This window comes from Myotis yumanensis, unplaced genomic scaffold (genome assembly GCF_028538775.1).
Source record: "Myotis yumanensis isolate MYYU_CA2020_CCGP unplaced genomic scaffold, mMyoYum1.0.hap1 SCAF_8, whole genome shotgun sequence".
Classification (NCBI taxonomy): Eukaryota; Metazoa; Chordata; class Mammalia; order Chiroptera; family Vespertilionidae; genus Myotis; species Myotis yumanensis.
Window position 1 is genome coordinate 27,331,255 of NW_027223759.1, and position 121,896 is coordinate 27,453,150.

The following is a 121,896-nucleotide window of genomic DNA, read 5'->3' on the forward strand; positions in this document are numbered from 1 at the left end:
AATAACTCCACCTACCAGAGAGCCATTGATGCGTGGCCTGATCTTTTTTTAACATCACTCTGGTTGGTGTGTTGAAAATAGACTGTTAGAGAGCCACTGTGAAATCTGGGAGGCCAGTTAGAAGCTATTTCATTATTCTTTGTGAAACACACTGGTGGCATATATCAGAGTAAGAGCAGAGGCGTAAGTGAGAAGTGGTTAATTCTGGAAATATTTTGAAGCTAGAGCCAAAGTTTCAAATTGATGGATCAAACATGAAACATGACTCAAAGTTTTTGAGTTAAGCAACTGTAAGTGAAGAGTTGTCACTTTTGACATAAAAGGGCTACAGGCAGAGTGAGTAGGGAGAAAGAAAAGATGAGAAACTCAGTTTGAAGCATGTTAAGCTAGTGATATCTATTAGATATCCAAGCAGAGATATCAAGTAGGGGATAGGATATCACCCTGAAGTTGAGGGTAGAGGTCTGGACTGGAAACATAAATTTTAGAGTCATCAGTATATAGATGGTATATGTTCATTTTATATTGCTCTGTAACAAATCACCACAAATTTATCAGCTTAACCAGTGATGGCGAACCTATGACATGCGTGTCAGAGGTGACACGCGAACTCTTTTTTTTGGTTGATTTTTCTTTGTTAAATGGCATTTAAATATATAAAATAAATATCAAAAATATAAGTCTTTGTTTTACTATGGTTGCAAATATCAAAAAATTTCTATATGTGACAAGGCAACAGAGTTAAGTTAGGGTTTTTCAAAATGCTGGCATGCCGAGCTCAAAAGGTTCGCCATCACTGGCTTAAACCAATATTCATTTCTCATCTCAAAGGTTCTGTAGGTAGAAATCCAATATGGCTGGGTTCTCTGTTCAGGCTCTCTCAGGCTGAAATAAAGGTGCTGGCTGGGGCTGTCACGAGGCTTTGGTCCTCTTCCAAGCTGGCTGCTTGATAGCAGAATTCAGCTCATTGCAACTGAGGTCCAACTCTCTGGATGGCTATTGGTCAGGGTCACTCTCAGTTCCTGGAGTTGTCCACAGCTCCCTGCCACATGGCTTTGTCTATGGCACTTTTCAGCTTTCAGGTGAGAAAGAGAATCTCTCGCCCTAGGAAGTTCCCAGTCCTCTTTTAAGAGCTCAGCTGATTACATTGCAAACCTAGGGTAACCCTCATTCCTGATGAACTCAAAGTAACTGATTAGTAACCTGATCGCAGAACTAATACCTCATTATAGTCATAGTTCCACCCACACTCTAGGGGTGGGGGTTATACAGGATGTGTACACTGGGTAGTGATGGTTAATTTTATGTCAACTTGACTGGTTAAAGGATGCGCAGATAGCTGGTAAACATTATTTCTGGGTCCATCAATGAGGGTGAGCATCACCCAATCCATTGAGGCCCTGAATAGAACAAAACCACTGAACAGACACCCTGGCAGATATCAGAACCAGATGCAATGATCAACTACCCTGCACTAGCACCAGCCAATCAGTAGAGACCAAGATCTGGACCATGACTTTAACTCCTTTAATCCCCTATATAACTCCTCATCCCCTAGAAACCATGGGGAAGCCTGGTCTTTGAGCATTGGCTCACCTGTGATTCCAGGCTCGGGCCACTTCCTCGATTAATAAATCCTTGCTTTCTTGGCTGCAAATTCCTGTTCTGGTCTAATTGGGTTCTGTTGCATGCAGGCAAACAAACCTCTTTAGTCCGGTACCACAAACAGCTTTGTGGGATTTCTTAGCCTCCATAATTATCTGAACCAATCTCTCATAATAAATCTCTATCTATTTATCTATCCATCTTTCTCCTATTGGTTCTGTTTCTCTGAACCAATGTAATCAGCTGAGCTCTTACTATGAGCTCTGACTAATACATAGAAAGTAGGAATCTTGAGGCCCAGCTTAGAATTCTGACTACTTTAGATAATTATTTAAGGTATATTTATTTGAGTCTAGAGAGAAAATAAAATTAGTTCCTCCTACCTACACCCCTAGAACTGCCTGTTCCTCTCCTTTTTCTATCCCTGTTCTCCAGGCCTCCCTCTAGTTCTGAGAGCTGCCTAAATCGTTGCTGCTTATAGGAACAAGAGAAGATTTCTCTTAGCAACCAAAGAACGCTAAGTGGCTCACCACTGCATGAGTTGTAGTCACACCAATGGTAGAACCACTGGATCAGAACCACAGAGAAAGGTGGAGATGCATATTAATGATAATGGGTCTTTTGTACCCAAAAGTCAGAAATAAGATTTATCTACATTTCAGAGGATATCCCATCTAAGTGATTACCTTGATAATTTGCTCAATGGGAAAAGATGAACCTGAGTTTAGAATTTGGACGAATAGCTTTATAAAGCCCATTTTAGAAGACTAGCTTCTCTTCTAAATCACTGACAACAAGTGTCTCTTTTGGGTCCGCCCCATTGGACAGCAAGAGGGAAATGCAGTGAAAAGAGAATGTGACATGTGCAGAAAGACTTGTGTAACCAGTGCTTCCCATTTCATCCCTACCTTCCAGAAACCGTGCTTGTAAGAAAGCAGCTGAGTGCAGCAACAAAAGCACAGGCTGAATGGAGGAGGAATCTGGGTTTCAATTGTGACGCTTTCATTCAGCAGCTTTCATTCAGTGCAAGTTTGAGCTCATTACCTAACTCTCCTGCTTCTCCTTGTCCTCATCTGTCAAATGCAATATCACCTTCCTCCCAGGTATTGAAGGGATTAAATGAGATAATGGCTGGGAAAGTATTTCCATTATGTGCTACATAACTGTGACTCTTGGCTGTGGCTGCTGTGTCTGTTATTCTCTCCAAAATAGGAACTGGGAAGATGACCTCCCTCTCCCTCTGCTCTCAGCACTGCCAAACCCACAGAGATCAGAACTCTTTAGAGAGGAAAGCTGTAAATAGCATGAAGTGGCAGCTCAGCTTGCTCATATCCCTTGACCTAATTGTGACTCGCTAATATTATCCCGCCTTCATGCCTCATCTAAGCTTCACTTTGCATTGCATAGGAAACTAACAAGTGTGTGTGTGTGTGGAGGGGGGTGGGCGGGATGGGGAAGAACACCCTGCATAGCTGAACAATGCTATGTAAACACACACCAAGGCAATGAGATAGGAATCGTGGGGTCCAAAAAAAAAGTAAAAGCCAGCCAGAACATTGAAAATCTTTCTTTAAGTGAATGTAAATTCCAGAATGATTGCATAATTTATGACTTCGCTCTAGTTACCACGTTCCCCTCTAACAACATGGAGAAACACCATGTAGGGTGTGCATGCCATGGTGTCTGCTCTCTTGAATGCATTTTATTGCACAAACGTACTGTGTGACAACTTAATGTTATAAGAATAAGCTTTGCTAACGTTTTCCCCCACTGATCTACCCTATAACACTCTCATCTGCTATACTTAAAGTATTTCCTTATATTACCTTCTGCATATTAATAAATAAGATTTGTGCCAAATCAAACATTTAATTAGTGCCAATAAATCTCACTGTTCTACTAATGAAGCTAATCAGATGGATCCACTATCGCATGGTTTATTTTAATGTTCCTAGTTCCAAGTATTATCATCATCCTAACAGTAAAGATAAGGATGAGTCAAATATTCCCTCTTATTCATCAGTGCTTTAAATAAATTGACTGACTCCTGGTTATAAAAGACAATGTTTGAAGCATATATGTACTCATCCTATTATTTTCTTAAGTGTAGACACCCCAGCACCCAGATCTCCACATCAAGGGATGCAAAGACATCGTAAGCCACAGACAAGGGCCAAAGGTCTAGGACTAATATGATTGAAAGTTCTCTTGGTCCTGGTTGACATGTCTGACCCCTGACCCTCATCCAAGTTTCATTTTAGCTGAATCATAATATCTATAAGACAGAATAAAACAATTGCATGCCTCACCACAGCAGGGAGGAAGGGATTTGGGCCATCAAAAAATGTAAATGTGCACTGGGAAAAATGATTAAAATGTAATTTGATCTCTGAATTCCTAACCTCTACTTCCCATTTTTATTTGTAAGGGCTTATTGGAAGAAGGAAAGTAAATAAGTATAGACATGATCCACACTAGCTTATAATTTATCTGAATTCTGTTCATGAGATTAAGAAATGATCAAATAGGTGTTTGGGAGCCAAATTACCTGGTTTATGAGTCAGTAGGCTATTGACTATAACTGCCACTCTGCCAGCTGCTAACTCTGTCATCTCCTCACACCAGTTACTGAGGTAGTACTAAAGAGGCTCAGTGGGATGGCTAATTATGCTTACTAAGCAATACCTAATTTAATTCAAAAGTGGGAGAAAAAATGTAAAGGGCACTAAACTGTTGCCTGCACATACTCTTTGACTCCCAATGTTTGCACATTTATTTCTCTCCCTCTCTCCTAGTTTTTCACTGTTTGTTTCTTATTCCTTTTACTTTCTTCCATATTAATAGTGAGATATCAATCATCTCACAGGTATTATTAAAAAACCAAAGAGCTTATACACTCTCAGCTCAGATTATTCAGGATTAAGGATACCTTTTTCTCTGGTTTCACCATGTTTCCTGGGAATTACCTTAAGATGTAATGAGCCAATAAGCTCACCATTGTATAGAATTCACTCGATTGAGTTTCCTTTGAATCAAATGCAGAAAGTGACTCCAGTTGTCAACCCAGGATGTTCCTAACATAAAACCAACAGGAAGCCCAGTGAAGTAATGGAGAAGAGGGATTGGATAAGGAAGGCGATTAAAGGCCAAGAAATAAAGCCCTTTTCATGCTAGAAGAAGGCTGGCAACCACAAACCGATAAGGAAGGCCCTGGGGCTGCCTTCCCAAAGAGATGCCAACAAGGAAAACTGATTCTGAACCTAGCAGTAGCAGCTGCCTGCCAGGGACCAGCAAGGCCACGTGGAATGACGGAGAAGCACTGGTGGGTGGTCGAGGGAGTGAAGGCCCACGTCAGAACTCTAGTGTTGAGTCCTGGACTCCATGCCACCAGCCACATGGTTCTGTGACTTTCTGTCTGTCTCCTTGAGTCTTAGCTACCTCATCTATACAAAATAAATGATAAAAATTCACTCCAGAGAATTGTTTTCAGGCTCAAATGAAATCAAGCCATGGCAGCCCTTTGTAAAGTGGAAAGTGGTTTATAAATATTAATGTTAGCTCTTATTATTATGGGCTGGACTTGTGGCCCAACCTTATGACCTTTGCCTGCAAATACTGGACAAGTCTTTCCATCTGTGTAGCATAATTTAGAGGGTTTCAAGGATAATTTTGGTGGGGGTACGGGGGCGGGGGGAGCCTTTATCCCTGACTAATGGGAAAAAATAATCATATCTCCAGGCTACTTGGATAGAATGCTTACCCTTCGGCATGTTTGATGGTATAAAAGGCTTATTTTCTGGTGTTTTTCACTCCCTTTCTTCATATTCTACCTGAGTCTGTCCCCTTCTGGGAAATATTTTCCTGTTACCTACTTCCTTGCTCTATTTATTCTCCTGGACTCAAAACCTGACCGCAGAAAAGAACACAAATAAACCCATCGTCTTAGTCGCATTAGGTTTTTTAAATCTAGGAGTTTGAACACAGAATGTAGGACTCACTTATCTGGAGGTCTTGACAAGGGTTGGACAATGGAGTGACTGGACAATGCCACGAGACACTCAAGTTCGTTCTATCTGCCTGCTCTGCTCAATACAGTGTCAGCTGCCTCCTACGGCTGTTTCCTCTGTGGTTTGAGCCACAGGTACCAATCAGCGAGCCCTATGCTTCTTCATTCATAGCCACAGAGAGGCATGGGAATGGGGACAGGGGAGGGAGGAAGAGAAAAATGCCTTCCCCAGACACTGAATCAAGGCCTTCTCTCTGTCTGACTGCACATCGTATGCCATTTACATATGGAGCTGCCCTACATGGAAAACTGCTTCGTCTGAATTCCTGAACCAATGGCTGGTAGGGGAAGAAGATTGCCGTAATTGACTGAGACTCAGGGTCTCTCCCTCCCTAGAGTCGGATCATTGCCCCAATGCCCGTTGCTGCCAGGGAGGGGGGGCAACAGGTGGTGGTTGTGGGGGAGCGAGTGAATATTGTAGAGTCATTCATAATGTCTAGCAGATGCCAAAGCAAAACATTATTAATGAGGCTTCTTGTATCACTTCTCCCAGAGATACCAGCATCTTATCAAAGGAGGAAAGCGGACAAGGGAATGAACCTCTGAAATTTTGGATTCCAGAGACCTGATTGGGAAAGGCTCCCTTAAGGACTCGAATGTCACATCCTAGAAATGACAGACCAGAGTTGGGAGGCAAGAAGACTTCTCAATGTCAGTGTTTGGGAAGGAAGAGTCCTAAAGTGTAGGTCCATCCAGAAGGAGTTTTTACCTAAAGGACTGTGTTCAATACACATAGCTCAGAAGAAGGCATGGCAAGTTTGGAGGTGAGGACAGTGGAACTTGGAAATCAGATCAAGGCTAAGAGATGGCTAAATAAAGACAAGATGAAGGTGTGAATGTTAATCAGACACAGAGGGTGAGTGTCAGACAGTTGGATCAGAAAATTTGAAAATTAAATCAGAAAGAGCTGGATGTAGGGTCTTCGGGAAAGGTTCCACAGTAGTAATATATTCTTAGAACAGCCATGGAGATGAGACGTGGTCAATTCTGAGGTAGTATTTATAACTACCAAATGAAAAGGAAGGATGCTGCCCTAGCTGGTTTGGCTCAGTGGGTAGAGCGTCAGCCTATGGATTGAAGGGTCTGGGGTTCGATTCTGATCAAGGGACACATGCCTTGTTTGAGGGTTTGATCCTCAGTAGGGGGTATGCAGGAGGCAGTCGATCAATGATTCTCTCTCATCATTGTTGTTTCTATCTCTCTCTCCCAATATGCTGTCTTTTGCTTTTATTGTGCAATGTTCTTTTATTACTTTCTATATCACTTTGATATATAACTCAACAAACGGAATGAATTATCTCAGAAAGAGGACACCCTCTATAAATGTACAATATTTAACTGAAAAAGAAATCATGTGGAAAGAGTGTAAAATGGCTTTTTAGGAGTCTCTAATAACAATATATTTTGTCAAATTAGCAGGACTATCTTCCAAACTGTGTCTTCCACCCTAACTGGAGGGACCCCTGTTTGGGTGGGATTTGTAAGTAGTAATTATATTTAGGCTTTCTGATCAAGATAAATCTGCTTTGGATGTTTCCTAAACAAACAGGTAATCCTCGGTATTTATCACGATTCTTTGAGCTTTAAATGTTGAAAACTCAACTCAAACTAGCCTTGCAAAAAAGGTAATCCCATATTTCCTGAACGTCTGGAATCATCACTGGTTTCAGAGACAACTGGTGTCAGGACCTAAAGCATGTCTTCAGCACTCCAGCTCTCCATTTCTCATCTCTCTCTCAACCTAGTTCAACTTTGTTCTTCAACCTGTGTTTCTCCAAGATGTCTCCTGGTGGCTTTCAGCTTAGCAACTCCAGACCAAAAAAAAAAAATTAACTCTGACAGAAAATTTTTAGAGGATGCTGTCAGTGAGTGGCTCACTTTTGGCCATGTGCCAATCTCTGAACCAATCACTGAAGCCAAGACAAAGGGGTGCCTTTAGTCATGTGCCTGGCTCTTGTAGTCAAGAGAGTGCAGGTCACTGGGACTGCCAGCCTCACCAAGTTCATGTGCAATGGTCAGGGTTAGCAGCAAAAGGAAAACAAGGGGCTGTTATCAGAAGGACGTTGAAAAATCATGTAGGGCCTTAGTCTGTTTGGCTCAGTGGATAGAGTATCCTGGGCTGGATTCTGGTCAAGTGCACATACCTTGATTGCAGGCTTTGTCCCTGGTCCTGGTCAGAGCATGTGCAGGAGGCAATTGATGTATCTCTCACATTGATGTTTCTTCCTGTCTATCCCTCTCCCTTCCACCTTCTCTAAAAATCAATGGAAAAATCCTTGGGTGAGGGTTAACAAAAAGAAAAAGCCTGTAGGGCAGTGAGCGTCCACGGTTACCAGTCTCACCCACTGTCTGGGTCTTAATCTCATTACTCCGTGGCTTCCTGAAAAGTAATTTCAATATGCTCAATTACCCACCTTGAATACAAAATCATGGCAATTTCCACCTACACAAATCAGAGTAATATTTTTTAAATCAGCTAATAAATTATTTAGGAATTCAGCAAATTTAATACAACAAAATGTTTAATAATAAACATCATAAAGCAGACAGAGAATACTTCTGTGATGAAAGTGTTTACCAACCTGAAGTGAAGTTTAGCCTATTTAAATGGTAATCACACTGCTCTGGTACACAGTGTCCCTGCATAAGAAACAGGCACAATAAATGTTTGATCTGAGACCCGATAATCCTGGCCGGGTCCTCCTTTAAGACACATAAGTCTTCAAAGGAGAAAACTTTTTACCTAAATATTTTTGTATGCGCTCTTGCTCCTTTATGATTAGCTTTGAAGGATAACAAATTTGACCACATCATACCATACAAGCCGAGATGTGTTCCAGCGTGCTGGTCTTTCAAATAATTCTCCATTAAAATTCTGCTTTCAGCACTCTAACAAGTGAGCAGAGCTGGTGAGGCATAACAATATTGGTTTTATTGACAGATTGTACCACTATCTGTTATCCAGCTGTGGGTTTTGTTCATAGTTTATCACAGGGCAATTAGGGACATTGCTCCTTGGACACAGAGCTAGAGTGGTTATTGGAAAGTCATTTCGCTCATTAGAAATTACTACATGAATATGCATAGCTCTTTGTAAATATCCTCATCCCAATATGAACCTCATAACTAGTGCCTCTGAGAAACTTCCAATCAAAAGTATCTTTGGGCATAAAGATCTAAAGAACACTTCATATATATAATGTAGTCACCTGGTAATATTAGCAGTTACATTACTTTCAATAAAAAAAAACTGTGCTTACTTATGTGCAACAGTGGACCACACATATAAAAATATACACAAAATGGTTTTAAAATAAACAAAAAGCAAACACTTTTTAAAAAACTATTTGCTTTAGACACAGGCACTGGGGTGGTGGGGGCTTGCCCAGGGTGGGAATTGCTTGTGGGGGGAGGGTGTCAACTGGGGGAAAAGGAGACATATGTAAAACTTTAGACAATTAAAAAAAAACACCAAACTATTTGCTTTAAAAGTGAAAAAATGAGCCAACTGGTTTGGCTCAGTGGATAGAGCGTCGGCCTGCGGACTGAAAGGTCCCAGGTTTGATTCCGGTCAAGGGCATGTACCTTGGTTGCGGGCACATCCCCAGTAGGTGTGCAGGAGGCAGCTGATCGATGTTTCTAACTCTCTATCCCTCTCTCTTCCTCTCTGTAAAAAAAATCAATAAAAAAATGTATTTTTTTTAAAAAAAAGTGAAAAAATGAGGCCCCTGGATCTGTAAAACTCAAGATGGCTTACATTAATAAGATTATTTATTATACTCACAATAAGATAAGCACAGGCTTTTGTTTTGTTTTGTTTTGGTAGCTGAATATTACAATATAATTCTCCCTGAACAACATTGGCCCCAAGCCCAAAGAAAGCAAGAAGCAAATGGCAGCCTATTTGTGGGCCTGCAATGAGCTGCCTTTTCTGTAATTGCCTGTGTCCCCAGGGACGCCTGACCTTGCTTATCTGAGCATGAGCTCACTGCTGAGTTCAGTCTGGACCTCTCCGTATCTGCACATGCTGGCTGGTAAATGAAGCAGGCCTCTCCAAGCAGGTGGCCTGGCTTGCCTACGCGCGGCCTTTGCAGCCCGGTGACAAATGTTTGGTGTTATCGTGGGTCTTGCACATCAAAGTCCACTGAGACATGGGAGAAGGCAATTGGTCTTAAGTCACAAGGGAAAATAGGCACATGTACCCTGGGCCTTTTTATTTCAGTTTGTTTCTCTGGCCCTTGTATTTTATACTAGTGTGTTAGAGGATGAGGTGGAAGAATGGTGATTACAATTCCCTATTTGGAGAAGGAGAGACGTTTACAATGGAGCAAATATATCTAGTTCTCATTCTGTATGTATTTGTGTTTGTGTACATGATCTCACAAAAGAGAGAGCAGCAAACAACCTTACTAAAATTTTTACTTCATAAATAGAAAGATCTAGATTTTAAGTGTAGTTTAGGAACTGGGTCTTGCTTATCACTCTATTACCAGTGCCTAGCACATAAATATTTGCCCTATGAATGATCAAACAGTAGTTCTCAGAAGTGTTTGATTCATAACAGGAGCTCAACTAGTGTTTATCCCCATCAACCCTGGCACAGGGACTTCACAGCCCAGGAGGCTGTCCTCAGCTGGCGGGCATGGGGCCATGTGCCTGCTGATAATCCTTTTAGGGGCCTCTGCTCAATCAGTCCTCATATTCTGCTTCTCCTAAGAGAACTAGACATTAAATCTTAACATGTTTGAGATCTGAGATCATTGACTTACAGGGGCACAGCATGGAGATAAGCAATGTCACGGATGCCTGATGTTCCAAATTAAACCATTGGAGGCCTTGAATTCTTTGTTCGTTTAAGTGATTGCTTAAGAAAATTGAAGTCCAAAGCATGAGTTGAGGGTCTTATATGGTCTCAACATCTAACATATGTCATCAGATCCTCAGCAAGTAATAAACTCTTAAAAGCCCTCCCCTGAATAACTATAAGGCACCAAATAGAAAGAATGTCAGTTTCAGCACCACAGGAAGATCTTGGGGATTCTTTTGGTTGGAGAGCTCTAGGGAATTCTGGGGGGAGGGGTCCTTTGGGGACTGGGAGACAATGGCTATTTAACAACCAGATGGATGTATCAGGCTCAATCACATGGAATTATTGATATGAACTCATTTTTTGGCTTACAAAACTGTCAATTTCATAGAGTTCAGACTTACGTCTCGCTAATTTAATAATCAGTACATATTCTGGGATGATGTCTCTCCCAAAATAGGCCCTAGTGCGACACTTTGTATTTATCCAGCACAGGTAGATATGATCTGTAGGTACCTAGTTAACTTAATCCATGCAGGACAGATATTTTAGATTCCAGGAAAAAGTTGCTAGGGTTGGGGGCTCAATCAATAGCATACCTTTCCCCACACCCCATGCAGAATTCTAACAGCTAGCATTTATTAAGCATGCACCCCCTTCTCAATATCTTTCTAAGACCTTTATGCGGGTAAATTCCTTACGTTCTCATATAACAGTATGGGGTAAGTTCTATTATCATCCCATTTTACAAATGGAAAAACTGAAACCAAGAAACCCATTGCTTTCACAAAGTCCCAAGTAGGACGTACCCAAGCTGTCTGCCTCCAGAGTCTATGCCCTTCAGTCACACCCTCAAGTTGCCTGGGGATCCAATGGGAGGTCCACAGAGGAGGCAGACATTGGGAGACCTCTGGCAGCTTTATTTCAGATAAAAACTGGATTGGGCCACTTAGTACCACCACAAAGGACTGTGAACAGTGACCCCTAAGAGGGATAGATTTGCCCACTTAGTGTCTGACACTATTTAAAACTGCAGTTCCCCTTATAGGAGCAGGCCACTCTGCAGGACAGAGAGTAGCAGGAAGGTATGCGTTGTGCAGACAGGCTGCATGAAAAAGAAAGAAGCCAGCAAGCGGCAGAGCAGAGCAAAGCGGAGCTGAGCGAGCCGTGCTTCTTTTCCCAAAGTCATCAGGCAAATAACCCACCCCTCCTCCTGTGAAAACAACCAGGGAAAGCATGGCCAGGGGTTCTTAACAAGAGGTCCCTGGAGAGAATTCAGGGGGCTATGAAATTGGAGAAGGGAAAATATTACTTCTTTATTATCATTGACCTGTACCTGACCTACTAACCTTGAGCTGAAATTTAGCATTTCCTTCGGTTATGAAAGGAGGCAATAAGCCAGACTAATAAGTGCTGCACATGTGACTCGTCAGCAGTAACCTTCTCAGATGTTTCCATGGCACGTTACAACCGTGGGGAGGCCCAGAAGCTTGCTGTGTGCATCGCTGTGTGCCCTGTTGCTAGGCCCTGTCATCTAGTGCATTAAGAAACACATATAGCCCTAGCCGATTTAGTTCAGTGGATAGAGTGTCAGACTGCAGACTGAAGGGTCCCAGGTTCGATTCCAGCCAAGGGCACATGCCCTGGTTGCAGGCTCCGTCCCCAGTAGGGGGGTGTGCAGGAGGCTGCCAATCAATGGTTGTCTTTCATTGTTGATGTTTCCATCTCTCTTTCCCTCTCCCTTCCTCTCTGAAATCAATAAAAAAATATTTTTTTAAAAAAAGAAACACAGCGTGTCCAAAAAAAATGAACACACTTTGAATGGTTATAAAGGCAGTGTTTATTAACATAGAGTTCATTTCAAATTTTAAAAGAATCTACAGAAATGAATAAATTTTTTTGGTCAATGCCTGTTTTCAAATAAGAGGCCATAGAAATGGAGTCCTGCCCACTTCTGCCCTGCCCTAAGAGATGGTAATGAACAATAACTAAGTCAGCTTGTTTCTTTAAATTTAATATCTCCCCCCCTTTTTTTTATGAATCTATTCACATCTTTCCAGTGGAGCCCTCAAAAATCAAGGCTGCCAAGTGGAAATCTCTAATTTCAGTCTGGTAGGTTAAGAGTTTTTTCACAAATTGCTTAAATGGTGCAAAATGTATAATTTTGTTATATATATCCTGCCTTGTTCCACAAATATTTTTAGGTATTATTAAAATATGTGACTTTTGCCAAAACCGGTTTGGCTCAGTGGATAGAGCGTCAGCCTGCGGACTGAAGGGTCCCAGGTTCGATCCCGGTCAAGGGCATGTACCTTGGTTGCGGGCACATCCTCAGTGGGAGATGTGCAGGAGGCAGCTAATTGATGTTTCTAACTCTCTGTCACTCTCCCTTCCTCTCTGTAAAAAATCAATAAAAATATATTTTAAAAAATATATGTGACTTTTAGGATCATGGCATGACAATATTGTTAATTATAGTGACTGGCAATCCTACATCCCACAGCTGTAACTAGTGCCTGGCTCTCGACTCCTTGTTCAAGTTCAACTTTTAATACAGGCACAGGTGCCATTTCTTCCCAGGGAAACAGCTAAGACATGGCAGGCACCAACAATGAAAGGATCCATCATCTCTAACAGACAGCAAACAGACTAGAAATTCATGCTCCAGAATTATATTTGAGCTGCTCAGAGTGTGTGTCTCACCTGCTGAAGGTTGTAGAAGTCTTATTGGCACTTGACCCTGAGTGTCCACAACCAATAGAGTTCATGCTTTCTTTCTGTCATCATACTTTCTCGTTGTCCAACCAAGAAATTCAAAGTATGATAAAACATATCCTGGTCATTTAATGCTGACCTGGTATTAAAGTCTTCACCTGTATTTTATAGGTCTTCTTCTTCCTCCCCCCCCTCTTTTTTTGGGGGGGGTCGTTAATTTAAGTAATAATCCAAGTATTTGTTCCTAAAATTCAAGTATTTTTCCCTTTTTCAATATATCATGTCATCCAATTGGCTGCATTCATTTATACAGCTATGTTGAAAGACTTTCCAATTTAATTCTCTTCCTCCTCAAACTCTGCTTTTAAAAAAAATAAAAAGAATATGTAAATGTGCTTCCCTGTCTACCTCTGCCAAATATGAGCAATGAGTACGTGAGCACAAGCAAGTATGCTGTTGTCCTAACGTATCAGGGGACCCGCCCAGGTGGCAGGGGCCTTTCCCTGGCACACTCTGGGTAGAATTCTGTCTGGTCGGCCTCCTCCGAAGATCTGAATCATATAAGAACTTAACAGTTGATTCTACCTGGTACAAATACGTATATTAAAAATTTTAACAGACTTTTATTTTATAAAGACTTGAGCCTTTATAAAGAGTCCACTGAAAATGATGAAACCCACACTATGAAATAAAAAAACTAGAGATTACTAATTAACATAAGCATATGTGTGCGCCCACACACACACACACACACACACACACGCATGCACACACCCTAGCAGAACCACAGCACCACCATCACATCTAAAAGACAAACTACAATGCCATTCTGTACAGTTCTGGCATTCACTCCCAAGCCTTTCTCACTAAGGAATTGGTGGAAATTCTTAGCCACGCAGGGCTAAGTATCCTGTCCCTGTCCTAGCCTGTTGGCATCCTCTCCTGCTGCCACAGTCCTGACTCTGTTCCCTGAAGACCCACTTCCAGGGAGTCTAAGGCGGTTTCTTTGCAGCAAGGTATTTTCTATCAGCTGCCAATGGTTCTCAGTCTGCAGTTGCTTTAAGTGGCAGTTTTAGATGTACAGTCTTTATCAACCATAGCCTTCTATAATTGCTTTCATTTGATGCTCTCTGAAATGCTGGTAACGGGCCTGGTGGTCCTGCTTATGAGACATTCTAGCTCAGGCTTGATGCTGCACCGTGAGTGAGTGATCTCAGCCACCAAGGCCCTGTCCAGGGTTTGGGAGGGTTTTTAAAGCAAATGACTTTAACTTACAGATTGGACCCAAACTGTAAAGGGTTTCCCAGACGTGTGGAATTCATGGACTTTTTGGCAGTCCCTGGACAGCCCCATTGTACATGGTCCCTAGAGCCCACCCTTAAGTCTTTAAAGTTTAAACTCCTTTATCACCATAGTCTAACAGGTAACATCGAGTCTTCCCAACTATAGGGTCAGGGCTCCATGGATATTAGAAATAATTCATTACTGCAATTGGAAAATGATTGACTTCTTCAATAAGTCAGAACCAATTCCTGGTCATTCCTGCAATTGTGACAACTCCACTCACCCTTCCTCTTGTGAGGGAGAGAGCTGTGGACATCTGCACACGGCCCAAGGCCGAATTAATCTGTGCCACAGGCTCTTAATACTTGTGATGATAAACACTGTTATTATAAGTGGCCTCTCTCTTTATCCGCCTCCCATTTTTGGTATTTCAAGAAAATTTGAGTATATTCAGGAAGTTTGTATCATATGGAAATGTCAACTAATCATAGCAATAGAGTAAGGGGTGGGGAGAAGAAGGTTGAAAATGTCTAGCTATTCAGCACAATTTACAATAGCTAAGATTTGGAAACAACCTAAGTGCCCATCAGCAGATGAGTGGATTAAAAAACTATGGTATATCTACACAATGGAATACTATGCCGCTATAAAAATAAAGAACTTTTACCATTTGCAACAGCATGCATGGAACTGGAGAGCATTATGTTAAGTGAAATAAGCCAGTTGGAGAAAGATAAATATCATATGATCTCACTCATATGTGGGATATAATGATCAACATAATCTGATGAACAAGAATAGATCCAGAGACAAATGGTGGGGGGGGGGGGGGAGGTTAGAGAGCAACCAAAGGACTTGTATGCATGCATATTCGAGTAATCATTGGACACAGAACTGGGGTAGTGGGGGCTTGCCCGAGGTGGAAATAGCTTTGGGGGTGGGTCAAGCGGGGGGAGGGGGGGAGTAAAGGAGACATATTTAAAACTTTAGACAATAAATAAATTTTAAAAGAAAATGCCTGAGCTATTACTACTGATGAGTTTTACAATCAACCTGTGCAATATAAACTTAGAAATAGCCATCTTCAGTATGACCATAAGACATTGCCAACATTTGACCATTTCTGATCCACAAACGTGGCAATTTCATATGGTTCAACTTAATATTATTCACATTGCATTAAAACAACCTAGAAAGCAGAACAACAAAAATCATCCAATTCTACCTGATGGTTCTGCAGTCCTGGGATGGAGGTTGGCCACAATGCGTTAATTTTGTCCTCTTTTGTTGTATTTCATTCCATTGTTAACCAAGAAGACTTCAACAATACACAGTGCTATAAATGCTTCCTTGTTTTTACCCACGTTTGGATACATACATCTGAGGCCAGCAATGGAATTTCTTTCTCAGCTCTGGCGTCCTCATCACTGCAAAAAGAAAAAACACAGCAACAACAACAGTGCTTCAATAGAATTTAAGAATGGTTGGTCTAAGTCTTCTAAAAATAAAAGGTTATTATTTTTAAGTTTCTGAGGAAGCATTTGACAGAGAGAAATAAATTATCTCTTTACTTGACCTTCTCTGAGTTTTTCCATCAGTACTGTTACACCCGCCACTATAATTTGACCTCAAAATACAAATGAAAATGAGATAGTATGGATGAGGGATTTAGATGAATGATTCCATTCCTCAAAAAATAATTATGTTTTAATTTCTCAAGTTAATCAGAGTGTTGCTGTTGCAAGGAGGGCAGTCACCAAATACATTATAAATAAGCATTACCAGGCTCAGAATCTGTCAGTTTGGGACGTTGTTGCTCCTCAATGTGTTTACCTATATATATGAAAACAGGTCATCTTCCACTGCCAAGACCCACCCTCATGACCTCATCTAAATCTAATTACCTCCCAAAGGCCTCACCTCTAAATGCCATCCTATTGGGGGTTACAGCTTCAACATGTGAATTTGAGGGGAGAGAGACAGAGTTCAGTCCAAAACACTAGCCAACAAAAAGAAATTAAAGTTATAATTCATCTTAGAAAGCAGCCTTCTATACATCTGAATTTAACAAATATTAATAAAATACAAAAATAGCCACTTAAAGATTAATAACCTCTATATTCTGGATATATCTCGCATCTTTAGGATCTATAGTTATGCACAAATAAGTATGTATTATCTTTTCCTTTGAGTATTTAGATTTCCTTTTTTTTCTACTTACTCTCCCCAGTTTTTTTTTTTATTCTTAACAATGTGGCTCAGTGTGCTAAAAATAGCACATGTGCACTGTTTTTCCTTTTAACTGCATTGCTACCCACTGATTCCTAATTGTCTTTGAGACAAAAAATCTCCTGTGGATGCAATAGGCATATTTGATTGAAGCTCACATGCAGATTAATGAAACCCTGGATTCCAGGCCACAGTTCTTCTGACCCCTTCAACACTACCACTCCACCCTCCTTACCCATATACCCTTTTGGAATTTATTTCTGCCCATGAAGAATCTGGGTATTAAATACTCTGAGTTGCTATAGTTAGATAGACTCTATTTTTAGTTACAAATGGTTTCCCTGAGATACATACAGCTGTTTATTAGCACTGGAAGTCTCTTTCACAAAGCCTGTGTTCTCTCCTTCCTTTCCAATGCCCAACAGGCTTAGGAGGGAAAACACAAATGCTGGTTATATTTAGTTTTCTATTCAGCCATGTCAAGCCCTAAATCCAAAGAAGTTATAAATACACTACAGGAAAATGTTCTCAGTTTCTTCAAGTAGCATTTTAATATCACACAGTTTTATGGGACAAAGGGTAGGAGAGGAGTTTGTATTAAAATAAGAGGTTAAATAAATTAAAATTTAACTTTTTGAAGGCATTGTCCAATATGTCAAGTTGGTTTCACAGTTGTGGCCTCAAAGAGCGCCTGAGACATAGTAGGCACTCATTCAATATTTGTGGAATGTGGAAGGATTGACAATGTGTGACAGGTATCCAAAAAAGGTTGAATATGCAAAACCCATGGACACAGTCAATAGGGAGGTGAAGGCCTGGGGTGAGGGAGGGACTGCAGGGCAAGCTAGAAGAGGTCAATGGGGGAATAAAGGGGACATATGTAATACTTTCAATGATAAAGATTCATATTTTTTAAAAAGGTTGATTGCATGAATGAATATATCTTTTTACATAGTTTACCCCTTGAGATAAGAGAGAGCATTCTCCAAAGTAAAGTCCCTGGAAAGGTAAGCTTTGCAAACCCACCCACTATCTAACACATTCCCAGTAATGATTCCAACAGTCCAAGTTTGCAAGTTATCTCAACTTCTTCCTCTGTGATAATGAACTTTCATTAACACAGATGCAACAGGAGGTGTTCCTGCATTAGGAATTGCTGGTTTATTAAAATTCTTACCTGCCCAGCTAGCATGGCTCAGGGGTTGAGCATTGACCTATGAACCAGGAGGTCATGGTTTGACTCCTGATTGGGGCACATACCCAGGTTGTGGGCTTGATCCCTAATGTGGGGTGTGCAGGAGGCAGCCAACTAATAATTCTCTCTCATCATTGATGTTTCTAACTCTTTCTCCCTCTCCCTTCCTCTCTGAAATCAATACAAATATTTTTTTAAAAAAGAAATAAAATAAAATTATGATGCCTGCTGCTAGCCAGCTGCCCCATGATCAATCCCATCTCACTTCTCAGAAACTCATAACTCTTTTCCTAAGTTCTCTTGGGGTCCTGGTGTCAAGCATCAGGAACCATCCAATGCCCTCTTCAGCACCTCTTTTTATCCTTCTCAAAGGCTCATATTCATCATGACCACCCAGGTCTTCCATTTTCACCATGCTCAGTGCAGTCTAGGACCTGTTGCAATGGAAGGGGCAGAAGCTTTGGCACTCAGCTTTTGCATTTAAATATAGACCATCAACTTTTATCTGGATGTGGTGAGAGAGTACCTTGAGTGAGTTGTTTCACCTCTAAACTTTGGTTTCCCCATTGGAGACATGGGGGGAAAGACCTACTTCATAGGGGTGTCATAAGAATTGCATGAAATAATTAATGTTAATAATCTAGTTCAGTACCTGGTAGTGAATAGAAATGCTCTATAAATGGGGATGATCATTTTTCACGAGTGTGTGAATTTCACTTCAGCAATCATCTTAAACCTTGACTACTTCTTTTTCTCTTTCTTTCAACTCCTGCCCATTACACAAGTCTCTTTTTCACTCCCAATTTTTCTTTCTTGCCTGCTCTTTGTTCCACTCAAATCAAAACAAGACTACGTGGTGATTCTAAGAGCAGCCCTACTGATATGCACAAAGACAAGAAAAGGGAAGACATTTTCTTTGATATGAAATATTTGAAGTGAAATATAGGAGTAGGGTTAATAAGTACATACATCCTGAAAAATAAATCCAGAATATCCAAAATATCTTCTTCATTATCCCTCTCCTTCAAAGTTTAATCTGCTTTTTTTGTGTATTCAACTCTTCAAAATAAAATGAAACTAAAAATTCTCTCTTACTCAATTTTTCAAACCTCATACATATTTTTGGAGAGCACCATTAAATAATTAATATTTCTGATTTTTAAAAATTGATCTGAGAGAGAGAGGGAAGAAGAGAAAGAGAGAGAGAGAGAAACATCAATATAAGAGAGAAACACAGATCAGTTGTCTCTTGCAAGCACCCCAATCAGGGATCACACTGTAATTTGGATATGTGCCATGACCAGAAATTGAACCTGTGACCTTTCAGCATATGGGATGATGCTTCAACTAACTGAGTCACACCAGCCAGGGCCATATTGCTGATTTTTGATGTGTGTTTCCATTAACAATTAGAAATATTTTGTAATATTTTTATTGTAAATATACTGTATATCAACTCCATTAAAGGTAAGACAGACTATTAGAGATTAGTCTTAAAAACTAGCAAATTATAAAAGTGCTTCCACTGAGTGCTTATTCAAAATTCCAAATGAGTGTCATGTACGGAATAACTTGGTAGCAAGTTGAAACCTGTGTCATTAAAGCATTTTCCCACACCTAGCACATCTTCCTCTCTCTGTTTTATTGCTTTTGTTTTGCTTTGTTTTTCAGAGAGATGGCTTGGAAAGGAGTTAGACAGCTCTCCAACACAGATAAAAGTGCAGGAACCCTGCATCCAAGCACGAATGACAGACAGTAGGAGAGTGGTGTGCTTGCTGAGACATCACCAATTCTCATCACAGCAAAGATTTGGCCAAGAAATAATCATCAGTCATTCTCTAGGAACACCTGGAACCATAGCTATACAGCCATATATATTTGAAGCTATACAGCCATATATATAATATATATATAATATATAAAGTTATATATAATATATATATATATATAATTTTCATTGCTCTTCTTGTTTTTAATAAGAACCTTATCATACTGCAGGGACATGTCTTATTTTTATGATCGGCATTGCAGTTTCATGAGAAAAATAAATGGAAGCTCCCAACTTTAAAAACATACATACCTCATCAAGTTTAAATTGCACAGGAAACAGGTGCTCACATCCCTGCCACTCGTCCCTCTAGAACCGGGCTGTCCAGTATAAAATCCACAAGGCCCACGTAGCCACTTAAAGTGAATTAAAAATAAGTAAAACTAAACCAGTTCCTCAGTCTCAGCAGCCACACATGGTTTGTGGCTACCATCTTGGACAGAGCAGATATAGCACATTTCCTTCAGTGTAGTAAGTTTATTGAGCAATGCTGCTGCAGAATATGGGTGTGTTGTTGTTTTTTCATGGTAAAACAGAGTTGGAGATCGGCCCTATACCCAGATGATGAATATATGGAGAGGATTTTTGCTGCTGTTAGACTGGTGTTCAAATAAAAACTCCTCTTTTGTACCTCCCTGTGTGTAGCACAAGAAAGTCATCTTTCTGCTCTTCTGACTTAGTGGCTTGTTGCTTCAGAAATAGCTCACTTCTGACTCTCCTACACAATTCAGCAGGCAATGAGCAGCCAAAAGGTCAACCTTTGTTCTAAACCACTTTGTTAGCAAGCAAATGAAGCAAAGACAACAATCTAGTTACCTTATATCTCTGCCAGGGCAACAGAGATTGTGAGTGCATCGCCGAGGCCCTAATGCAGGTCTGGAAATAAGGCTTCCTTATTTTCCTGTGTAGCACTAATAAAATGACTGGACATTTTCAAGAACCTCAACACATGGATCCCCTGCCCAGGAAGGAAAGGCCGATAACAGAAAATTTCAACCTTAGGGCTGAGCTGGTCTGTTGCAAGAGTCATCTCAGTTCAAGCATGGAAAATATTCTTCTGACCTATTCGTCTTTATTATTTGGACACTAATTACCACCTTCTAAAATGTATCTATTAAATTTGGTAGCCCAATAAGTGTTTTATTAAATGTGGGTTGAGCTGGCTTTCACTTAACTCTGCCATAAGCTTATTACATTAAAAAATATAGATTAAGGAGACCAAAGTTCCTTCCTTTAATCCCTTTAGATCCTTTGAGGAAACCAGTGTTTATCTCTGTAAAGTTCAAGTCTGCATAACTAAAAGTCAGCCAAATCTGACGTCCAACCACGGAATCTTGCAGAGGCTGTTTCCCCCTCCTTTCTCAGTCTCCCTGTTCCCATTTCCTGCTTAGACGAGTTTGGAAGTCCCTGAATGAATTTGCAAGTACTACCATTTGCACTTTCACACACTGTTTAAAGGCAGAAGTATCAGGTTTCACAGTGCTGTGAGGAAGTTGGCAACCACTTCAAAGCAATTTGGAAGCATCTATTGCTTTATTAAGCAAGGGCAATAATGATCTACAAAGTGCCAACTTGCTCATGTTTTCCTGCTCTTCCTGCGCTTCATTGCAAATACACAGCCTCTCTTTTCCTACTTAAATACCAGTTAGTACATTGCCTTTAAAATTACAGATCTGACAGCAATCACAAATAAAAAGCTAAAACCATGCAGCTAAATGTCTTACGCAGCGCTGAGAGCTATGGATGGTAGAAACGTCTGCTGTGAAATAATTTGTCTTTTGGCATTTTGCCTGAAGCAATACGCACTTTATCTCCCTCCTTCCCCCCACAACTCCTTTTATTTCTGCAGATATTGGGACACCCAGTAATAATTACAAATAGTTATTTCCTACAATAGCTCAACAGATAATCAACTATGTGAGTCCCACATTTTCTAACCCAAGTAGAAACAGTCTAAGTGTAAATATTCTGTACTATATCCAAGGAACATGAATTCTTGTGTTGGAGATAAGTCTAACCCACCTTAAGAAATAATGAAAAATTGTACATTAATTAAATGTGAATTTGGCCCCTTTCTACTTTAATGCCATATGAGTTCTAGGACCCTATAACTAGGAGGCTCCATTATGCCATATAGGCCATAAGTCTTGTGGATGTTAAAACCGATGTGACAATTGAACTGCCATTCCTGAAACTTGACCTTGTCACTTTTAATAAGGCTGGTTCTTACCAAGTGATCCCTGGCACTTAGGATCTATTTGTCAGAAGCTAGTGAAACTCTAGCCTGGTTGATATCTGTACTTACCTCTCCTCTCCCTGATGGTGCACAATGGGATGGACACATGGAGGTAAATTACTTTCTAGTAACCAGGTCTGCCTTTTTAATATTATCCATTAGCTCTTGGTCCTGTCAAAAGCTTATGCATGATCTTATAACTGAATAAATTATATGGATTCCAAATGTTTAATCTGATTATTGGTCTCTCCATTTATATATAAAGTAGAAATGGTTGGTGATTATAATCCCTCTACCACCAAAAAAAAAAAAAAAAAAAAAAAAAAATTCAATGTTGAAGGACATGGAAATGACATCTACCCAGGAAAGCTGAGGCAAAGTTTAGAGATTATCAATAATATAGCGAGCCAGTCATCTGAGTATTTCGGGACTCAGGCCCAAAGCCAAAGTCTGCTTGGGGAGTACAGCAGAGCATAAAGGAATAGGAGAAATGGAATGGGTTACTCTGTGTCCTCACATCTCTTGTTCTATGATATAGCCATTGCCTGACTTTTCTCTTTTATTAAGGACAAAGTCAAAGTTAATTACCTCCTTTGACCACACCAATATTATTCAACTAGTAATTAAATAGGAGCTGAATTTTTGCTCAACATAGAGTCTATGTTGTTCTTGAGTCAAGAAAGGTCATTTTTCATCATCACAGCTAATTGGTTCATTTCCAATAAACATAGAAGCAGGGAAAACATTTCCACATGCAAAGATCTCATAGAAGGAATGCAGAGAATATAGAAACCCATATTCACATTTGTGAAGAGTGACTTATTAAGGAGTGATGCTGGGTTTTTGCTGTTGTTGTTGTTGTTTTTAAACAATTATTCAACCAAATGAGCAATGGCTCTCAAAACAATCATCTTGGAAACTGACTTATCATGGGCTGTAAAGTACAGCCTAGGAAATATAGTCAATAATATTTTAATAACTATGTAGGGTGTCAGATGGATACTAGACTTATTGAGGTGATCACTTTGTAAGTTATATAAATGTCTAATCACTATGTTGTACACCTGAAACTAATATAATATTGTATGTCAACTGTAATTAAAAGGATTTAAAATTTGTATTTAAAAGGTGACTTATGCCAAAGACACAGTTCTCCTCCACGTGTTTTTAAATCCTGACTTTGAAGTTGCCTTCAGTTCTAATGTATTGAGGCACATCTGAAAATCTAGCCCATTTAAAATCACACTTCAGTTGAGTCCCAAACAGTATTGCTTGGTTTGATCAGTCATTTTCTTAACACAGTGTCTCAGGTTGTTATCACAAAATACCATAGACTAGTAGTTTATAAACAACAAACATTTATTTCTCACAGTTCTGGAGGCTGGGAAGTCCAAGATCAAGGTACCAGCAGATTGTATGTATGGTAAGAGCCTACTTCCTAATTCGTAGATAGCTCTCTTTTTATTGTATCCTTATCTGACAGAGTGTGAGCGCTCTCTGAGGTCTCTTTTATGAGGACACTAATCTCATTATTAATCCCATGAGAGCCTTCATGACCTAATCACCTTCCAAAGGCCCCACCTCCAAAAGCTATCACCTTGGGCATTCGGATTTCATATGTGAACTAGGGTGGAAGGAGACACACAAGCATTCAGTCCATAGTATTCAACTTGACCCTGAACTACTATTGGCTTTTCTCAAACTATTAAATATGTTCTCTAATAATTCAGGATGCCCCTGGGAGAAAATTCAAAAGAGAAAGTCTCTGAAGATCACTTTCAAAGGGGGAATTTCACAATGGCTGGAACAAAAGTAGTCTTGTTAGAGTAAGTTCACTGCTTCCCAAGATAACTCCTCTAAAGAAGCTTCATATAAATATCTCAGGACTGTTTCATGTTGTAGCATATCTCCCAGTGCCATTATTTGCAAGTCTTCCCCATAAGTGAGATGCCCTGCAGCTTACATTTCTTTACCACCATCACCCCTGCCCCATACATTTCATTTCTTCCTCCTTAAATACTATACCCAAAGTCAAGTTTTATATTTTCCAGGAATCTTTCCCTGACCAACCAGCCTACCCTCAGTCATCTCAGCCAAGGTTGCTTAGACATTCCTTTAGCTCTTCCTCTTTTTCTGCTTGAGACATCTCATATTATTTTCATATGTGTTATTTTTATACATTGTTTCATATCTCCTTCACCAATTACAGTATAAGACATTTGAAGGCAAAGATCTCTCTTGCGCCTCACTGTACGCACCAAATCATACAACACTGTGCCTAGTATCTAATAGGCACTCACCAAATATTATTTAATTAATTGCAAGATGACTCTTTTTCCATCAACTTTTATCTAATATTTTTCCTTAAAATTGGTTGGCTAAGTAAAGAATAAAATTAAAATGGATAGGGCATTAGATATATCTATAACTTTGTGAAATGATAAGATTCCTCATCCTTGCTTTTGGTCAACAAATACTTAATGAGCACCTCCTATATGAAAGCCAGTATTCTAGGTGCTGAAAATACCACTCTATTAGAATGAAACTCACATTTCCAATAAAGGGAGAAGGAGATAGTTGATTAATAATAATAATAACAACAAAAAATGTTATAACCAATGATTATAGTTGCACAGAGAAAGAAAGAAAGCATGGAAAACAAGTAAGGAATGGAGAGCAGACAGAAGGTATAAATTTGAATAGGATGATTAGGGAAGACCTCAGTAGGAAAGTGATTTTTGAAAAAAGACCTGAAGACAGAGGTATCAAACCTTGCAATGTGTACAGAGAATTTGGGATGCTCAAAGAACTGAGGATCATAGAAGTCTTTGGCATTTCAATGGGTGATTTTCTGAGCCTGATGTTCCCAGTCTGGAGTCTCCAAAATAAGCTTCATAGCCTCCTGTGCTTACTTACACCTAAATATTAATTACAATGTGCCATTAATCTTTTATTATATGTCTCCCTCAAGAGACTGTGAGTAATTTGAAGGCAGGCATTACCTCATTTATCAATATAAGCCTTATAGTATTTAACACAATTTTTGGCCGACGGTGAGAAATCAATAAATGCTTGTTGAATATTGAATAAATCTTTATTCAGTTCAACAATTCATCTCATCTAAATTCAAAGCATAGCCTATCCTAATTTGAGTCAAATGATGTTAGTGTAGATATATTTACTGTTAAGGTAATCACTTGGCAAACTTCTTTTAACATAAAGAATTAAATTTCTTATAAAAAGTCAAGTAAATCTGACCTTATCACCTCCTTTGGCCTTTCTGCCTGGATGGAGAACTTGCCAAGTATGGATTTAAAACTGGGTAGCACAGTTGCTACTGTTCAATAAAAGAGGAACAGCTAGTACAAGGAGAGATGGTATAGGTTCCCAAAGGAAAATTTTAAACTAGTACAGAGTACTAACTTAGCTGTAGAGTGATTAACATGAGGCAAGAGTAAAAAGTTCAAGCCATGCAAACACACAAGGACAAATAAGGTGACCACACAGTCTCCTCAGCATAATCACGGTTGTGTAGAGACAACTTTCTTGCTGGCTTTCAAGTTGGGAAAGGGGATGTGAGGAACTCCAATTTCTTCTTATGGAAGAGAAGTTTTCTTTCTTTATATTTTAGCTCATCTTCAGCTGCCCCTCCCCCCCACACACACACACACTTCTTGATGATTAGAGTCCCCAAAGCAGAGAAATCCATCACTCTGTCATCTCATCATCTGTCCAGAATGACTCTTTGACTGAAAAAGGCCATCTATTGAGCAGCCCTGAAGGCTAACATCAATTCTTCTATAAATGAGGTCCTTGGCAACAAAGCATCACCAGGAAGTTTATTCCAATCATATAAAATCTATTGTAACCATAGTTGATACTACAAACTAAAGTCATTTGATATTACTCAATACCCAAGCTTGAGCATCCCACAGTGTCTCTTGAAGGGTTCAGAGAGAGCACAGATGACTCGGGGGTCCTGTATATGATCCTTGGCACTGAGCTAGTGTGGCAGTTCCAGTGAAATCTGCTACTAGCTTCTGGCCAGCCAGCAGCCTGTTTACTAGCCCTGTTTAATAGTTGGCCAGGTTTGGTTGTCACTCTTTTTTTAAATATTTTATTGATTTTTTTACAGAGAGGAAGGGAGAGGGACAGAGAGTTAGAAACATCGATGAGAAACATCTATCAGCTGCCTCCTGAACACTCCCTACTGGGTATGTGCCCACAACCAAGGTACATGCCCTTGGCCGAAATCGAACCCGGGACCCTTGAGTCCGCAGGCTGACGCTCTATCTACTGAGCTAAACCAGTTAGGGCGGTTGTCACTCTTAATGGTAATTTTTACCATCTTCAGAGGTGATGATGTACCTATAATAACCTGCTATACCCACTCTCACAGTTCAAGCTCCATCTCTCTTCCACTCCTAATCCTCTTGTCTCATCTGGTTTCCTTCCCATTGACTAAATGCTTTCTCTGCATGGGTCGACAAACCAGCTGGATGGTTTCATCTGATTTTATTTTCTCTTTCTACCCTGGAAGCTGTCTCTCAGAGCTGTTCCTTCAGTGACTGAGTATTACCACCAAAGGGCATGAGACAGTCATTCCTGGCTCCCTTAAAAGCATCCAACAAGTGTCCCCAGCCTATGGCTCATCTAGGAAGAGAACATAGGTGGACTATCATCCATGATCCCATACCAAACAAAATAAAATAACAAAAACAACAAATGAAATAAAAGAAATTGTAGTCAGTAACTGTGTAATAATATAAATCTGGCATTCTATTGTTCCAAGGCAAACTTTAAGCCAAGGAGCAGTGCAAAGAAAACCAACATGTGCTCCTAGATGTTCTGGGCTCTGTGTACGATCAACACATCAGCAACAAAAAGATATGTCCCGATGAGCAGGCTAACGGAGAATGAGGATTAAGTTTAGCCAATTTTTATTATAAAATTTTTTGTTTGAAAAAGCTAATCATGAACTACCTCAGGAAGCTCCCTAAACCTTCTGTTTGTCTAAGAACACAAAGTTCTGCCCCTATTGTGGGGTAGCCTAGAGATCACCTCTAAACTGGTAAGCAGAGACCACTGATGCTTAGATTTCAAAGAAGGCTAAAGCTTGGTTTGAAATTATAACTATTTTACAGGTGAAACCCTAAGGTTTTTGGAGGTGAAATGGTGATCCCAAGACCTCTGTTGGGGCTTTCCTACTGAATCTACTTAAACCTCTGTTCCTAATACTTTAACTGAGCTCATGCATGGGTCCCTGTAAGCCTCATCTCTTCCCAAACTCTGTCTAATGATGGTGACTATCCCTTCCACATGTACTTTCCTCCAAGTTACTGAAAAAAAAATGAACTCTGAGGTCTCTCTCTGACTCAGCACTCCCAAGTGATGCTATACCTTGCTAAGCCTCTGTCTTTCTCAATCAACTATAAGCCCCATAAAGGCAGAGACTGTGGTTTTCCCAGAGTTTTAGCACGCAATTCCTTTTTAGCACTCAATATGCAATTATCAAATAAATAATAAATCCTCCTAGGGTTAACTAGAAGGGAGGGGGAAGTCGACAATTAGATATATTGACTTAACTGTTTCCCTATCACCTCTGATTAATAAGTATCTTTCTTAAATTACTTCATGAAAATCATGATTTGATGACCCTATTAACTGCTTATCTATGGAGAAATTATTTTCATATATACTCTCTACATAATCTTATCTCCTTGAAGTTGGGCACCATATTTAAAAATAATTCGCATCAAGAGATATAAAAATGGTTGTGCTGTTTGACATGATAGTTATACTCTTAGGAAATCAAATTTTAGGAAATAACTGCCAATGTAGGTGATTTATAAATGTGTCCAAAAGCATTTGTAGAAATATAATTTATAAAAGAAAAAGACTGTCCATGACTAGAGTGTGAACAAGTCAACTAGAGTACATTCATAACATATATAGAACTATTCAATAACTATCCATTAAGTGCCTACTATGTCCAGGCACTATCCCAGACAGCTGATGGACACTGGTCAGCAAATCAGACAAAGATCTCTGCCATAGTGGAGTTTGAATAATTTTTAAAAGTATGTTTTTAATAATTTTAGTTACATAGAGAAATGCTTAGCATATGATGTGAAATAAAAAAGCAGGATGTGAAATTATATATTCAACATGATCTCTTATATATTCATTTATATACAGAAAATTACTTTAATTCAAAATCTTAACAGGCATCTTTGAGTGTTGAAACTGTGAGTTATTTTTCTCTAAGCTTTATTTTACTCTCAGCTTTTCTATATTTAAATATATTTTTCTATTTACAATATTATTTTCAATAAGCAACGTTTAGATTCAGATAAAGAATGGAGTAGGTAGGATAGTGAGTAACACATCTGCCTGAGCTATAGAAATCTGGAGCTCTTGTTCTAAAAACTCCTACACTGTGTTCCTTATGAGTAATACACTATTTTAAAGTATAAGTTTCCCAATCTACAAAGCCCTTTTTAGCATTCCTTCACCTGGCAGCTGAGAAGAGCAAGCAGTAACCTGCCATGAGCAATTGCTGATTAGTGTTAAATGTGTTTGGGGCTGGTAAGTTAACAAGTTGATGGGTCAATGTAAACTTAGTTTTGAGATATTACATATTCTAATACCATGGAATTATTTATAGAATGCTACTTGTATACAAAGTAGATTACACACACACACACACACACACACACACACACACACCCCAAAGGTCAGTAATACAATAGTAAACAGGTGCTGAAAATTTTCTAAAACAGTTCTAATATCATAGAACTTTATTATTATCAATACATGTGACTTTCAAGCTAAGCATTTATTTTTACCCTTTTGTAAGACTTTGGCCAAATAGATATTTAAACACTAGACAAAAGTACTTTATCAGACCATGTGCTCTAATCTTGTTTCAGAATCTAAGGTCACCTAAACAAAAGAGCAGTACATAAATGTTGATGGAGTAACCTAAAAGGAGAGTCTTACATTTTTAATCCCAAACAGGTTATCAAATATGTGCAAACATATCTCATTGCTCTACTGTCATTTTCCTGAATGTCTGCGTCACACACATGTCCGCGTGCGTGCACACACACACACACAAATGAAATTGAGAAAGAAACTAAGCTGAACAGGAGGAAGGAGCTTTGAAGGCATAACTAATGAGGTGACAGTGAATGATAGAAACAATGAATGATAGCAGGATCAGAAATTATAGCATCTCAGCTCTGGTGAGTGGATTGGTGTCGGGGAGGGTATATGGGATAAAGGAAGAGCCTGGTGTTGGATTTTTCTGAAGAAAAAAGGCCTCAAATATTTTATCAATACCCAAAGCAAAAGAAGTTCAAGATTATCTGCCTAAGCAAAATATCTGCTTTTAGAGTAAAGCTAATGACTCCATGAGAGGAAAGAATGTCAGGCTCAGCTGATTGCAGGAGGTACAAGTCTTACAGCCCTTATATAAAGAGTAGTGACAACTTATTGCTGCCCTCCCAATCACGTGACCTGCAGAAAGGGCCCACTCTGGAAGGATAGAAAAGCAATACAAAAACCTGTTTGAATTTTGTTCTAACTTGGTAGCTAAAAGAAAAGCAATCTCTTTCACCTCCAAGGTCCAGAGGGTTTCCCCACTATGACATGTGAATAAGCCAGGCTTTGAGAATCCCTGTGGGGGGTCAGAGAGTCTGTGAACCAGTGCCAACCGGGCTTCAGTTCTGAGGACACAAGTAGGAAGAGGGCGATGGTCCAGGGGAGTGGATTCCATTCTCTAAATAGCATGAGCCTGTGCCATACAAGGAATAGCATGAGAAGAGAAGAGACAGGGACTCAGATTAGTATTTCCTATTGTGTTCATTTTTCTCTTTGTCTTTGCTTTTGGGGGCTGATTTCTTAATATAATGGCAATACATATTAACACATTATTGTGGAAAATCTGTATCTGCAGAATAACACGAAAGTAGTAATAAATACCACCTGTAATCTCATTTCTCAGAGATACTCAACTTTAACGCTCTGACACATATTCATCCAGCTATCTTTTTTTTAATGTCTAACATTGTTTGGCCTTTTAAAGTTGGGGATCATTATGACCATACTGATTTGTAACCTGCCTCTTAAATTTTAAATAATCTCCTGATATATTTGGCAATGTCTTTTAATGCTCTTTTAAAACGTGATTTTGAATGGCTGTATGCAATGCCATCCTGTGAATGCCCTTGAATTTAGCTATAAGGAAGCTTATTGACCTTTCAGATTGTGGTCAGCTGAATAATGCTGCTGCCCCAAAAGACTGAGAATGGGAACCTGTGAGTGTTAGCTTATATGGCAAAAGAAACTTTGCAGGTGCGATTAAATTAAGGATCTTGAGATGAGGAGGTTATCCTGAATTACCCAGCTAAACTTTAAATGGAATCCCTCGCTAGAGGCTCAGAGGGAACACATCCTGCTGACACCTTGACTTTGGCCAGGGGGGCCGATCCTGGGCTTCTGATATCCAGAGCTATAAGAAAACAAATGTGTGTGTTTTTAAAACCACCAAATTTGTGGTCCTTCGTTACAGTAACCATAGGAAACTACTACACAGTCTCATGCCTATTTATGAATGACCAATTTATTCTGCATTATTTCGTATTCCTGCTTTCCTTTTTATTAAATACATAACAAACCCGATCACTAGCAGCTTTGTGAACAAAGAATGGCAACAGCTGGTCAACCCAATGCCCCTGTTGGCTGCTTCCCATTTCTTCTGACCTTTGGTGTGCTGGCTTGTAGGAAGGTATAAGAACAGGGCAGCTTCAACAGGATGTCTGTGTCCCAAAGCCCATTAAGATCAACTACTTTTCCTCACCAACAGATAGGAAGGTAAAACACTGCAAACTCACATCTGCCATCCTGAGGCCCCAGTCCTGGACCACTGCTTCCCTGCAACCTCATCCACGAACGAGTAGAGAAGCTGAAATCAGTGTCGTGGTGATGTCTGCAGGTCAAGGGCAACGTGGGAACTTCCTCTCATCCTCGATAGGAGGGCAATACGAAGGGGACCGAGCCACTGTAACGCAGTTCCTGTCATTTGGGTCAAGTTGACCTGGAGTAAGAGCTTTGAGGAAATTGTTAAAGACATTTGACAAGTGGGGTTTGGCTACTTTCCAGGCACTTCTGATCTTCTGGCAGCACTGGATTGTAGGAAGTAGGCTGGTCTTACACAACCTCACCTTTGACACTTCCCATCTGGGTCTGCACGTCCTCATCTGTAAAATGGAAGGATTGGATTAGATAGGGGCTTGCACACCAGAATCTCTTATTTACTAATTTCATTGACCTTCAATTTCAAACTAGTTGAAACATCATTGCTCTGTGTATAGCTTAGAAATAGTGCTGCCTTTATAGAATATAAATGCAATGAAAATTGTTTTTCTTCTTATAAATGAAAATGTGTAGAATAAGCTGCATCTTTAGAAATTCTAAATAGAGGTGACTATTTTTGAAGGGAGTATCTCAAGAGAGCAATCAAAATAATGCCAGTGCTATAACTATTGTATTTGTGATGGTCAAGTCCTATGGTCAAGTCCAAACATTGACCAAATGTCATATTTCAAAGGCTCTCACCTGCCCCTAGGTATAAACATGTCAGCACTGTTAGATACTTTCCTGAACTTTAATGAATGATATAAACTTGTGGGAGCTATGGCAACATAAGAACCTCCTGAAATAAATGTATGAAGTCTTAAAATCAATCTATAAAAGTGCTGAGCTTTACCTGTTAAAGAAATTAATTGATGCAGTACCACAGGTGCCATAGGTGAGAAAGTGCTTATGGGTGAGTATTTTCCACAGTCACAAACCTGCTAAGAAAATGCATGTGCAGCTCATCGGGCTGTTAATTCTGTTATTTACTTTGCAAGGGTTTTCTCATTTGTGCAGAGAGAAGCGTGTATCTTGCTGGAAGGCAACACTGAAAGGTTGGAGAGACCCTGTGCACCAATGAACATATACTGGGCAACTTGGAGAGTAGAGTGATTCTGTAGGTCTGCATATGGCCATACTTCCTTCCCAAACCCTTCACACAATTGCTCTTCCTTCTGTATTACATCACTGCCCTGCCTTTGACTGCTCTAAATTTACCACTAGGAATCAAAAAATGTCTGTGTCTACTGCACAGATGTTCGTCTTCTCTCTAAGTACAACAGCATGGCTATGGGCCTTGAAAAAGGAACCCAGCTCCAACAACAACAATGTGTGGCATTGAACAAACCACTTACCCTCCCTAAGTCTTGGCTGGGACCACTTGACATGGGGGAGTGGGAGACCCTTATTTCTCTCTTCCCCCTGATTCCTCCCTGACTTACCAACTGCAGCTTCTGGCCTCACCGAGATCCAAGCAGGAAAGAAGGAGAGGTAACCTGGAAAAAAGTACTGACTTACTACTGTCAAAAAATGGTCGCATGCCCTCTGGGACTAAGAGGTGTTTCAAGCTGACACTTTCTCTGGTGAGTGCTTTTATGGGTTCTCTGGAGACCTGCTCCTGGGACACTACAAATGTGACGTTGTCAGGAGCAGAGAGCCTCCTTCATCAGGCCCCACTCAATCCCTCCAGAAGGAGTCCACAGCTGGGATCTACAGGACAATATTCCAGCCAAGGGCTCCACAGCTGGACCTTGGAATCGTGCCCCCTCCCTGACCTCCTTTCAGAAGGCAGGGTCAGTAGTTCCCAGTGTAACTCTGGACCTGCTGGCACAGCCACACTGGGTTGCTTAGGTTTGCATCAGGTACCTCGCCATTCTGCCCTTTAACTTCTGGGACTCAGGTCTCCAAGTAAGATGAGACTTAGCTCAAAGAGGGAAGTACTCCCCACCCCAACCCTGGGAGAAGCTCTCTCCACAAAATTCCTCCTGACAAATCATTTCCTAATTTCCATGTTCTTGACTCCGTATATCTTTCACCTGGGTGAGACTCACTTAGGTAAGGAATCCAAGAGATGGAACTAGAATAGATCTCTTGAAATGTGCATATGGATGATCTCATAGGTAAATGTGATATCTGACATTTATCACATTTTTTTTTAAAAAAGGGTTATAATTTATAAGCCATCAAATTCATTGTTTAAAGTGTACAATTCAGTGGATTTTAATATTTTCAAAAGGTTGTACAACCATCACCACAATCCAATTAAGAACATTCCCATCATCCCAAAAAGAAACCCATATCCATTAGCAGTCACTCTCCATTCTCCCCACCCCACACCCTGGCAACTACTAATCTACTTTCTGTCTCTATAGATTTGCCTATTCTGGCCATTTTATATACATGAAATCATAGGATGTGTGGTTTTTTTCACTTAGCATAATGAGTTAAAGGTTCATCCATATTGCAGCACACATCAGTATTTCATCCGTTTTATGACTGGATAATACTATTGTGAACACCACATTTTGTTTATCCATTCAACAGTTGATGGGCATTAAGGTTGTTTTTATTTTGGAGCTATTAAGAATAATTTGTACAAGTTTTTGTGTGGATATATGTTTTCACCTAGGAGTGAAATTGTTGGGTTACATAGTAATTCTATGTTTGAAATTTTTCAGGAACTGCCAGACTATTTTTCAGATGGCCACACCATTTTACAATCTCAAATGTATGAGAGTTCTGATTTCTCTACATCCTTGCCAACACTTGTTATTGTTTCTTTTTTAATATAGCTACCTAGTGCGTGTGAAATGGTATCTAGTAATTTTGTTAGCATTTTCTCTAATGACTAATAATGTTGGCCATCTTTTCATATGCGTATTGGCCATTTGCATATCTTCTTTGAAGAAATGTCTATTCAAATCCTTGCCCATTTTTTAATTGGGTAATTTGTCTTTTTATTGTTGACTTGTAAGAGTTTTTTATTTTTAATTCTAGATTCTTATCAGATATATGATTTGCAGATATGTTCTCCCATTTTGTGGGTTGTCCTTTTATTTTCTTGATAGTGTTCTTTGAAACATAAAGGTTTTAAATTGTGATGAAGTTAAATTTATATATTTTTTATTTGGTTGTGTTTTAGGTGACATATCTAAATTACCATGGCCTAATCCAAGGTCATGAAGATTTACAGCTATGTTTTCTTTTAAGAGTTCTATCATTTTAGCTGTTACATTGAGGTCTTTGGTTAAATTGGGGTTAATTTTGTTATATGGTATGAGCATTTGTTGTATCTTAACATCACATTAAACCCAGCATCCTGTTATGTAAGTAAATCAATACTATGTTTTTTTTTAAATAAGAGGTGACAAAAATATCTATGCCATTAAATGAAAATATTTTAAGCACTATAAAATATGTATTTGTTGAAAACATTAAGATATTTATTGGTATGTATGTTATAAATCATCCTTTTGTATTAAAAGAGATTTCTTAAGGTCCATATTAGGCAAAAAATTATTAACTTTATTTGTCTTATTATTTTTACTTAAAAGCAATGCAAGCAGCAAACTTTTAATGCATTTGAGTTACTCAATCACTAATTTATCTAAGAAAAAACATCTTTACAAATTAACATATTACTCTTATGGCTATAGACTACATTAGGCACATGTTAACAAAATATTACTACTCAAATTGTTCTTGCTAAAATGCATGTGCCTGACACAGAGAAACAAACCGCAGCATTTCAGCATTCTGATCTCTTCTTAAATGAAGTCTTTGGTAAGATGAAGTGTCAAGAAATGGAATTGTTGGTAGTCTGCCATCAGATTTCATTGCACTCAGAAATTCATGAAAACACAAAGAGAAGACAGTTCTAACTCAGCGGGTGTGAGAGAAGTGGGGAATGAAACTAGAATCAGAGATGTAAAAAAAATAATAATCTTTATGACTGAGAAACAATGATGTGATTTTGGAGTTAGACTTCTTATATCTGCAACTCAGTTCCACTACTGACCGGTTCTGTGAACTTGACCGAATTAACTCCGTAAGCCTCAGTTTCTTCCTCTCTATAATGGGTTTCATGACAGTATATGTCTCATAAGATTGTCATGAAAGTTAAAGGAGTTCATTCAGGTATAGCACCTAGTTCAGTTCCTTGATTATAGAGGAAGCTAATAGGTGTTAGCTTTATTATTTATTATTATTATTCCAACAGACAGAAAACTTGCACAGAGCCTCCAAATGACTGAAAATTCATGGCTTCCAGAATTAAATTCCTTGGAGTTATTATATCATTCATAACATCTGAGTAAGACCCCAGCAAAATGTTTCAGCAGACAGGGGAATTTGGTTGTCATTTCAGTCTTTGGCCATGAATTTCAGGGATCCAATCTTCCCCACTGGGAAAATGAGCTTGGAAGCACTGTGAAGTAGTTATTACAGAATTTTCTCTACAGAAGAGCCAGCTAAGTAAGAACAGGGGAGAGAAAATATCCTAAAATGAATTATACAAATGATAACTAAAGTTGCCAGTGAATCAATAAAAAAATCCAAGGCACCTTAGTTCCATCTTCCCTCAGACAGTAGATAAAACAGACCACCTAAGTTCTCTGGGGTTCACTCTTGTGATTTGGCAAATGAGATTTTAAATTTCATCAGATGATCATTAAAGTCCATTTCAGATCTTAAAAGTTCTATGGTTACACTTCCAAAATAAAATTGTGACACTCATTTATTTCCAGTGTAATCCAAGACTGTATCAGAAAGCAATATTTAAAGGACTATTACTTATAGAACACACATAACCATAGTAACACAAATTTTTAATTTCTTTTTGAAGCTACCTATATGAATAGGTAATAGATTCATATAATTTAAACTACAACAAGTACAGAAAGGTATACCTAGAAAAGCCTTCTTTCACCTATTTGGTTCCAACTGTTCCCCATCAGCACATATGTGCACACGTGCGCACACACACACACACACACACACACCAGTAACCACAATTATCCTTCCAGATATTGTTTATACATTTATATATACAAGGCAACACAAATAGATCTTTGTCTCCTCCTTTCCTACATACTGATAATATCTAATGCTCTCTCTCTCACACCTTGCTTTTTGCACTTAACAATACATCTTGGGAGATCTTTCCACATCAATAACAAAGGTTTTCATCATTGTCTCTCTTATAGGGACAGAGCATTTCATTGTGTGTATGCATGTCATCTGGGTTTTCAAACTTATTATCAAATAAATGTATTATTCTTAATTTTTTAAAACTTCCCCTTCTGTTCATAGCTATTTTCCTCCCATTCATTCCTCTCCCTACTCTGAATTCTATGTTTATTTGTATCTTCTCTCTTTTTTTTGAGCAGTCTTGCCAGGAGTCTTTTCTCTCGTTAATATTTTCTAAGAATTTTGCTCTTGTTAACATTTATTTTTATTTTGTTGTTAATGGTGTTTTGGTGTTTTCTGCCTCCTTGTTTCTTTGGATTTGCTCTGTTGTTCCTTAAATTCTTTAAGTTAATTAACATGTTTATATTCTATGTTTAGGGCTTCACTTTGTTTTCTCTGTGTCCTAATAGATGGTCATTTGTGTGTGTGTGAATGTCCCATGGACACTTGGGGAAAGATGTATACTCTGTTTTATTGGAACAGAGTATGATATATATAAGTTGGATTTCCCTTGTTAATTTTGTTATTTAGGTCTTCTACTGTTTTTATTACTTCTTGGTGACTTTATCTGCCATAGACTAAGAAATGCACCAAAGTCTCTCCCTATAAAGTATTTCTGCCTAGATCTCATTGTACTGAAATTTTTCTTTATGCACGCTGATGCTATGGTTTTAGGCTTATGTACACTCAAAACAATTCGATCCTTGTTCTGAATTACACTCTTTATCATGCTAAACTATGATGTAGTTATACAAGGTGTCCCAAAAGAAAGTATACACACTTTCACAGCTGATAGTTCAGTTTTGAAAACGAAATGTATTTTAATAAACCCTACCTTTATAGTTATTCAAAGTGTGTGTATACATTTTGGGGGGACTCCCTATACTTGTAAAGGCAACCAGTAAGTCAGAATTATTGTTGTTCTGTTTCCTCCCCACTGCTCTTTCTTCTACTATTCAACTTCAGTTTGTAATATTCATCTTTACACTTCAAATATACCTGTACTTCTACCATTTGCTTTATCAGCTCTAAATTATAGACTTTTGTCTCTTCACCTGAAAGATCAGGATATCAGTGCACTGACATGATCTCCTCTACATTATACTATTACTTTCACATTGACCTCATCAGGGTTTATAACATTTACATTCAGTTCCTAACAACATACTGGTATCAACCTAAATCTATTCTGACTGCCAGGCCTTTTCATTCTAGTTCCCAGCCCTCCCCAACAGGTCTTAGCCCTCAGACAAGAAAAGGCCTTTGTGGACTTTGAGAACCACAATGTAAAGCCCTGGGAGAACTACTTGGAACTCTTCAGGTTTGGAGCCATGGGTAGGGGCTTGGTCCAAAGCACAGAGTCTAAGAGCCTGTGGAGATTGCAGTGCCCAACAGTAGAGAGAGGGCAAAGCAGGGCAAACAAGAAGGGCTTGTCTGCGAACACAGCCGATGTGGCCCTGAAGACTCAGGAACATCTGGGCAGAGACTTCGCAGGGGACATGAGTCCTACTTGAGTAGATGGGGACACTGAATCATGAAAAATTGGGTTTAAGTGGTAAAGTGCTCACATGCGACACGCCCCTCCCTCCCCACCAGGCCTGGGAACATTTAGATGAAATCTGAAAGTAAAATACGATTTAATAAGAAAATACATTGCCCTAACCGGTTTGGCTCAGTGGATAGAGTGTCGGTCTGCGGACTGAAGGGTCCCAGGTTCGATTCCGGTCAAGGGCATGTACCATGGTTGCAGGCTCGATCCCCAGTGGGGGTTGTGCAGGAGGCGGCTATTCAATGTTTCTCTCTCATCGATGTTTCTGACTCTCTATCCCGCTCCCTTCCTCACTGTAAAAATCAATAAAATATATTTAAAAAAAGAAAATACATTTTTATAGATAGTGAGTTCTGATTAAACAAAAATGTGAGATTATAGATGTGTTTATATGAAGCTTTTCCAGATGTGTACTTTTGTCTTTAAATAAGAATCAAAGATAGACCTGGATTAAAAAAAATACTCCCTACTACAACCAGTACCCTTCTCTGAATAGAATTTTTTTTAAAATATATTTTATTGATTTTTTACAGAGAGGAAGGGAGAGGGATAGAGAGTTAGAAACATCTATGAGAGAGAAACATTGATCAGCCGCCTCCTGCACACTCCCTACTGGGGATGTGCCCGCAACCAAGGTACATGCCCTTGACCGGAACCGAACCTGGGACCCTTGAGTCCACAGGCTGACGCTCTATCCACTGAGCCAAACCGGCCAGGGCTCCGAATAGAATTTTAACTCATCTTGTTGTTCTTGCCTTTTTACCTGTTATAATCACACACAGACACACACACACACACACACACACACACACACACACACACACAGGATAGCCTTCTGGTGTTCTTGTTCAACACGCCTGGAAGTTCACAGTTCCCTTTCAAGTGTCCAAATTGTCCTCCCTCCCTACCTAGAGTCTCCAGGGCACAGATCCAGAAAAACAAAATCACCTTGCCACAACCGTTTCCTGTTCCCCGCGCCGAGAGGCCACTTCTCCCTCCGTCGAATTCCCGGGGGTGTTTATCTGCCCCTCTCACGGAGTTTATCGCTTTCTGGCTTCCATTCCCATTGTTTATGTGCACTAGACATCACGGTCAGGACGAAAGAATGGCTGTTGGCTTCAGAGCCAGACCTGTCTGAGGATGGATCCCAGGTCCATCCCTCGCTAGGTGGGTGGCCTTGGGAAAATTCCAAAGCCTTGGGAGCCTCCTTTTTTGGCAAAATATATAAATAATATCCTCTATCCTCATCGTTTTGAAGATTGGAGATGGTATACATAAAACACAGTTCTTGGTAAAATACCAAAAAAGTCCATTATTATTATCATTATTTATGATGTTATTTTTATGTCCCCTTTGAAGTATGTATTTATCCATTCACTTAACAGATATTTATTGAGGACAAACTATGTGTCGGGCACTGGGGACCACATGGAGAAAAAGACAGAAGGTTTGGGGTGGGAGAGTGGGTTAAGGCAGTGAATAAACAAGCAAACAAATAAATACAGAGATGATTGCAGATAAGACAGCACTGTGAAGAAAGTAAAATAACGAGAGAGAGAAAGAGAGAGAGAGAGAGAGAATGAGCAAAGGCCACTCTGGGAAGAGAGAGTTTGGCCTGAGATCTGGACAAGAGGGAAGCCCCCTCCAGCAATCCCAGAGCCACAGCATGTCAGAAGTTGGGGACAGTGACGAGAAGGCTCTGAGGGGGACTGGGCTGACAGCAAAGTGAATGAATGAAGGAAAGCATGGTAGAGGGTAGATGGGAAGAGACAGGCAGAGGCCGGTCCCTCGGGACTGTGTTGGCCCTGATGAAGGGCGTGGATTTTATTACCAGTATTATTGGCTACCTCCTGGAGGATATCGGTCGCTGGCTTGTACTCAGTATTATACCTGCCATACTGTTTGCCCCTTGGAGAGCTATTACCCCGCAGCCGGTCCACAGATTTTTGTGCAATAGAGAGATGAAAGGAAGGAAGGAGGACAGAAAGGGAGAAAGGGATAGAGAGAAGGTCACAGTAGACACCCATACGGATGAATCTGATGGTTCTCACCATTGTCAGGGACTCGGGACAGACCGGGCGGCCTTGGTGGGCGGAGAGATTTTCCATCCTCCCGTGAACAAGTGAACATTTGGTTCACGCTGGTCTCGTCCTCGGGTGGTCCCCGATGGCGCTGGGGGCCGGGAGCCGGGAGGTCTGCGAGGAGAGCAGCTCATCGCTGCCTCTGGCTCTCGTCGCTGGCAGCTCTGGCTCTCAGGTCGCAGATAACAACTGTCAGATGGTCTTACTGTGCAGCAATAAGCTTCCCCAAAACAAAGAGGCCAGCCCAGCTCCAGAGAAGCGGATCTGGACAAAACACACAAGCCTGGAAAAAATTAGAAGTTCGCGAGCAACTGAGCAAAGCACCTCGGGGAAATGCAAGGGGTTCGGCCTGAGCACACAGTGTTCCCCACGCCCTGGGCGCACCAGCAGAAAAAAATAACCCTCCATCCTCAGGAAAAGGAAAAAGAAACCATAGGAGCAAGTCAGGGCTGCCACTCAAAACTAAAACGAATGCGGTGAAAGGCTGGCCCAGCCCAAAAATGGAGAGAAAGGGAAATGAAAGGCAGAAGACAAGAGACAAGATGAGAAGAGGGGCGGGAGGCAGGCTGCTGGGCACAGCCTGCCCCTCTGTCTTGCAGACAACACATCCCTTATGGCTGCAGGGTAGCTAAACCAGCCTTGGCAGGGTCCCTGGACACCATCCTGCTAAGAGCACCCTGGTGAGGAGAAACTAGACTACAAACAAAGGATCACAGCCTCCTCTTTAATGTTTTAATTTTTTAAAAACTTTTGTTATAACTTACTTTTTTATTGACTTTATTAGGGTGACATTGGTCCATAAAATTATACAGCTTTCAGAGGTACAACTATAATCCATCATCTGAATAGGAAATGTTTTTAAAGTTAATTTTGGTCTTAAGTGTAAAAGGAACTGAATTCAAGCTTGGCCAACCCCACTGGTGCCAGGGGTATTTGCTAATAGACAGACGTTTCCAAAAGAGGGCTCCTGGTTCAGGACAAAACAACAGGGTTTGGAAGAGCAAGAAATGTGATAGAATGAGACTCGGGGACCACATTTGAGTGAACTTGAAGGTTGGCCAAGCCTGGATTGGGTGAGAGTTGCTTGTCTCAGTTTGCACCTTGAGGAAATGCACCGGTTGGAATTAAAGGTAGAACTAGCTGGCATGCTTATTATTCTGAATGACCAGTTTCTTCATGGGTGCCAGCTCTGTGCCCAGAAAGCTACACGGATATATTTCTGAGACGTGGAGTCATGATGGCAAGATGCCACCTGTGGCTTCGTCATCACGGTTCCTTGGAACACAGACCTTCTTCACCAGAAAGGTGGGAGGAAGCCTTTAAGCAAGGATATACTTCTTGTGTCTAAGGCCTTTCAAACTTCACATTTCTGAAAAGGTAAACCAAACTGTTCTGACACAAAGGAAGAGATTTTATCCAAAAGCTGTAACGATCTTTAGAATTTCAATAATCTTACCATGTCTACCATGGCTGGGGTGCCCAATGCTCTGCCCGTGGCAGGGGTGCCTTTAATGTCACCAAACCTCAACAAAGTCAATATCCTCCTCCCCGTGTTACAGATGGTAAAACTATGGCTCTGAGAAGTTAAGGAATTTTCCCACGGTCTCTTAGCCAGTAAACAGGATTTCCAGGTTGGCCTAGGACTGTCTAATTCCAATGCGGGAATAGAAAGTCATTCCTCCATGACCAAAATAGGAACATTGAATGGCAGATTTCAACTGCGTGGTCGTCTTCCATAAAAATCTTTGATTGTTGATTGTTTTTTCATTGGCTGGGGAGTAGGGTGGAGAGGGGTCGACATTTTTATAGAACATACACAGTAGGTCTTCTCTCCTGAATACTGTACTGTAGTTTCCTAGAGAAGACATTTTGAGTTTATAACCTCCAAAGAGAAATGCTCTTTTTAGATTTTTGGCTTGGGTGTCTTTATGTCATGAAGATCAACTCCATTACTGGGGCATGGAAGAATAAAAATAGATTTCCCATTAGTAGCAACAAGTAGCTGTTGTTTGTCAGCCAGAAGGAAATTCTTTCATTCTTTTCCTGCTTTAGTTCTTTTTCTGCCAACAGTTAAGCCAGGTTCATTGTAGAGTGGGTGAGAGCCAACTTCATGCATGGGTGGAGTCTATGGTTACCTATAAGAGATGCCTTCAGAGATGTGAGGACCAGGGTGCTGAACCCAAGCGGGACATGAGAGCACTCCCCCCCGCCCCCCGCAAAAAAAAATAAAGGAGAAAATAAGTGTATCTTTCATGAATATATACAAACTTGAAATTATTCAGAAATCTAGGAAGAAGCTATTTTAATTTAGCAAACATGCAAGTTTTATGTCATTGTCAAAGAAAAGGTGTTTTGTTTTGTTTTTTGAGATTCAGTGCCTACAAAATCTACCCCAACTAAACTAAAAATCTCCCCTTAAACATTTACCCATACGGATACCTGAAATTCCATTTTTTAGTAGTAAGTTCCTTTGCTAAAAAGTGTTCTCTTTCTTCTGGGTAGGTTTTCTTTCTTGAGGTAAATACCCTGGGAGCGAACACATTAGTTTCATATCTCTCTGGGGGAAATAATTAGTTATCAGATGTGTTTTCTCCACAACAGAAAGATCCTGGGTCCCATAGAAGCATTTGCAAAGGGAAATACCAACCTCAACGAATGTGTACAAAAGGTAGGACAAATTTTGCTGACCTAATAGTTTTGCCCTAGGCCAGTCCCTAATTCTATAAAACTTGCTAGGGAATCATAAAAATCATGAAATTCTATTATTATAAGAAGCCTTTTCTCTCTGTTTTGAGGCTTTGTCGAATTCACTAAAGTCACTTTTTTTTTTCTCTCCATGGAAAACAGTGCATGAAATGTTAGGGTTGACACATTTCTAGACCCCAGGTTAAGATCAGATAACCTTCATATTTTATAAACAAAGAAGCAGAGGGCCAGAGAGGCTTGTTTTGTGCAAAGTTTCTTAGTTGGTGACAAAGCAAAGATGAGAACTGAAGCAGCCACACAATCATTAAAAGAAATAATCCCTGACCCCCATCAGATTCCCATCTGTCAAACATTTCAGCAAACACAAATAGTCGGTTACTCTCTTCAGGAAGAAGTTTGTTTAGTTCAGCCAAACTTATTATATTTTTCAACAGATGAGGTAAACCAGATTCAGAACTCTACCTTTTTTTTTTAACATATGGGGCATGGGACTCTGCTAATAGGAGTTGGTGTGTGGTGGGGATGAGAGGAGAATGCCAAATTAAATGAACAATCTGAACTTAAACCAGAAACATGCTGCTGATGTAAAAAAAAAAAAAACACACACAAAAAAAAACGATGTTGGCTGTCTTAGATGCATCATTAACATTCCCTCCTTGAATTGTATATGTAGGATGTTGTGCTGTGATATGTATATATATGTCTATGCAGATGAGTGGTGGGATGTGCATATGTGTGTACATGTGTGTACATATGGGTGATGTGGTATGTGTGTACATGTGTATGTATGGGTAATGTGGTATGTATGCATGTGTATGGATGGGTGAAGTGGTGTGTGTGTGCATGTGTGTATTGGCTGCTATCTTCTGTGACAAGCAAATGGGAAGCAGCATTTGACCTAGTGAGGAAAAGCCCTTAATTAACAGTTGAGCTTTCAAAGGTTAATGAGACAGTCAAGCAGCACTGTCACCCCCAGCTTACCCAGAATTCCCTAAAAGCACTAGAGAAGAAAGTTGGACTGGGGAGGTGGCAGTGGGGGAGGGGATACAGGTAGTATTTGGAATATTAGGACTTTAAATCAAGAACTTCCACATGCCACTGGTGCTCATTCTCAGCACTGCATTGATGAGAAGTCAGAAAAGGAGCTGCAGAAGGATGCCTGTCCATGGTCTCGGCTTCCTTTGGAATTTCTTGAGAAAATCCAACCCCTATTTGAACAAGACAACCTGTTACTGTTTTCTACTACCTTTCTTTTTTGGCATTTAATCTAGAAAAACTGAAGTGCCAAGAAAAGAATTGTCACCCTAGATGTAGCACTCTAATTCAACTCGACATGCCTATCTATAAAAGTATTTTCATGTTTGTAGACAAAACTGAAAGAAGTCCTTTGAGCACTTCAATAATCAGTGCACAGGAATTAAAAGACTGTAAATTCTGCCCAACAGCATGATAATGGTGGCCACAGAGTTCCAAGATGCTCCTTTAGCAGGTCCAGGATTCAGAAGGCCAGGGCAAGGGACTTTGCCTCCTGCCAAATCTTTCCCTTTAAAAACATCTATCACTAGGGGAGTGGGATGTCAGCAAACATTTCCTATAAAGGATCCCTAGTAGGCATTTAACTCTTGGAGCCATAGGTCTTTGCAACAGCTACTCAACTCTGTTGTTGTGGTGCCACAGGCAATACCTGAATGCATGAGCGCAGCCATGTGCCAATAAAACTTTATTTACAAAAACAGGCAGCTAGGCTGAGTTTGGCTCACGGGCCATAGTTGGCTGACCCCTGATTTATCAACCATGGAATGGTGTGATATTTGGTAACGTCAACAAGTAGGAACTTACTAAGATTTTCATTAATCCCCTTTGTGCTGTTTATATTTTGTTTTCTTTCTCATTATGAAAATAAGATATGGTCATTGTAAAAATGTAGAGAAAAATAGAAAAAATACTAATTATTCATAATGCCATCAGACATACTCCTTCTTAGTATTTTGTTTTGTTTGGGCTTTTGTTTTATAGAGTCAGGGCAATGCTGTATATTATTGTAAGTGAAGATTTACTTAATTATCATATTTTTATGCTATTTGCAACATAAGTTTGACTTAATTTTCTAATTTCTAGTAGATTGTTTGAGTATTTTTTTCAGGACCCGTGAGGAGCTTCAGTAATACAATCTCTTCTCTCTGGTGCTTGACATCTGAAGGAACTTACATAAGGGAGTGAACCCCACCAGCTCATTCCTCACAGGTCAGGGTGTGTAATAACCCTGGAGAGTAGGGGTGTGTGTGTGTGTGTGTGTGTGTTGGGGAAACAAACTTGTTACTGATATGATTTCCTTAGGCCCCTGTTAAAACCCATACAAGCCCTTCGGGAAATTCTGTATAGTTCATGCACAGTCCAAGCTTTGAGCAGCCCTGGAGGTTGGCAGGTCTCAGGAAATGCTACACCAAAATATGGTGCCTTGGCTTTTGAATACTTTCAGCTAAGGAATTTGAGAAAATAGCAGAAGGAGGGAGGTCACAGCTGACCTTCCCCTTCCCCTTCCCCCAGACACAGGTCATAAAACCATGATGTGAGAACCGTCCTCCCCACACCCAGAGGAAATAAGCATCCTTATCTCGGAAGACAAAGAATCTGAACAAACAATAAACATGACTTGCTAAGTTTCCCCCAGTTGACTACACTTACCTCATGCTCCTTAACCTAGCATGCTTGTACACGTGTGTCCCCTCTTCATCCAACTTCGCATGAGAATACTCATGTCCAACTATTTCTTCAGACCTTCATTTCTTCACGAGGCTCCTGTGTCATGTAAATTTTATACTCAATACCTTGATATGCTTTTCTCCTGTGAATCTGTTGGTCAGTTTAATTTTCAGACCCAGTCAGGCACCCTAAGAGGGTGGCAAACACTTCTCCCTCCCCTACAGGGCAGTGTATCAGACAGGAGATTCCTATATATCCTTTCACTCCATGTGAAGGCTCCTACTCCAACTAGACAACAATGTCCCTGCCTTCCACGTTCTTGTTATTGCCAATTTGGTCATTTGTCTAATCAATAGTATCTCGAACAGAGAATGTAAGTTCTGGTTTCCAAGAGTTTACAGGAGGTAATTAATGTGTAAAACCTGATGCCTAAAAACACAGGCATTTGGATTTAGAGTGGCTTTCCCATTTCACCCACTACCCTTGTGTGTTCCTAAAATAAAGCTCTTTCTATTCTGTTGCTAAAGTGAGATGCACTAACTGAAAAAAACAATAGGGAACCAGAACATGACTTTGGACCCAAATGATCTAAGCTAGATACAACTATAAAGAATGGAAACAAATGGAATAAGGCTCTGATACTTTGCAGGGTGGAAGTTACCAGTTGGACAGAGATTTACTCTCAGGCTCATGGGAGATTAGTCATATTTGCTCAGCAAATGAATAACAAAAGGCAGCTGGGGTGATAGTTTTTAATGTAGAGACCATAATTTTTTAAAAGTACTTAGAAATCAGAGACTTGCAGTGGTGTCTGTGAGAATACAAACTTGGCCGCAGACAAACCCCTTCTCTCCTCTGGTTGCACATCTGGGAAACAGGGGTAATGATAGTCTACCTCTGAGTTGCTGGAAGGATACACTGAGATCATTGATGTAAATCCTGGTGGCGAACCTGGAACGAATGCAGAGTGAGTGTTGCTGTTGTTTATGATAGAACCAGGAAGGTAATTACAACTCTCGATGACTATTAAATTCTCGCAGACCTTTTATTGACAGTGTTGCACTTGCTCTAGTTTGTGTCTGTATTCTGTAAAGGTAATAAGACAATTATGTTATAAATTACACCATTAATTCATTTCAACTAGACTGCCCTCAAATTAATACTAATTAATGATGTTTATGTGTCATTTCAATAGAGGTTAGCATGTTTGCTTTGTAATACCACTGGGAGGAAGAAAGTCAAGTGTTGGTGTGTTTTTTTAAGAATAAAAATGGAGGAAGCTAATAGAAAGTGAAGATGAAATATTTACTTCAAGCATTATTCAGTCACGTTATGTGCTGCTTCTTAACAATGAGAACCTCATCCATGATGCCAGGCAGAAGGAAGATCTCTGCCAGATTAGGGTGGAAAAGAGTGGGGCATGAAGCACATAAAAAAACAAGAAACAAACTTGAATGTTTCCAAACGTTCAATCAGTTGCATTTGTCTGAACTTAGGAATTGTCAATCATCTCTTTTAAATTATTTAGGCAAGAAAGCGCAATTTGGGAGGAGTGGGCTCCGGAATTGGCTCCAACATGGTTGATTATTTTAAAAAATCATCGCCCCAGTAAATTAAATTTAAAAAATTAGAGATATCCTATACCTTTTAGTGGTGACACAATCTAAAAGGCTCCCCTTGTACAGAAATCAGAATTTCCCAAATTTGCCAACCACACCATGAGTCAGCTGTAGAAACACCCGTTCTCAGACAGCTCAGGGAACCAGCATTTCTAGTAAGTGGCTCTAGTAATCAGACAGGGCAATGCTTCTTAGCAGTGGTTCTCAGCCCTGAGCTTGTACTAGAATCTTCTAGAGGCACCAAGGGCAGCAGCAATGATGGATGCCCAGGCCCCACCCCAAAGTAAATCAGCATCTCTGAAGTCGCCTGGCCACTGAATTCTTTAAAGCTACCCAGACGATGCAGACACATAGCCAGGGCTGAGCAATGCTGTTTCGCTGCCTTGCTACTCAGTGCCATCAGCTGACATGGATGAGCAGCACTGGGGACCTGAGAGAGGGTCAGAAAGGTAGGTCCCGCCCACCCCAGATCCCCTCAGTGGCCATCTGTGTTTGATCAATTCTTGGGATCTCTGCACATTGAAGGTCGACAAGGCCTTTCTAGTGCCTTGTCGAACACATCTTTCCTCCCCCTCCCTCTTCCCATTGCACCACCAGCAACACAAGTAGCTTCACATATTTTCAGGGGTCATTTTCTTTATACTGTTGGCCACTGAAAGCCAACTGAAGAGGGATAGGGTGAAGGCAACCTATCTGTTTCAAAATCATTTATTAAAGTATGTTAACAGTGTACACTGCTCTGACCCAAACACCCCAGCAACATGTAACTGGCAGTTTCTGTTTTATGTCCCATAATCAAAGACATTAAGGATCACTAGCATTCACATCTGAGAATTCATTTAGACAGTTTTCTTTAATTAACGATGAAGACACTACAGTTCTAAGTACCAGACAGAATCGGGGGGGGAGGGGGGGTGGGGACTGAAAATAAGCATAACACTCTAAAGAAAACTTGGAAAAGTGAAACACTTCTAAATAAAAATATATACCTGGCCTGGTACCCGTTACAAATATACATAATGCATGTTATACACATATATACAATAAATGTTTTGGTAGCAATACAGACCATGCTTGGTCCTTTTGTACACAGATGAAGTAGCACCATGAGCAGCACCACCATCTTCAGATGATAAACCAAACTGCACATACATGAAATGAAAAAATATATATATGTATTTAATTTGGCCCACCCTGTAGCCAAGAGGTGTAAGGAAAGAGCTTTGCAAGAAAAATTGTCCCAGGAACTACATTCTTAATCCAGTAGAAAAGTTCTAAAACAACAACAAAAGCCCTAGCACTAAAAATGTCTATACAAATACAGGCAAGTTTTCCTGTTCACCGTATTTGTCCTATCATGTGGTATATTGGTTAACATTGGGGAAATTAATCACTTAAGCAAAGAGAGAAACTGAAATGCAGGGTGAATGGCAAAAGTCTAAAACACCAGATCTCTTGGTATATACATCACACATGCCAAGTCATCAACAAACCAGGAAAGGAAGACAACTCCCCAGCTAAGTCATACGTTTTCTAATCTTATACGCTGATAATAAGCTCCTTATTACTGAAATTCCTTAAGATTAGGGTGAAACACCTTCAATATCCTACTTCCTCCCAGCACTTACATGATGTTCTGGTTACAAGGAGTGAGGGACACCTCAACATGCCACCTGATGCACATTTTCTCTATCTACAATTAGGTGGCTGGATTATGGAGCTATGGGAGGGCCTCCAAGGTTTTCTCTGTCTTGGCTTTGGAAATGACCACAGGCACCAGCATTTAACCCTTGATGTTCTCCTAACTACAAGAAGGTTGTTTATGCTCTACAGAGCAAAGCTCACAGACTAGAGGTCTTTCCTTAGTATTGGCAATGTCACATTTCTTCATATCCCTAGCAGCTCATGCTTTTTCCTCTCCAGTTTCTCAGCAGCCTATATGAATGCAGCATCACCGCCAACCAACGTTCACCGTGTCCTAGGAATACTCAACTCCCCTGTCAAGTCATTGCAAAGAAGCGATTTCATATTTGGCTTCCATCCATCCTCCTTCACATGCCTTCCAAAGGGTTCTGTCTCTCCCCAATCAAGGTCTTAATTCCCACAGTGTCTGGGGCTTCAACACCTCCTCATGTGATGGACTGACCCACGGAGCTCTGCCAAAGCATTCGGAGCACTTCACAGCCATCCCATTTCTCATGGCTCTTTTGTGTCAGTGGACAATGAGCTCCCTTCCCCTGACTTCAACCACTTCTAGTAAATAAAACTAAAATTTTCAACTACATGGCACATTGCATTCAGGAACACAACAGAGCTTCAGGATTGCACAATCCTGTTTCTTACAGTATAGTACAGTTGTTTTTTAACACTCTGTCTCACACTTAAAAGATAACTAGCTAGGAGACAATAGTCAGGGAAGGAAAAGTTAGAAATCTCTACCTCTGGCTAGATGATTTTTACTCCATCTCTGGCTAGATGATTTTTAGTAAATGAACATTTGCAGTCAACCTAGATTAGTCAAGAGAGTCCCTGACCTTTGAAAGGGAGCAAGAAATAGCCACCAATGTAACATCAGTACAGTATTGACTCAGGCGGTTGATTATTAATGGATTCTCTTCACTTCTAGCTGGTTCTAGGACCTTTTTTTTTTTTTTTTTTTTTTTTTGCTCAGAATGAAGATATCATCAAAGTCATGAAATATATTTGTTCTCTCCACAAAGGAAAAATTTTAAAACTCTGCCAAAGTCTCTAAAAAAGAATGCTATGAAAGTGGTTTCATGAAGAAAAAGCCAGTAACTTAGAGTTAAACAGAGGCCATCTGAATCCCCATTAACGTGAGCCCTTAGCTGGCCTACAAATACTTTGAAACGGATAAAAGTCAAGTCTCCCCAATAGGAACTGAACACAGGGACTCAGCAGCTGCTCAAGATCAACCCTTTTCCCGCCTCAAATACCAGCAACTTCCAGTTTCAAAACGGTGAAATTTGATAACACTTTCAAACCCAGCTTAGGTACCACTAGGAGCAGTTTAGATAATGTCTACCTTTATGCTATTTAACTGAACAAAACAGAGAACTAGACACCACGAGATGGGGTTTTCCAGTCTGTTCATTTCTATTCTGACCCAGAATTGGTTGATAATTCCACATGCAGAGGTATCTCGGTAATAATCAAAATTTAGGTTCCTTGAGAAATAATAACTAGCTTGACAGGAAAACGATCGGGGCTGACTTAGTTCATTGATTTCTGTTTGGAAGGAGCAGGACAGCCTACACGTCTCCTACACTAGTAAGAGTATGAGTCAGAATACTTGAAAAATGAAAGTTAGTTTGACCAACAAAGTGTTTTTCATAAGAGAGTAAAAAAAAAAGTTCTTAGCAGATTTTTATAATTGGTAGTGTTTTCTCCTAATAGGAAATGATGTAATTCAGCAAGTTCCTTGAAAACAATGGATTCTTATGACTACAGACCTATTTATCTTAGAAATTGATGAGCATGCAAATGATTAGAATCTGCAACAATGAACATTGTACAACAGTCTGTGAGGTACAGGCCATCCAGTTGAATTAGCAGTAACATGGGCCTCAACAGTGTGAGGGGTTCCATTTATCGCCCCTTCCTTTTGAGTACAGTACCCCCAACCCTTGCCCCTTCCTTTAGCCCACCCCTGCCCAGGGAGCACAATCCTATAGAAAAATAAAATGTTGCTCCATCAACAGTAGGGCTGGGAATTTCTGATACAGAGTTTACATAGACTCCGAGGGAGCCTGATATTGGCATTACTCACTTAACTTATAGGAAGTTTCCTGGTAAAAAGGTTAAAAACTTTGTAGGCAATACCTTTAAGTTCATTGCCATTTTCTATTGCCAAAGGAAAAATTCCAAGATATGAGTACTTTCCAAAGAAGAAAAGGATTAACATTTTCACTGCTGGCTAGATATTTCAATAGCTGGTCATTCAGCTTTGATGGGCTCTCTGTACACTGGGTTTTATTAACTAATCACTAATAGCCTAGTACCCACAAGGGCAAATGGGCCAAATTACATTCAGTTAAATCATGAAACACTGGAAGTTCTCAGAAAGCATGAGATAAGCTCTTAAAGAAAATGACATGTAGTTCTGGTCATGACAAAAAATAAAAAGGAAAGTTTCTGGAATTTTAATTTCTGGTTAGAAATTAAAGACAAGTACTCACTTGTCTTAGTATCTTTCTTGAGACAGTATAGGAAATGAAACATCCTAATGTGTGCACAGAAGAAAATGGTGCAATGTAGCAGGAAGCTTACAGAAGTGGGGGGAGGGGAGAAGAAAAGATCAACAGTCTCTAGTTTATTATGAACAGACAGAAATTTCCAGAATTTACAAACACCCACATTGTTCATTCCAAAGAGAGCTTTTGGTTTGAAGGGATTGCCCATGTCTCCTTCTCTGTACAGTATGTACAATGGAAGACTTTGATTTCCTTTTCTTATCTTTCGGCTTCCATTCAATTGCCAATGTTAAGCTGACACTCGAAAATAGCCAGTAAACTATATACCCTTCTTCAGTTCAATTAACATGGCCTATTGCCTTACAGGAAAAATATAAAATTAAGATCAATTCTTGTAAGGATCTCAACTCAACACCAGGGCTATAATACAAGAGATAGTATCAGCAAATATAACTATACAATTGAGAACCACCTATGGCACTATGATTCTTATATTATTTTTCTGAGTTACAATCTTAAAACAAGGGCTGTACCCTAGTCTACTCTTGTTAGCCTTGTTTTAAGCATTTGCTCCACTCTTTACAACAGAACATTGCATACCTCAGTTCCACATCCAAAAAAAAAAAAAATGTGCGCTGTAAGAAAAGTTACATTTTAATTAAAAAAATTACACATATAAATCAAAACCTATGTTAAATATTTAACACTCTCTCCACCCAACGTGAACCGTTTTGTGTGAAATAATTTACAACGATGCTCTGTCGCACAGTTTCAGCAGCAGATGAAATGTATCGTGTAGATGGTGATGAGAGGAAACCCATTCTCTCGCAGCATGGTGGGGGGCACAGCAGCTCATGTGGCCAGCTAAGTCCTTAAGGTTGAAGATGAAATTTATGCAGACTCATTGTCCCGGTGTCACAGTGCTTTTTTTGCTTGGCACAATAAAGAACGTGCAGTTCAGTCAACGGACTCCTGAGGATTTGTAAAGTAAACAAACTGAAATGGATGCATCGTACCATCTACAGAGGAGGAAGATGTGAGGTCCTGGTTGTGAATCATGAAATAGTTCGAGTCTGGGTACCCATGAGTTAGAGGAGGATTTGCTGAGGTCATTTAGGTCTTCATTCTGAAAAGGAAAAGAAAAGAATTCATCACCTGGGCACCTGGACATCACTTACTACTAGAGAATAAGTCAACCTGGATAGAGAGGCAAAGTCAGTCACAATCAACCCTAGAACTCGGGTTCCTATTTCCAAGGCCCATAGCTCTTTCCAGGAGACCATGCTACTGGTTCCCTTCACCTTGGCCGAACACTCAGCTCCAGGGTGGTTCGGATAAATCTGGGATGACTTATTGGGAGAAACCTGGGAATACAAATAAGGTCAAATCATTTCTCTTTTCTCTGTAACATCATACTCTGGAGATCAGTTTCTTTCTACTCCCCACCAAGCCAAGCTTAAAAAACCACTTGCTACACTGCCACACCCCCCATCGGTGACGTGTCGGGCCTGCAGGGTCCCATTCTCATCCTTTGCAGTACATGTTAAGGAGCTAGCTCATCTGATCTTTTAGGATTGTCCTATGAAACCCTGAAGTTGTTAAGGTTTTGCTTTAAAAAGAAGGCCTATCATATCAGATGAACTGAAGTCACAGGCACAAACAGTACTGTGTGCTTAAATAAAATCAACAAACTGTATTTAACTTCTTTTTTTCTCTCAAAATGCAAGAGTCCAAAGCAATCACAAACTCAAAGTAGTCAATATTAAGTCAGCAAACAAATCAATGTGATTTGGAGGTTTCAGAGGCTTAGCAACACAAAAATACACAGCGCTTTGATGTTCTTACGATCAAAACAAAAATGTACATTACAGTTATTATGGAAAACTACAACAAAATAGGGCAAGCAGGTAACAGTGAGGCTATGCTGAATCTTCTTTTGGTTAAAAGTCATCTGCAAATTTTAGAGTTTGAAATCACAAGGCTTAACATTACAAAATCTGAAATCAGGTTTTAACTTGCTGTTGTTTGACATGAGCATTTTAGACACAAAAGGAAACCCAAGCAAAACAGACCAAGTTAATCATTAAATTAAAAAAAAAAAGATTCTGATTTAGGTCGAATAGAATAAATTATTCTGGTGGACGCACATTTCTTTTATGCAATTCAAGAAGGCAGACCTCAAGGGGCATTATCCCATCCCCTCCAGTGAGTGGATCCACCTTTTCAATCTCATAAAAGTTTCTTAGGTTCTCAAGTATCAACATTAGAGAGTCTTTCTGGCATACATATTGTTCATGCATTCTAAAGTTCTCTATAAATATCAACATTTATAGAATGTCCTAACTAGAGCAGTTAATAAAAACTTGTTGAATTAGTAAAATGGTTGTATTAAATACTATGGAGACTACAAAGCTGAATTGTGCTACAGGCCTTGCTTTCTAGAAATTCTAGAAAGGAAGCTCCATTCACAAAAAGATAGAATGCAGAGTAGAAAGGGGTGAATTCCACAGTAGATGCACAGGAAGAAAGCTCTAGGTGCATGGAGGAGGGAAAGGATACTTTAGCTAGGAATAGAAGGGAAGTACCTCGCTAACATACTTGGTTTGGTTTGGAAGACAAAAACATTTTGGGGATGTGGACAGAGGGATTATGTTTATGTTGCTTCCAGTTGCATCTCCAGAGCTTAGCACAAAGGCTGGCACATAGCAGGTACTCACTAAATATGAGCTGAATGAATGATAGAGACAAAGCACACTCTACTGAAAGCACATAATGAAACAAGGCCCAGCCATGGATCGACAGGTCCAGTGAAGAATGTGGCTTCGTTGGAGCACAAGGCATCTGAAAAGGGTAGAAGTAGTTAAGCCTACAAATGCAGATTGGGATAGATGGGGAAGAGCCTTGATTGGCAGGTCAAGACACCTTTATCTAAGTATATGAATAACAAGGACATACTCTGTGATATGATCAAAGTGCAGCGGTGATAACCAATGTCAGCTGCAAGGACAGTAATGGCTTTTAAAACTCACACAATGAAAATGTTGAGCAATATAGCTGTTTTGTTTTTTTCTCTTTCCTCTTGAAGGAGAGTATGGCTGAGATCAGTCAGCATTCACTATTTACATAGTGGCGCAGGTAGGTTGAAATTTACCAGATGAGACCTCAGTATTATGAGGAGATTTCTATTTATTTTAAAATATTAACCCTACCCCTAAACAATAGGTAAATGGCCTATTATAAAGACTTGACAAGCAGACAACACATGACAAAAAGGCATTCCAGGGTATCCCTTAATTGCCAGAGAAACAGGATTGACTTTGCATGGTGTCTACAAGTGAAAGGCTAACCCATCCTCTTACAACCCTCAGAGAATGGTCTACAGATCTCTTAGTTAGTTTTAAGTTTCTCCTGAACTTATATTGTGATCTATCAGATTGTTCCTACCAGAGTATCTAGGTACAGCTTAACTAACACAGTTTCACAGTGCTGGGCTGAAAATGAGGTAGGAAGGCCACACTTTATTAAAGGGCTGAGACCAACATACTGCCGCATGTGAAATGAAGGACAAGTGAAGGTCATGTGTTGCTTCTATATCTGACTCTCCTCCAGAATGGCTGAATGAACAGCTTAGCACAGGAACAAAATGTATCCATCCAGTCTTATCATCACATGGGCCAGATCTGCATGGATGCAGAAAGGAGGAGACTGGGAGCCCGATGAGAAGAGAGAAATCTCCAGCATCACCAGTGGTGGGAATCTGCTGCTTTGGGGCACTCTGAACCCATCCCTGTGATTTCCCACCAGCGTGTCTGTTCAAAGAACAGGAAATAAAAGGATATATCAATTCCACTATCTTCCTTTCCTCCAAAGTCTTAGCATACTGTTTTCAAAGCCCTTTATCATGAATCCTGATCAACACATGTCTCAGTCACTAATGGTACCTACCGGTGCCATCAACTCAGGAGTCTATATAAAAGTGAAAGCACCTGACAGATAATCCTGACTAGGAGGGAAGGGGAATGGAGGGCTATAAACAGGCCATAGAGATCAGGAGACATTACAGGGAATGTCTGAAGTTCACATCTGTTTATCTTCGTACAAGGGTGTGTGTGTGTGTGTGTGTGTGTGTGTGTGTGTGTGTGTTTGTAAATATACATAAAGTTTAGCTACACAGTAAAGACATGGATTTTTAACAGACATCCCTCAGTGGGAACTGCCTTTCACTGCGGCCACCTTCGGGTAATACTTATTTCAATCAAGCAGCCATTGTTCGAGGCATTTTTGGAATGCCTTCTCAAGTTCCCATTTCTTTTTCTGCGACTGCCTTCTCAGCTTTGGGTATATTCTTTTGAATGGTCTCTATAGCAGCCAGTCTTGTCCTTCAAAGGCCTATTTGATCTTTGGAGACAGCCAAAAAGCTTTGAGAGCCAAATATTGTGAATAAAGGGGCTGATTAAGCTGGGTAATGGTTCCCAGAGAGGTATTATCTAAAGCCAAAGGACTCCAAAACTGAAGTTCCCAAAACAGAGCTGTTCACAATTGCCCTCATAGTTTTGTTGGAAAGGAACTCTCATAACATTAAAGGCAGACCTTAGCATGTGCTTCACGGACTTAAATTCAGCTGCCGTTATCCCTGCCCCTACACACACGTAATCAAGAAGGGCTTGAATAAAGGAACTCACTTGAACAGAGGCAAACATGTAGATCATGCATTTTTGTAATTTAGGAATTTGTTTAAAAAGAAAACACACACACACAATACCCATACTAGGCTCCTGCAGTCATTTAATTCAACAAACATCTGTTGTGTGATAAATAAAAATGCAACGATAAGGATGATGATATGTACTGAAAAGCAAAATATTGGTATGTGTATATTTAATGCACTTTATATATACAACCCCAACTGACTCACACCAACCATACAAGGCAAATATCACTACGATGTTTTACAAATCCAAAAACTCATTTGTGACACTCATAAACTGGACATAAAAAAGCAAAATGTTTCCTTGCAGAAGAGCTGTGCAAATAGCAAATGGTGATGCTCCTATGATACATCCTCTCTAGTTACATCATTGGGGAATAACTCGGGAGCCCAGAAATATGAAGCACCTGTCATGAGATTTAGTGGCTGGAAATTACATTCTGACAATCACGCCAGCATCGACTGTATCCTTCCGTGTGTCTTCTTGTAAGATAAAACCCACTCAATCCTATTGCCAGTAATGAAAAATGTAATTTCTGAAGTATGATCAAATAAGTCAACACTTGAGCAATGCTACTTGAGACCTATGGCTTATTGCATTAGTGCATCCGGTAGGAATTTACATATTCTGGACGGGACCCACTTCAACCACGCCTACTACAGCTGAAAAACAAACAAAGCTTCAGCTGCCTTTCACACTGTCAGCCTACCCATGAGTCTTCACTGTGAAAGCAGCTGAAAACAGCTCAAGGTTATGCCTATAAGTACAATGGAGTGATCAGCCCTCTTTCATCAATGCATTTTTAGTCAAAGCCATTGATTAACAGCTTTTATTTTGTATTTAAATGTGTTGAAACATCCTGCCAATTTGCTGGGTCAAGTGTAACACTGTTATAAATACCTGGTTAGAGCATTACTAACAGTTTCTACTTTTACTACAAAAATGGGAGTAAAATATTATAAGCTACTCGGCTATTGTCATATACTAAAATTTAATCAGAAAGTAACTCTTCCTCATCCAACTGTGCTTGAAAAAAGATGACTACAGTAAAGACTTTTCTTCAAAGGAGATCATTGTTTGAAATTTTATATTGTTGATTCAACTAGAAAAATTTGTATAAATAAATTCCTCCTCTTAAAGAAATGTGTTAAAACAGCATATTTCTTTTTCTCTTAATATAAACAGCTGTGACTTAAAAAACATTCTTGAGTATAATACAGAAAAATTCTTGAGTATAAGTTATAGCATAATAATAAATGTTTAAATAGGGGAGGAAAATAATATTTTGATCATGTTTAGATCTTTCCCATTCTTAAAAAAAAATTCTGTGATGAGAAAATCTATGGAATGTTAACCAACTTTTTAAGTCCTCTAGGTAGTCTATCCCTTTCTCATACTCCCAAACCATTGTGCAGGGGCAGAAGTATGGCGATTGACAGTAGATACAGCCTCTGGCTTCCTGGCTTTAGTTTCCAAGAGCCTAAGTCCTTAGGGGAATGGCACAGGCCTCGTATTTGCAAGAACCAGGAGGGGAGAAAAAGTGGGAAGGAAAGAGAGCAGACATCCATGGGTCACTCTGTCCTTTGCAGGGTGATGAGCATGGCACCTGGGACATCTCTCTATAGCTTATCTTCCCAGGTCTGCTTATTTCTTATTTCACACAATTATAATCAACTGCAAACTGCTACCATGACCACAATTCATTTCTCCAGCTCCCTCACTGATGCCGATGCAATTAATTCATGGTACCACTCATTTAGAGCTGATCAAGTATTTTGGAATGCTTACATATTAATAAAACACCTTGTTAAACACTGCAAAAGTACTCTGTTTTTTAAGCATACCTGAAATCTGGCCAATGGGCCCAGCTGGTTTGTTTTTCTTTTAAATCATCTTATTAAAAATATATGTATGATTTTGGGAGCGCAAAGGTGTTCCTCATTTTAACATTCACAGCCTTGCAATCTCAGGTGGACAAACCAGACCACTGATCCATCTGATGGACTGTGAAACCCCTTATTAAAGGAATTCCTGGCTTAGAACTTGGGTTCCACCATGTGGGTTGGATGATAGCACCTAGGGAGAAAACAGCATTATCAGCACAACTCAGGTAGCTGTGGACATCAACCAAGGTGGAGGGAAAGAAGAGCTTCAAGTTTGGGACAAGGGGAGAATCTCTGCTTTACACAAGGTACAGCTGGGAGGTGTGAGAAGCTGAGACTTTGGGAAAGGACAGACCTAATTCCTGAAAAAGCATTGCTTTCTTTTTTTTAAAGCATTCTGATTTAAAACCTTAAGACCATAACCACTGAAAATTTTATATATATAAGTTTTTACATATATATAGGATTGAACTAAAGACCTAAAGTTAGAGGTGAGACCAACATGTTTGCTACTTCTGTTGAAAGGAGAAAGCCATTTTAGCTAACGAAAGGAAACCAACATTTTAAAAAAACAGGCCAGAACTGAGCTGGAAAGACTTGGTTTCATGGTCGTAAATGGCAAAGGCTAACAGACCAGCCAAGCCAGCAGAGCTGCTTAAATAGCACTTTTGCCTGGTGCGAGTCACATGGGAGGGGAACGGTGGAAATAACAAGGTTGCTGGCCGGCCCCTCCAGCGTGCAGGGTTGCCAAGGAAGAAAATTCAGACAGAGCTGCCAACATGTGAGAGGCCATCTCGCTCCAGTTCCTCCTTTGTCCCACTGAAAGACCTTCTGGCAGGGCTGGTGACTTCAGGAGACCACCAATGAAGAAAGGCACACGTATTATGGAAAGGAAAAAAGAGAGGGAGTGACCGGAGAGAGACCATCAACACCAAGCTTGTGGGCTCCCGCTGTGGTCCACTGGGGTGACTTCTGTCAGCATGTGTGTTTCTCCTTCCTCGGCAACCGAGGACAGGGGGAGGGTCTGGAAACGTTTCAAGAGGGTTAGGGGCTTATGGAGAAGGCAGATTACAACAGCAACAACAACATATGGTTCTCAACAACTAAATGTATTCTGTCAATGATAGATTAAGGAAACCTGAGCAAACATCCAGAAATCTTTTAAGCCAAAGAATATTCACGTTAGCTGTTTCCCATTCTTTTTATTAACTGAGAGCATGCTGATCAAGCAGAAGATAATTTAAAGATAAAGCAGATAGGGTTCAACACCATAACAGCCCCTCCAGAGGTAAATCAAAATGGCTCAAATCTCTTTTCTATCAAAATGATCATATATCCCCATGTACACAATGGTCAAGGTAGAGGAACTCGGAAAAACAATCCCTCCACACTTCAAGTCAGACCACATGCGCTGTGGGACAGGAAGCTTTAGTTTTCACAGAGCTAACCCAAATAAACCTGTTACTCAAAGACACGAAGATGATAAGATATCGTCTTCCCTACCTGAGTAAGAAAGTCATAAAAGTCAGTGTTTCTTCTGCTTTCACGGCAGCTATTTCTGTAGTATTTTCCCTCGGAGGAATTACATTCCATTTCTGAAGGTTTATATTGTCATTTCACATCAGTTTTTTATTGTAATGTTCAGCAATACAGGATACAGGTTTTTATCGGTCTGACTTGGATACAAACCAGTGGATTGAAATTCAGATCACAACTTAGTTTACAATGGGATGTCAAGATGGTAAAAAGTGTTTGCAACACCGATTCTGTAATTAGGCAAAAGGTAACCCAGCAGATCTGCTACCACTGCCTTTACTTTTTCTGTTAAACACTAAATAGGTTTTGCATTCTTTGCCCACTCCCTGGAGTCGTACCACAAATTGCTTCAAGAAAGCAAGTGCCTGACTTTACATTTGAGTAATGGTCTTGCTATCCAATCATTTCTTATCAACTATCAACAACTTTTCAGTGATGGCACGGGAACTACAGGAGAGAACAGCATTTGCACAGAGGCCCCGGGTCTGCAGCAGGCTGAGGTAAGGATCGTTAACACCACTGACATCACTTTTGGCAGCTGGGGAAAAGGGAAAACCTATGTTTAATCTATTTCCTACTCACCACAAGTTTTAGCTGGAGTCACAGATAATATGGGCTGTGGTTGACTTTATGGAAGAATTTGGTAATGCAAGAAAAATGTACTGAACTGAACAAGCATCTTTACAAGGAATCACGAGGTACCTCAGCTGTGTGGCCCTGCTTGCCCTGCTGTAGGTTTTTTGGTCATTAAACTGGCTTAACAGAGGACAGAACCATTCCCAATTGTTCCTAGGAAGTTCAAGCTCAGTAGAAGACGTTCCCTACTACACACACCTAAATTAACTTCTCCTGGAAACCATTATCATAAATCACAAACAAAAACGTTTTAGCCTATTTCTTTCTTCTTGCTTTGAGATACCAAGAGGAAAATGTTGGGAAAAATTTAATCCAGGAGTCTTTGAAGTTAAGTTCTTTCTTTTATTTGTAAATTGTCTAAATAATAAAAGAACACTCTTTGAAACCAACTGAAACTGCTCACAAATAGATAAGTATAGGGGAGTATGTTTCAAATGTATTCAACCCACAGGGTCTCATTTGTTTTGCCTTAAGAATTCTTGTTAAAGAAATGCAAGTCATAAAGATTTCTGGTCTATGAGAGCAATTCTTAAACAAAAGTCAACGTTAAATAGGATGAAAAACTGTACCAACCGTCCTATATTACAGGTGGGGCCTCTATTTAACTGGGTTACATTAAAGACAAGCTGTAATGTTGCTTGCAATAAAGTATTGCAATAAAGGTGTGCTTCCCTTGAGTTGCCACTACCCAAGTGATATGTGATTAACCTGTATGCAATTTTGATTTCTAAAATGCAATTTAGAAAACAATCCAAAACATGTTATTTCGAGAATGAAGATGGAACTATTTCATGGCTGTTATGCTTTATAAAGACTGATCAATTTTGACTCAAAACTTATTTCCAAGTGAAAATTTAAAATGAGACTAAGATAATTAGATGATCTCTCCTCTCACTGTTTTCTTCTTTGTCATTTTAGGCAAGTGACTAACCTTACTAAATTTCAATGTTTTCATCTGGTATGTGGGGGTAAAGGTACCCATTTCATGGGGTTGTCACTGAGGTGAAATAATGAAAAGTTCTTGTCATCGTGCTTGATAAATAACAAGTCCTCAAACATCAGCTCTTATTGTAACTACACTTATTAAGGAGAAATCCTGCCCAGACAGTGTGTCTCAGTAGTTGAGCGTCGACCTATGAACCAGGAGGTCACAGTTCAATTCAAGGTCAGGGCACCTGCCCAGGTTGGGCTCAACCCCCCAGTGGGGGTTTGCAGGAGGCAGCCAATCAATGATCCTCTCCCATCATTGATGTTTCTGTCTCCCTCTCCTTCTCCCTTCCTCTCTAAAATCAATAAAAAAGTATATATTTTTTTAAAGGAGAAATCCTTAGATTTCCTATCTTCTCTGGATACCTGACTACATACCAGCCAAAAATGCCCTGGTAGAACTAGCAAGCAAAAAGAACGCCACAAACCAGATGACTGAAGCTGAAGTCAAGATGAGACCATGACTTGGGAAGAGAGACAAAGTTATTTCTGAGAGAAAGTAGGTATGGAGAAAATGCCAGAACAAAAAGAAAAAGTGGTGGTAACAAAGCTAAAAATATAATCGTGTGATACAATTTTAGAAAAAGATTTACCTAACTACAAAGAAACCAGCACGAATTGACTATTAGGATAGACAGCATGAGCATATCTTTGTGCAGCTCTTAAATGTATGCTTTCTACAGAGGCACCGTGGAAAAGCCATTTCGATTGCTTTCCCAGAAGAAATTAGATGCTTGAAGTCCCCCTCCCCACACACCCTTTCTAAGTAGCTAACGAAAGACTTATGATGCTACATGAAATAATTTACAAAGAATTCTCATGACTAGGCTTAAATGGAAGTTCAATGAGATTCTTGTGCACCATTTCCAAGCTCTAAAGCATGTTTCTAATTGTTGGGGGAGGAACTGGGTGGCTTTTGTTTCCGAATTCTTTTCCCAATCTCTCATCTGAAGAAACTGAACAGGAGTGTGACACAGCCAGTCAATGCCGCTTAAGTAACTTGACGAAATACTGAAATTGCTGCCAGATGCACACGTCTAATGGTTGGCAGCTGGATGAGGAGGGGAAAAAATCGCAAAGATAATCTGAAATAATAGACAATGTATACACTGCATGCATTTCTAAGGTCTTTGAAGCAGACAATGGGGTAGATTTCTAACTAACTGCAAACACTTCTTTATTGTCTCAAGTAAGGAGTCAAAATTCTTCTAGTTGACAAAGGTGCTTGACCTTTCACCTGCTGACCCCAAAGCTCCTGGTCCCTTGCTTTCATCTCTCAAGTCTCATTTTCTTTATTTCTTTTTTAAGTATGTCTTTATTGATTTTAGAGAGGAAGGGAGAGGGAGACAGAAACACTGACGAGAGAGAAACATCGATTGGCTGCCTTCTGCATGCCGCCTACTGGGGATCCTGCCCGCAACCCGGGTATGTGCCCTGACTAGGAATGGAACTGGGTGACCTCTTATTGCATGGGACGACCCTCAACTATTGAGCCACACCAGCTGGTTCAAGTCTCATTTTTACTTTACTCTTGTTCTGCCCTCTCTTCTCCATTATCTAACATCCCAGACCTTTTCGTTTTAATTTGAAGAGTGGCATTTTCTGGAAAGTTCCCTAATTTACTGAATTAAGCATACTGAATTAAAACGCATCGTGTTGTCGGGTGCTGAGCAGGTTGCCTGGCTTCCCTAGAAGCAGCTGAGGACAGTTGTGTTAAATTCTTAATCTAGAGGTGGTAACACTTTTAACCAAGGGATCCTTATTGAGAATATTTATCAGTGATCCTGAGGGCATCACAGTCCCCAGGGAAAGAATTGTGATCTGTGAAGGTGACCCTCAGGCTCACTGGAGCGCCAGGCAGGAGCCACCTGGACCTCAGCTGAACAGTGCTCATCCCGCCTCCAAGCATTTCACTAAATCTCTAGAGCAGTGGTTCTCAACCTTCTGGCCCTTTAAATACAGTTCCACATGTTGTGACCCAACCATAAAATTATTTTCGTTGCTACTTCATAACTGTGATGTTGCTACTGTTATGAATCATAATGTAAATATCTGATATGCAGGATGGTCTTAGGCGACCCCTGTAAAAGGGTCGTTCGACCGCCAAAGGGGTCGCGACCCACAGATTGAGAACCACTGCTCTAGAGCATTTCACTAAATCTCAATTTGCAGGGGTAACAACAATGTCTCCCCTCAAGGCAATGCCTGGAATCATTTTTGGTTGTCACAACCAGGGTTGGAGTGAGGGGGGAGGGATGTTACTGGCACCCAGTGGGTAGAAACCAGGGATACCACTGCATCCTACAATGCACAGAAGGCCAACTGCAACAAGGAATTATCTGGCCCCAAAGTGTCCATGGTGCTGAGGTTGGGAAACCATGCCTTCAGCTGAAGAAATAGAAGAAGCCACCAAACACACTTTTCCACTGTTTCTGGGGTCCATGCCAGTTCCAGGGAGGAGTGAGGGGAGAGGCATTCCTGTTCTGAGGTTGTCCTTGATTTCTGACTGTCACCCATGGGTTCAGAGTCCTAGTGGGCGCCTCCCCAGGCTCACAGCCTTTCCCCCTGCAGTGTTCAGTCAATGTGGTGAACCAGTCCTGGCCTGTGTTTTCATATGTCACCCCTGCAAAGGAAAACAGGAACCTTCTGGATGCAGTGGGAAAGCAATTACTAGAAAGCAGAGACTATCTGGCACTCGTCTGAGGAAGAGTAGCATGGAGATGCTGCCTTTGTCTGGACCATGAAAAAAAGCAGCCCCATGGAGAATGCATTTAATTGCTCCCAGGTTGGTATCTTCACCCAATGCAGCCAGTAGTTTCCATATGGTCTTGGACAAGTCATTTGACCTCATTTGCCCGCACAATTTAATAAAATATCTAGTATTCAAGATCCTTAAACTCAGTGAAAAAAGGACACTATGAACAAGAGACACTTTACTTATGTTACTAGTGACTGTTAGTCATGCTCATTGCCCTCAAATATCTGGGAGTGAAAATAAATTAAAAAATCAAGAAACAGGTCTCTTCCATTCCAGAATTAGTCAAATTTTAACAATGAATGCACTAACTTTGCTCTCTAAGTGGTTACTCCTAAGTCAGAATATTGTTTCCTAGAGGTGTTTTTTGTTTTGTTTTGTTTTTACTCTATGAAATAAATACCCAATTTATTACACACAAAAAACAACCCACAAAACAAAACAACAACAACAACAAAAAACAGAGACTAAGATAGAAATTCCAGTTGCTGTTTCTAAATATAAGATGTCTTCTCAGGAAGACACTTTTAGGTCTGTTTTCCCTAAACTTAAACTTGAAGAAAAATAGCAGGGTAGGGGGAAGGGCTCATATACCATCATCAATGAGAGTACACAGTGTTCTAAATTCTAAAAATCAGGCAATGAACAGAAAAAACAAGTTGATTTCCTGGTGGTTAGAAACAAAATTTGCAGATTGAACCCTAATGTAACGGCAATAAGAACAGAACCTCCTTAAATATAGCTACGGAAGCTGTTGTGGCCCGAAACTACACAAAGAAAACAATAGGTTCTATTCATTCTACACCATAGCCTGAGATGCTGACAAAATGCCTTCAAAATAAAACCCAACCACACAATTTCACCATTACTATCTAACAGCGACAGGCTATAATTAACACTTAATCAGCAGCCCTATGATGAACTTTGTTTAATTATACTAAAAAAAAAAAATTGCCTTAGATTTTCCCCGTAAAGCCATGTCACAAATGGTCAATGGCCTGCCTACCTGTTCATTTGGTTTCTCCATTCTTTCCTGCCATAACAATATAAGGCACAGCGTGATTACAAAAATGTTCACGTCAAACCTTAGTGCTTCTGAGATGCTCATCTGTCTTCCTGTCCCCGACTCTCAGAGTCCTCCTCACTCCCAAACCATTCGCAGTACCCAATGGGGCCGATACACATAGCCACTGAGTTGTTTCGCATCATTTCTTCTCAGATCCTCCCTAGAGGACTTCAGTAGAAACAAAGCCTTTCAAACAGAGGTCTGAGGATTGAAAGCAACCAGATCCTTGTTATTTCTCATTCTAATGCAGACCCAGAGAGAGTCAATAGGAAGGTGACTTGAGAACATTTGACTTAAGTAAATAAGCAGAGACCCTTCACCATGGTGGCCTTTGTCCCTGGCATTGGCCATTTAGTGGTTTACTGGCATTTCTTCCAGGGAGAGACCCAAGAAATAAAAAGAGAACTTAACCAAAATTCAACACAGTAAGTTTTTTCCACCTGAGAGTCTATGAAAGTGGTAAGGATGATGGTACAATGGCTAACCAAAATATACATCTGGATGATAATTATTCCAATTTCTGTTTTAGATGCTCCATTCTCATTTCTATAAGTGACCTCCACTATAAGATTAAGTTACCACAGAAAGAGTTGATGGATGACTATGAACAGAACAATCAAAGCAGTACCAGGCCTGGTATTAGAACTTCCTTGATCATCTGGTTATTGTTTAGGGTTAGAATCATCATTCTAAGCTCATGAAACTAGTTAGTAGTAGTACTGAGGTGAGACCAGGAAGTCACCTCACCCCAAAGTAATATTCTTTCTAACCACGAGTCTTTAAAATCTTAATGGCCCCAACTATTTAGAAAAGTAAAATGATCCTAATAAAAAAAAAAACAGGGTGATATTCAGTATAAATGCAAAGGTTCTAGCAGCCAACTCATTCCACTACAAAATGGGGGCCTCTATAGGTGATGGGGTAAACAAAGAGCGAAAAAAGACTCCCAAAAGTTTCTGCTGACTACAAATTCATTGTAAATAGGGAATATACATCATTTATAGTTGACCCTTGAACAACCCCGGAGTTAGGGGCACCGACCCCCATGCAGTCCAAAGTCCATATACAACTACTGTTGACTTGAAGCCTTACCAATAACATAAACAATTGATTAACACATATTTTGTATATTATGTGTATTGTACTATGTTATTACAATAAAGTAAGCTAGAGAAAAGAAAATATTACTTAAAAAATCATAAGGAAGAGAAAATACATTGACAGTATTCATTGAAAAAAATACCAGACTCCATTTTCTCTATCAATGAAGTGTTGCAGCAGTGCACAGGCCTTACTATTGGATGGAAATTTCATTCACTAGTAGGCCTGACCCTATGCTCTGACCAGGAGCTGCAGCATTACTTGTCTGGAAGAGAAGCCCAGGCAAGGCAAGCATACCTTGCTAATCGTTTTAGAAAATGATAGGAAAATGATGATGTGGCCAGAGATACTCCCCAAGAGCCAATTCCCAAACCCCTGTGCAGTGCAATTCACACTCAATTCACATGAGTTGATTTCCTAACCAGTTGGGACAGAGTGAGAACACATTTCACTAAGGGCTATGGGATGCAACAGGAATGGAAATCACCTGCCAGACACTAACTGTGGGATCCATGCGGCCACCAGACAGTGGTGAGACCCTTGCTCCCCCAGCGCCACTTACTGGCACTGAGCTGCAGTTTCCTGGTAAAATGGTGTTAAAAGTCCCCAACTCATTGGGTTGGCATGAAGATTAAACGAGATAGTGATTGTAAAACTCAAGGCACAGGCTCCCACAATTAAGCATTTATAGAACAATTAATTCACTGTATTCGGTAGCCACCAGAAACCATAATGGGAGGAGACAGGCAGAAAGAGGAACTGAAAGGGGAAGGAAGGTGCTTGACATTAACACTCGCTGCTCTTTGCAATACTGCTGATGTGTCTGCAGAAAGGAGCACCCCAAAAATGATGTCATAAAAACCCCAGCAATGACACTCATCGAGTGGAATTTTGTCGGAGTCACAACTACTTTATCCCTGGGTATGACAGTGCTTCCTACTTTGCTTTGAACTTATCATTTTAATAGTTGATCCATTGTTTAAAATGGATCATTCTTAGCAATTATAAAGCACCCTAAACTTCTGTCATCTGAATTTTTAAACTTCATTCACTGAAAGGTAAAATTATAACTAGGCATGAATCATGCCATACTCTATGCCATGAAATTTAATTTCATGAGACTGAATTTTCATTTGATGAACATCCCTTACCCAATTGTTCTTGAGGTTTCTTATCTTTAACTTTCAACTCAGTTTATCATAGTGTTTTAGACATTATTGGCACTCAATAAAAACTGTTTATACTGTCTCAAAAAGTGTCTATAAAAAAATTGTATGTATTCATGCACATATTCTAAGGCCCATATGGCTTGATGAAGGGTAATTTCAACCACACAGAAAATGGGCTCTTAAGTTTTTGTGAAGTTTTTCTCACACTGGGCAGTGAGTGAAGTAGAGGACATTCGCTAACCTTTTAAAAGTGTTATCTCCTCCTTTTGATAAATATAAAAAGAAAACTCAACCTAATTTTAATGCTACAAATTAAATAACATGACTAACAAAATAAAGCCATTTTAATATTGATTTTAATTGTTTTCAAATAATATTTGTGTCCTCCACTCCTGATGTCTCCCTCTCTCTCTCTCTCTCTCTCTCTCTCTCTCTCTCTTACATTCTCCATCAATAACAAAGCCAACAGTTGTTACATGTCAGGTTCTACTTACAGGTTTTAATGTGCATTATTTCATTTAATCCTCATAACCAACCTGAGATTTTATTAGTATTCCTGTTTTAAAGACCAGGACACCAAGGTTCAGAAAGGATGAGTAAATTCCCAAGGATCTCAAAACTAGTAAATATGGCAAATGGGATTCAAAACCCATGCTCTTGACCACAATGTATAGACAATGCTATAAAAAGCAGGGGTGGAAGTGCTGTTAAACCTCTCATCTAAATAGAGCCCATTGGCATATACCAAGTTCTTTTTATAAAAGGAAACAGGGGGTAAGCTTCATGTTTACAAAGGGTAATGAGAAATTACACAGTGAAATGCCATTCTGATAAATCTAAACTAACTCAGCTAAAACAACATTTCACAGAATAGGCACCTGGCTATCAGAAATGCCTTCCCTTCTGGAAACAGCCTGCAAAAGAGATTGCCATCATAAAAGCCCCCTTTTATCCCTTATTGTGTGCCCTCCTGCAAAAACACTAAATGTGAAATCTGTCATTTCTTGAAGAGTCTAGACAGTAGTAGATGCAGGCAACTGGGTGTGACTAATAGATTCTGACAAACAAACACAAATGGAGCCAAAAGGTAAAGCAGGAGGCCTGACATTTATTGGCCCCATAAAACAGAAACCCTTTCCCTTTAGGACCAGGGCAAGATCTGGTACGCTCCGGGATATTTTTATCCGGCAACTTTTCTTTCCGCCCTTAATTTAGAAAGCCAAAATAAAACCCAGAAGAAGTCCACTTACGGAGTCCTGCGCCATGTGCTATAATAGGTGGAGAGAAGTCCTCGGCCATTAGAAGTCAGGAGAGAACAGAAGATTAAAAGCCAACCATACACAGCGGCCTCTCCCTTCCCAATTGTTTACATTCTTAGACATCCACTTTTTAAAAATACTCCCTCTGTAGATCAAAACAGGCTGAACTTTGAGGAGGCGAAAACAATGATGTTAGCTTTAAGATATTATACAGTGTACATATAAACAGAGCTGAGTTATGTGCACTGTTCTAGTTGGCTGTCAAATGATCTGAATGGCTCAAATGGAGAACTCTAATTCTGTGCATCTCATAGTCTTCAGAAAACTCTAAAATATATACCTAACCTTCAACATGCTATGCAGTTTGAGTGAACCTTCCCTATTGTAAGATACAGGATGCAACTGGTTTAATAAATCAACATAATCCAAACAAGCTTTTTCAAGGTGAACTTGGGTGGCTCGAGGCCTGGATGACACTGGATGCAATTCCTGGGGGTGGGGCACTCTGTCCCTTCATTCCCATCTTTCCCCCTTCCTGCCTTTTCCTTTCCCTGAATACCTTCTCTCTATCAATTAATGCCACCCATAAATACTTGTCAGCATGGTTATTGATATGCAGGCTTAGAAAACTGGGTGGTCCCAACTCAACAACCATTTATTTCTATTGTTGCCTTCAAACATAAAACACTAATCCAATACAAACTGACCACAAGAGCATGAATCTCCCCCTCCTAACATCATAATGTGCTTAAACTTTGATGTAATATAGAAATATAAAAATAAATTGATGTAATATAGAAATAACCAGACTATTACTTTGATTCTTTTCTTGTTTTCCAAAATTTTCTAAGATATCTTCATGCATATAATTTATATAGTGACAGAAATACAGAAATCTATATATATAAAAGCCTAAGCGACCAAACAACTGAAGGACCAGTCGGACCAGTCGCTATGATGCACACTGACCACCAGGGGGCAGACGCTCAACACAGGAGCTGCCCCCTAGTGGTCAGTGCGCTCCCACAGGGGGAGCGCTGCTCAGCTGACCGACCCGTCAGGGCAGCCCACAGGTCCAATCTCTGGAGAATGGGCCAGGCACCAATGAACTGGTGCCCCTGGCACAATCCCAACAGTGCCCCTGGCCTCCTGGAAATCAGCCTCAGGCACCTTGGCCACTTTCCCTCCCTAGACGCTCCGCAAGGAAGGAACGATATAAAAGCGGCCACCAGGTGGCTCCCGAAACACGACGCGAATGTCAGCGGGATGGATCCAGATCCCCGGCCCCACCACCCACCTGCCTGTAGGGCCAATCGCATGGGCGCCAGATGCAGGGCTCACAGCTGGCGAGTGCTGCTGTGGCAGTGCGAGCCTCGATATGTGCAGCAGGGCTGGGATGAGCGGGAGCAGCAAGCAGCATTGGACTGCGGGTTTCCGCCCAATCCCTGCAGTCCACCCTGAGGGACCCCACCCGTGCACAAATTCGTGCACCAGGCCTCTAATAAGACATAAAGAGCATAATTTTTTAGGGTGTAAACATAAATCAGGGAAGAGATGAAGTTAAATTATCAGATGCAAATGGTGACAACCTCACAATTAGCCAGACAGAACACAATCCGACCTAATATTCCTATAATATGCAAGGAACTAGAATTTTTGAGGATCTATAAATAGATATAGGGGATTTTTATCTTTTGGGTTTTTTTAGAGAGACAGGAAGGGAGAGGAAGAGGGAGAGGGAGGGAGAGAGAGAGAGAGAGAGAGAGAGATCAGTTGCCTCCCATATGTGCCCCGACCGGGAATCAAACCCACAACCTTTTGGTGCCCAGGATGATGCTCCAACCACACCCAGCTAGGGCCAGGGACTGGTTTTGCAGGCAATTTTGCAAATCCTTTAGCAAAAATGTTCAATGCATGTTACAAATTATTTTATCCAGTTACTGTGGACGAAGAGAGGCTGTGCCATTATACATTTACTTCTGCTCATGCCCAGAATATGACTCATAGAGGCCCAATGGGGGATAATAAAAAAAATAAGTCCTACTATCCAAATCTGCCTGTTTCGGGGGGAAACGAACATTACGCAACGCTCAGAGCACAAATAAAAGTCACAACTACCAAGTAATAGTCATTAGGCATCCACGTGGTTTTGAAAGCCAAATCCAAATGCTTGTTTATAAATGTGAGATAGAGTCTCTGTATTTTTACGATGCCATGTTGGTAAATGAAAAAGTCCTTTCTACAAAGCAAAACATTTTGTCCAGAAAAAAACTTTTATGCAGGTCTGGAGCCAATGAACTTCTAAACACGGTACCTGCATTTAATAAAGGGGCAAATAAGTACCGGTTTCTTGAGTCTGACGTTACAAAGGTTTGACACGGCCAGCAAAGCATGGCAGCTGGCACATGTCCTGGACCATTACCCATCAAACAGCAGCCGAAGCAAGTCGCCTTCCAGAAGTGTGCAGCAGTTCCTATAATACAGTAAAATGTTGACATGCAGTGAAATGTGCCCCTTCACAGAGGCCGAATGAAGATCATATGAGCAGAGAAGAGCTGTTAGGACCTCACCAAATATATACTTTCAAGTGTATGTAAAAACTGAATGTAAAACAACACAGAAACCTTTTTTTGTTTCCAAAATTCATGCAAAGACAAATAAAAATGACTTTTTGGAAATAATTTCAAACATGGCCCTTTCTTTACACTAAAGAAAATGAAACAGAATCAAAAGTCACAATAAAACACACCTGTTGCACCAGTGCCATGAATAACGAAGTCACAAAAATCCTATCGTTTGTCAAACAAAATGCTTTGTCTTCAAGAACTCTGCTAAAACATGTGCACAGGCTTAGGTGAGAAAGGAAAGTCACACATAGAGTAAGCCCACCCTCCAAACAAGTTTTTTTTATGTGCATAAATTAAATTTGGGTGGGTTGTTTTTTTATTGGCATTGTTTGCCCTAAAACAAGATTAAAAATTAATTTTAAAACCAAGATCCAGTAAGTGGCTTTGCTAAAATGTTGCCTGAAATATTATTTTAATAAAAGGAGCCATTAAGGATCTCCTTTCTACTCCTTCAATAGAGGTGAAAATACCCAATTAGTTTAATATGTCAATAGAGGAGCTCATGAATGGCACCTCTAATGGTGTCCGGGCCACACTACAAATATAGGGTGTCCCCAAAAAATGTATACACATATTTTGAATAATTATAAGGGCAGTGTTTATTAAAATACATTTCATTTTCAAAATTAAGCTATCAGCTGTTAAAGTGTGTATACATTTTTGGGGGGCACCCTATATATGCTGCTGTACTCGCCCCTCCCCCCCGCCCCATCTTAATCTGCTGTGGTTCCATTAGTAAGCCCCTACAAATGCAACCTGGCATTTACACTTTTGTACATCTGGAATGTCTCCACGTCAGAAGAGAGCCCTCATCCCCTGTGGAAGATGAACAAGTACACAGCTGGTGGGGATCCAAGCACGTATAAAGGAACCCACTTATGTGTGTGCATACACATGGCTAACCGGTTAATCCCTCCAGCACCCTCTTCTTTCCACTTTTTATATGAAGCTAGCAAGGAAATGAGTTGTGTGCTTTTCAAATTGAATTCTGTACTATTATCAGATATCAAACAATTCCTTGTTGAAAAGATATTGCAAGAACAAAGCTTGAAACCCTGCCATCAAAGCTGTCTGAAGTCCAAGGTGCTGTCTTTTACCGTCACCCGAAGCCTTGGAAGCAAATGTGCGTAATGCTAAAGCCAATCTTGTGAAAGTAGCATTGCGAAACCTAACCCCGCAACTCTGCTCAGAGCGGCAGACTCGCCCATGTGCGTTTCAGCAGACTCAGGGATTGCTGAGGTTTTCCACGCTGCTGCCATGAAAACCAATACTTCTGGGTTTCACTGCTGGCTCATGATGTGAAGCTAAACTTAGACATCAAGCTGGGTTCTATATTGAGCTACACCCCCTAACTCTCTGTGGGCAGGAATGTGAAAAGAGAGACAATTCCATTTCTGAACTATTGGTTTTAACGAGCAAAGCAGAGCAATAAAATCCAACTCTCTAGATAATTTACGACAGCAACAACATATAATTACTCTGGAATGTGTTTTGGTATTAAATTTGGCTTTTGTTGTAACTGAGGTTTGACAGGACAACCACAGGGGGCGCTATTTACACCATTGCCTGTGTGAACATAATCCCATGGTTGTGGGTTTTGCTAAGTCATTCTAATTCAGTTACCAAGAACTGTACCTCAGAAAAATGCTGGGGAAATATTCATTTATCCCTATATCTTCCTGTGTAATTCTTCCTAGCCACCTTTTCCACACTGGTCAACTGTCATTCACAGTGACAAAATTTTTGCTTTTTATCAAACCTCATACTGAATAAAGGCTAGCTGAAGTTTCAAAGCGCTTTCTTCTTCCCAACAAGAATCCTAGATTATAAATAATACAGGTTCTAACATTTGAACAGACCTAGGATTTTATAGGTTCTTCAATAAACCTGAAATGCTCCAAATCTAAGGAATCCACCCAAGGAAGCCACAGATTGTGAATCTTGAAACGTGAATGACTGCTTCATGAATGTACTTTGGAAATCATGGCAAAGCCATAAGCACGTTCATGGGTAACAGCAGTTGCCAAGTGGCATTAACTTTCCATTGTAAACTGTACGAAAATTAAAGTTTCTCATTATTTTCAGCTAAGACCCCTGGTTACTAGATGCATAGGTAGGTACTTCATTCTTATTACCCGAAAAGCATGTAAGACAGGGCTCAAGTGACTAACCTGTACACAGGCCTTGCTCATTACAGAAGCATTCTAAATAAAATTAAAAGGCTCCCTAAGGTTCACTTTCCTCCAATAACTGGCAATCGTTTTCCAGAAAAACATAATTCAAACAGTTTGATTTATTAATTTAGTTATGTTTCAAAAATCTTGCTCTTAATGAATATAAATATTCACCATCGCCATGTAAATGTGGCCTCCTGCCTTAGAATCACGGCCCAGAATTCTTTGGGGTGTCATTATATATGTTATATTGTACTGACAACTGAAGATACATAACTCATGCCTCCTGTGATATAACCATCTAAAATGCTCTGAGGCCATAGAAATGTAAAAAAAAAAAAAAAAAAAAGACAAAGAGCAAAAAAACACAGTAAGTGTTACCTCCCATCTCTACCTCCAACCTCTACAGCAGTGACTCAACTCTGCTCTTATAGCTCAAAAACAGCTGCAGACATTATATCAAGAAATGGATGGCCCTGGCCAGTGTGGCTCAGTTGGTTGAGCATCATCCCATGCACCAAAAGGTTGCCAGTTCAATTCCTGGTCAGGGAACATACCCAGGTTATGGGCTCAATCCCCAGTTGGAGTGTGGAGTGTATACGAGAGGCAACAGATCAATGTCTCTCTCTCTCTCTCTCTCTCTCTCTCTCGCATTGATGTTTCTCTCTCTCTCTCTCTCTCTCTCTCTCTTTCTCTCCCTCCCTCCCTCCCTCCCTCTCTCAAATCAATAAAAACATATATTTTAAAATGGGTGTGGCTATGTCCCCATGAAATTATAGAAACAGGTGACAGCCAGATATAGGGCCATGGGCTCCAGTTTGTAGACTCCTGATCTAGTGTGATAGAGTAAAACTACACATTTCATTGGAAATTAGGAATAAGAATACAAAAGGGAAAGAACATGAAAACCACAACAGCTAAGAATAACAACCCTCCATATAGAAAATATTTTTCTAATGCATGGAATCCAGTAAAGAAAATAGCAAACAAGTGGTTTATCAAAGTATATAAATATGCATTTGTTATTCTTACAAAATATTACACTATTTTGGTCATTCAGAAGAAAACAAGACTAATTTCAGAACATTCTGTCATTATCTACCTTTAAGTGCTTTTATAATAAAAACTAGAGGCCTGATGCATGAAATTTGTGCCAGGGTGGGCCCTCACAGCCCCCGCTACCTCTCAGCCCCACCCCCCACCTGTACCCGCCTTGGCCTGGTACCACACACCCTCCCCGACCTGGTTCCACAGAGCCTCCTGATCGATTGCCCCGCAGAGGGTGGCCTGGGCCTCCCTCTGTGGGGAGATCGTGGGGCGATGGTAGGCCCCCAACCAATTCCATTGCACCCGCCTTGGCTGGCCTGGCGCCAGTGCGTGTCATAGCGTGGTCAACCGGATGGTCGGTCTGCTGTTCGGCCATTTGGTCGATTTGCACATTATGCTTTTATTATTATAGATGTACAGTAATTTTCTGAATGAAAACATAAGAGGAGAGAAAAAAATCTGCTCAAAGTTACCCTCAAAGTCAAGAGGAAAGATTATGAGTATAAGGAACAGAAAAACTGGAGAGAATGCATTGCTGACAGCCTTATACTGGAGGGTCTCATTAGTTTTACGTTACCATTCCCTAAACATTTCCCTAACACCCTATTTTGGGTTCCTTTTTATTCAAACTACTACATTTTTTGGGTTTTTTCTTTTTATACCATGTTGTGGTTTCTTCAATCCTGAAATTATGCAAGATTCGGAGAGTCCTGTATTACGGCTCTCTGGGAAGACTACTGTCTACATTTATGACAAAAATATTACAAACAAAATCCACAAAAAGTGCCATGGATGCCACATCTCAGATCCTGGTGGTTACCCCCTCTGAATACCAACATAAGAATGAAATGACCAACCCAGAGAGCTTAAATTTCAAGGGTATTTTTAAAAAGATGCCATCTGCTTTCCAAACACAAAACAGCAGCAGATAGCATTTTCTCCTTTTCTAGCACCAGCAATCCAAAATATTAGATTATAGTGCACGTGATTTGCAACGGCCAACATGTCAACATTTTTGTGGTCTTGCTCTCTTGGTTTCTACTATATAAGCTTCATTACAGCAGGAATTATTTATTATTCTCACAACAGTTCCAAATAAACTTTAAATGCCAACAAAAAACACCCTACATAAATCCTCCATTCACAAAAACTTTGACTTTTGAATCAAATTTCTCTTTAGCAATGCTAAAACTACCCTTTCTTCACTGTCAATACCAACAATGACTCTCAGGGTATTACAATGGCCTACTCATTATAACAATCTCTGGGCCAATCACTAAGCAATCACTTAATAACTTCGTTTGTATCAATGGTACACAGTAAATGAACTCCAAATACGAATAAAGTGAAAATCCCTATATATAACTCTGTACTTCATGTCAAATGATCAAAACTGGGTAACCTTTAACAGCACACACTCCAATACCATGTCTATTCCATCTGAAAATAAGTTTTATGATTTCTCCCCACACCAGATTTTCTAAATAATATTTTGCTTTTGCTTTTACTGCACTAATAAAAGAGTACCTTTGGCAATAACAAAGGATCGCCAAAGGAATGTGACAAGAGTCAGATTTTAAAATGTGGATTTAAAATTGCTATGGAAAGTACATGAAGACCAGGAAAAAGAGAGATTAAATGAGGATGCAGTTTTGAATCCTAGAAAAAAGAGTAAAAGCAGATCACGGTGGTGTCGATCTCAGCACCATCTCTGCACACGACTGACACTGCCGTTCATCTGCTTTGTCAAGGTCTCAATGCTTGTCTACATGTGAGCATATCAGAAACCAACCAGCTGCCTAACTGGTTTTACTACAACATTCAAGACATCTATACCGGCTGAACATAACTGGAACCAGAAGACCACTTCAGAAAGTAAAATCCAATTACAACAGAGATCTAATTTTTATAGCAAACAACTGTTTAAATGGAATTCCATATTGGAAAATAAAAATATTGGAAAGGTTGAAATGAAAATATATGGGAGAAAGCCATTTTACCTTATGTTTAACCAAATATGTCTTAGTTGCTTCTACTGGCCAAGTGTTAGAATGAACTAAATGTGATCGATACTTTTTTTCTTCATGTTTCATTTCTGACTTCTTGTTTGGTTTCCACAGAACAATCGTAAAAAGGATCACTTCTATAAAAATATCCCAAGGCTCCATTAATTTCCCCAAGGGCCGCTCTTAATCAGGTATTTTTATTGTGGACTTTAGAAGCACTAAAGGAGTCATTATATTTGGTTTCTTCAATAGTTCCTTCATCTAATCCTGCCAGATCCTCCCTTGCTATTGACTCCTTGTGAACCTCAGTATTTCTTCCACATCACTTTCACTAATTTCATGAAATCCTACAGCTTTTGCAATATGTTCATTTTCAATGTTGAATAAAACTGATGGAAGAGCAGTCCCTGGTATTAAGTATAAAGAGATAATAGCTAGGAGGGAGCATGGAAGTGGTTAGTTCATTAGTGAATATTTTTATAGCTTCTACTTCCCTACTAAAACCTTATCATCGCAGGAACTCAGATAATGAAGATCACTCTCTCAACACCATCCTCCCCACCACCCACCTATCTAGGTTTTCATCAGCCCACTAGCATGTTCCCATGAAACCACTAGAGACAGCTGTCCAGAGCAGCTCAAAACAAGAATGATCACAGAATTAACACCTAGAAGCAAATGGCATATCCAAAACATCACTAAAAGTTAACTCGGCCAACATTTTCCAGGACATAGGTAAGGTCCAGTTTTTTAAAAAGCAATGAAAGTCAAAGCTAACACACTCTACACTTGATTGGTGCCATATGTTCCCATTATTGGTTTTAAAAGTCACAGAAAACAATGCTCTGAAAGGTAGGTGTTAGAGCAGACCAGTATCTAGCATACAGGAAGATTAAAGGATTAAAATGACCTAATACTGTACTTCCTAAAACATACAGACTTCCACCCAGTGCCAGTCAACTAGCAGCCAAGTGTTATCAGCAAGTCTAAATTTGGATCTCATAACCTAAAAAAACCACTTAAGATGAAAAGAGTGCTGAAATAAGTTCAAGGACTAATAGGGCCAATGTGAGAACGGGTCATGTCAGGTGACATGGATTCCAAAACAAAAATGACCAAATCAAGATGTATAAAACCTGGATTAAATTATTTACAGCTAGCCGAAACCAGTTTGGCTCAGTGGATAGAGCGTCGGCCTGCGGACTGAAAGGTCCCAGGTTCGATTCCGGTCAAGGGCATGTACCTGGGTTGCGGGCACATCCCCAGTGGGAGATGTGCAGGAGGCAGCTGATTGATGTTTCTCTCTCATCGATGTTTCTAACTCTCTATCTCTCTCCCTTCCTCTCTGTAAAAAAATCAATAAAATATATTTTTTTAAAAAAATTATTTACAGCTAGAACGCTTGTTGGAGGCTTAAATCAAGAATCCTACCCAGAGGGAAGGGCCTTTGCCATTCTTTTTTTTTTTTTTTTTTTTTAATCCTTACCCATGAACCTGCTTAGAGACAGGAAGAGGGGGGAGGACCTCAATATGAGAGAGGAACGTCAATCGGTTGCATTCCATATGTATCCCAAAAGAGGATTAAACCTGAAATGCAGGTATGTGTCCTGACTGGGAATTGAACCTGCAATGTTTCCGTGCACAGGATGATGCTCAACCAACTAAGCCATTCCAGCTGTGCCCTTTGCCATTCTTTATAGAATAACTGTGATCTGGCTTTAAAGAAACCAGATTAGGTGTACCTTGTAAGGAACCAGAGAGGCATTTCTGGGCCTGTCCTCCTAGCCAACTAGTCCATGGATGGAAGACCTAGACATGCATGACCTGTCATTTTAGGCTTCTAAAGAGTTTCACAGGAGGCTAGAGACTTTCCTTCCATTTTAAAGGCAGAAACTTATCAGCTCATCATTATAACATCAAAGCACCATTGGCCCTAAAACAATATGGGTTTGAACTGCAAGGAGTTATTTATATGTGGGTTAAAAATAAATACTGTAAATATATTTTCTCTTCCTTCAAATTTTCTTAATAACATTTTCTTTTCTCTCACTATATTGTAAGAATACAGTATGTAATACATATAACATACCAAATATGTTACCGACTATGTTATCAGTAAGTCTTCTAGTCAACAGTAGGATATTAGTAGTTAAATTTTTGGAGAGTCAAAAGATATACATGGATTTTCGATTGCATGGGGGTTGGAGCCCCAAAACCCCACATTGTCAAGGGTGAACTATAGTTTAACAAAGCTATCATTTTAGTGGGAATAAGGGAAATAATGAGGGAGCACTCCTCTGGTCATTATTTCCCCAAGGCTTTGTATCTATGATTCTGGGAAAACAGGAACATATGAAAATAAGCCACAAATCTATGGACTGAAGTTCTTCAACTTCTCTGAATGAACTTGGTCCATTCATTGATAACAAGCATAGGTTTATCTTAGTTAAGACATAGCATCCACTGATGGTCTTACTATTAATAAGGTGTGGCCTTTCAAGTAATATAAAATACAGCATCACAGTTTCACTGCTCTCCTACTTGATGAGCACTGCAGGTGCTGGGAAATCCACTCCTTTCCCAGAAAGGAAATAGGAGGTTTTTTTAAAAAGCACTAATAAAGTTCAAGCAGTCATAAATTCATTTTTAAAACTCTATGGTAAGGGTTCACTGAGTCATAGATACAGACAGTTCATTACCAATGTTCATAAATGATTTTCAAGTAGGGCTAATAATCAATCAATATAAAAAGGAAACTTCATATAACAAGCTATATTTTAAATCCTTTAATTATTTTCATTAATCACAATTTTTCCCAAACATATCTTCGAAAATCAGAATGTTTCTTGCCCAATAGAATTTTAAAAAACAAAACAAAACAAACTTCATAAATAATAAGTTAAAACTAAATTTGAGAGTGGTCCACTTAGATTCTTTGATAAATTTATGATCATGTATTTTGCCATAAACTCCTCTACACTAGTTGATGTTTCTTAAGAGTACTTACCACTATCTGAAATAAGTTTTATGCTTATTTTCTGTTTCTCCTACTAAAATATAAATTCTATGAGTGCAAAAATTAAGTCTTATTCCCCAATTATAAACATCTGAGGAACTAATAAAAGAACAATTAAATCTAAAACACTATACATATGTGAATATGTAACATGTAACATATAATATATATTATAGACAAAGCGTTATACACATGTACATCTTTATGTAGTGTAGCATAGGGCAGCCAGTGGTTCTCAACTTGTGGGTCGTGACCCCTTTGGGGGTCGAACGACCCTTTCACAGGGGTCGCCTAAGACCATCAGAAAACACATATATAATTACATATTGTTTTTGTGATTAATCACTATGCTTTAATTATGTTCAATTTGTAACAATGAAATTGGGGGGCACCACAACATGAGGAACTGTATTAAAGGGTCGCGGTATTAGGAAGGTTGAGAACCACTGGCATAGGGGGAAAGCATCATGAAGATAATACATGGGAAGGCGGTTGCTGACTTTACCATGAGACAGCTGTATTACCTTGTGTGACTTAACTTCTCTGGGCCTGAGTTTATCTATAGAATGAACTTTTTTTTAACATATTTTTATTGATTTCAGAGAGGAAGGGAGAGGGAGAGAGACATAGAAACATCAATGATGAGAGAGAATCATTGACTGGCTGCCTCCCGCACACCCCCAACTGGGGATCGAGCCCACAACCCAGGCATGTGCCCCTGACCAGAATCGAAACCGGGACCCTTTGGTCCGCAGTCCGACGCTCTATCCACTGAGCCAAACCAGCTAGGGCTATAGAACGAACATTTTAAGCTTTATCACCTTTAAGGATACTTTCAGCCCTAATATTTTTCTCAGTAAATTCAAGAGACTCATAACAGTTTCCATATTCTACTCTACATGGAAAACAAAATAGCAAGTAACTGAAATTCTAACTCCTGATCCCTGGGTAATTATAAATCACTAGCTATGATCAATGGCTATCTATAAAACTGTCATATGAATTTAACCCCTCCTTTAACCTACCCCTTTGTTCTTCTCATTTTCTGTTTTCTTTGTCCTTGATTGATGGAGCCAAATGCTCTGAAATTATTTGGGGACATAAATGAGTCTAGTGAGCCACTGAAATTATTGTTCTGGATAGCTGACTAATACCATGCACTCGAGCACAGGAACCCAGCTGTAAACTCCCCTACAGCCCCATGTACCTTATCGTCATTATCCTTCCCACAAATCTGTGATCTTGACAAAGACAAGTCAGGGCCAAGAATGAGCTCACATCTAAATATCCACTGTTCCCCATAAAAACATGGTAACCTTTAAAATCACAACACCGCCAACACTACCAAAGTCATTCTAGAATAGCAAGTGTAAAGTCAAGAAAAGAGTTAGCTAGTTCTCACTCTCCAAAGCTTTCTTTCTTTGGGACAAATAAATTGCATCAATTAGGACCTATTACCAACCTCAAAGAGTTGGTCTAATTCCCATACTAATTCTGAGTCAGGCTGCTGTTTTTCCTTTACCCATCTCTTCAAACTGATCATCCCTTCTGCCTGGCTCAGCACGTAACACCAGACTCCTCTGGCAAAGAGTGCTGACACTCAAGAGCAGAGATATGTATCAACAAGGGTTTGGTTGAAGAAAACATTCAGTGCTATCCAGTAATACTTTTACTTTCCACACTTAGTATATAATTAAATCCATAGGAATTACAAAATGCATGTATATACTGCCTTTTAAAATTTAATAAATACATTTCAGTCTTTAATCCTGATTTATACTTATAGCTTATAAAATAATTTAGGCCACATGTAGAACTTTGTTTGTTCTCTGCCAAGCTAATAAATGCAACCCAGTTTCCTAGAATTTAACTGTACAATACTCATACTTCATGAAACAAATATCTGAGCTACAGGATCAATGTTGATGCATCTTTTCAAGCATTCAACCATGACACACTCTTACAGCCAAGTAATCTAGGAAGCTGACTGAGTTTGGAAACTATTTTTAATAAGGAAGGGACTTAAACAAAAAGCCCCTTGTGTTCTAAGGACAAAAGGGATGATGGGACTTAACCCATGACAAACCTTAGATTTGAAAGGCAATTCATAGTTGACAACTGCACTTCCATCTATTCTTTCACTTGATCCTCAGAACAACACTATAGGAGCCATTGGGGAAATAGCACTAACTCCAATTTAATGGACCAGAAAATTAGGTTGAAGAATGATGGATTCCAGGAAGTGACAAAATCAGGAATAAAATTCACAGTTCTTTTCTGTCCATGCTGGTTCTATTTTATCTTTTGACCCTTCACGTATAATAGTCAACCTAGCCTTGAATTACAATACATATAGAATCAACATTATATGTACACATACAATAGATATACCAATGGAATGAGTGAACAGTAGCAAAGTTTTTCTCTTAGTTGAGCAAATACCATTGGAGTTGTAGGAAATGAGAGAATCTTAACAAGACAGAAAAAAGTGATGCTAGTAAATTCTCTTTTTTTCTCCCTAATATATATATAATTTTTTTCTATTTTTAATCCTCTTACAGAAGCTGAGTACAAAAAAAAGAAAAGCAGAACAGGAAAGCAGAACTAAAACCTAAAGCTTATCATACTGATAAGAATACTTCTACAGGAAGCAATAAATTACCACTGCTTCCTGTTTTAAGTATTCTTATCTGTAGGACTCTAAATTTTTTTTAACCACAGAACCTCACATTTAGGACACTTCCCAAAATAGAATCTTCTGATCTTCAGCTGTCAGCTGAAGTTGTTTCATAAATAGCCCAGCATATGTACTCTGGAGGGTTCGCTAACACTCTAAATGCAAATACAGTCCAGTCATACCCATTCCTTCTAGACTTAGGTGACAATCTGAAATGTGCAGAATTAAACAGCTCCAGTATTCTATAGAGGATACTGTGAATGTCTCTAGGCCATGACCTAAGAACTCAATTTGGATATTTCTGGAAATTTGGAAACAAAAGCCATTACCAAATATATATTTCTATTTTTAATATATGGTTCACAAGAGAACATGAGATTTATTTCTGGTCAATTACTTTTTACACAGTTTTAAAAACAACTTTTCCGAGCCAGTGTGGCTCAAAGTTGAGTGTCAACCTATGAACCAAGAGGTCACAGTTCGACTCCTGGTCAGGGCACATGCCTGGGTTTCAGGCTCAATCCCCAGTAGGGGGCGTGCAGCAGGCAGCCAATCAATGATTCTTATCATTGATGTTTCTCTCTCCCTCTCCCTTCCTCTCTCTGAAATCAATAAAAATATATTGATACAAAAGAAAAAAGAAAAACAACTTTTATTCAGAGATTCATTTTGGTGAAAAGGGCATGTTTAAAGAAACCCCTGGGTCTTATATTTTAAACAACTTTTCCACATGCTTTCATTGTCAACAAGTACAGACAACAAAACTGATTATAAGGGAATGTGTTTGAAAAATTACACATGTAACCCAAGGTTAAATATATGGAGAAAACACACACAGAGCGAAGTATAAAAGACGCCTAGCTCTAATCTTTATGATCTAGTATGTCAGGAATTCTATTGCCAGAATTACACAACAAGCTGAGACAATTTCAGAGAGAGAGAGAGAGAGAGAGAGAGAGAGAGAGAGAGAGAGAGAGAGAAATCAATGCCTGTGCTTTTAAAGGAGCGGGCTGAGGGGGAGGAAATATGTGGAATGGGACTACAGAGCATAAACGGCCTGGTATTTTATTATTTTTCTTTTGTGTCCTGGTATTTGAACAAAGCATCTGTGCCTTTGTGGCCCTCTATCACTCCCTGCTCTGATTACCTGCCCCACAGCACCTTCGGGGATAAGAGGTTTTACCTTGGTCAAAGGCACTCAACCCAGAAGAGTAGCCTTAGGGTGGTTCCGCTCTGTATGTAGTAAATGCTCAAAACTAATTTGTTGAGTGTTGAAAGACTGTATAAATATGATCTTCAAGCCCCTTTAGCCAGTTACTAAGTAGTTGAATTTCTTCACGCGAGGATGATTAGCTCCCATTCACCCACCACAGAGTGGTCCCTTCATAAGGCCAGGAACAAGCTCCTTGCAGTCCAGCAAGAAAAGTTTGTCCCCAAACTATGAATCCAGACTGGGATGGACCTCATGGCTGCCTTGCAGGAACCATTCCATGCCCAGACCAGGCAGAAGTATGTGGCCAGTTCCAGGTTCCCAGTGGACACCCAGAATTGATGATGAAAAACTTCAAATTAACTTAACTTGATTTCCTGAGACCTGGGAACCAATTATGTAAGGGGGAAAAAATGAAGATTTTATAAATACCTATACTGAGCCCAAATTATAAAGTACTTATTTTAGTTTTTTAAATTAATTTTAGAGAGAAAGAAGAAGGGAGAGAAGAAAAAACAACAACACATCAATTTGTTCCACTTATTTATGCATTCGTTGGTTGATTCTTGTACTTGCCCCAACCGAGGATCAAACCCCCAAGCTTGATGTTTCGGGACAATGCTCTAATCAACTGAGCTACTTGGCCAGGGCCTATAAAGTTTTGTTTGTTTGTTTTAAGACTACCAGTAGAAGGTTTCAAATAACTGTTCAAAAATCCAAATAGGTAGGTCCTTCAAAGAAGAGATTTTAAGAAGGCTCTGATGATCACAGTGGCTCCAAGGTGGTACAAAAATCTATAATATCCTGCTGTCATTGAACAAATAAACACAGACACAAAGCAGATTAAAATGGGGAGAACATGGAGAATCAGGAAGCAAATCTCCAACTGTACCCTGGATGGGTCCAAAACTCTCTACTATAGAATGTTGGCCAATTCTGGGCAGGAAAAAGATGTGAAATTCTTTATAGGTTTTGGAAAGAACCAAAAAATTGATTGCAGGTTTGAGAAATCAGAATGATGAAAAAATGTGAAAATGGTTAATATTAAGGGAAAACTGAGAGCTGACTTCAGAAAGGTCTTCAAAGACATGTGGGGAAGTATCCCATAAAAGGTCCATGGGCTGGATATCCAAACAGTGGTATATCCATACAAGGGAATATTATTCAGTAATAAAGAGAAATGAAATATCAAGCCACAAAAAACACATGGATGAATATTAAGTGCATCTGCTAAGTAAAAGAAGCCAATCAGATAATTGTACATATTATACGATTCTAATTATATGACATTCTGGAAGAGGCAAAACTACCAAGATAAACAGATGAGTGGTTGCCAGAAATTGGGGAGAGGAAGAAGATGGTTGAATAGGGAAGCACAGGGGATTTTTAGGGCAGTGAAACTATTCTGCATGACACTGTATTAATAAATACATGATATCAAGCATTTGTCAAGACCCATAGAACTTCATAGCATCAAGAGTAAACCTTAATATATGCAAATTTTAAAAAATTACTTAAGAGATCAGTTAACCGGGGTGAATTCAGAATGTGGCAGAAGAATATAAAAGAATCTAAATGTATTACACATGCACACAAAAATCTCATTGCAGGGGGTGGGGAAATGACCTGAGTAACTTTGGAAATGAAGTGAGTGAGTCTATAAGACTACAGGCAAAAACAAAACAAACTAAAACTGTACATAAGCACTGTACTTTGGTTGATAAAGTTGTTTCCTATAGTGGCATGAGTTAATGATTCTGACACTGCTGTATATATACATGTAGTGGAACGGAACAAGTAGATGGATGAAGGATGGTGACAGCCAGTTTTCTCACTGCTGGAGTAGGAAGTGACAGATAAGCAGGAGAGGAGGCTACCATGATCCATATGGAAATTGATTAGTACTAAGAGACATCAGTATGAACTCATGCTTAGTTTGGTATACAAACAGCTACATATAGAAATATTTATCAAAATGTTTATATATATGGATTAGTATAAACACATGCATTTCCTTGCTCTGAAAGCCAAGAAGGCATAAAAGAAATGACACCCCCATACAACAAACTCATCCAGTGCCAATATTCTGGGGTTTGTAATGTGATTTTCCAACGAAAGGAACCAGGGCTCTTTGGAGGACCAGTGATTCTAGGATGAGGGCAGGAATTAAACAAGATGATCCCGTGGCATCTGCAGTGTCAGAAAGTAAGGAAACACTTTTTTAAAAAAGCTACTGGATTAAAAATGAGTGATAAGACAGATTTAGGTAATTATTTAAATACTAGAGGCACGATGCATGAAATTAGTGCATGGGGGGGGGGGGGCGGGAAGGGTCCCTCAGCCCGGCCTGTGCCCTCTCTCAATATGGGACCCCTCGCTCCTAACCGCCTGCCTGCTTGCACCTTACCATCTGCCTGCTCTCTCCTTACAGCTTGGCTCGCCGCTCCTTAGCGCTGCCGCAGAGGCGGGAGAGGCTCCCGCTACTGCTGCTGCGCTCGCCAGCTGTGAGCCCGGCTTCTGGCTGAGTGGCACTCCTGCTGTGGGAGCACACTGACTACCAGGGGGCAGCTCCTGCATTGAGCATCTGCCCTCTGGTGGTCAGTGCACGTCATAGCAACCGGTCATTCTGGTTGTTCCAGTCTTTCAGCCATAATGGTCACTGGGCTTTTATATATATAGATTGATGTATTCTGCTCTCTAAATGGTTTTTAAATACGTACCTGTAAATCCCCTGGCCTCTTTAAAGACCTCCAAACTGTAAATTGTATTTGATGAATTACTGTTTTTTTTATTAAAAAGTTGGATGCAAAATTTCTTTCAGAGGAAATTGACTCTATAATTAAATTTCAGCAAATGAATATATATTATATTAGAAACCCAGAAAGTCATATTCAGTTTAATTAGCATTGTCTAATCACTTATGAAGCACTTTGTTTATGGCTATTTTCTTCTAAGAATTTCTGTTTAAATTCATTTCCAGTTTTAATCCCTCTTTAGCAAACTAATTAGGTACAGTACCAAGGTTGTTAGGATATTCTGGTTTATCTTCTGCACACTTAAGTGCATTCATTGTGTTCTATTTTTAATGTGTTTTTATAATCTTCCTGGACCCTACTTTAGATTTTTGTATTATATAAACTTAAATCTTCTGATAAAAATGAAATTTATACCCTCAATTTAAAAAAAAAAAAGACAGGGGCCATATCTTGTCACCACTGCCAAATTCAGAATGAAGAAAATGTGCTCATTTGAGAATGGTGGATTTAAGTTAGCTATAAAGGAATTTCCTCACCACAAAAGCTGTTCACCATGCGAAAAGGTTATCTCAAAACTGTGAGATTTCCTCCTATGATGTGTGGACCTAACAGGAATATGCCCAAAGATCCTTGCTTGTAAAATACATAATAATATCACAATAACAGCTTTTTAAATAAAGAGTTTCAAGATATTAGTCTTTTCCTCCCAAACATTTTATACAAAGAATAAATGTAGATAAAAGAAAACATATTAAATATTTTTCCAACAGGATTTTCAAACATAATTTCAGAAAAGAAGGGTTAGTATATACATACATTACCAGTTTTGCATAATAGTCTTAAAAAGGAAACTCTGAATCCCCAATGAAAAGTACTAGCAGCCACCCCTACACCACAAGCTCTGGTTCATGACATCAACACATGCACGCGACCCAATACACATTGGTGGCCACACTGGCCAGTCCCAGTCTTTCCCCAGGGCCCCCTGTTGATGGCACACACTTCTCACACCCTTCCCCTAGTTGCCGCCTGTGCCAGCTCTTGCCTTATGTGTAAGACAATCTCTCCCAAGCAGACGCACATCAACTTCAACTCTTCCTTTCTTTCTTTCTTCTCTTTCATATCCTGCCCTACTACGTCAGAAAAATCTGACTTTGCTTCATTTGTGAATCACAGGGTAACCTCAGGTGCCACAAAGAGTGTCAGCCATATACTTACATCCAGGCAAAAGGACATCATGAGATTTTAGTGAAACTCCATGTACAAATCAACGTTGTCAACCCCTCAAGTCCATAAAAGGGGCCAGAAGTACAGTTACTTCTCTCAGAGGGTCTCATTTGTCCCCCTAGGGCAGCGGTTCTCAACCTGTGGGTCGCGACCCCTTTGGCGGTCAAATGACCCTTTCACAGGGGTCACCTAAGACCATCCTGCATATCAGATATTTACATTATGATTCATAACAGTAGCAACATTACAGTTATGAAGTTAGCAACAAAAATAATTTTATGGTTGGGTCACAACATGAGGAACTGTATTTAAAGGGCCAGAAGGTTTAGAACCACTGGCCTAGGGGAAGCTGACTCACTCAACTTGTCCACGAAAAAAAAAAGCTCTGCAAAGGCCTAAATATTTATCTGTTTTTCTCTACAGTTGTAACTCAAGAACATAGGAAAATACTGCCACTCAGTAGAAACTCACTAATTCCTTGTTGTATTAATTTAACCAGAGCATTCTCTCCTGTCTGGTCTACAAACATTTGATTCTTCAGCAATTCCCCACTGCTATCTTCATGACCAGTTATTATTTCTTCAAATGTCCAGGTTCAGTAATTACTACAGCTTAATTATGGAATGGACAGAAAACTTTAAGGCAAGTGCCAGGTAGTAGTAAAGGAGTTAAGAAAAACTCTGTCTTGCCCTAGCCAGTTTGGCTCAGTCAGTAGAGGGTTGGCCTGGGAACTAAAGGGTCCCAGGTTCGATTCCCACCAAGGGCACATGCCTAGGTTGCAGGCTCGATCCCCGACCCCCCCAGTAGGGGGCATGCAGGAGGAGCCAATCAGTGATTCTCTCTCATCATTGATGTTTCTATCTCTCTCTCTCTCTCTCTCCCTCTCTGAAATCAATAAAGAAATATATATTAAAAAAATAAAAAAATAAAGCATTGCCTAATTCAACATGTTTTAAAAAAAAGAAAAGAAAAAGAAAAACTCTGTCCTCCTGAATAGAATATGATTCTGGTCTACAGATATAGGAGACGCTGGCATATTTCCCATACTGTGGTTTACAAACATATGGTCTCACATCCATTCACTCAGTATCTACAACAAATAGTATCTACCAAATGCCAGGCTCATTGCACTACACATTTGAACCTAGTCAACCACACTGGCAGAGAGAGTAACAGCTTCCTTGCTCAATACCAGACACATACCTGTTGGAAAGTAACATGAGCGTCAAATGACTATGCAGGGCCAAGAAAAATGAAGTCCTATTTACAATAAAACAGAATACATTTATATTACAGATCTTGAGGAGTTGCAGGGTTTTATATTGAAGTATGATACATGTTTTGCTCTATGTAAAATTGCTTGAATTCACATTTTAGCTTAATACTTGAAATCTCAAGCAATGTTTATAACAGATTGCTATAGTAGCTGACAAACTAGAGTACACATCCTATATAATAAAAAGCTAATATGTAAATTGTCCCCTCGACCAGGAGTTCGACCGGGAGTTCGACCAGGGGGCTGGTCGCCGGCCAACTGCCTGCAGCCCCTCCCCCCGGCTGGCCCAGCCTGATCAGCCCCGACCGATCAGGGCGGGCCGGCCGGACCCCACCTGTGCATGAATTTGTGCACCAGGCCTCTAGTTCTATTATGATGGTCATCAAACTAGCCCAGCCTCAATCTAGTAGTGGAAACAAAATGAAAGGGGAAAATCTCATATCTTGGTAATTAGGTTCAATTTTCCAGGCCAAGGTACCTTTTTAGCAGAGTAGCTAACAAGCACCATGCCAGCAAAATGGTCTTGTTTAACTTTCATTCCTCTTCTCAGACCTTACCCCTCTTTTAACAGAGGGATTAATTAGCAACAATAAACCCAAGATGAAGAAAAGGAAAGAGCATAGGGACAAATTAGAAGGGGACTCTATGAATCACATACTTAATAACTGACCTCCTTTTAAAAATAGAGGTAACTATAATATAATAATTGTTTTTCAAATAATTTTCTCATTGCTTTTGATATTTTTAAACCTCAGTAAAAATGCTATGCTATGACCTAGATCAGTAAGCTACAATTAACATCAGAAGAACTTTATTAGTAGAATGAAAGTTGATGAACTACTGTTGAAAGCAGAGAAATAAATCTTGTCAAAACAAAGCAAAGTTTCTGTCAATCTTTAAAAGAACAGTTTGGGGAACAGAGGAAGCATCCAAGGATTTCAGAAATAGGGATGATGCAATTGTAATTAATTTTACCCAAGTTTTCCTAGCCACTCATATCAAGGACTCCTGTCATTTTGGTTGATTATTTTTAAATATATCGTTACATTTGAATTTGATTTTTAAAATATTTGGCAAACGAAATGGCTTGAGGTAGTAAAATATATATATATATATATATATATATATATCCACAGTATGGCTTTTGTTTGGGATATTTCTAAAGCCATTCTCTCCCCTGATTCAACAACTTTCTCCTGAACTATTGATAAACAAGTCTGCCACTTGGCACGCGTTTTAGGAGCACCTCCTCAGATACTGGAGCCTTGATGAATAAATAGTAGGTCTACTCTGAAATAGCTCACAATTGTCAGTGGGAGAGAGTGCCATGAAACCAGTAACTGGAACCAGAACAGGGGTCTCCACCATCTCTCAGGAAGGGGTAAACTCTCTGAAAGAAGAGAGGCAGGGCGCTAGGTACACTGTACCCAATAAACAAAATACTTTTATTTCCTCCGATCATTTAAAAGTATTGATTTTACACTGCAAATGCAATGTTACTAACTTATAGTGGGAATCCATTCTGAACTCTTCTACCTTCCTAAATACCTCCTGCCACTATTTTTAAAAATAATATTTCCCAACACCCTGACCCCCACTCTACTCCCCAAAAAGCCTGGAGTTTCCTATCTAGTGAGAAAAAATGAATCATCTCAGTTGGGGTGGGAGGGAATGGTGCATGGGGACTCTATTCTTAGAGAAGGGACATTAATTTAAAATCTGTGTAAAGTAGCCAGTGAATTAGATCGAATTGGGTGGCAGGGTTTTTGTTGTGTACTTGATAATGCTAAGGCGCTTTTCAAGAGCCCATCAAATACAGCCTGGTGGGACGCAGGCTTTGAAGACACAATAACATTCCTCCAGCGAGTTTCAGGCTGGAGGCTAAAAGCACCAGCCATTCATTTTTCCCTATTGAGCCACATTCCTCACCCAGTTCAAAGACCTGAGAAACAATAAGCCTGCACACTTTCTGAAGGTCGTCCCTTGTAGGGGCTTGTGAAGGACCAACGGCCCAGGCTGCAAAATATTTTTAAAGACCTAGTGTTAGGAATATAACCCTTTTTATTGGACTGTAGTTTCCACTCCCTAACCCTCTGCTGTCCCACCTCCTCCAAACACACACACACACACACACACACACACACACACACTGTAAAGTGGTCAAGTTAGGCAAAAGAGGAAGTTTTCATTGTAATCTCACTAACTTCCAGGGTACCTAACTCGTGGAAGTAAAATATTTTCAGAAATTAAGTCATTACCCATTCTTTAAACAAATGTAATATTTATATTCCTTAATCCAACCAGAGGGAATGGATCAGCTTTTGAAAGGAAGTTATTGTTTAGCTGTGGTTCAAAGTGTGCGCTGGAATTGGGAAGGGAAGGCAGCGAGGGAAAGCGAGGGAGGAGTTGGGGGGAAATTGTCCAGATCCGGATAAAAATACACACTCTACCAACCCCTCAAAAGATGCGAGGGGTCTCCCTCCCCTGCCCCTACCACAACATATTTTATTCTGTGCCCGTGTGATTTTGTCCTGTAACCTCAGGAACGTTTAAGGCATTCAAGATTCTGGTAAAAGAAAACTGTCAACTGCCAGGTAGGAGATCTACAGCAAGGAGTTAACAAAAGTATGGCCTTGCCTTTGGGATGCATCCACACAACCATTCACATTTGTTTTCCCATCATTAACAACTCTGCATCACCAAGATCTGGATTTGTGCTCCTGTGGGAAAACTTCTTTCAAACCACCAAAAAGTCTGTGACTCCATTTCTGGCCAGTACTCCCACCTCACCCAGGAAGGGTCTAGATCTCTGAGAGAGTACTCAGCTCATGAACCTGGGGAAAGGGCAGCCTTGGTTATGGGGCAGAACAGGATGGTACAAGATGCCTAATGTCCTCTGGCTCTGGGTTCCCTCCAGTACTCACTGATCTCTAAGCCTAAGGGTGCACCTGAGGGTGTTAGAGGGTATAATCCTCTAGTCTAGGACAAACAGCGTAAGTAGTGTTGCCAACCACCAATGGCACTTCATCCGTGGGTACCAGAAGCCTCAGTATCATTTTTTACATTTTTCCTAGAGGTGAGCTTCCAGCCCTCACTCATCAAATACAAATGAAATATGTATTGAGAGGCTCTGGCCAGTGTGGCTCAGTTGGTTAGAGCATGGGCCCATGCACCAAAAGGTTTCAGGTTCGATTCTAGGTCAGGGCATATATGGGAGACAACCGATCCATGTCTCTCTCTCTCTCTCTCTCTCTCTCTCTCTCTCTCTCTCTCCCACCCCGGTGAGGCAATCCGTTTTGGGATGGTTTGTCACGCTTCAAAGCTAAACAATGCACACACCTAAAAAACTACATAGCTTCATAGACCAGCGGTTCTCAACCTGTTGGTCACGAGCCCTTTGGGGGCTCGAACAACCCTTTCACAGGGGTCACCTAAGACCATCGGAAAACACATATATAATTGCATATTGTTTTTGTGATTAATCACTATGCTTTAATTATGTTCAATTTGTAACAATGAAATTGGGGGTCATCACAACATGAGGAACTGTATTAAAGGGTAGTGGCATTAGGAAGGTTGAGAACCACTGTTCATAGACTAAACTTTTTAACAGGTTTTTAAAAAGTTCCTTCAGGTTAGTGAATTTCATTCCTCCTTACTCTAAATCAGGAGTCCTCAAACTTTTTAAACAGGGGGCCAGTTCACTGTCCCTCAGACGGTTGTAGGGCCGGACTATAGTTTAAAAAAAAAAACTATGAACAAATTCCTATGCACACTGCACATATCTTATTTTGAAGTAAAAAAAAAAAAAAAAAAAAAGGGAACAAATACAATATTTGTATTTGCATGTGGCCCGCGGGCCGTAGTTTGAGGACCCCTGCTCTAAATGATCTGGAAGAAAATTGATATTTTTACTTTTAGCATATTCTTATGGACAAGTCATCAAAAGTGATAAAATGCTGATCATCCTGATTTAAATGTTATCTGTTATCATATTCTTGACTATCATATTCTGTTTTGTAACAAGAACTAATCCCATTCTATTCAGACTCTACCTGGACCACAATTAGCAAGAACATCAGGGCATCGGTCATAATTTTTTTTAAACATTAGAGAGTTTCTCTTTGGTTCAAAGGAGAAATGATCTCAGTAATACATTAATCTTCGTTAGGAGATGTAATAGGTTCTCTATATTCCACTCATTTTCTCCAAAGTATTAATAACTTTGAAGAAAATGAGAGAAAATTACTAGAGTAAAGGAATTTATTTTATTACTCTATGTAATATTATGTTAAAATAAACTACTCCCAAAGTTGGAAATGGTGAAAGACCACTCCAATAAAAAGCATTAATTCTTTTGAACTCTCAAAACCATGAGAAGTTGGTGTTCAGAAAGTCTTTAAAAGGATCCTTAACCTTTATATTTAATCCTACTATACTATATTAAGAACTAGTTATTCATTAAGTGAGGAAGGGAGAGGAGGGGGGAAAAGGTGAGCCTGAGTACTACCATGGAAGTGAACAGGGGAAAAAAATCAGTTTGTACAAACACAAAACTCAAAAGAGGCATGGAAAGTAAAGAGTACATTTCTTCTTCCCTTTAACAGAAAAAGCAGTGAGTCTATTGTAAGAGGTATACTGTATGCTGTGTTCCTTTAGAGCAGAAACTTGGGACTTTGAGCAAAGGGTATTTAATCCACTTTTTATTACTAAGCTTCAAATATTACAAGCAGTTCATCTCTGGAAAGATAAACAAAACAACAACAAAAAAACCAGCATTGATGGTGGCCTATGAGAGAAGAAGCTGGGAGACAACAGTGAGAGGGGACCATCTTTTTCACTCTCTACATTTTTAAAAAAAGTTTTAAATTACTTGAAATTCATAGGATGCACATCTATTGCCTCTACTAGAAAAATTTAAGGAAAAAAATTAGTATGATTGGCCCAGCAAGCAGTCACAAAACGTGGTGCTCTTAACAAAATGCTTTTTATGTTTCTGGATGGAACTAGTACAAACTTCAAAATAAACATGACTCACATCATCAAAACAGAGAGAAACAGAGTGTGTGCACACACTTAAGAGAGAGCAATGACATATTCTCCAAGGAGCTTCGACTTCCAGCCAGAAGCAAGCACAGGAACCAGAGGTCGGAGGGTTGGAGCCTTTCACCACTAAAAGAAAAGCCACCCACTGAACAGGGGGGTGAGGGGGTAGGGGAGTCCTTGAAGAATGGAGCTTCTAAAACCAAAAGAAAAGACCTGACACTTTCTTTTGCAGGCCCCCCTCCCCATGTTTCCTAACCCTGATCAACCCTTAACAAATACTCACTGAACTCCTGCTCAACTAACACCTGGACCCCTCTCCTGGCTGCTTCCCTTGGACAAAAGATCCAAAAGATATCTTTTTCCAGCTTCTTGCCAATATTGTGTTTACAAGCTGAATATCTGAAAATAGACCACTCTCCCCAATGAGAGTCTCAACTGACTTATAAACTGTGTAAGTGCACTTGTGTCACTGCGAGGCAAGCAGCACGGTTAGGATGATGCTGTGGGGGAGAGGCACTTTTGCCCTGTCAGAGCATGAAACATGCTGACTTCCGTGGATTGCATGCTCTGAATCTTGATTTATCTGAATCCAGATAAATTGTGCCATAAGAAATTTGGTAATCTCTTGGATGAACCTTCCTCACTCCCATTTTTTTTCCTCCAAATATCCACCCCCATCCTCTTTCAACAAAATATGTGCCATTTGGAACACAACAGGTGCTCCATGATGTTTACTGAGGAAAGGGGGGTGAGGGAACCAGTGGTTTAGTGGTCAAGGTCAGATCATCTATGTTGGGGTTGGGAGGTGGGTGGCTTCTAAACTTGCATTGGAGATGCTCAAGCTCTTCTTATTTTTCCCACAATCCCTGACATTCAAGGGTAAGTGTGATTACTTATCATATCCCATAGAGCCCTTCAAACAAATTTTAAATGAACAGGGAAGTGATCATTAAAGAATATCAAGTGAGTAATGGTTGAAGACATAGTAATTACTGAATATTTCACTTTTCATTAACTGCTATGTTTTTATATATTTTTAAAATTTTGCCTGGCTCACTTAAATCACAACCTTCTTAAAAGAATCATGACTTTCTTTACAAAGTATAGTTTGTTTGCCACTCAACAAAATATATATTTGAAGACAAAAAAAAATAAAGAAAAATAAAAGAATGCCTCCTTGATCATTTCAACAAATATAACTATCAACTTCTCAAGATTAAGTGATACTGTTCAGCAACATGACCTAAATGTGTCAAGGAGGATCAGAAAACTGACATCGAAGTATATTTTGGTCAACAGAAAAAAAAAAGGGGGGGGGGGGGGAGTTTATCAGTCTTTTTCCCTTACTACAACTGGGGTTTCTCTGGTATCTTCTTCAGGCCAACCAATTATTGCTCACTAGCTGGGCGAGGTCAGGGGTAGATGGGATGGTGAAAAGTGTGACACAGAGTGGGGAAAGCAAACATGGAATGACAAAAGGAAAAAACAAGGCACGCAGCTCAGCTTACTAAATAAAACATTCAGGGAGGGGCAAAAAGCCACAAAAATCTCCTCTCCGCTTGAAGATAGAGATGATTGGAGTTACAGTCTGACCCACACATCCAATTCTGCTGCCATCATTCATGAAAATGCAGAAAGGAGTTGAAAAAGAAAAGCAGCCTTTGCAACACAAACACATTATTTTTAAAAGCTCTGTTATTCAAAGATTATCGACTCACTGAAGAAGCACAAATAACATCCAACCAAATTTATTTGAACAGATTATAGCAGAGCCTGCAGCAAGATATTAGTAAAATGGGAAATTTTCCTTTGCCCTTTGTACATTTATCTAATCCATGTCCCCCCTTTTCTGTGAATTAAGAATGGGAGAGATTCATTCCATAATGTAAAACAAGATTAGAAGTAAATTGATGATATTTTAGAAAGCTTTACAGTAACTTTTTGTAACTATTTCTTTCATATTAGTTTGAAATTAGTATGAAATTTGTATGCTATTATGCCATACTAATATTAAAATATAATTCTGTTAATTTAACATTCAGTGTGATTAAAACTTCTGAACATATTGCAATAACATTAAAAAGAGAGTATGAAGTTTGCCACATAGTTATGGACTCATAAGGTAATGAAATAAAATAATTACACAATTATAAATGTGGTAGAGAGAGTATCTATTAAACAAAAATGTATTAATAAAAACAAGTTACGGAATCTTTAGTGTGAAACTGACTTCAAACTGAATTCACAAGAAGCTATTTTCCCTGAATACAATTTCTAGTAACTCTGCAACATGAGGAAATAATTGAGGAAATGGCTTCCTTTAAAACAAAGCAAAACAAAACCTTAACATTGTGAAATGTTCCATTATCCTAAATTACCAACCCACCAAATAAAAAGAACCATTTATATCCTATACAGCTAAGAAATATATCCTATCTAATAATAGACAAACATGGTAATTGACCGTACCTTCACCTCCCATTGGCTAATCAGCAAGATATGCAAATTAACCCAACCAAGATGGTGGCCGGCAGCCACACAGCTGAAGTGAGCAGGAGGCTTGCTTGCTCCAGTGATGGAGAAAGCCAAGGTTCCCCGCCTGCCGCGGCTCTGCTCTGAGCTCCGAAAGCAACAAAGTTTCAATCATAGAAGCTAAACAAACCCCAGATACCTGCTTTCAGCTGGCCGTGGCTACAGAGCTAGAGTGCGCAGGAGCCCGGCTCTCAGCTCCAGTGATGGCAACAAAGTTTCAATTATAGAAGGTAAATAAATCCCAGAATAAAAAAAGAAAAGAAAAAAAGGAGAGGCTGGAAGCTTCAGTCACCAGCCAGCCTGAAAACGGCCCTCATTCCCTCACCCAGGCTGGCCAGGTACCCCAGCGGGACCCCCACCCTGATCCGGGACACTCTTCAGGGCAAACCAGCCGGCCCCACCCGTGCACCAGGCCTCTATCCTATATAGTAAAAGGGTAATATGCAAACTGACCCTAACAGCAGGAAGACTGGGAATGACTGGTCACTATTACACACACTGACCACCAGGGGGCAGACGCTCAATGCAGGAGCTGCCCTCTGGTGGTCAGTGCGCTCCCACATGGGGGAGCTCTGCTCAGCCCCAAGCCAGGCTGATGGCTGCCAGAACAGCGGTGGTGGTGGGAGCTTCTCCTGCCTCCTCAGTAGTGCTAAGGATGTCCGACTGCAGCTTAGGTCTGCTCCCCGCTGGCAAGTAGACATCCCCCAAGGGCTGCCGGGCTGCCAGAGGGATGTCTGATTGCCAGCTTAGGCCCAATCCCCCGGGGAGCAGGCCTAAGCCAGCAGGTGGTCATCCCCCGAGGGGTCCCAGACTGCGAGGGGGCACAGGCCGGGCTGAGGGACCCCCCCACTCCTAGTGCACAAATTTTTGTGCATCAGGCCTCTAGTCTGATTATAGCAGGAGGAAAAGATAAGTCAATGATGTTCTGAATTAAAGAGTCAACAAACTATTCTAATAATTTATGAAATCCACATGGAGATGCCCAAAGGATCGGAACTTCTGAATACACTGCCAACTCAACAGCCAAGATAACACTGGGTCAGCAAAGCCGTGTATAGCTCAACTAATCGAAAATCCAAAGCACAGAAAAGCTGGATGACAATCATTTTGCCGGCAGGAAAAATGTTGAGCTTTTTCACACATCTAACAGAGAAGATGAAAACTAAACAGAAAATTATGGAATATTTCCTATAGTCCTCAATTGACCTCTCAGATTTCTTTCCCATTCACTCAAGTGGACACCTCACTGTAGGATGCTGATGGTACAAATAAAAAACATTATCCATAAACAGACCACCAGTTCAAGAAGCGATTTCCAACAGAATAAGTAGAATAATGTCATAGAAATGGATTGGTTAAAGCTTGACCTGTGGGTTGGGGAGGGATGCTTCCAATAGTTGACCTTAGAATGCAGGACCAGCAGGTGACTTGAATTCCCTCACACATTCCAATTTAAAAAGGAAAGGGGGTGGGGGGGAGGAGGAGCCTAATCCAATCTAGATTAAGTTCTAAAAATTTAGACTGGTTCAGTCAGGAGGGTCTGTCTTAAAGTGTGTTAAAACCTGCATATGCTCCCTCCAAACAAGAAAAGTTAAAATCAGTCCTTAATCAAACCATAAAGAGTGTCTGTGGGACAGTACAAAACACAGAATATTCTAATGCACTTCACTGTGACCCCATCAGCAGCTTCCTCAAAAAGAATCCTCATGACAACTGACCCATTAAATACTATCAGTCGTTTTCGACAAAACAGTCCTATGTTTAGAGCTGCAAAAGGAGGTTAGAATAATTTAGAACAAAATTCTCAAGTTACCCATGAAGAAATAGGTCCAGAGAACTTAAGTGACTTGTCCAAGGTCACTCAGCTAGTGAAGGGCACTGGCTGTTATAAAGCAAGGTCTCTGGCTCCAAGGAGCTGCTTTTCCATTGCATCAGTCAAGATAGCATAAAGCCATTCCAGGAATCTTGATAAACCAAAAAAGGGAAAAAAAAGGGGGGGGGGGGGGAGAGACACATACACTTTTGAATTCTAAGTCCCTTACTGTATGGCAATACTGGAGACAGTATTTATTGGGGGGGGGGGGGGGCAATCAGATAAATTATATATGGAAATTTTTATGGATTTATTTTTTTTTTTTTACTATAAAGCCATCTAAACAATGGCAGAAATAAAGAAGATTGTTAGATGTCCAAAGTTTTCTGGAACAACAGAGAAAGTCTTTTCCACAGCTCAGAAGCAGTATCAGGGCACAGCACTTACACCAGGGCAGTCTTTCTTTCTTACAAGCTCACTTGGGATGTTTCTATCATCACCTAAGGAAAACTGTGGCCTTTGGTTATGATTCAGGGACTTTGGCTGGTAAGAAATGCATATTTGAGAGGGCTGAGGTGAGGGGGAGGAAAAAATACTTCCATAGTATTTCCCTTTCTCATTTTCCTTCTTTATTTTAGGAAGGACAAATTTCATCAAAGTTTCCGCCCCATCTAAGTAACATGTCTTACATCATTTTGATTATTTGAGGGAGCACAACACAAATCTAGCAGGTTTCAAACACCAGGTCGCCCAGGTTGCCCCCAGGAGCTTTCACGTGGGCGGTCAGTGGTCAAAAATAAAATCTGTTTTTGAGAGCTTAAGCAGTATTTCCTTCAACCGCAGAAAGGAATCTGATCCGAGCCCTTGCAATGGATCTCTAAATGCTCAAGATTTGCAAGCTCCTATCAGACATCTTCATTTCACTGTGAGCTCCTTTGGCCTAGAAGGGTCAGCTTTTGTCCATGCTTTGCAAACTGTGGGCACTCAATATAGTGTCGACCCTAATACAATTTCTAGACAAATTATTTTTTCCCCGTGGTCCCTAACCCTTCTCTGTCCTTTTTTCTCTTCCCTCCCATTAGTTAGGAATGCAAATGTGAGAGACCGGAGCCAACCCCATCAATCCCACAACCATGTGCTGTAGCTCCCTCCAGCTCCCAGATTTTAAGACAGGAAGATGAAGGAACACGGCGGCGTCTTAGTAAACTGTAGTATCCAGAGGAGGGAAACAAAATGGGGCACGTCACATGGCCAGGGCCCGGATTTTTCTCAATTAAAAATAAGAGGAAGTGTGTGTCTCGGTCAAGTGGGCTGCTTGGAATTTCTCATTCTTAGGATTCCAGTCTGAATGCGCGCATCCTCTGGGAGGGGGAGGGAGGGCTGCGCGTCTGGCTCAGCTCTGCCCGCTCTAGAGGGGAGGGGTGGAGAGAGAGGGGTGGGAAAAGGCCGCCCTGGGCCCCAGGCCCCCGGGTCACTATGGGACCCCGGCCATCCCTGGCCCCACCTCCCACCCGCACAACTAGGCTGATCCTCCCGCTGATTGGCTCTGGCGGGAGACCAATCAACTCCCGTCTGCCCCGCCCCCTCAGAGCCAGTCTGTGCTCCCCGAGGCCTCAAGGGCATGGGCTCGCCCACCACTGGGGCTGCGGAAGGGGCCCAGGCCACATCGGTGCCCTCAGGCCAATGGGGATGGGCGGGGTGGCAGACTTCAGAGGGCGGCTGAGGCCAAATCCTCAAGTCTGGGCAAAAGGGGGCTAGGAGAGAGAGGGAGCCAAGTGCCAAATAAATAGGGAGGAATGCAGGAAGCGGAGGTGACCCTGGAAAAGGGAAAGTGCCAGAGCCTACAGGGTTTGAGCCAGACAAAAAGGCCACACAGCGAGGGGAACTGTAAGGAGGGAGATGGGTGTACAGAATCCTTGACCAAAAAAAAAAAAAAAGGAACCTACTGTGGAATTCTAGAATGGATAAAAAAAGAGGGGGGGAGGGCGGAGGCAATGCCAGGAACATAGGTGGGAAACAAAGGGAATGGAAGAGGGGCTATCAGGTCAGAACCAAGTTAGAGAGACACAGGCCTACCAGAAAGAAGAAACAGGAAAGGTGGCTGGCTGCACAGGAGGTGAAGCAAAGGGCACCTGAGCTAAATGCCTCACAAATGTTCTCCTTTCATAGACAGCAAAAATCATTAGACAAGCGCAGATGTCTAAGATGAGGGCTTAGGAGACATGAGCACACTCCCCATAGCACCTCATTCCCTTCCATGTTTCAGGTTTTACCTGAGAAACTGGAGGGAGAGGCAAAGACGGTAGTTGCTCAGGAAGTTACAATGACAATGTTTTCACAAAGTAACGTATTTCTAGGAAAAGTTGTTTGCCAAGGGCAGGTTTGATTTCTTTTTGTTTCAGTATGTAAATGACTATCAAATCACATCTTTAAGCTCAACAGGGCAAAGGCAAGCGAGCACAATTCAGGGTGTACATGAGCCAAGTAGCATTTGGTACACACACACACACACACACACACACCCCTCATCTCTCTCCATTTACATCTTACAAATAAACATTGTAGAATTGTCTGGCATGGTCTGTTAAAGCATGGTCTACTGCTATTCCAGGATTATTAGGGAAATGATTCTATGATTATTTCAGAATGTTGTATTTTCCCTAAGAAAACTACGAATAGGTTATTTTGTTTTGGTTGGTTGGTTTTTGATGTATCTTCCACATAATGGAGGATTTTAAGCCCTTTTTAAAAAATGAAAACTCAATTTGATCATAAATTTCCTTCAGAGCAAATATTATTTACTCTATAAAAAGAAAACTGTTCAAATTAAGAAAAAGGTGAGGAAAACTTGTTTCTCAGCCTCTTCTTTCATCTCCTTTACAACAAAAACTTAAGTTCTGCTGGGGATTTTTCCTTCAAACGGTCATTACTTTATAAATGAAAGACTTTGCACCACAAATGATTAAAGTGTTAGAAGGATTCACATTCCCCAAAACACCTTCAAAGATTTTTATTGCTCATGTTGATAAACAAAATTAAGTCTCTTCTAGTGACTCATGAAAAGAAATACTGAAGATTGATCAAACAGCTGCTTTTTATATTATATCTTATCACCAAAAAATCTTAATTTGTTCGTATAGTTACACCTTGTTCTACAAAACAGAAAATAATATGGCTCAAATACTGGAAACTATTAGAACCAAGGTGCTGTGACCACATAAACAAATACCTATCAATAGGAACCCAATGCACAAATTAATTCCTTATGAATGGACACATATTAAGAATAATACTCTAAAAGCTCATTCTGTGAGGCATATATAAAAAGACTATCACAAGATAAACTCTTTATCAGGATAAAGTCCTTCCAAATGCTGGAAACTTCTGCATTTGCCAACTCATCACATTATTTGTGAACTATACTCCTCTCTTCTTCCCACAATGATGACCACCAGAAAATAGGCTCAACAGAAGGAAGGGTGAGCTAATTTCCTATTACAAATGCTTTTCATTTTCAATACAGCTTTACCCACAGAAGACCTAAAGCCACCTTTCAACTTTTCATGAGGTTATCTACTCTGGAACTTAAAGGCAAACAATAAATAGCCAAAAAATGAAGAGTACAGGATAAACCCCTCCATTTCCCTGACTTAATACGCCTTCTTTCAACATAAAAATGTTAAGCAATTTTACAGACAGTGCACAGGAGCCCCCAAATGATCTGTGTGATGTCTCTGTGCAGGCCTTTGCAAGAATAAACAACTGTGAGGCAGACACACTGGGTTGAATTACCATAACTCTCAACTAATAATGGGTCCCAGACGTCTGCAGACTTCACTGTATACCCTGTACAAAAGCAGCCATGCCTGTGAGGTGGTGGGTCCGTGTGTGAATATTTCATAAATCCTGGTTCAGGAACCAAAAGAAAGCATCACCCATAATTACTTTCTAAAGGGTCACAGGTAGAGAGGTATTTCTTTCTAAATACGTAAGCCTAAACAATCTCTTATTCCTGAATCATTTCAGGAGAGCGTGAATAAAAACTGATGTTTCTTTCGTACTGCTATTTTTGTTACCTTGGTATTGTGTAATCACAGAACTAAAGTATACAGAACAACTTATCAAGATCAAACTAAGAGCTCTGAGAAATGATTTTAAATGAAGGTTTAGCCCTGTTCTAACAAATATTTTTGTAGAAGAATTGTCTGTTCCAGTCAAAATATACAGTCAAAAGTAAACTTCTATGAAGAGATAAAAGTTCTTATATATGAACTTCACAAACCTCAGAACTGCCATTATAGAATACATGTCTTAGAAATACTACAGTCAGGAACCTCCAATGAAACAGCCCTCCTGTGTGGCTGCTCCTACAGGTTTATAAGACTGACTAGAGACTATCAGCCAGGTGTCACTGTGGGGTGAGCATCTTATGTGCCCTAACTTCTCCCACCCCCCTCCTGAGTGCACTCCTTAAGGAAGAAACATGAAAGAGAGGGAAGGGGCAGAAGCAAAAAGAAACAGAATTCAAGCACAAGGTTAAAGTAAATTTGTCTCTGACTTTGTCACCATGAAACGCACCTGCTGTGATGTTCAGTTGAGCTACTGGAGGTCCTCTGGCTGCTTCTGAAAACTGATGCTGGCATAGGCGCTTACATCCTCCCTGGAGCGGCTGGTAGAGCTGCTCTCACTGCTGCCCGGAGGATGACGAAGGGTTGGGGGCTGGGGATGCTGCACTTGACGGGGGTGCTCCTGGGGGTGCTGTTTAAAGTCCTTGACCAAATCCAGGTCTATGTAGTTCAGACCATTCTCCAAACCCCCTGCAGCCCCACACACTTGAGCCTGCTCTTTGGGTGCTCCCCCGAGGTCCCCAGGCCTCAGCCACACGTTCTCAAATGAAGCAGAGCTGTGACGTTTCACATCCTCAATGCTGCTGCTGCCACCACTGCTGCCCCCTACTGCAGCCCCCCCTGAGGGCACCGTGTTGCCAGCCCGGGGGGTACTAGGCATGGAGGAGAAGGTCTCGGAGCTATGCCGCCTCCGGCACCCTTGCGGGTCTGCACGGATCACTTTGGCACTCTGGTTGCCACTGGGACTGAGGTTCACCCGGGTGAAGGCACTCGTGCCCCCGGACCCCTGCGGGGCCACCAGCTCCCCTGCTCCTTGAGGCGCAGTGGGGGAAGCAGAGGCTGTTGAGGATGAGGAGGGAGCAGCCGCTATAGCCCCGGGAAGGCTCGCCTCCTCCACAATGCCTGTCCGAATATCAGCATAGCTGACAGGGGCAACTGGAGAGGTGTCCACGTAGCTCTGATGGGGACAACCCATCTGCATGGTCATGTAGTCACCCCGAGTGCTAGTGCTAGGCACTGCCCGGGTAGGCCTGCATGTGCTGGCAGTCCCTGGAGGTGCAGGACCCACTCTGCTCGGCTGGACCACAGGGCTCTCCTGCCAGGTAGCCCTCCGGCCAGGCCCCAGGTCCATGTTCATGTACTCTTCAGTGCCAGACTCTTCCTCCCTGGGAGCTGGCTGGAGCTGGGATGGACACCTGACAGAAGGCGAGCTGTGGGATGCCACGGGACCAGATAAGTAGCCAGGCTGATCACTCCCAAATTCGATATTCACATATTCCCCTGGGCTCTTGGGCTCTGGAGGAAGCAGTAGGGCCGGCTGCTGCTGCTCTCGAGCCCGAGGTAAGGTGCTGGCCTTGGGGTCCCCCAGGGAAAGCCTCGTGGGCCGAGCCAGGCGGCTGTTGGTCTGCGCAGCTGAGTCCACCTTTCGAGGCAGATGGGACTGCAGGACCTGATGGTGGAGATGTTGCGGGAGGCTGGGCTCGGGCCTCACCCCACAGTATCCCCCACCCAGGCTGTCGTTGCTGGTGGAGGAGGAGGAATCTTCGGCTGCTGCAGCATAGAGAAGGCGACCGGAGCTGGAGGAAAGGCGGAGGTGCTGGTGCCGGGCGGTCTCCTCCAGGTCCCCCGGGCGCTGGGTGTGCTTAAAGGACCTTGGCAATGAGCAGTAGGAGAGAACTGACTTGTGCTGGGGGTCCTCAGGGCCGCAGTAGCAGTCAGAGGGGCTGCTGGTGTTGGAGTCCCCCACCGGTGACATGTTCATGTAGTCACCTGTACAAGGCAAGAGCTTCCCACCACTGCTCTCCGAGGGTAGTTTGGAGGGTGGCAGGGGGTGGGCGTGGTGGCCCCCAACCCCATTTGTCCACAGCTTCCCATAGCTACTCCTAGAAGGGGCAGCACTGTTGCTGCTGCTGGGCCCACCCCCAGTATCTGGGGAGCTGCTACCACTTGGGGACATCATCATGTAGCCATTGGGGTCCACTCTCTGGGGATGGCGTCTGAGGGGGTTGATGATCTGCTGCGGGGAAGACACACTCTTGGGACTCATAGGCATGTAGTCCCCACTGCCTTTCCGGCTGCCGGGCACTGGGGCCACTCCTGGGGTCATGGGCATGTAGCCATCATCCGTGTGGAGGGTGGAGGTGTCTGGGCGGCTGTGGCCTCCGCGGCGCTCCAGGGGGTGCATTTCCAGACCCTCCTCAGGGTAGGACTGGGTGGGCAGGAAGGCGGAGTGCCGGTAGCCGGGCAGTCGGCCTCCACTGCCACCTCCTGGTGGGCAGGCAGGCATCATCTCTGTATATTCCTCAATGGAAGCCACGGAGGACTGCGATGGGGTCTTCTGGTGGGAAATGGTGGGGGAGGTGCCAGCTGAGTGAGTCCGCTTGCGAAACCGATTATCCAGATCTGCAGCGCTGGCTGCTTCATCCCCAGCCAGGGCCGAGTTCGTGCCCAAGCCCGTGGCTGGGAGGTAGCGGTGACCATTGCCACTCCGAGGCAAAATGTAGTGACCATTGGGGGCGGCGAGAGTGGAGGCGCCCTTGCCTCCCATGCAGATGTAGTTGCTCAGCTCCTCCTCCCCGCGGGCCGGTGGGGTGTGGCCCAGAGAATCTGGGGTGACACTGCGGAAGGAACTTCGGAAATCGCAGGGACTGGAGCCATACTCATCGGAAGAGATGAAACCGCCATCACTAGGGGAGCCAGACACAGAAGCACTAGATCTCCGCGGGAAAAGACAGTCAGAGGTGGAGCCATGGCCACTGGTGCTGCTGGACGACAGACTGACAGGACTGGTGGCCGAAGGCGAGCAGCGAGAAGAAGGCATGGGGATGGATCGGCTGTGGTTGAGTGGGGGGTGCAGCCGCGAGCAGCCCCGATGCCGGTGGGCGTGGGTCCTGTTGGTGCTAGGACTCACGGGGCTGCCGTCCACCGAGGCCGGGCGGGACATGGTGCCTTCCCCGTCGCTGGAGGCGCGGACACGGAAGGAGCCCTGCTTGCCGCCCACCAGGCTGGCTGGAGAGGTGGCCGTGATGCTCTCGGTGCGTGAGCGGCGGGTCAGCCCCACCTGGCTGGGTGGAGGGTTGTTGAGGTGGTGCCTGCGCAGCGGGACACTGATGGGGTTGGAGCAGTTGGAGGAAGACTGGCTCTTGCTGCGAGGCCGGAATTCATCGCTCATCGCCCGCATGGCCTCCAGGATGGTCTCGTGCATGCTCTGGGCCACCACAGAGTCCTCCACCTGCATCCAGAACTCCCCGGGGCCGGTCACTGCGGAACGGCCCACTTCGATGAAGAAGAAGTTCTCCGAGTGACCACAGCGCCGGATGTTCATCAGCTGCAGCACCACTGCGGCCGCCTCTGTGTTCAGCTTCACGAAGCTGATGGTCTTGCTGGTCAGGCAGAGGCGGTAGATACCAATCAGGTTCTTTGTCTGACCCAGGCCCTTGGGTTTCAAGACCACCTGCCAGACCTCTTTGAAGGCGGGCCCTGGGTTGCTGTCCCCGAAGCTCAGGTCCTCCCCAGCCTCGCCAACGCCAGAGCTGCCACTGCAGCTGCCCCCGCCGCCTCCTGTCCCGGGGGCCGAAGCCCCGTCGTGGTGGCTCTTGGCGCGGTTATGCAGCTGCAGGAGGGCCTGGTACCAGCTGTCCTGCTCGGCCTCGCTGTCCGCTGCGATCGCAAAGTGCTCGTCCCGGGTGTAGAGGGCCACCAGGTGCTTGTTCTTGGAGTCAGCCCGCTTGTTGATGTTGAAACAGCTCTCGAGGGGGATCGAGCGTTTGGGGGGCGCTCGACTTGTGCCGCCACTTCTTCTCGTTCTCATAGTACTCCAGGCGCGCCGGGCCCCCCGCCTCGCTGGCCGCCCGCAGCACGAAGAAGCGCTTGTGCATGCTCTTGGGTTTGCGCAGGTAGCCCACCTTGCGCACGTCCGAGAAGCCCTCGGTCTCCGTAGGGCTCGCCATGCTGCCGCCACCACCTCCGCCGAGCAGAGGGAGGCGCCGAAAAACCACCCGGTGGGGGGCGGAGGCTCCTCGCCGAGGCCCCGCGCATGCAAACAGGGCTGGAGGCGGCCAAACCCCGACTCCGAAATCCACGCCGCCCCCCCCCGCGCTGGGAAGGGGCAGCCCAAGCAGGACGCTGCGGCTACGACGAGGAGAGAGCCCCGGCCAGAGTTTACGGGCGTTTCATGCAAACACCCGGGGGAGAGGCAGTGCGTCCGGCGGGTGTGCAGCCCGGATCCTCACAGAGCCAAGTCTCTGGGAAGGAGTGTAGATGCATCTCTCCCCGCCCGAGCCGGAGTCCCGAGCAGGCAGGCGACAGCGGCCAGGGGTCCCCAGGTTGCCCCTCCAGGCGCGCGCGCCTTCCCTCCCGAGTTCCCCTCTGGAAGTAGCGATTCCCGAGGCAAATTAAATATCCTTGGGCAGGGGGAGGCGAGCTGCCAAGTCTCAACGTTGCACGGGGTTCTCCCTCCTCCTCCTCCTCCGCCTCCTCCTCCGCCTCCTCCTACCCCCCAACAGTCCCCGCCGCCACCAGCCGCCCAAATACCAGCTCAATCGCAGAGACCGCGGCGCTGCGGCTGTTGCTGCTGCTGCCGCCACCCGCAGTCGCGTCCTCTGCAGCCCCCATTCGGGCCCATCTCGGCAGGCGGAGAAAGTGGCTTTTCCACGCGAAACGCTACTAGGCAACCGGGAGAGCTGGGGACGCGCCGGAGGGACAGGCACACCCCTGCCCCTCGCTCCAGTCGGCAGGGGAGGAGAGGAGGGGACAAGGGCGGGAGGCGAGGGAGGAGGTTTGGGAAGGAGTCGGGGAAGACGCCTCTTCCCGGGAGGCGCTGCCTCTGCAGTTACTTCTCCCCTCCTCCCTCCCCCTCCTCCTCCTCCTCCTCCTCCTCCTCGGAGAGTTGCCGAGAGCCCCAACCAAAACAAGCGGCGGCGTCTGGCTCCGCGCGCCGGCCCCCTCCGACCGCGCCGCCGTCTCACTCGGAGGAGAAAAACACGTGACGGAGCCTCTGCGCTCCGCAGCCCGGCTGCCGCCGCAGCCGGGAGGCTCCAGCCTGGGTCTCTACATTCCCAGCCGAGCCCGCCCCGCGCCCGCCCCTCTCCGCCCCCCTCTCCCTCCGGCAGTGCCGCAGCGGCGCCCGCTCCAGGCCTCCGCGCTGCGCTCAGCCAGCGCCCCTGCGCGGCCGCCAGCCTGGGCGCAGCGCCTTCCTCCCCGCGCGCCACCCAGGGCGCCCCCGGCCCGCAGGAATCCCCGGCGCGGGCGCGGGCTGGGGTGTTTGGGTGGTCACCCGAAAGCACGAAGGGAGTCTGGGAAAACGGCGCCGGGTGGGGGCGAGTTCGGGAAGACGCAGGAGTGCGGGTGGGGGGCGGCGGGGGTGCACTGCGGCTAGAGAGCCCGGAGTGGGAGGGCCGCCGGGAGAGGAGGGGGCGCCGGAGCCGGGCTGCATCTTACCTAACAGGTAAAAGGAACCCCTCGGGAGGTAGGTTGCTAGTCTGGGCTTTCTTCTCCAGGGAATAGAAAAGCTGCATTTCAGTTTCGGGATGATAGGCTGTGATGAGATCTGGATTTTTATACGATTTCCTAAGGAACTTGTGGGCCAGCCTGCTCCTCGCAAACACCGCATTTGCTGCAGGGAGGTATCTCGAAGGAGCAGAGGGTCGCCCAAGGGCAGAGATGGGGCCTTCTGGTCACTCCAAAAAGGGGAAGAGGGAATTCCTGGGAAGCACCCTATCTATGCCCGTCGCAGTGAGGTTAGGTGCTGATTAATTAGGAAGAACATTTAAATATCTCGGCTTCTCCTCTTCCCCCATCCTAGCGAGGGGCGGGGACTCACATTTAGAGGTGAAGGCAAGGGGAGAAAATGAGATGCCCCTTATCATATTCCAAAATCTATTTGCGATTTTAAAAAAAAATATGTTAGAGACCTACAGAGGACTCCTGAGGCCTACTGTGTAAATATTGGCTGAAGTGTTTGTTTCACACATAGCTTCCACACCCATTGAACTACCCCATAAAATCTTTACCCTTGGCCACAGGGATAATGGGGAGAAAACAAGGATGGTGCCAGCTCGACTGTACAGGAACATGGGTACTTCGCGAGAACAGGTCAGCAGCCTGGGTCTATTTCGAGAGACTCTTAGTTGACCTTGCGGGATCAGTCACCACAAGCAAACGCTCCCCGAAGTTTCTATGTATTTTTAAGCTGACCTGTAAACGGGCAGCTTGTCCCCTACTTGCCCCGCTGGCATTAAAGACCCTACAAAGATGACGTTTGGCCTTCGCTTTAATGCTGTCTTATTTTTACACCCCATTCCTGGTCCGCTCGGGGTTTCCGTCTCCTCTTTCCGCGGGAGACCCTGGTCTGCTGCCAGCTCTCAGGCACTGCGGGATGCTGGCGGGGAAAACGCAGGAGTCAGGCGCTGGGCCTTAAGGCAGGATGAGGGGCGGGGGGAGTTTCTCGGAGAAGCCTGCTGATTGGTGGGGTTCCCTGTCTTTCAAGTTTTGCCTGACAGGAGGGGAGGTGGGGAGAGATGGTAGGGGTACCAAGGTAGGTTGCGAGGCATAGGGGGGGAAAAAATTAAAAAAGAACTGTAAACGCCATTCAGCAGCGTGTGATACGTGAATTCCGGGGACTTGGCATCTGCAAAAGGGCGCTCCCCAAGCGAAGCACGGGAGCTTCTCGTTTCTCCTTTCACCTTTTTGTTCCCTGCCATCATGCAGCCTCATCTGAACCTGGTTAATCTGTAATTTGTGTACACACTGTTGAATTGAAAGCCCGCCCTCTTTCCTTCTGACAGTTTGGCTGTGTGGGCACACGTGCCCACTACGGCAGAGCTATAAATAGCATATACGTATTTGGAACTGGTAATAGGCGGCAATAACAGTGGCCGAGATTTTGAGGGTATAGCTTGCTTGATGCAGAGCGGGGGAGGGGTAGGTGGAGCAGGGAAGCATGAAGTTAGTAGTAAAGTGTAACTGAATGGGGTTTCACCCTTGGCAAGAAAAAAGATAAAGGGTTGTTTACTAGTAACAATGTAATCTAAGGCCAAAGGGCTTTTTACGTTTTGACGTTTAGCGCAGGGTGGGGTTATTTGATATTTTATAGGAAGACGATCTAAATCCCAAGAATTTTACTTTTTAAATGACCCCCCCCCCCCAAAAAAAAAGAAAGAAAAGCTAAATAAAAGGAACACACCTCTATGGAAAACAAAATATTGAACTCTTTCCTAAAAGGAGAGGGCAGGAAGATCAACTTAATTTTCAAATATTCTACAATAACCTTCACAGAAAGGTTAGGATTTTGATCATATAAGAAAAATTATTATAAAAGCTTTTTAAAAAATGTCTCAGTGGGAAAGGGTTTCTGCTTTAAAAACTCAACGTCCGTGGCTAACATATTGGCTAGAAATCATGAAATAAGCCAGATTGCTATGACAAATTCTGGTCAGACCAATGAGTTTCATGTGGAAGATAATCACTGATCATCAGATACTAGGTATTGCCATTTCTTCCTCGTTGCTGGTGTTTAACTATCAATGTTAAAGGTGGTTAATATTTATTATAATTGTATGATAGTAGATCCATTTGTTCTCTACATTTTTTTATTAATGGGTTGTGATAATTCTGGAAATAAACATTGCTGCATTTTATATACAAATAGAAAGAGATGTTTTTGTGGGATCTAAGTGAAGTACTTTAAGCAAGTACAAGTATCATCCTGTCACCTTACACTTAATTAGTCTTGTGGTATACTATAATAATATACACTATTCGAAAAATTTACTCCTAACTGAAAATTTACAGAAACCAAAATGCCACCTAGTACCAAATATATTGCTCAATGCTGCCATCTATAGGACACTTAGAGATGATTTGTGTAATAGACGAAGGTGTACCCTGGAGCAGCTATGTTGATATTCACAAATGTAGTTATAATTCCAGGCATTAAAACCTTCCCTGCCATGGGTGCACTATTGAGCAATATCTCTACAGTTAGTTTTAAAATGAAAATATTGGTCTGTGTGGGGCTATCAGGGACATCATGCAAACTTTATAAATTATTACATATATCCTTAAAATGATCTCGTTATAAACTTTTATTAACCAATTTAACTATGGTCAACATAGAGAAGCATAGAGAAGTATAAACTACTGTCCTAACAGAAATAAGAATTGAGTTGGCTAAAGATGTAACCAACCATTTAAAAATTAGAAAGTATTTCATATATCGAAACAGATGCTTTACTTAAGATAAATAGGTCACAGCTGGAGGAGCTGTTTAAATATTGTCATCTCTAGAATTAATTTTGGCAATTGAGAATTATGCTTGAAGGAAAATCAAAGCTTGTAGATTTTCTCATGTTAATGTCTATTTTTATTTTAAGATAGTTCAAGCATAACAAATATTCGAATGCCTACTCTGCAAGGCAATATAAAATATATCAAAAGAGATACCTTTTTACAGCTTGGATGGGGTAATAAGAGAGATACAAAATAAATATAATTGATAACTAAAGTCATTTGTGTGTGTGTGTGTGTGTGTGTGTTAAATAAGTGATATTTATCACTTATCTCAAATAAGTGATATTTACTTACAGCAGGTGGAGAGCATGGTGGATGAAATAACTGAAGAAATCTCTATGAAGGAGAGGAGTTGTAAGCTTAAACTTGAAGGGTGGATGTAACCCAGGTAAGTGATTGGTTATCTATTTGCTTATGTGTTGCCATTCCAATGTTTTGGAGCACCTTCTTGTGTTAGGCATTAGGTTAGGCACTGAGGATTTAGATATCTAAGACATGGCCCTGCCCACAGGAAGCTTTCAGTGAAGATGTAAGACCAGATAATACAGAGTGCTGTGATCTCTTTGATGAAAAAAGTAGGCACAAGGCAAATGAAACCCCAAAACAATCAACTGCCTTCTGATTTAAAGTCATTGATCACAGACAGTACAATAGGAGAGCCCAAAGATGTCTTTCCCTCTGATAACCTTGTTTCCTCTTGTAATTGAATTTTTCTTGCTTTTAGATTAAAAAATGTGAAATAATGAAATTAAAAGTGAGCTAGGACGTCACATTTGGCTTGAGAATCTGCTCGGTCAATGCTCCTTAGATCTGCAGATCTTGTTAACATTCAGGTTCTGATTCCCAAGATCTAGGGCAGGCTGAGGGTCTGCATTTTTAACACATGTCAGGTGATGCTGAATCTGCTGGGTGGGGGTGGGGACCACCCTCAGTAGCAGAGCTCTAAATGACAGATTAGTCCAAAGGCAGAGTAAGATGGTGCTGTGACACACAAGCAGGGTCTGTACATTTTAGTGTCACATGTATACATACAATGAGAAGAGCAGCAATAAAAGCTCTACTTACCTGAGGCATCCTTGCATTGGGGCTTCTCTCTTTTCAATCACGGGTATCAAATCTCTCTTCTGACAAGTATGAAGAGTTGTTTTTTCTTAAACATCTGTGAATGGAAAGTAGCTTAGTGCATTCAAAGGACAAATATCCATACTACCACTTCGTCTTAAGCTAGAAAACAAGAAATAAAATCTTATGTAAAATAAATCAACACCCAACAGCATAATTATGTAAAATAAAAATGGCTACATCATTAGTAGGTACACAATTTGCCAAAGAGTGAAAACTGTAACTCTTGGAATATTTCTAGAACTACAAAATATACTTAAGCATGTCTCTATGAACTGTGAGATTTTATTATTGCTTTAGTTTAGACATTTTTCCATCATGATATGTTACAATAAATAAAATCCATGTACAGTTTTTTGCATGTCAACTGCAAATGGCAGATGACCCATTCTGTCTCTGCCCAGTGGTGACCTGTCCACTCCCCCAAGTGACCTTGTTTGTGCACAGGGACATTTGCCTCCCACAAAATTGCTTGCTCTCTCTGTTGGCCAAGGTTGATTGTGTTGTTTTTGGTTTGTTGTTGGTGGTGGTGGGAACTGAGAGTACTTGAAAAATAAAGGTTTAAGAATAAAATCTTTTCTTTGTTCCCTGAACAGCTTCCCTAATCCTCGCCTTCCCACCCCATCATTGCCACTACAACAGGCATTATGAGGGGGTGGTTCAGGACCACGGAGAGCGCGAGGAAGGGGCACTTCCAAAGCATTCTAGTCAGGGAGGGAGGTAGGGAAGAGATGGCCCCAGAATTGTTGCTGGACAATTTCCACTTAAAGGATATAATTATAAAGAATAACAGTGGAATTTTGACTCCCTGGTATTAGGGAGGAATGATTTTTCTGGATATTCAGCCAGTGCTTTCTGATCTTCATTGAATTCCATGTAATGACACATGAGACGACAACAAAAGTAGGGACAGCCAGACGTTGCCAGTGCAAAACACATTTCATGTTTATAATTTGATACCTTTTATGTAAACTTTCACATTTTTGACAGCTTTGGGACCTATCAATCTAGCACATAAGAGAATTAGGTCATATAGAGATATAAAGAGTTGGAAACAGGGAATTGGAAGGTGTATGTGTGGGTTCCAGTCCTAGGTCCTTAGAACTGCCGTGGAATCTGTAGCTCATCTTTCAATTCTATGATTACCTAGAACCCTTTCACTAACTATCTTAATTCCCCTTTTAATTTTCCTTCAGCTAGTTTCATTTGAGTTTTACTTGCAGTTGAGTATGTTCTACTAATGCAGATGGGTAGGGCTTAGAATCAGGGCCATGTAAGGTCTGAGAAATCATTTGGTCTGCCCCTGCAAAGGCATTAGGGCTGAGTTAATTAAATTTTTGACCAAATATATCAGGCTAATTTTTAAGTTGATAATTTTATATGGCCCGTGAATGATGCTATAACTATCCAAATGGCCCTTGCCAGAAAAAAGGTTCTCCACCCCTGGAGATAGACAAATGAAAAAAAGGGGGTAATCCCAGGTTCAGAATAAAACAAGATTATAGGCATGGAGGCAGGAACATAGCTTGGGGTTTTCTGGGACAGAGAGAAAATTGGCCTAAGAAAATTGAGTGGCTTATAGAATACATATTTAAATAACTTCTCTATATTACAACTGAGTAGGAATATAAATACTCTCAGCCTCTTCAGAAGGCAGTTGAACAAGAGCTATAAAACTTTCAAATGCATATACAATGTACCTAGCAATTCCACTTCTGGAAATGGATTCTATAGAAATAATCATACAAGCATATTCATGGAAATGAATTTTGTCACAGAGAATGACTGAAAATAACATACATGTCCATCAATAGAGAACTTGTTAAGTAAGTTTACCACATTTACATGTTGACATACTGCATAGCCATTAAAGATAATTCAGTAGATCTATGGTACAATCTTCACAGAAAAAAAGGCAAGGTGAAAAACTACCATAAATGCTATCTTTTATGTTTTTATTTTAAATAAAAGCACGTGTATATTTTTATACACACAGAAAATTCTAGAAGGGCAAATGAGAAATCTTAGCAATGCTTTCCCTAGGAGAAGATCATCTTTTATTTTTCCCATATTCTCTTATATTTCTTGTTTTTGAAAAGTACATTCACATATTACTATGTAAACTACTATAAACATAACTAAAGTATAGAACAGTGAAAACTTTAATGATATATAAATATTATCACTTTATTAGAAATTTCTATGTAGACATTGTTTTAAGCTCTTTAGTATGTTACCTCATTCAGTCCTCACAGCAATCCCACGAGGAAGATGTTTTCCTCCAATTGCACTTGAGGTTGCTGTAGGCAAGGCAGCTGGAGCTCAGTCCTGCAAACTCTGGCTCCAAAGCCCTCGTGTTTAACCATTCTCCCTTTTGCCCCTCCCCCTGTGAGCTTCCCTGACTTTGTTGTAATGCCTCCCCAAAGGCAGATTTCTGGGCATAAAAACTAAATATTCATGCAACCGTCTGTCAATGACATCCAATAAGGATTCTCTTCATAATGGCTAATACAACAACTCACAAAATAAACTTTTCCTTCTATACCAGGTGTTTAGGTGTGGTGTAGAAGATTTCTTAAACTGACACACCGCCTTCATTGCAAACAACGTATAATGATGGTTTCTCTCTCCAGTAGTGGGAGCCATTGAATTGTTTAGTTAGAATAATGACAAAGTTGGACTTTCATGTTGAATAAATCACTCATGTATTTTTGGAGGATGGACTTATAGGAGAAGAGATTGGCGGCAGGGAGGTAATTGACATGGAAATCTGTTGGACATCTAACCATCACTCATTTATTCCATCTTTTTTTAAGAGCACCTTGGAATCCTGTGGGTCAAATCATGGAATGGTGATTGGTTTACTAGTAGGCCTTAGGACTGAACTGCCTTGGTTCAGTTGGATCTGCCATATATCATCATTGCAAATGTTGACAACTTAACCTCCCTCATGTCTCAAGTATCAATACCATGGGAATAATAGTATCTCAATTAATCAGTGTATGGTTTTAAATGTATACTGATTATATTTTGAGCACTTAATAAATATTAGCCATCATCATGATTGTTGTTCTCAACCATGTGTTTTGAATGGTATTAGTCCCTTCACTCCTCATCTCCCCCATCTCACTGCAAAACAGGTTCTAGCATACAGTCCATACAGTGGTGAGGAGCACAGAAATTTCATCCTTCAAGAATGAAGAGTCAGTTTGACTCTCTTAACCTACTTTATTCTTTTTATATTACCAGATGCATTTTACATTTGTTCTCAGAAAGAAGAGAATTGATGTGACATTGACCACTGCTTTGGCGTAAGCAATAAATATGTGTTAAAGAAAGGTGGCTAAAGAAACCATTCCAGCCTGGCCGGCGTGACTCAGTGGTTGAGTGCTGACCCATGAACCAGAGGTCACAGTTTGATTCCCAGTCAGGACACTTGCCCAGGTTGTGGGTTTGATCCTCAGTAAAGAGCATGCAGGAGGCAGCCGATCCATGATTCTCTCTCATCATTAATGTTTCTATCTCTCTCCCTCTCCCTTCCTCTCTGAAATCAATAAAAAATATATAAAAAAGAAGAAGAAACCATTCCAGGCCTGGGACTATATGAATGATGGTGGGAAGTCATGAAGAAAAGCAGGCATTCCATGTAGACTGGAGCAGAGGGAACATGTGTCCTGTCTGAAGCATTCAGTACCTGGAAACCATCATAATAGCCATTATAAGAAGTGGCAACTACAAACTCTTTGAGAAGAGTGTCCTCTTTATTTGAGAATCATTCAGTACATCTAGTAACATATACTTGGTGCATAGAAGACACTCAGTACTCAATTATAGAATTGAACGTTATTACATCATAACTTTGAGGGCCCACATGATGACTTTGAATGCAGAGCAAAGAGCTCAGACTTACTGCATTAATAACGAGGAGCACTTGGTATGATAAATAGGAGAAGTAACATGAGCAGATGCAGGAAATAGAATAAAATGGAAACCTGGGGCAGGGGTAGGCTAGTTAGGAGTCTGTTTCAATAGATTAAGTGAGATGATGAGGCCCAGGGTTAGGTTTGTGCTGGTAGAATGAAGGTGCAGAAACCTTCAGAGGTGAAGATGATGGGCTTTGGAAACAGATGGGATGTTCGGGACAATCATTAAGGCAGCAGTCAAAGATGATGGCATTTCAATCCTGAGTATTGGGAGGTTGGAAGGACATCTGATCACTCTTCTTTTTCAGAGATGAAAGGCTTTATTGTAACTCACAGAAAAAGCAGTCCCCAGAAGTCAGTGTTTTGGTGCTAGGTCCCTATCTCTCCAAGTCCATAGGATGATGCGGTGGCTGACACGGATGCTGCCCAAAGAGTGGGCTGCAGTACAGGGAGGAGCCCAGGGCCATGGGCCCAACAAGCAGCAAAAATTGCAGTAAGAAGCAAACAAGCCACTCTCCATCCCTAATGTCCCCTGGGGAGTAGGCAGTTGCTGACAGTTACACTGTGGGCACCTTGATCTACTGGGTTGCTTCCATGACTAGTAACAGAAACTGCTCAGCGTCAGGAGATGGATCGGCCTTCAAGCTGGCTGCTCAGCTAGAATTTTCAGAGACTGCATGGGGGCCTGTGGAGGATGTGCCTCCCAACACCATTCGTTTGAAGTGCATGCATCTGACCACTTTTTAGGTTTAACGGACATTATTTTTTTCCCTTTCTTTGCCCAAACCTAACCTAATGATTCCCCCCGCAACTCATAATCCTCATTTATAAACTCAAATTGTTGGAAACTGAAGGCATTAGTTGTCATCATGTAATTTCCCATAATTATGTGACAAGTTAATTTCCACAATGAGCACAGTTGAAGTTATTTTTCTAACTTCTAACGTAATATTTCATCATGAACTATTTCCTAGATTCTGCCTTTTGGAATCCCACTTCTTATCTAGTTTGGGAATTCTCTTTTCTAAAATAAGGACCAGTGTGTCAGATATTACAGTTACTATACATTTCATCTAAGCTTTAAAAATGCATTAAATGTTTCACGGCTTAATTCCTCTAGGCAACATGGAAGTCTTTGGGAAATGTTTATATTGTATTAATTGAAGCATATCAAGATTGATTGACTCTAGTACCATGAATTCTACCTACATAACAGAAGGCAAAGGTAAAGTTAGAAGTTCCAATTTCTGCTTCACTTCATTCATTCTAGTTTAAGCTAATTATAGTAAGTGTTATATTGAGGAAAAAGGTTATTTGAAGAGTTGTCACTATGTTTGTTTCTAGGAAAACTGAAGGGTTTTTTACTCCAGTTTCTCAAGAAATGGTAGACTGAGTTTTCTGATGTTCTTCAAAGTAAAGTTTTCAGTACTCTGGCTACCGAAGGTTAATTTTTTCTCTTTAACTTATAATATATTCATGGATTCTTCAGACATTACAAGACAGGTCAACACTTTGGGGTGAGGGGAGTAGAACATAAAAGAGGCCATTTTGAGCTTTAAGTTATTTTTATAAAAAGATCTGCTCTGTGTCTCTTGTTAGGGAGGTGAAGTTGATGGCTCACCTATTGGTGTGCAGGTGGGGCTGACTGTCAATGTGTCTGCCTTCAGCTAGGAGGTGGATTCTATTGAACATTGTGCTGACTTGCAGGCTACAAAGCCTCTGACAAAGGATCATCACATCTGGAGCCTGATTTTATGTCAGTAGCTGACCTTCTTTTCACCTTCGTCCCCGTGGATTTCTTGACTTAGTATTTCTAAAGGTATTATACAGTGCCATCTTGCTGACTTAGACAAGGCAGTGACAAATTTAATGTTACTTCACCTCTGTGGGGTGAATTCAAGACCCATCCTTGTGCCCCAAAAACCAATAGCATATTTGAATATTCTGAACTGCAAGGCTGGTTGCATTAACTGGAGTAGCATGAAAATGATGAAAAAAGACAAGCTGTGCAAGAAATTATCAGTTTATCTTGTGGAGAAGGTTACCTCAGAGGTCATACATTTCTTTTGTCTAGCAATGGTTGGAATAGTTTAAGAAACAGCCTAGTTATAGTCTAGGCTAAGGGATGAATAATCTCCTAAATTGTGCCTCCTATTTAAGATTCTGTTGTTTGCAGGGTATGAACACCAGCTAGAAAACACAGGTCTAATGCCTTTTCTTGATCTCAATGTTTTTAAAAGACAATTTGCATTTGGGTTCATTTTTCGCTGGTGCAAAATAATAATTTACATTTCAATTGTGGTTTTCCCTAGACGGACTAAAATGTGTACTTCATTGAACATGTCAGTCTATCAGCACTTTCTGCAGCTAATGTTTCCAGTGTCTAAATGCTGTAACTATACCACTCTCGTGATACTATTTTTATTCTGTGTAAGAGTGCATAATGAGTTATATCCTCCTGACAATATGTTTACTCCCTGAATTTAAGAGCAGGCAAGGTCAGAAGTTATATTAATTACCTGGGGAAAGGATCACTTGGTCACACGTCATCAAATAATTTTCTGAGAGCTAAAAATTAGTCAAATTATTGCCTTAACTAAGATGCCTAGTGGGTTAAAGTAAATGATTGTTCAGTTCAGTCACAGACAATCTGCTAGGCCTAGTTGATGATGTTCTAATTAATGCATTATAATAGTCAATCAAAAATTACTTACTGGACACTGATCAGGTACATTACACTGATACTCAGTAGGGAGCCAAGAGGAAATAACCCACTAAGACATTAGCTAAATGAAGATGTATACTGAGCAACCATAAACTGCAAACTAATGAGGTAGATATTTATCATTATGAAGCATCAACCTGTAACCACAGAATTGAATGACCCAAAAGCACAGATGTGTTCTGGGTCGCCCAACCAAACATGGATGCAAGGAATCAAAAACTAAATCCACTTTAAATTGGACCTGTCTCTGCCTGGGAGGATAGGTAAGATACAGAAGTTAAGTCTGGCTGTGAAATGACCACATTGCCTATCCTCAAAGGGAGGAACCCCATTAATGACTATATTAGAATCATCTGAGGACTGGGGTGCTTGTACAAAGTCAGACTCCTGGGTGCCTCCTGAGACTGAACACATGCAAATTCAACATGTAAATTTTAAATATGCTCTTTAGTTAATTCCGAAGTAGGTGGTGTGCAGTTCAGATATTGATAAACATACTTATGGTTTCAGGTAGATTTCTAGACCTATCCTGTTTTTTTTTTTTAATCCTCACCTGAAGATATGTTTTTATTGATTTTAGAGAGGGAGGGAGGGGGGGGGAGAGAGAGAAAGAAGCATTGATGTGAGAGAGAAACATTGATTTGCTGCCTCCTGTATGCACTCCAACCAGGGATCAAACCTGTAACCTAGGTAGGTGCCCTGGCTAGGAATTGAACCTGCAAGATTTTGGTGTACAGCAAGCATGTCAAACTTGCAGCCCACAACAAATATTTTTGCAGCCCAGCCAATATAATGGTATGTAACAAACATTTTAATAAAAATTTTGTAACTTAATTTTTACAATATCCTGTTATACATAATTATTAATAACTACAACGTTTGCTAATGACTGATTACTATAATCGTGTTGCATTCATTTCCCTTACGTGCCTTCGCACGCAAGTGCACCATTTCTCTCCACTAATACTAGCAGCAAATACTAGTATTTTAGCAGCCAATTGCCACGTCATTAGTCTTAGACTGACCTGTTTGGTGTGCGCAACAGGAAATATTTTGCTTTCAGAGAATAAGAAAAATGGGTTTATTTGCATTATGCTTATTAATTTGTGCAGTTATTCAGTGTCTGGTAAGTTAATGTTCAAGAAAAACATATTAATTTTTATTAAAATGTTCTACTACTTTATGTTAACGATTACTCAATTATATTCAGCCTTTTGTATTCAGCATGTCTCTGTCAAAATAAACCTACGTTTCTGTGACAATTGAAGCTTTTGTTTTTTTTGCAGCCCACATACTAGTAAACTTAAACCTTGTTTATTTGGCCTGTGTTAGCCTTTGAGTTGGACATGCTTGATGTACAGGGTGACACTCCAACTAACTGAGCCACCTGGCCAGGGCTTTCCTGTTTGTTTTTGTAAAGTATAACGTAAATGCAGTTTTAATGTTATATATAGGCTAATATAGAGGTATAAGACTTCCAAACTATGAAATCATTTTCAGGTATTATTTCTATTAATATTTGTCTTATTTCATTAAACCAGAAGTTGCAAACTGTATCCTGCTGGCCAATGGGGTCCATGGGTGGTTTTTCAATTTTACCCAAATAGTATGTTTAAATTGTCAACATTAAACATTAGAAGATGATGCATCAAAAATTAAAATTCTAATTTCTCTTTAAAAATCAGAGTATGGGGCCCTGATTCCCACCTGGCCTCCGTCAGCCAAAATGGAAAGATAGCTGCCCCTCTCGGTGGCCACTTTGTGGTAATCCCACAACTCCAAGTCATCTCCCTGACACCATGGCCAATGCCAGGTGCCATTTGTCACCTGGTGCTTCAGATGCTTCCTGCCACCCAGCCCGCTCAACTCATTTGTATCTCCTGCCTAGCTCCTCCAGGCACTGGAGTGTGTGACCCTGTCTTAAGGGTACTTCAAAACCAATTGCTTTTGAACAGCATTTGATGATGAAGACAGATATTCCACATTCAGACCAGTTCTACTGCTTTCCCCTGGGATGCCAGACTACGCTCCTGAGCAGAATCGGGGCTAATTCATTTAAAGAATGCCCATTAATCAAAAGGAGGTCCAATCTAGCTCAAGTCTTTCTAAGAGGCTACACAATTTGCCATGTTGAATGGATGTGCATATTTTATTTTGAGAGTATTTTGTACAGCAAAAGGAAATATACTGCTTATAGAGACTGCTGTCTTTCAGAAAACACAGATGGTTACAGTATTTTACCAAAAAAATAAATTAAATAATAGTTTAAAAACCACTCTAAAAAACTTACCTTCAGCCAATCAGATTTAACAGCCCAAGAATATTCAATGGGCAAGGTATTCTATATTTCATAAAAAATGTAGTTAAAATATCTTATATTATTTCTTAGCAGGAGCTTGAAAATTGAACAACAGGTTGCCCTTTCCCAAAACTAAATATAACCTAGCACTGGAAAGATAAGCCTTTCCCTTTTATTTTTATTCCCCTGATCATGTATCCTGAAAACAAGTCTCAAGAAAATTCAAGGTAAAAATCTGTTAATAAAATATCAAGTCGAGGTTTAATTTTGAAAACTACATGTTATGGTATTATTTTTCTCCTGCAATTCAAGTGTCTTTTTTCGCCAGGACAGCTAAAGATCTATGGATGAATTCGAGTGATTTGGGTTTGCATTCCAACCCTCTTACTTTTTGTCTGTGTGATTTTGTTTCCGAGTTCTTTATCTGTAAAATAAGATAAAAATCCTACTTCATAGACTCATTCAGAGAATAAATGTAGTTTTATGGCCTAAGTACATGGCAGAGATTCAATAAATGAATGGCCTTTATTTTAACCAGTGAGGGTGATTCATTCATATTCATTCATTCTCTCTCTCTCTCTCTCTCTCTCTCTCTCTCTCTCTCTCTTTTTGATCTTGACTAAACAGTATTTCATAGGATCTAAGAAAAATTTCCTAAAAAAGTAAGCAGTGCACCCTTGTTTCCATTTCATTTTAAGGAACTTTATCCAGCCAACAAAAGGTAAGGCAATGAATATAGTATCTATGACACAGCATTGTTTAAGCTAATAGCTAGTCATCACTCCTAAGACTCTTGCTGAATCTTATAATACTCAGGTACAGACTCTAAGAAAGTCCACAGAAAAGCAAATATTTTTTTTAAAAAATTAACTTTTACTTCTAAAAGTTCACAAAAGCTATTAGCACATCAAAAAATGAGTTTCCAGAATGTTAGCTGGTATTCCAAAGAACAGTGTTAATGAAATGGGGCAATTCAAGATGGGCACACAGCACCCCAGCATCAGTCTGATCTTTCCTGCTCTTCCTCTAGTCATCTGGTAACCCATCCTCTTTTTTCTTTGCTTCGCATGCTCTTGCTTTTCCTTCCCAAAGCAAAAAATTGAATATGAATGATGGAGAGTTTGGATTTATAGTTAACATTTTTTTTGAGCTCTTACTATTGACTAGTCGCTAAGATATACATTTTATGCCTTATCTCAACCAAGGTTGACAAGAAGTCACAGATGGCCTGGCCAGAGTGGCTCAGTGGATGGAGCATCACCCCATGCACCAAGAGGTCACCAGTTCGATTCCTGTCAGGGCACATGCCTGGGTTGCAGGGCTCAATCCCCAGTAGAGGGTGTGCAGGAGGTATCCGATTGATGTTTCTCATAGATATGTCTATCTCTCTCCTTCCCTCTTTCTCTAAAAGCAATTAAAAAACATACTAGTATTTAAAAAAAAAAAAAGAAATCACAGAAGAATCATTGCCCCACTTAAGAAGCTGGTGAGATCACAAATTCCCTCGGCTAGGGCTAGAACTGAAGCTTAATTTGTCTGAATTCAAGCTACTTACAAATGCGGTAATCCTATCTAATAATAGACAAACATGGTAATTGACTGTACCTTCGCTATGCCTCCCATTGGCTAATGGGTGCAATATGCAAATTAACCAACAACAAAGATGGTGGTTAATTTGCATACATAGGCTCCAAGCAGTGGAGCAAAGCCTCAGGGCGCTGGGGCCGGTGGAGCAGCGAGGCCT

The 121,896-nt window shown here is 41.0% G+C and overlaps 1 protein-coding gene and 1 long non-coding RNA gene across 2 annotated transcripts; one reads left to right on the forward strand and one right to left on the reverse strand.

Moving 5' to 3' along the window:
• Positions 1 to 47,563: 47,563 nt before the first annotated feature.
• On the reverse strand, positions 47,564 to 106,226 carry IRS1 (insulin receptor substrate 1). The gene is given in 3 exon segments (XM_070422268.1): positions 47,564 to 52,066; positions 102,027 to 105,566; positions 105,568 to 106,226. Coding segments are annotated over 2 exon segments (3,696 nt in total). The 5' UTR covers positions 105,745 to 106,226; the 3' UTR covers positions 47,564 to 52,066; positions 102,027 to 102,047.
• Positions 106,227 to 107,173: 947 nt separating this feature from the next.
• On the forward strand, positions 107,174 to 114,750 carry LOC139015568 (uncharacterized). The gene is made up of 3 exons (XR_011472460.1): positions 107,174 to 107,240; positions 110,380 to 110,471; positions 114,455 to 114,750. It is a non-coding gene; the product is annotated as an uncharacterized lncRNA (long non-coding RNA).
• The last annotated feature ends 7,146 nt before the right edge of the window (positions 114,751 to 121,896 follow it).